This window comes from Ornithodoros turicata, chromosome 3 (genome assembly GCF_037126465.1).
Source record: "Ornithodoros turicata isolate Travis chromosome 3, ASM3712646v1, whole genome shotgun sequence".
Lineage (NCBI taxonomy): Eukaryota > Metazoa > Arthropoda > Arachnida > Ixodida > Argasidae > Ornithodoros > Ornithodoros turicata.
This window is the reverse complement of record NC_088203.1, coordinates 69,258,768-69,402,946: the sequence shown is the minus strand read 5'-3', so window position 1 is coordinate 69,402,946 and position 144,179 is coordinate 69,258,768. Positions and strand designations below refer to the sequence as shown.

The 144,179-nt window shown below is 44.6% G+C and overlaps 3 protein-coding genes and 3 long non-coding RNA genes across 7 annotated transcripts in view; 2 read left to right on the top strand and 4 right to left on the bottom strand.

The window, feature by feature from the left end:
* The window catches only part of LOC135387266 (uncharacterized), a 4,894-nt gene extending 4,646 nt beyond the window's left edge, over window positions 1-248 (bottom strand). For both annotated transcript variants that reach the window (XR_010420993.1, XR_010420994.1), the window contains exon 1: window positions 1-248. This exon is cut by the window's left edge. This is a non-coding gene — a long non-coding RNA (uncharacterized LOC135387266).
* Window positions 249-799: 551 nt separating this feature from the next.
* Window positions 800-1,538, bottom strand: LOC135387265 (uncharacterized). Its single transcript, XR_010420992.1, has 3 exons — window positions 1,305-1,538; window positions 1,048-1,248; window positions 800-975 (listed from the first exon to the last, which is right to left on the bottom strand). It is a non-coding gene; the product is annotated as an uncharacterized LOC135387265 (long non-coding RNA).
* Window positions 1,539-33,532: 31,994 nt separating this feature from the next.
* On the top strand, window positions 33,533-36,263 carry LOC135387264 (uncharacterized). Its single transcript, XM_064616547.1, has 5 exons — window positions 33,533-33,930; window positions 34,017-34,235; window positions 34,355-34,384; window positions 34,459-34,691; window positions 35,597-36,263. Exons 1-5 carry the CDS (start codon window positions 33,563-33,565, stop codon window positions 35,893-35,895), a joined length of 1,149 nt encoding a protein of 382 aa, XP_064472617.1. The 5' UTR covers window positions 33,533-33,562; the 3' UTR covers window positions 35,896-36,263.
* Window positions 36,264-36,360: 97 nt separating this feature from the next.
* LOC135387263 (uncharacterized) lies at window positions 36,361-38,097 on the bottom strand. The gene is made up of 3 exons (XM_064616546.1): window positions 37,758-38,097; window positions 37,407-37,602; window positions 36,361-37,345 (listed from the first exon to the last, which is right to left on the bottom strand). Exons 1-3 carry the CDS (start codon window positions 37,847-37,849, stop codon window positions 36,401-36,403), a joined length of 1,233 nt encoding a protein of 410 aa, XP_064472616.1. The 5' UTR covers window positions 37,850-38,097; the 3' UTR covers window positions 36,361-36,400.
* An 11,846-nt stretch (window positions 38,098-49,943) lies between these two features.
* LOC135388576 (integrator complex subunit 14-like) lies at window positions 49,944-109,678 on the top strand. Its single transcript, XM_064618196.1, has 9 exons — window positions 49,944-50,269; window positions 55,148-55,318; window positions 57,676-57,936; window positions 61,692-61,938; window positions 66,114-66,258; window positions 81,644-81,723; window positions 81,793-81,938; window positions 82,001-82,066; window positions 109,408-109,678. The coding sequence occupies exons 1-9, from the start codon at window positions 50,108-50,110 to the stop codon at window positions 109,630-109,632; spliced, it is 1,503 nt and encodes a 500-aa protein (XP_064474266.1). The 5' UTR covers window positions 49,944-50,107; the 3' UTR covers window positions 109,633-109,678.
* A 4,398-nt stretch (window positions 109,679-114,076) lies between these two features.
* Window positions 114,077-116,091, bottom strand: LOC135387262 (uncharacterized). Its single transcript, XR_010420991.1, has 3 exons — window positions 115,948-116,091; window positions 115,319-115,379; window positions 114,077-114,910 (listed from the first exon to the last, which is right to left on the bottom strand). It is a non-coding gene; the product is annotated as an uncharacterized LOC135387262 (long non-coding RNA).
* Between the last annotated feature and the right edge of the window lie 28,088 nt (window positions 116,092-144,179).

Genomic DNA, 144,179 nt, shown 5'->3' with positions numbered 1-144,179 from the left:
TAGTTCCCATGGTGCAGTCGTCCTCTCTTTACTTTTCCCGAACATGAAGAAGCTGTCGGGAGAGTCATCATTACCAGAAGTCACTTCAGGTCCTGTGTGCCACTGTTGCTGTGCGTTTGCCAGGACTTCGAGAACGTTCTTGAAGGATGCGAGGGCACTTCGTTTTTCGACAGGATCTTCTATCCAATCTGCATTGGACTTGGGATGTGACACTGAACTGAGTTTGTCGCTCATCATGGTGCCAAACCTTCCATCCAGCCCTTCCATCATGCAGAATTTCAGTGGATGCCGTTCCTTTATACGCTGCAGCTTAGCTTTCAGTGTAGACACTGTAGGAAGAAGGTACCCCATGAACATGCTCTGCTCTCGCTGTAGAAGATCAAGTGCCTGTACTATCGGCGCTGTGACAATCATGTACTCTTGCATGAATTCTTTGTCTGCAGCGGCGAACCGTGGTAGTCCAAACCGGTCGCAAATGTCTTTGAACTTCACCTCTTTTTTTGTCATGGTGTCATGCAGAGACCTGATTGCAATGTACGTCGAGTTCCATCTTGTTACACAGGGTACGGGGAGGTACGAACCACAGCCTTCCTTTAGGGCATCTAACAGGGAAGTTGACCTGCTCTGTTTGTTCCATATAGCACAGTATTTAGCTAATGTCTGGCTCCACTGCCTTTTCGATGATGGAAACATGTTTTGTTTCTGCACATCCTATAAAAAATATTTGTGTGAGAGCCTTGAATGGGGTGAACACTATACCTCTTACTCATTACCTTGGTGGCCACAAGACTCAGCAAATGGCAAGCACATCGTTGATGACGTGGCAGTGAGTAGTTCAGGATCCCCTCGTCACGTGAGTTCAACACGTTGTGGATCTCAACCGGGACAACATCGTCATCATCACAGCCGTCTGCGCCATCGGTCTCCCTTACAGGCGTTTCACACTCTTCGAAATCGGAAAACTTCGTGAAATAGCTGAAAGCAGTAGCCAGTGAGCAAGAGTAATTGTAAATCCAACTCATGATAGTCCCAAAAGGAGACACATACGTGAAAGACATTTTGAAGTTGGACGCGTTGTCCGTCGTTGTTGAGTTATCCGACATGTTGTAATCATTGTATACCTCCTCAAGAGCACTGGCAAGGACATCGAAGGTATGGCTCCCCTTAAGTCTCTTGCAGGCTAACACGGCAGACTCTCTTCTAAGGCTTGCACAGTCAACCCAATGCGCTGTAACGCCCAAATAGGCCCTGAAAATGGAAATCCCCACACATTTGGCATTGAAAGGTGATCACAGAGTTATTACCTTTTGTGGACAGTCCAGCAGTCCGCTGTGGATGCGATGTAGCCGATTCTTGAAAATTTCTCGCGGAGGTCTTCCTTCAGCTGCAGAGCCTCTGCCTGAAGCTTTTGTACCAATGTAGTCCGGCATTCGATGTGACGACCGAAGAAACCCGTAGCTATGATCCACTTGAAGTGCTCCTGTCTCATTACAGAAAATGGAAGTCCCCCTTGCACTATCATCCCTCTGATCACTTTGTTCAGGATGTCTGCAACAGGTCGGCAAAGTGTAAGTCGATGGTGATCAGAAACACACAGAATTAAAGGAAATAACTGATAGAAACACTGGGAACATGTTGGTCTCGTGGATGTTGCAAGGGCCATCTGTTTTGCTGGGGGAGAGCCATCATTCCTTGGATTTTTCCTCTTTCTTGTGTCGGAGTCCATCTTCATTTTCTCAGCCCGCAAGGCGCCAGAATGGAGTCACTAGAATGATTATGAACAGTTAACTATCCTGCTGATAAGGATCGCGTAGAATCACGGTGTTCAAAAGCACGTCATATCATGTCAAGAACCTGTCTGTCATTCTTCTTAGTATCAAGGCCGCCAAGACATTGATAAAAATAGCTTAGAATCCGGCGGCAGAAAACGCAACCGCTGAATGCTTGCCATTTCATAGGGGCTGCTTGATACGACACTCAGACAGTGATTTATTTAGTCAGACTTATTCGGACTTTATTTACATTTATTCAGGTGGTCTTGCGGCTGAAGGAGGCCTTAAAGGGACAGTCGCATCGACCACAGGTCGATTCCGAAACCAGAGTGAAATGAGATTCCCCGTCCTTCACTGACTATGACTCCGAAAGTCCCATTCCGATCGACGGAATACTCTTTGCATAATTCGTGTGTAAGCGGCGCTACAGCAGACGACGGATGCGGTCGTCAAGCGGAACTCCCTGCTGAGAATCTTTAGCAACGTCACAAGGAATCTGACCAATAAGAACACGGCGAGCCAGAGGAGTCCCCGCGGCTTGCAGCTTGCATGAGCAAGGTCAGGGAGACGAAGGCGAAGGCACATACGGAGATGGCGGACTCGGAACGCGGAACTGGCGAATCATGCTGTTCAAATCCCTTTAGTAATAGCTCCCGTGACGAATATACATGTTTGATGACGGCCCATATTCGACGGATCCGCTTCTTCTGCAAGTCGCTCGTGATGTACGTGCCGCAGCTGCGTTAGCGCATGATTGTTAGGAAATTACTGTGCTACGTGTTTAGGTAAGTGTCCTTTCTTTTTACAGCTACGTCAGGTTCACTGCTTATTGTGTGTTTACAAGCTGAGTTTGGAGATTCCTTGGACCGAGAAACAGACGACAGATACCTGGGTGTGTCGTCCGCATGATTCGCCAACGTTTTTCCATCCTGGTCCTATCAGGACTATCATCTTTTGTGTGCCTCATTTCCTGCTCACACCTACACCATAATACACTTGCGTAGTTTCCAATTGAGAAGTGTGAAACAGAACCTGTGTTACCACAGTAATCCCGAGAAGTGCAGGGGAATAGGCAGGAACAATAAGTGACAATTATACTTTTAATGGTGTGTTTCATAACTCACTAATGGTACTCTTACACCTCATTATCATAGTAAGTGATACATCTGTCTGGGAATGTCCACAATTTGTCATTTCCACGGAAGATTGTTCTGCCTTGATACAGCAAAACAAATTTTGATACCTGCCATTGATCCAATTTTTTTAGCACCATTGTTTTGAAAACAGCTTTCATTACCTCTTCTCTATGTATTATAATAATTATTATAATGACAGGCAATAAGTTACGCAAATGTGAATAAATCTTTGTGTTGACTGAGTGTTGTCCATTCAAGGGCCATTGCACAAGTCCACATCCAACTCTTCACGCACAGATATTTATTATTTGCTGTGCACAGACAGTTATCAGCGTGCACCACACTGGCAACATCCCTTGGGATCTGAAGCGGGGACTCGCAGAAATAAAAAATAAAATAAACAGTTTCGTAAGTGCTTCAATTGCAATGAAAACGCGACGGTTGGACAGTAAATTGGACGGTTTCATTATAACAGTGGTACACAGGAAAAAAGCTCGGGGTGTTGGGGGGGATCTGGATCGATCTCTAGGCACAACCAAGTGTAAAATTTTGGAAGGGCTAGTACATCCTGAAATAACCCTCATGCCTCAGACCCCACTACTCGAATAATGCACCTCCCTTTTACAGTAAGAGGCCTCTTACTATCTACGGCATATCCTATCAAAGCTCACAGGACAGCAAATTTGGCCAATACTTATGTGGCAGTGCCTCTAGAACATGCAGCTTTTCTGTTGAATGGACACTACATCTCTGGTAGCCCCTTTAATGTCTGGAGGTAGGTGCATCGTTTTACATTTAACCAGTAGTAATGTATAGCATTGCAAAAAAGGAAACAAGGGCTTAATCTCAACGCTGCATTATCGGTGAAATGCGAGGAGCATACACGGACAGCATGAACACTCCTTGCTTCATCTGCATACCTGCTAGTGATGTAGCTGCTTCCAACTTTCGCTTCGTCTGGGGTGTGGCTGTAGCTGTATCCTTGGCGTGCGAAATCAAACATCGAGGTTTTCGAAGGAAGTTTTCCTGGAGTCAGGAACGCTGCGTCGATTTCCAAACGACATCTCACGCGAAGGATACAAGCGTAGAGATATATAGTATCCGCGTCACTAGAAATTGTCACATGTGAACAGGGCGACGTGCCGGAAAGAAACAAAGCAGCCCCAGACTTGGCGGCAGACGACAGCGTCCTTCACAGCGGATTAGCCAGATTCCACCTTGCGTCACGCGATGTTGTTGGCGCTGGCGCTTTCGAGGATCAAAACGAAACCGGATCTTTTAAATTCGATTCCTCATCGCCCGGTCCGTTTTGGAAGGTGAAAATTCGGCAAATAGCTCGTGGTAGTGTACCGAACACGTTGGTATTGGATTCGTAACCACGGTTCCAGATGCGACAGTCCCTTTAAAGGGACAGTCCGGACCCGAGATGTGAAGTAAATAAGCCTCATCAGATGATTCTTTATATCTTTCCGAGCTACCGTGCAAAATATTTCATTTATATTCGGCTCCGAGAATTTGTAAGGCAATTTTCCACTTGCATCTTTTCCCCCGACTAAAAGCCGCACTTGGACAGCCGTGACGCCAGGAGCGTTCTCTTCCGGCCTTTGCGGCGTCTGCTCGGCTCCTCTCGGCGGGCTGTGTGTTCTTTGTGCGTCGCCGTTCTTGGTTTTCGTTCATTCAATACGCATGGCATTCCTGCTTTTTATTAAGGTGACTGGTTACTGTATATGTGAGGTGTTGTTGAGTGGTGAAGCACAGGCGTTTCTTAGTGCATCGTGCGAACAAGAATGAAAACACAACGTGCGTGTCATTTCTCGCGTTTGCGGAGACCGAACCCCTAAAACTGTTGGGGTAGCCAGTATTCACCGTCGGTGAAATCGGTGATCGAAAAGAAAGATCGGTGCAGTACCAATTCCTTTTGAAAAGACAAGGAAGTGTTGTTAAGTTTCAACCTCGTTCTCGCCACAGATTTGGCATACACAGCAGTGCCGGATATACAGTGGTGGGGGCCCCGGGGCACTGTGCTGTGGGGGCTCCCTGGTGCATTCTATGTATTATTCTATGTATTCGTGTATTATATGTCTATAAATGACATCGTTTTGTTTCTAAAGGACAGCGGCCGCGTGGCACACTAGTCCGAGATTTTTCAGCAGTCAGGGTTTGTCATATATTGAACATTTCGTAGACAAGTGAAATAAATATTCTATTCATGTCTATCCAATGCGTTATTCGGGGTCGATATGCGTGGACGGAGGACAGATTTTTACCAAATTTCCGTTTCAGGGATGCGTTTCAGGCATGCAAAACAGATTTCCCTTGGACAAGACCTTTACTGGTGGGGGCCCCTTTGTGGTAGGGGCCCGGGGCAAGTGCCCCGTCTGCCCTCCCCTAAATCCGGCACGGATACACAGCATAAACGTTTGTCAGGCGCGTCTCTCTGAGTTGCAGCACCAACACCAGCATAGAATATGTTACAAGGTACATAGTTAGGACTAACATGTTATTAAACAAATCGCCAATCCCAACTGGGTCAAGTCTCACCTGAAAATCTCACTCTCCACCTCAAACAAGCGCCGAGTGTTGCTGTGTCGTCTTGCACAATTGTAACGTCGGGAACAACAGTGACGTCACGGAGAAACTGAAACCGGATATGGGTTAACCGTGGAATTTAATTCATTTTCTCTTAAACGGGGAAGCTTTCGTCGTTTCTATTTTGCGTGGATGATATACGTGTGGAGCACAATCGAATAGAGTCGTAATCCGAATACCCTCCGGAGGTTCGGACTGCCGCTTTAAATACGTTGTTTCTGCATTACGATCCCTGAGGAATTATGACCCCCTTCCAGTTTTTCGCGACCCTCCCCCCCCCCCCCTAAGCCCCGACTTTCTGTATAAACCGCTGGACTAGATCCTTCTTCCGCCACATTCAAAATAAACTTGGGTACGGAACAACCGTGCAGTACATTGTAATACCACCTTGGGACTTACCATGAGGTGCTTTCGTAAGTTTGACGTATTTTTGCATTTTTTTTCTCAGACGTTTCAGTTTGGGTAAGCACAGCTTGCATTTAACCTCGATGTTCCTTTCGTCAACCTTCGCGTTGATATCGAGGTACCGTGTGTAGAACGGCCACGGCAACCCCGTGCTGGAGTCCGGAGGTTCGGGCGGCGACGACGACGACGGTGAAGTGTCCTCCATACTACCACTGATCTCGATTGTAAAAGGCTGGATCGCGGATAGGGAGCGCGAGCGTGCGGCAACCGGCCGCCATCTTACTGTACCCAAAACAGTCGCCGCAGCGATCATGGCAACTTATTGCAATTACGGTCGTACCAACCGTACCGGCAAGGATACAGGGCCGAAATTTCTACAGGTGAGTCATTCTTTATCAAGGAATAAATAGGCGTCCATTATGTACATTTATTTGACAATTATGAAGTGTTTTTTTGCCCAAAACCAGCACTGGGTGCAAGTTGTTTCATCGCTCTTCCGAGGTTCAATCGAACACGCTTGCATTTTACCCGCCGGCAAATACAGTTTGAGTGCATAATATGCTGGAGAGAACATGTTACACTACACTGATAGTGGTGTCATCAATATGTGCGAGCACTCGAGCGCTTTTCTGCAAGCATTGCTAGCACGGTACCAAGTGTTCTCTACGGAAGCAAGTGCACAGTCATTTCTTTGAACCACCTTCGCGTATAAGTTCAGTATTACGTCATAATAAGACCAAGATAGTCACCCTTTTTCATGTATTGGTATTATTTTGTGCCTTGGTTTGATTTGTGACAAAGAATCCTACGTAACGGTGGTGTGGTGTGACTTGGATACCGCCTTTGTGTCTGAGCTATGTTGTCAGCTTGTTGCGATAATAATAATTTGTATCTTGACGTGTTATTTGCAGCAGTGTGGTCACTCAATACAGGTTTCCTCACGGGGGCTACCCAGAGGATCGTCTGTGTCATCGAGCATCATCTGTGTCATCATCTGATGCGATCGAGCTTACAGATAAGTATCATGTTCCTCATTCACGGGTTCCTACTTTACGAGGAGGAACCACCCCAGTGCACGCACTGTGGTGAGCCTCTCTCAATTTTGCACATTCTCTTTACATGTTCACATCATGGAACACATCACTTCAAAGAGCTTTATATACACTTTAGACCCCTTCACCCAGCATTGTGTCTTAGTGATGAAGCTATAATTTCTTTTACAACAGCGTTTAAACGTTGAAATTTTTAAAAGCTATCAAGATTGTAAACCGTTTTAAACTGATGTTTTAAACATTTATGCGATGCTTTTACTAAACAACATATTTATTTTTAACTAGTTGCAACCTAACCAATGTTCTCTCCTTCACAGCTGCCTCGACATACGCAAGAAATGGGTGCAAAACCTGAGCAGTGCCCACAAACTTCGATCACCGCAGCACCTCCAAAAAGTAAAAGCACATGTGTCACATGAGATTTTTAAAGATATTCATAGTATATGATACCTTGTATTAACTGTTGTAGATCTAACCCACCTCTACAGTGTACACCCTTAGGAATTAAAACTCGTTGTGGAACTGTGGTCATTGTTTCAGTCACTAGGCATGCACATATATGCTATAAGAAGAAAATTATTTCTTGAGAATTCACTACTGTTGATCAAACTCATGCAGCTGTAGGTTTACCTTCGGCCTCTTGGAACTCTCTGTAGTTACCTTAGCTGCAGGAGGAGTGTCCTCCAGCATGTCGACTACTTGCAAAAATATTGACGTATTTAAGGTTATGACACAGTTTGAAGGGTTTCTATTCAGAACATTTGCAGTGGCAGGGCCTGCCAGAGTGAAACCTACTGAATATTTATGGTGTCGAAGGGGCGGTTCCTTCAGGACAGGAATATCTTGGATGGGAGCAAAAAGCTTGAAATTAACAAAGTGTTGTTTGCATTACACAATTTGTAATACACTGAACACATAGGCAGCAAAACAAAAATTTAAAATTCAGCATGTATGAAAATTGGGTGCAACAAATTTACATAGTGTACCTGTACGTTGTCATTTCTGTGATATATATTGTCATTGCAGGGAGGTCACAAAACAATAAATGTATTATTTTGTCACTTCCCTGCGCATTCATTGTATCTTGAAATGCGTATATGCCAGAATAAATGTTGACGTATATTCTCTTTATTCATAGAGCATAACATCACTTATCTTTACAAAAGCATATCGTGTTAATCTTTGTCACTCAGAATGCACAACCAAGAAAGCCATCTTCCACTAAACATCACGTTTGACATGATTCAGTTGGTATCATTTCATACACAGGGAACACCAGGGCTCCAGTTTCAAGCTCCAAATCGTCATGTTGCAGTTTGGAAACCGTACATGTGTAGTGCAAGAGAGCCCTCGCACATGACAATGTAAGATGGGAGTCACTGTTAATGCAAAGTGACTCCTATGAGAGAGACTGACGCTGAAGAAAAGTGTGCAAACTGCGGAAAGTGCCATAGAAGGTCTTCAGAAATCGTGCCTGGATTCACAGCAGTGCTACCACTTTCCCTTTTAGATTGGTGTTTCAGATGTGCAGCTGCATTTTTTGCAACGTGCTCCACATAACAAGCATGACAAAGTCAGCAGTGGATGGCAGGCCCCCATCCTTACGCAGCTTTGTTCACGCTGCAGTTCTATTCAGCAAAAGCATGTGAGTACGCGAGAAGGACATTCATCAATTTCACCTGCAAATAATCAGAGCAAATGAAGGAAGAAAAAGAAAGAAGTGCTGGTACTTCAAAAGGAGATAAATCTTGTGTCTCAAGGAGGTGTTACCACTTACTAAATAACTTGATTAAGTTTACATCAATACCTAGATTAACTGGCCTAAGCGTGATCTAATTGCGTGCAGTAATTGTTTGGGATGCTTCGGTGTGTTCATATTTGCGAGGCATTACGTCGAAGACATCACTGTCGTTCACTAAAAGACCCTTTCTTGCTTGATATCAATCATATTAAACGCATATGCCTGTTTAAAACAACGGCTGTGATTCTACGGGGCGATTTCTTTCTACCATGCGGGTATATCCCTTCTGGGACCGTTCTTTGTGGAACAATTTTTGTCCAGAACGCAGCACGGGATATTATATACATGGTTGTTGTTAACCTCACATCATTTGTTATTGAAATATTGGCTGGGAAACGTGCTGTAGTACAATTCCCAGCGCTGCACTGCAGTGACGGTCTAGTTTCGGAATGCAAAACATAACGTTATTAAGAATCGAAATGCAGGGCACCTGCAAAGCACTGTTAGGATACATCAGTATACTGGCACCTTACAAAATCGCGTGACGACAAACAATGATCAACGCCTGTAGCGCAATAAATACTCACAATCTCTGTTGCCTCCCATTGTTTCCAATGGGCACGCACAGCGTTTTAGGGCACACCAACATGGCGGCCCGAATGCGTGCCTCTCTCTCACGAGCCCCTCTCCCATACGCGATCCAGCCTTTATACATAGAGATCAGTGCATACTACCCACTAAAGGCTGGATCGCGCATGGGAGAGGGGCTCGTGGGGGAGAGGCGTATCTTCGGGCCGCCATGTGGGGGTGCCCTAAAGTGCTGTGTGTGCCCATAGAAAACAATGGGAGGCAACAGAGGTTGTGAGTATTTATTGCGCTGCTAGCATTGATCGTTGTTTGTCATCACACAATTTTGTGAGGTACCAGTATACTGATGTATCCTAACAGTGTTTCACAGGTGTCCTGCCGTTCGATTCCTAATTACGTTATGTTTTCCATTCCGAAACTAGACCGTCACTGCAGTGCAGCGCTGGGGATTGTACTACAGCACGTTTCCCAGCCAATATTTCAATAAGAGACGACTTGAGGTTAACAACAATTTTGTATATAATATCCCGTACTGCGTTCTGGACAAAAATTGTTCCATAAAGAACGGTCCGGGAAACGATATACTCGCATGGCAGAAAGAGATCGTTCTGTAGAATCACAGCCGTTGTTTTAGCCGTGTATGCGTTTAGTATGATTTATATCAAGCATCGCCTTAGAAAGAGTCTTTTAGTAAACGACAGCGGTGCTCTACCTCGCAAATATGGACACACCGAAGCAGCCCAAATAATTACTTCACGCAATTAGATCACACTCGTTAGGACAGTTAATCAGGTAGTGATGTAAGCTTAATCAATTAAGTTACTTAGAAAGTGGTAACACCTCCTTGAGACACAGGACTTATCTCTTTTTGAAGTACAGCCCTTCTATGTGCTTGTTTGCTTCTTCCTTTATTTGTTCTGATTATTTGCAGGCGCGGTTGTGCCAAACTGAATGTCCTTCTCCAGCACTCGCATGCTTTTGTTGAATACAACTGCAGCGTGAGAAAAGCTGCTTGGGGACGGGGTCCTGCTATCCAGTGCTGACTTTGTCATGCTTGTTATGTGGAGCATGTTCCAAACAATGCAGCTCCACGTATGGTCTTCAAATTGCAACAGGACTATTTGGAGGTTGAAACAGTTGTGATTTTGTCATTTTGGCCCTCGTGTACCCAGTCTGTGAAACGCAAACAAAAAAGTCTAACACGATATGCTTTTGTAATGAAGATCACTGATGATGAGTAAAGAGAATATACGAGTTCAAGTTTATTCAATATTTTATATCATTCATTATATTATTCAACATGTTATGTCAAGTTTATACAACATCAAGTTTATTCAAGTTCAAGATTTATTTCTTGCACTTATGCGTTTAAGGATACAATGAACGTGCAGGGAGGTCGCAAAAGGCTACATTTATTGTTTTGTGACCTTGCTACAATGGCAATATATATTTTAGGAATGACAATGGTCAGGTACGCTCTCTAAATTTGTAGCACTCAATTTTAGGTTGGAATGAGCAATGAATAGCAACTTCCCCACTGATATGTTCTCATATATGCTAAATTTTAAATTTAATGTGATCGAATATGTGATAATATAATAATAATATATAAGAATATAATATGTGATAAATGTAAACAACATGAGTAGCCAGAGAAGTGCATTCTCAATAAATAATTGTCTTCTTATAGCGTATATGTGCATGCCTATTAACTGAAACAATTATCACAGTTCCCTGACAAGCTTTAATTTTTGAGAGTGTACTGTAGAAGCTGCTTAGATCTACAACAGTTCATACAAGGTATTATATACTGTGAATGCCTTTAAAAATCCCATGTGACACATATCCCTTTACTTTCTGGAGGCGCTGTGGTAGTCAAAGTTTGCGTGCATTACGCAGGTTCTGCACCCATTTCTTGAGTATGTCGAGGCAGCTGTGAAGTAACCTGCATTGATGATGATTATTCCAACTTTTATGGTGCATCAACAACAAAGGAAATAATACTTCAGAACATTGGTTTGGGTGCAACCAGTTAAAAATGAATATGTTGTTTAATAAATGCATTGGACAAATGTTAAAACATCAGTTTAAAACATGGTTTACGATCCCTGTATCTTCTAATAATTAAAAAGATTAAAAACTATTCTAAAAAGAATACGGGGAACTCTTCTAAAAAGAATTATAATCTCTAATTATTATATTGCTGGGTGAACGAGCCTAAAGTGTAAGGTGTGTTTCTGATGTGAACATGTAAGAAAATATGCAAAACTGAGAGAGGCTAACCACAGTGCGTGCACTGAGGTTGTTCCTTCCTGTAAAGTAGAAACCAGTGGATGAGGAACGTGATACTTACCTGTACACCCAGCCGTATCACACTGCACAGATTATTCACTGGGTAGCCCTCATGACGAAACCTGTATTGAGAGACCACTTTTGCCTTAAAACTGCTACAAATAGCACGACACGCTACAAATTATTACTATCGTAACAAGCTGACGATACAGCTCAGACACAAAGGCGTTATTCAAGTCGCGCCACACCACCGTTACGTAGGATTCTTTGTCACAAATCAAACCAAGGCACAAAACAATACCAATACATGAAAAAATGTGACAGTCGTGGTCTTATTATGACGTAATACCGAACTTGTGCGCGAAGGTAATTCAAAGAAATGAATGTGGCACTTGCTTCCGCAGAGAACACCGTGTACCATGCTAGCAATGCATGCAAAAATGCGCTCGAGTGCTCGCACATATATTGATGACAACACTACCTGTGTAGTGTAACGTGTTCTTTCAAGCATATTATGCACTCAAACTGTATTTGCCGCCGGGTAAAATGCAAGTGTGCTCGATTGAACGTCGGAAGAGCGATCAAGCAACCTGCATCCAGTGCTCGTTTTGAGCAAAAAAACACTTCATAATGGTCAACTATATATATATATAGAATGGACGCCTATTTATTCCTTGATGAAGAGTGACTCACCTGTATAAGTTTAGGCCCTGTAACCTTGTCAGTACGGTTGGTACGACCGTAATTGCAAGAAGTTGCCATGATCGCTGCGGCGGCTGTTGTGGGCACCGTAAGATGGCGGCCGGTTTCTTCACGCTCGTGCTCCCTATCCGCGATCCAGCCTTTTACAATCGAGATCAGTGATACTACCAGAAAAACTACGTTGCCAGCCAGCGTCTCAGCAAGTGCTTAATGGCGCGTTTGTCTGACTCATGACCTACTAGGTTATAACGACCATGTCATAATCAGCAACGCGGCGCATCCGTCTGCACGATACGCTAGGGGCGCTACTCATCGGCACGCGAGATCTGCACCACGATTGGACGATGGAAATTTGAATTCTGAACGCGCAGAAGCGTATGTACAACTACCGTAGTAGACGACAGCAATAGCTCCCATGAAAACGCGTAGAATGATGATGATATTCAACCTCAGAATGAAACATCTGTGGAATATCCACCGCTTGTACAGAAATACTAAGGTAAGCTGAAGTACAAAGTATTGTAGAAGTTGAGGAAGCAATAACTGGGACGATGAGTAGCGCCACCGCTACCTTCCAAAAATGCGGCGCTGGGAAGTGGTGCCTACGACATGGTCGTTATAATCTAGTAGGTCGTGGTCTGACTCTTCCTACCCGCTTCACTTTCGTTTAGACCTGTGCGCCGATGCCACTTTGACTGGCGGCGGCGTAGAGCTGGTTTTGCCACCGGCGGAGGCGGCGTCAGCGGCGCGAAGGCGTAAACGCGTAAGCCGTCCACAAGCGTACGTAAGCGCTGGTGGCCTGCGAGGTGTATACTGTTTAGACTACAATCGAAACCACATCCTAATAAGGTTCCACTTTTTATTTGCCCAGGCAGAAATCTGGAATGGGATCATTTCAAAATGGTTTAACGAACTGGTCCCACTCTGGTGATGGTCCCACTCTGGTCCCACCCTGGTAATAGTCCCACCCTGGTCCCACTTGCCAAGTGGTCCCATTACTGGTCCCACCTGGTAATAGTCCCACCCTGGTAATGGTCCCACTCTGGTCCCGCTTGCCAAGTGGTCCCATGGGGGACCAGTTCGTTAAACCACTTCAGAATGGGACCACTCTGGAGTGGGACCACTTCAAAGTGGTTTTTGGACAGGTCACACTTTGAATGTGTCCCACTTCGTGACTGGGACCAGTTGAAACTGGAACCAGCTTCACGATGGTCCCACTTGAAGTGAAACCAGTGGAATTCATCCAGTGGTCCCCTCTGCTAAGTGGTCCGGGATCCGGCCACTTAGCAGCTGGGACCACTGAATGCATGACCGAAAATAATGCGTAGATATGCACATATTGCTCAAGTATATAAATACCGTTTATTCTGCTAAAAGCATACACTGAGCAGAAAGAAATAATCAATACATCTCTACATGTTCATACTATACGTAGTATAAGCCTGATCACTCACTGTGTCTTGACAAAGCATATGCCTGACTGTGCGATGCACTCACGGACCACAGGGAGCTTTCGTTCGTTGGCCACCTCACATCTTGTATTTTCTTAGAAAAGATGGCACATGACACTCCTGTTTTCCATGCAGGTCGCGACAACCCCTTCCTCTTCACCGTACGTTCGGAATCTTCTTATCCTGTTTCTCTTCAAGTTCCTCCTAAGTTTCCAAAATGAAACATCTATTTAATAGTAATCAAAACATCACGATCATCACTCATGCCTGCAAACATTCGCGACGTGCAGTCCGATTGGCATTTCACATTGCGTTTTGCCCCTACGCCGTTTAGGTCTTGGCGTCAAAACTCTTCCGGGAAATCGACGATGTGTTGCACAGGAACCATTGTCATCGCATTGTCCTACAAAGCCCACTAAAACACACGTAAATACTGCACAGGAGATACACCATCCTTGCGACGGCAACTGAAGACAAAACCAACTTGCTGCGACGCGTCCAAGTTCCAACTGCCATGCCACCTGCCACTCTTGCCTCTCGACCTCTCCTCTCCCTCTCGGCTCTCGCAGTTTGAAGTTTGAATTTGTAGCCGCCGTAGCGTCTTCACATTGCATCAGCCTCTGCAGTTACCTTTTCTTTTCTTTTTTTTTTCGTTGTCTTTCTTCTAGTTATATAGCTTAATTGTTGTTGTTGTTGAGATGTATTTTTTACATTTCTCTGGTACTTATTATGTTATGATATTCACCTTCAGATGAGAATATGTGCTCGAATTGGAGTTACAGGGATACAGCATATATTTGATCGCAGACGCGCGCACCTGGATAAACAGCAATAAAAAGAGATCATGCATGTGTTAAAATAGATCAGAATAATAGATCAAACAAAACCAGAAGGATATATGGCAAGTGTGGACAAGATGAAATCTCAAAGGGGGAAGCTGGGACGCTGCCCAACTTGGAGTCTCAAGTAACCATTCTGGGAACAAAATGGTACCTGTGAGGCTCCAGCTGGAACTTCTGGAACCATCTGAGCCCAAAATGGAACCCGCTTAAAGGCAGAGTGGGAACCACATACCACTTTGGCACCCATCTGGGCCCAGAATGGAACCCACTTAAAGCCAGATAGGGAACCGCACACCACTCTGGCACCCATCTGGGCCCAGAATGGAACCCGCTTAAAGCCAGAGTGGGAACACTGCACCACTTTGGGACCCATCTGGGTCCAGAATGGAACCCGCTTAGAGCCAGAATGGGACCACTGCCGCCACTTGGGGACCCATCTGGGACCAGAATGGAACCCGCTTAAAGCCAGAGTGGGACCATTAATACCACTTGGGGACCCATCTGGGACCATTCAACTGCAAATGGAACCACCTGGGAACCATTCGGGAACCAGTCCTGATTTCTGCCTTGGTGAAGACAAAAAAGTCTAACCGTAACAAATTTATCACAAACAATAGATCTACTTCGATCGCATTTTGACTAGAACAAGCCGTGAAAGCCCGTTATCTGTGCACAGTAACATGGTTGCACACGCGCTGTACCCTCAGAGGGAATTTTTACAGAGGGCATAGTTGTCATGCACAAAAATCAACCCGGCCAGCGGAAGGAGGAGGGGCATTCGTTCAGCAACGATGAGAAGATTTTCATGTACCAACATACTCACTTATCGAAGGGCTTATTTCCATCCTTCTCTTTTGCGTTTGTCAGGCACTTATCGCAGAAGAAATCAGAGCCAATCTTCCGCTTCTTGTCACAGTCTTGCCAAACTAAGGTGCCAAAGTAACGCCACACCGCGCTCGTTTTAAATGCACTTGAGTTCTTATCAACAGAGAACAACGACACGCGCTTCAAAAACGGAGATCCAGTCCCTGACGCCATGACAGTTCAATACTCGTGAGGCCAAGACCGGCAGAGGTGCGCGACACCACTTTGCGCTTCCCGCTCCGCAGCGGAACCGATCGGGACACGAACGCGCGCGGGATATCGGCGCGCGGGGTGGGACGCCAGCGGCGGCGTCAGCGCGCGAAGAAATGGCGGCGGCGGCGGCGCACAGGTCAACTTTCGTTGACATGGCTTTGGCTATAGTTTGGCTACGAACGGCATGGTCTGGCTTGGCCATTAGCTGACGAATGGCATGCTATCTAGACCACTGATCTATACCGGCCAATGTTGCCAACACAGAATGCGAAACCAGCGAATAGCGACCGGATTCCGTGAAAAGTGACTGCAAAAGTAATTACCGTTTGAGTACAAATTACAAGAACAGGTAATTTAGTTACAGGTACAATTACTTGATTCAGGATGTACTGTTACTGTAATTAATACATCAAAGTAATTAATTACAGTAACTTAATTCCTTGTGTGCTCACAGCTCTGGGGCGGGTTACTGCATCCATTGCATCGGTGCGTCGGCCTAACGTGGCAACGCCCACCGTCGGGCAAGCGCGTGCTGCCGACGCACGCCGCTGGGTAGGCAATGACGCTACTCTCGATGGCAGACGCAAGTCTGTCAAGCAAAAAGCCTAAATTTGACGACATTAACTTACTTTGTATTTACTTCTAAGAAATATAAATTTTGTTACCGCGTGGCAAGAAAACTTCTTGCACATACTTCGCTAGATGAGCACGTAAGACACGAGTCAGCCAATGCGAATGCAGTGCAGTGTCGTCTGCTGCCGTCATCGGCTCGAAGAGAATCCTTTGGTGCTCGGAGCTGTTTCTTTTTCTTTTCACGCGAAACATGTGTTGAGGATTAATTGCGTATTGTATTTTAGCATTACATTCGTAGAAGACGAGGACGGTGATCTGTGCACTATACGCCGCGTGGAAGATTGCTATACTGACGAGGATAAAATTATTTGGTGGACTCACGGTGTGCTTGCTGAGCTTTTCGAGTGACATCCTCCTCCTTTTTAGTTGTACAACTAAACTAAGCAGTTATTCGGGTAAGAGCTCAGGGCGACACACAGCCTGCTGAGGCTTCCAGAGAGTTGCCGGCTACAGCAAGCAGCCAAGCTCAAAATGTGCGGAGCGGAGGCAGATGTCGACGGAGGAGGAGGCAGGTGCCACCATCAATATCGCACCAACTCCTTGAAGAACGAACGAGAAATCTTTCTCAAGACTAATTTTCTGCAAAGCGTGTTGCACTTTTCGTCTACAGATTTTGTGGCCGGATTCACAAAGACGAGCGTAAGATGTACGTACGATGTCGCTGTGTACGACGCGCGTAAGAGAAAGTCGCAAAGTTTCCGTTACGGATTCTGGTAATGGAAATCAAAATATTATAGTTTCTCGCGGAATTTGGGTAGTCTGCACTCTGCAGTTCTCGCTTCGATTACCGTTTCTGCTACTGCTATTGAACCCTGTTCCTCGCGCTTAATGCGGCAGCATCGGAAGGGTCGCCTTGCGTTTTTCGGCTGTCCGCGCTGTGAACTTTCCCCTGTTATGTATCTGTGACACATGGCCCTGAGTTGTGGTTTTTGGTATTGTCCGGTCTGCTTCGCTTTTTACTTATTTTACTTTTTGTTTTTTCAACTCCCTCAGATAGATAATAAGTTTCTTCGATTGTGTTTTTACTTTTCTATTTCCCCTTCTCCCTACCAGAAAACGTGCCATTGAATTTGAATAAAAAAAAACTGCGGCACACAGAATCATGCGCGGTCAACGACATTTGTTCTTACTAGATTTTTGCCACCTCCTGATGTGAATGTCATGCAGCCTAAGTTTCATTTTGTAAATTTTTGCGAACTGAACTCAGAAATTTGCCAAAAGGTCACTTTTTTACCCCACCAATGTGAAGAGCGTGCCGAATTTACTCAGATTAATGATTGACAGGAATATTGAGGAGCTATCGCATTGGAGAAAATAGCCGAAAATCGTGCTCTATGGGGCTTGGAGAGGATAGCGCGCAACTGATTTCTCAGCGAGATAATTGTCAGTTCGACGAGAGAATGTTGGAAACCCAGCCCACACCGGCATGGTAGAAAGAGATAACACACACATAGCTTATCGCGTCCTGTTTGGGCTGGGACCATACCTTCCCTCTTCCAATTTTAGGAACTGTCACTTGGCCTTCGAGAGAGGAAAATCAGTTGCGCTGCGCATGCGCTAGAAGTGATGTCACGTGTCTCTCTTTGCCGCCGCCGTGCCGTCTGCTGGCTTCGCGTGCGCATGCGCTAGCAGACAGCGGTTTGTTCGCCTGAGGATGAGATTTGTGGTTTGTGGTAGCGGTGAAGCAACTTTGCCAAGTATTCCGTTCAAGTTCCTCGCTGGATGTCCCGCTCGTCCGTCGATGTTCAACAGGTGAGGGGACGTTTCAGCAACGCCTGCGAGTTTCATGGTCTGTTGAAAAGGTGAGGGCGTCTGTACAAAATTGTTCAATGGGCCGCTCTGTTACTACAGATGCAACAAGTGCCAGTCCACTTTTTCTCAGCTGCACCAGGCGCCCACAGCTCCCCATAGAGCCCATAGTTTGAGATAATTCAGGCAACACTGGACATACGACCAATGAAAATGCGTCGTGATGCCTAGCAGCCAACCAATCAGCAACCAGGCTCCCACAGCTCCCCATAGAGCCCATAGTTTGAGGTAATTCAGGCAACAGTGGACATGCAACCAATGAAAATTAACTATGATGCCTACCATTCGGCCAATCAGGATTCTCTCAGTTTGGCTCGCCTTTCGGCCCGGTACTAGCTACCATCGGCTTTTACTTTTACTGGTTTTCATGCCCGACGCTCGTTTTTCCGTATTCCAGAACAACTAGGCAAATTTTTGACAAAATACACATTTATTTGAAACATCGTACTGATTCAATAGTCTGACACAAATATTCACAGTGCGAAGGTTTCAACGAAGCGGGCAATGCTTGTCGCACGGACACCGAATCCTGTCTCCGTTGTGACTGCATTTGAAAATGTGACGGCGCTCACAAGTGTTCCTCAGGCGTCAGCTCACCACTGAATTCCAGTTCTGAACTCGAGAGACTGTTCCATAGGTGGGGAAGTTACTTTTATTTTGTAGTGCACTACCGTTACTCACTACCTTTTTCAAAAAGTAACGCGTTACGTTATTCGTTACTGTTGCAGTAGTAGGTAACGCGTTACTAACGCCATTACGTCTGATAAGTAATGCCGTTACTTTTGCATTACTTCACCAGTTGTCCTTATAATATGTACCACTTTTGGTTGAGTCACATAAGTGCATTCCGCAAATCAATACAAGCAATGTTGGGCACATACAAGGGTCACGTATGAACACAACTTACATGTACGATTTATTGCAACACACAAGTAGTTGATGTTCAAAATTTTCATCTGTGAGCTTCGCCCGTTTGGCTGAGAGGACGCCCAATGACCAGTGAGTGCTCCTTGTCAAGGTTGATAGAGACGGTGACCTCTTATCTCACACAGTACAAATCCAAACAGCCAATCCCTTGGTACTTTGTTACTTGTTCGGTGGGTAGCGGCTATTTTTCTGTCGCTTTTGCCCCATTCGTCCGAAAAATACCAGAGGGAGTGAAAAACAGTGGTGGTAAACAAAGGTGACATCTCAACCAGGGTAGGTCAATAACCTTTCTTTAGCGTTCTTCGTGGGTGCCGATGTGACCTTCTTGTCATTGTTGAAGATGAATAGAAAAAAATCGGGGATTTTCCCAGATTCTGCAGGCACTGTCCTCGCTCAAGCTTTCAAGTTTAGACGATGAAGCAATGTTCCCGAACACGCAGTAACGCATAACGCCGTTACGCGTTAGCTATTAAAAATGTAATGACGTTACGTTACTCATTACTTTTCTTCCGAATGTAATGCGTTACCATATTTCACTACTGGAATGTAACGCGTTACCGGTAATGCACTACTTTGTAGCGCGTTACTCCCCACCTATGGACTGTTCGTACGTAGGATACTTGTGTCGGGAAACATCACAACACGCGCTGAGTCACTGTGACACACTAACAAATCTGGGACTTCTCTTTGAACAATGCCATCATACGGTGGTGTCAACTGACATCGTCGAGACGCCGCTGCCGGCTGGCACTTCTCTCCCTTCTCTTCTCGTAACTGCCCGCCAGACGGGCAGCCCGCGAAAGAATGCTCTTTTGAAACTTTGCCAACCAATAGCGGAGCGCGCAATGTCCTTCGGCCAATGGGTATCAACTATGATGCCTGACGGAGTAATACCACGTGTTTATGACGTGCAAACATTTTTTTAGAGCCGCGAAGAGGGGGAGCCAGGTCCCCCAAACTCACCTCGGAAAAGCGTGCAACGAAGAAGGCTGCCACTAGATACCCCACTGTTGCCGTTCCGGATCACTTCAGCGCGCTAAGTTTAGCGGCAAAATGTTTTTGTTGTTTCTGCGAATGAATCTAGTCTTTATATGTCCAAATAAAACGCGTATAACAACTTTCTCTGTCGTGTTTCACTTTTTGGTCCCGTTTTTAAAGATGTTGAGCGATCGGAAGGATCTAGTGCACGGCTGCGTGCATCACATAGCGTACCTGTCGTACCAGGCGCCGCAGGCGCTGCAGTCGTCCATTTCTCCTTCGGTGACTTGGCCTGGCTTAGATTGTGCTTCAACTGGATCTTTAGCACGCTACAATCCACGCAAGCCAACGTCTGGTAACAATGGGGTATCTAAGGGAGGCCTCCGGCATTGCACGCATCGGGATAGGAACAAATACATGGGAAAATGGCGACCTTGGGGGACCTGGGGGGAGCTATGGGGGCCTGTCAGCAACCTCTCAGTTTGGCTCGGCTTTCGGCCGGCCCTGGCTGCCATTGACTTCTACTGGTTTTCATACCTGGCGCTCGTTATTCCAAAATAACTAAGACATTTTTGATAGGCGAAATACATATTTATTGATGCAACGTATAAACTCAAATGTTTGACTCATATATTCACCGTGCGTACAGGACGTTTCGTTCCTTGAATAGACAGCAACCAAACCAAGTTCGAACTTGCAAACACACATACAGTCTACTGCTGGAGGCGAGCGAAGTCCACGTGTGCGTGCGTTTCACAGGTGAGCATCTTCTTCTCATTCTGGCGATGCACCGTAGGTCACACAGTCACGGGAAATACTTTTGTCGTTACGAACACTCTCTTCTTAGTCACTGTATTTGAAAATGCGACAGCGCTCGAAAGTGTTCCTCAGGCGTCAGCTCACCAAGCATTCCAGTTCTTACCCTGCAAGAATGTCCGTAGGTTGACACTTTATCGGAGATCAGTACATGGCCAGAGTCACTATAGCTCACGAACAAACCCGCGCGTACACTTCCTCTTTGGTCGTTGTGGTCAACCGACATCGGCGAGCCGCGGAGACGCAGCGACCTTGGTTGGAGCTGCCCGCCTGCAGTGTTGCAAGGTCACTTCAGCGAAAATTCAGAAGCCCTGCGTCAGAAAATTCAGTAGAATTCAGTAGATGTACTAAAAACAAGGGCTAACGCTCCACGGCGACCTAGCTAGTGGGCCATATGATAAATAAATACGAACTTTCACGATATATAGGCGACAGAATAAGTGAAATATACTTGTAATTTGGTGTACACAGTAAAGAAGTGCTTGCACACCGTCATTCAATCACGTACTCTCGCTCATACATATTCACAGTTAAGTTAAATCAGTTCTTGTCTCCTATCAGTCGCTTCGTGTGCAGCGGCCCAGTGATAGTTTCTGTCGAAAGCTGTTCACGAGGTTCACCTAAGAAAATATCCGTTCCACGCACGCGCTCGAATGGGACAAGCAGAGGAGGTTTACAACGAAACATCCTAACGACGGAAACAAACTCGTCGGAACTTGCATGTTTGCTATGTTACCGGGTGTCCTGTGGAATATGCATGGCTCTGCAATGTATTTGCTATAAATTGTTTTGCTTGGGCAGCTGCTGGCTTTTTTAAAGGTGACTGCTTGCAGATGCCACTTGACGCGTAGACCCCTCATTATGTCAAAAGTACATGATTTTCTCGCTCGTACGCGGACTACGATGCAACCAGACAGTGCCAGCAAACCTGAATTGGAGTTCGCTATGCAAAACCACGCTTCCGGCAAAAAATTCAGTAGATTTAAGAGCGTTTTGACCTTTTTTCAGTATTTTAGTAGACAGACTCGGAGTCCAGTAGATCTACTGAAATTTCAGTAGACCTGGCAACACTGCCCGCCTGGCCGACTGCCCGCGAAAAGTGAGCTGTCAGATATTTCGAAGCTTTATCAACCAATCCCGGAGCGCGCATCTTTCCTTTGGCCAATGGGCATCCGTCATGATGCCTGACGATGTAATACCACGTGACTGTGACGTGTTTTATTTTTCTACTGCCGCAAATGCGGGGAGCTGTGGAGGCCTGGCTGCACCCTCTCAGTTCAGGCAGCAGCAGTATACCAGGTGTATGTACATAACTTCCAAGTGAATTAAGACGCACGAGTGCAATTCTGAAGCTGGTAAGTACGTCTCATGCTACACACCATTCGCGTTCGACGCTCTTATTTTGCATGTGTTGTAGCAAATGATTCAGTGGCATAAACCGGCAGACTGGTGCGTAAGTACACCCATAGGGACGTTCGCCTGGAGTTTGGCAGCGCGACACTAGCGCCGCGTTTCTCCCCTGGTGGTACGGGGAGGCAAAGTTTCAAAGTAGACTCGTCGGGCGACGAATGTGATTACACGCGCTGTGCACGACCTTCCACCTCCTTCCGTGCAATATCTGGGAATGTACAGCCCGTGGAACGGGAAAAATAAAAGTCTGGACCACGTTACTGTTATAAAATGTACGAACTGCACAAAGAACACCGGAGCGTACCTGCATCATATCTGTTCTTCCGTTATTTTTTGCATTCAAACTCAAGCTGATAGCTGTGTGATTCTGCAAGCTTATAAACTTGAACTGTTCGGTCCTTTGTATCTGCTTCGTGCTCCACGCTCAGGTTTTTTTTAATAATGAATTTCGTCCATCAGCTCGTCTGCGTCTACGCCATTCTGTCGTAGACGTATACCCATGGGTAGACCTATGTCTGGGGCTGCGTAGTACTATGTGAAAATCATGAGTAATGTGGATTACGCATTCATTTATTTTTTTAAATTATTAATTACATATTCTACAGATATAGGTGGAACAAATTCCTAGGCAGCGAGTGCGTGGCAAGCATAAGACAAGTATGAGATGTCACGAACGCATGTAAATCCCGAAATGATCATACCTGTGCAGGATCCACCGGGAGTCATTGCAATTGGTCATTGGATTATGAAAGTTGTATTGCACTCGAGACATGTCTCTTATTAAGTTAGTGCCTCAAAGTCAATAATCCCAGCCACAAAGACATTTAAATTTTTGTACTGATGACTGTTCTGATCTGACTCCCATATTCTTCCCTTTCGAAACAGTCACAGATATGTGATAAGTGGTAGCATGGTTTCGAGTAAGCAAAGTGGGAATGTAACGCTCATAAAAAGACCCAACTACTGGCTACTGACAAGTATGCATAGTGCTCGATCCGTTCATTTTATAAATCATTACTCCACCGGCGCTCACACCTTCTTCGTAAACCCGAGTAAAACATTTGAAACCAGAGATATCCAACTGTATGCATTCATGCTTTATTCTTCAGTTAGGTTTCGCTCAGAGCTTGTAGATCTACGGCACCTGGGGAGCACCGGCATTTTACTCGTATTTCGAGCCTGTCCGAATAATCTGCAATGCGCCAAAAACGCGCCGCTTTTGATGGTTTCCCTTCTTCCGACTTGATGGGGAAACAATCCCCGGTCTCTTTTACCTTATAAAAATCGCAACACAGCTTGGCCATTTTGACACAGCAGACAGCACATACCATGTGCGTGATCAGAGAACACGCTACTTTGGAAAACTTAGCACTATCGCCACAAGTGGCGCTGAATGCCGTAATCAGGAGCGCCCTCTGACCCAGCCCAACAACCCTATAGTGCCAAGTTCGACTAATTCTCGTGACGTGTTCGTAAAATCTGTGTGATCGGACTATCTAATTGTCACCTGTTCTATCTTAACGCCGAAGTCGGTATATGAGTAAGAAATATCGTGGTTTCGGCAATTATCAGTAACCCTTCGTTGTGCTTAATGATTCCTATTATTTTGTATTTGTGCTTTTACTCAGAATTATCATACTGTATTCTTAACTGGAGCAACAAAATTATGAAACACATGAGGATTGTGTTGAAACTGAGGACATTGCTTATTTTTACTGATTTCAGATTTTCAGGCATGGAGAGAAGAAATGCGCAGGATGCAGCCAAGAGTCATTTTACTAAAGGCGCATGGGTAAAAAGATTGAAAGATGGAAGTTTAAAGTGTTATTATATTTGTAACTGATCAGGTGCTTTTATAGAGAGGACACATCAAAGGAAATAAGGTCCATCAAATCACAAGGTTCCGTCAGGTGTGGAGACACCTGCCTTGCTGATATGTCTGCAATGTTCCAAACTGGCAAGGTCTCATTTGTCTTCCAAGCTTCCTATTATGCACATGATTTTGGGGCTGTCCCACACCCCACTGACAAAAACAGAGGAAGATGCAATAGAGGCGGCCCGTGCAGGCACTTGTAAAACACTATGTTGTACTGGAATGTCCTTTTTTTACCTTCAAGAAACTATTTGTTTATGTTAGGGAAACTACGTGACGGCATTGCACTCAGCGTACTATGCAGCTCAGTATTCGGGGTGTGCTGGATGGCACGTTTCAAAGGATCCAATTCACCTCACTACAAGGCAGTACTTGTACACCACCATGAGGGACTATAATATATGTTACGGTGAGAGGAAACACGACGACAATCAAAACAGTGTTGCCCTGTTCAGTTCTATCAGAGCCCAAACAATCAGTCCAGTGCTTTCCCTCACACACAAAGGCAAGAAGGATGATCCTACTGTCTTTCAACGAGGAAATACTGACTTGTTGCAAGATGAGGATTTCTTGCTAGTTCTCATGACAGGCATGCAAAAACAGCTGTTAAGGCATTTGGACACCAACAAAAGTGTGATGAACATAGGAGGAGCAGGAAAGCTAGCTGGTGTTGACTTGATGTTAATGCTGAAGTGTACACTTTCTTTTTACCCTGTCTCCCTTGCAATTTGTGTATTAAATCTTCATTGCTGGTTCGTGTGTCTGTGTGTTCGTCGCGTCCCGTGTTTTCCCTCAAACTCAAGGCAATGTTAACATTAAAAGAAAAGTGTGCATAGATTCTACACATAACACCACAGATGGGTCATTCAATGTGATAGTTGTGTACTGCCACTTCATACATTTTGGGTAATGGTTCAGGTGAAACACTTTACAGCAATGCATGCTCTCCTGCATTGACTTTTCAACTGAAGACAATATGCCCCATTTTGAGCTTGGTCTGGGGTATATTACAGCAGGTAAATACATTTAAGTGTGGTGACATACATACACATAACACACATAATTGGCAATTTGTATATCCTATAAAGTGCTCTAACCTGAGAAACCTTGTAGAAAAAATTGTGTTAATATTCTGCCAATAAGAAGTGGAATAAACTTTCCACCCACTGCAGTAGGCAGTTTGTTTTATTCTGTGTGTTTATATCTCTCCAGTACTGAGTACTCTCTTGCAAGATAACGAGACAACTACCCCTGACTGATGGTATTGTTTTCTTCAGCTGCAACAGATGCTTTTTACCATGAAAATACTAACATCAGTTGGCATTGCACGCATAAAGCCTTGGTGAGCTCAAAGCCGCTGTGTATTCTTGTGAATGATTTATCTAAGGAAATGTACACCCTTCCAACACCCACGAGCAAACTCTTCATGACTATATAACGCATAATTATTTAATTAGATTAAAGGACAAATATATTGCCATCACACCAGCTCAATTGCAGTCTTTCGTTATCATCAAAAGTATGGTGGCCGGGGTACATGACTCTCATCAACATTCTGATAATGTAATCCACATACAATGCTCAGTCATTTTTAAATTTTTCATGCACATCAGTACGCCTTGTATATTCAAGTTTGCTTCTATCTTGTCTCATGCTAGTGTTTGCTATCCGTGCGGTAGCCAGAAAATATTATGGGAGGTTCTATGGGGACCTCCCAGATGCACTACCAAACGTACGATCTTGGGGGTTTGAACCCGCCTGGCTATGCCCCTGTTGGCTATGCTATGCTAAACCTGCTGTGACACTACTGAACAAAAATTGCCAAACAACTCCGCTTTGTCTCAACAAAGATGCAAGGAGTTAAAACGGGTGCAGCTATGTGAAAGCCAACCACTCCAGAAATGCAAATAAGAACAACAGTTCTGGAACCTGATGTTCGAACAGCTACTGGGAATTCAGAAGATCATACTATATGCGTGAAAATAACTAGCACAATCACATATGTTTGTATGTTCATGCATTTTGCCTCAGCAACTGAGTTCCAATGTATGCTTAATTGCATTTATTTAGCATTTGTTTCAAGAGAGGCAAAAGTCCTCAAGATATTGCAAATCTATATTGTAAATCTACTCAGTATTGGCCAGTTAGATCACACAACTTGGTGGATTCATTTTATCAAGCTTTGTTTCACACCTCAAGGAAACGCTCTTCGGTAACCTCAGTGAGCCAAACACGCAGTCCAGGTCCAGTTTTGGATATTTTTACTGGTCTCGTTAGCAATACATTGTTCCAAAATACCACAAATTCCAGCTCGACACCATATCAATGAGCCTGTTGCCTTGCACTTCATCGGAGCGGCCCCCTGCTGGCTAGCAGGAAGGTATCGAATAAGAAACAGGTGACTGGCTGTTCTGTGCACCTCTCAGTGTGTGTGGCCGCTTCTGTTTGCTGCTAGGGTGTCACTCCCATAAAGAAATGCAACACCCCGGTGCTCCATAAACTTTTGTCCCAATCTGTTCGAATATTGATGCACAGATGGTGTGAAGAAAGCCATAGCAGCAGGGCAGTTTTCAGAAGCAGCTTTTCAACCAGATTCCAAGAGTGTGCCAAGCAGCAGGAAATACACCCAGCCAGAGGATTTCTGTTGAATTCATGCTTAATGACCTTCACATCTACATCATTTACTCATGAATGCAGCACTGTCATGTGACAACACATGACAGTCCATTAATGCTTTGAACATGAATTGAGCTTTACCCTCTGGTTGGGCGTGGAACAATGAATCTTTCAACAGCTCATGACCCATTTGGGGGTCATGACCCACAGTTTGAGAAACACTGCTCTACGCATTCGTTCCAACAATAATCTGACATCCTTCAAAAACACCATCAAACAGGACTTTTCTGCTGATACGTAGGATGACATGCAATTACTTTTTGATTATGTGCATTTCTCTGCTGTGCAATATCTTTGCTATTTGTTTCTTATACTTGTCATGTGTTCTTGGTATTTCTGTTCCCCTCAAAATGTGTAGACATTTGCAGTGACTGTGTCTTGGACTGTTCAACAGGGCTTGCCCAGTATCAGTATCAGGGTATACTGTCATGGAATAACAATAAAAACCTGCAAACTGAAAAAAAAATCATCTGAAACACATCTGTCTGACTGATTCCTCTAACAATCTCCTCACAAATGCTCGATGAATGATAGTTCATGTAACCACTTCTCTGGCTGCATGGCACAGAATATGCACCTTGAAGATGTTGTGGACAGAAACAAGCTGTAACAGGCCGAGGAAGTTTAGATGATGTGGTGAACCTATGAGTTAGTTGTTGCCTTGAATGGGCCATCATCGCTCAGAGGTAAAACTTATTTATGTTGACTACTGCCTTCAAAGTCTAACTATAAATTTTTTGTTCTGCACTTGTCTTGGTACACCGGAGTTCACAAGAGCACCCTTTTGGGAAGAAATAGGCAGCAAAATCTCAAATTGAAACACTGACCTTACCGAGCAGTGTTTGTTAGTTGTCGAGGTTGTACAATGTACAGCTTGGTACAGATCTTTACGGACCACCATGGTGTCACATTTCTCCATTGGAGTAACACCCTAGCATCAAACAAGAGCGGACGCACATACTGAGAGATAGACCCGTTTCTTATTCGATCTTTTGCTGGTAGCTGGCAGGGGACCGCTCCGATGAAGAAAAGCGCAGTGCCGTGAACTTTTGTCTCGGGCTGTACACGCTGTTGTGTTGTACTCATACAAATTCTGAACTGCAATCTTTGGAAATTTGAAACCATTATGCCTTAACTGTCGGCTCTGATCATGAGCGAGATGGTAGGGGGCCCCGGAGCATACGTCCCGTTATGTCCTGGAACTTTGCCAGTCTGGAACGTTGCAGACGAATCATCAATGCGGGTTACCCCACGCCTAACGGAACCTTATGATTTTATGGCCTTTTTCCTTTGATGTTCTCCTCTGTAAAAGCACCCGATCAGTTACAAATATAATAACACTTTAAACTTCCACCTTTCAATCTTTTTACCCCTGTGCCTTTAGTAAAATGACTCTTGGCTGCATCCTGCATTTCTTCTCCCCATGCCTGAAAATCTGAAATCAGTAAAAATAAGCAATGTCCTCAGTTTCAACACAATCCTCATGTGTTTCGTAATTTTGTTGCTCCAGTTAAGAATACAGTATTAGAATTCCGAGTAAAAACACAAGTATAAAATAATAGGAATCATTAAGCACAACGAAAGATTACTGATAATTGTCGAAACCACAATATTTCTTACTCATATACCGACTTCGGTGTTAAGATAGAACAGGTAGTAATTGGACAGTCCGATTGCACAGACTGTACGAACACGCCACCCGAATTAGTCCAACTCGACACTATGGGCGTACATTACGCACCAGTCTACCGGTTTATGCCACTGAACCATTTGCTACAACACATGCAAAATAAGAGCGTTGAACGCGAATGGTGTGTGTGTGTACTAGTGTAACAGAGCATGAGGCGTACTTACCAGAACTGCACTCGTGCGTCTTAATTCACTTGGAAGTTGTGTACCTACATTCACCTGGTGCTGCTGCTGGACTGAGAAGGTGCAGCTGAGAAAAAGTGGACTGGCACTTGTTGCATCTGTAGTAACAGAGCGGCCCATTTTACAATTTTGTACAGACGCCTATGAAACTCGCGAGTTCCTTTGCGGACTAAAGTGAGGCGCTGCGAGCCTTTCGCGTCATCAAACGTCATGAAACGTCAAAATTTTTACGTCGAAGCGCGAGTTCTCTACCGAGAGCATCCCATTGGCTCCTGCGGCCGCTCCTCTGGTATGCGAGCGCTCATTGGTCGGTTTGAAATTATAACCTTTTCGTGGCGCCGGAAAGCCGGCACCGCCGTGTGGCTATGGTGGCTAGATGAATATTGTCTGGTGTGAGGAGCGGCCGCAGCCTCCTACCCGACGGAGCGGGACTCTTGCGGAAGACGGCCACCAGGCGCGCTGCTCCACGGATGTATGCTAGTTTCTGTGCGCTCTGGCTAGTCCCCGGGCGGAGTTCTTTCGTGCGTGACGTATCAGAGGGTGGAATAACGACGCTGTCGCGTCTTTGAGGTGCTTTATTTTACTTTCTCGTCGGCTGTGCACTGTTTTGTGGAATGGTGAACCTTGAGAAGACATCTAAAGCCAGTGTGAAGAAAAGGCAGCGTGCAAAAACGAACAGAGCGCAGGCCATCCGTCAATTCAACAGGGGTGGCTTATGCTACTGTTCAGAAACACCCTTCAAGCTTGTCTCCAAACTTGAAGATACCTTCACAAGGTTCTTTTCATGTCGTAAAGGGCATGCAGACAGCCTATACTAGAAGTCATGGCATGTGCTATGGGCAGTGATGGGCAGTACTTGATGTAGCAAGTACCCAAGTAGTACTCATTTCTGTGTACTTGTACTTTACCTTAAGTACATTTTAAACCGTGTACTTTGTACCGTACTTAAAGTACTCTTCTCCGAGTACTTTCCCATGAAGTACTCAAGTACCCAAACTGGACTCCAGACAAAAAGTCACAAAAGAGTATCAAAAATGCACCCTACTAAAAGCGCTGAAATGACAACAAGAAAACGAAAACACACAGATAGGGCTATCTGTGTCTTTTCGTCTTCTTGACTTCATTTTAGCGCTTTTGGTGGGATGCAGTACCCAGAGTCCTAGTCTGACATTTTACCAAAAAGGATTTTTGTGCTGTTAGGGAGCATAAATATTTGTTGAAGCCAATTTATGGTTGAGAGGCTTGGAACGTTGAAAAGGTATCAACACTTCTATGATTATGTAAAACGAATGAAATGCACAGACATCCACACATTATGATACTGCAAACGGCAGCACAATGACTTGGTCAATTGTCATTTCAGTTCTTCCAATGCAGGGTTCTATGCTTTTTTATATTGCTTCCTTCATTGGCAATTAATAATCATTTTATATCACAATGTGTGATTGCATCACATGATGAACACTCTAAAAGACACACATGCTTTAATTTTTACATTTTACGTTTCTTTAATTGGTCACATGGATTAGATTGCTGCAGATCACAGTCGTATAAAAATCATGCCTTACATTGTGCTTCATCCTTTTTACTTTCTTCATATTTTTTTAAACATGTGGTATTTCAAAAAGCAGCATGGAATGCCCAGAAATATATAATCTCAGTTGGCCTGTACTTCCCCCCTCCCCCCCCCCCCCCCGTGAAATTTCCTAGCCTGTTATAGCAGAAGATTGGTACCGGAACACCACACTAGGCGGGTGATCTTCGATCATTCAGGGTATAATATGCAATCACAGCCTAGTTGACAGATTACCTCTCTACATGTAACTGCAAATTATGTCATCTGATTAAGTTCATATTGACGGGTTAGCACTTAACCTAAGACTTTACGGCTTTAGAGCATTTGTCAAGAATGCTCGCTAAAGTTTTGCCAAAAAAGCAAGACACATATACTAAACAGTGAAATGCAAAGTGATACAAATTAAATTCACAATGTACTTGATGAATACTTGAAGTGCTTTGCCTAGTACTTTGTACTTTACTTGAAGTACTAATGACGCCAGGTACTTTGCCCATCACTGGCTAGGGGATTGTTGGCCGAGGGGAATGTTGGCCGTCAAGCCCATAGTGAATATTTCATGATGAACATTGTAAAATTCTATGCTGTGATGAGAATGCACTTCCTCGTAAAGAGCATTAACCGTTCTCGCGCAGAGCGGAGCAAACGCAGAAGCTTTCAAAGGAGGCGCGTCTCCAGTGAATACACTTATGTGAGCATTCAGACTCATGTACTGATGTTCTTTGTTTTCATTGTGTGCATATGTATGTACATATATATCATGATGAGGGGACGAGACAGGTTATTTCTATTGCTGTGTATAATAAATCTTGTTTTGGTATTGCCAGGTTGAAATTTGCAGATGATCGTGTCTTCACTGACTGATAGGAAACTTTATTCATCGAGAAACAAAAAGAAAGATCAACCGGCCTTGTTGTTATGACATTAAAAAAAGAAAACTAAAAGTAAGAATGGACAAAAAAAACTGATAAAAGGAAGAGAGATAAAAGTTGAAAAGGGAGGTTGCCATCAGGTTTGTCACGTCCGAGCTACGCATGGGACATACCAAGCTGAGTACCTGATCCTGTGCATGCTTGGATAAGCGATCTTCAATGTGTTTTAGGCTATTCGTTTTCCATTGATATTTACCCCTCACTGTTCCATTCCTCCGCAAGACTTCTCGGCCACACGGGCGAAAACGGCCCGTTCAGCAGACACGCTTCGGGAGCGTTCGGGAGAATCTTCGCATACATCCGTGTTGGCGCGCCACCTGACGGGGCCGCCTCGACTGCGGCGCTCCTCACACCAGACAATATTCATCTAGAGATAAACTGATGTTCTGAGGCTGGAACAACATAGAGGGGACAGATACAAACAAAGCCTCAAATTGCCTAAGAAATCAACGACGAAAGATGAAAGTCACTGAAAAGGTTAGCCAGCTGTAGGGATCGAACCCACATCTTCTGGATTGCCGGTCCAGGGCTCTACCAATTGAGCTAAGCTAACACGCCTCTCCAGCGACTTTCGGGGTGCGTCATCTGAAGGGACGACAAACCAGCCATTCACTCTCACTCACCCTCCTTTCACTCTTACATTTTTGCTCACTCATACACACATTCATACGACGGAAATCGACGCAGCGGCACCTGTTGAACATGTTTGATTCATCCTGTTTGATTCACACCTGTTTGATTCATCTAGCCACCATAGTGTGGCCGTGTCTGGGATGCCGGAGCGGCCGGAGCAGCTCGCCGTAAAGTTTCGAAATATATGGTGCAGCAGAGACGCACGCAAAGCATCTTTGCCGGTGCCGCTTTGGATGGTTTTTAGTGCCCGTCGATACCGACTCTGCAAAAGTCGAATCCTCTTGGATACTTCTGCAAGTAAATTCAGTGATAGATAAGTGGAAGGCAGGACTGCTTCGCTTGCTTGGCGCGACAACGATTCAAGAAGCATCAATACTGTGTTTTTCCACTCGATGGCAGGTAAGTCAGTTCCTATTCCATTCTGCCGCTTAGAGTAACATAGCATAGCACCGCACCTGTGGCATATACGCAACATTTCGGCCGGTAGAATTTTTAGTTTTCACGTTTTCTGATCCCTGTTCTGGCCTTTCTTGCTCAGGTATCAACTAGGTACTGCTCAACTCATATCTGCTTCAGAAAAGAATCTGCATGGACGCAATAGAATGGATATGCCACTCTGAGTGGTTGGAACATCATCTTTTGGTTTAGCAGCTGCACAGGTTCCTTTGTGACGGGTCAGCCTTGACATGTGAGACTACACAAGCAGCAAAGGAATATGGACATGTTTTCTGTCATGCTGGATTTGTGAATGTGTGTGCCTGTGCAGTGAATTTACTGATCTACTGTGAAATCTTCCACGTGAAACATATCAGCTAACAGTGAAGGCGAAGTTGCTTCGGCATATATTACTCGAACTTCAGAAACAATGTTCATGTGAAGTTTGTGTTTCGCGCAGATACAGAAGACTGTATATGTATGATTTGGAAATACCAATCCCGAAAAATAAAGCACCTTGTGCAACAGAAAGAGCCAACGCTTCCGCGTTTTATTTATTTCACTGGATGCGAACGAAAATGAAGAACCGCCAAAGCGGGGGAGAGAACAGAGGGGAAAGGGAAAAAGAACGCCTCGGTAGCGTCGCTTTACTATGGTGGCTAGATGAATATTCATCTAGCCACCATAGCTTTACGTCACCCAGGGAGACAAAATAAAAGAAAGAAAAAAACTTCTCTACCGAGGCCCAACGATTGGCCCGACGTCAGAGGTCACGTGAGTTTTTTCCAACAATAGAAATATACTATAAGTTCATTCCCCTGCCTTCAACTTTTAAACCGCGATCACGAAACTCGCAGGCGTTGCTGAAACGTTCCCTCACCTGTTGAACATCGACGGACGAGCCGGACATCCAGCGAGGAACTTGAACGGAATATTTGGCAAAGCTGCTTCATTCACCGGACCACTACCACAAATCTCATCCTCAAGCCATGCTCAAGCAGCTCAAGCAAACAAACCGCTGTCTGCTAGCGCATGCGTACGCGAAGCGAGCAGACGGCAAGGCGGCGGCTGGTGGCGGCAAAGAAAGACACGTGACATATCACTTCTAGCGCATGCGCCGCGCAACTGATTTTCCTCTCCCGAAGGCCAAGTGGAACTGTCACTTTTTCTATCACTCTGTGGGCTGGGTTTCAAACATGGTTTCAAACCTCCTTTCGTCACACTGACAGTGATTGCACTCAAAAACTCCTCGCGCGTTATTCGCCTCTCCAAGTTCCTGTAGGTGGCGCTGTACAATTCCAATATGGCGGGTCTACCGAGTGTTGCGAGTGCTGACGCCTCCGGGATGGATAATATAGCCGAATTCGAGAACGATTTCGGCAATCCTGGCACGAAAACGCTATCGCTTTGCGAAATATTCACGTTTATGGATGTTTCCATAAACTCCAGGACTTTTGTGGAAGGAGAGAGGATACTAAACTCGCAGCATATCGTGGTGTGCGGAAGGAAGGCCAGCACGTCTGGGGCGGCGTCGACAACGATAGTAGGGCTTTGCCTTTCAACAAGTGCACTAAAAGGGAATCCCCACGTTGTGAGTGCAGTACTGGAAAACGCAGATAACGGGTTCAAAATATATCAGGCTTCTTGCACCTGCCGGGCAGGAAATTCCGAGAAATGTAAACACATCATGGGAGTTCTTCTCAGATGCAACAGGTGAGTTCTTTCGTTCGTTAGTCGTCTACTCATTGTTGTTCTATATTGTTTTTTGTACTGATACCAATGGTTTGGGAATTTGGCAGGGATGGTGTGTTGAACCTGCCTGCTCTAAGCGTCACTGATGTGGAGTGCGCCTGGAAGAAAAAACCTGGGAAAGAGCTGTACGGAGAAAGTACGCCGCTTGACACGTACTGCCACATTAGTCAGGCTCCTCCTCCATTTACTGTGTCCTCTTCCGAGTCTGAGGACTTACTTCAGGACATCATAGAATCTTGTCCAGAGTCGGCACTTTCAAGGCACAGGTGAGATGCGTTTTTATGTCTGATACACATTACTTGAATGCCTTTCATCATGACAGTAATGTAGTTCTGAGAATTTTCTTTTCTGTCAGTCACTTAATCTGCTGCGTGTCTCTTTCCAGCAAGAGACGGACGCTCACCTCAGTGACCACGTAAGACAGAACACTTTTGAAAGAATTCTGTCTGCCTGTATTTAAGCATTTACACATGTATTTGTGTTTTACAGTGCTCCGGCATTAAGCCATATCTGCGAGGACAAACATGGAATAGTTGCTCATTCCAGTGAGAGTGAGCTGATGGTGCGGCTGGAGCATATCCTTGTACCGGGCGTAGCAGGCAAGGATGAAACTTTTTATCAGTCCACCACTGTCATCACAAGCAGTGAGGCAGAGGAGCTATTGTGCATCACGCATCACAACAAGCAACGCCTGCTGCAATGCAGGAAGACAAGGATAACAGGTACATATGCTGCTGATCACTTAATATTTCATCTGCACATAAATCTGAAGCAATTCAGATGCAGACAAACAAGACGACAATGATAAAGATCATTAGGGAACCTTTTTGACTCTTCCATACAGGGATGTAAGCTGTCTAACACCAAACCTAAATTATGAAGGAAATATGTTTTAACAGTATGGATGTTTAAAATTTTCTTATTTAAAGAACCATTTTCTCTGCTTTTGTCTCACTTTCCATTTCTGAACTTCACCGTCAAAATGCTATTAAATTAAATGAGTAGTTTGTGGAGCGTCTGTAACTTCAAGTAGCTGTACTCATACACCAACTGGGCCACTGAACAACCTGATCAAAATGTTTTGCCTCTCACTGTTGCAGGGTTTGCAGGGTGAGATGGACAAATAATGTAGAGCCCCTTAATTTTAGTGAAATTTGCATTTCCCAATGACTGGGGGTATGTTTTAGGGCAAGGTGCAAAGGGGCATTGTCTGGTCAACTAGACAGCTAAGATAAACTTGGTTCTTTGTGCCGCAGGATGGCATTTGTACTTCCCGGTGACTAAAGACACTCATGTAGGGCAAGATGCAAACAGTGTTGTCCTTCGTTTCCTGTTTCGGTGTCGTACTCTCCCACGCTTCAACATACTTCCAACAAATGGAGGTCGACAATCCGTGTTTTCAACGGATGGAGCGTAGTCAGCGTTCTGAAGTGTTCACAGTCATTTGTGAATATTATTAGTTGCGAATATATTAACTGTGCTCAATTCGTGAAACTTTGGGGGCATTAAATCAAAATGTTCCACAGTACTACTATTTTGTATATCAGTCCTCACAATGTCAGCTCTTAAAGATGGTGGCATTTCATTTTGGTCATCATAAATTCACTTAATTCTTTATTTTCCCCAGGCACAACATCTTACAGATTGTACACCTACAAAGGTTCAGAGTGGAAAAAGAAAACTGCTGCCACTCTCCTGTCAAGCTTTGCAGGAAATCCTAACACAAGGTATGGCAACCAAATGGAACAAAGGGCAAGAGAGGTATACATGGAACAAACGAACAGTACAGCTGTGGAGTACAGCTGTGGAGTACAGCTTGTGGAGTGCGGCTTGGTGGTGCCTGCAAAGAACCCTTGGATAGGATATACACCGGACGGAATTGTAATGAATTGCGGGAAGCCTGAGAAGCTCCTGGAGATCAAGTAGCCCATCATCGGCAAGAGCAAGACAGCTTTAGAATCAGCCAGGTCCTCTCCATGTATCGTGGAAGTGAATGATAACTTGTCATTGAGGAAACGGCACACGTACTACGGTCAAGTACAGCTTGGTATGGCTGTCCTCAACCTTCCTTCATGTGACTTTGTTATATTCTCTAGTTATGATAACTCTGTGCATATCATCAATGTGCCATTTGAACCAGATTTTATGTGGAAGGTGTTATCCAAGCTGAAAGCAACATACTTCCTTAACATACTTTCTGTGTTGAGGGAGAATGCAGAGCAATGCACTTAGTTTAATGAAGCAGACAGTCTGCTTCGGAACAAAATAAGATAATAAACATCTAGATGAATCTACTTTTTCTATTGTCAAGCAATCTTCAACACATACCACCTTTGAACACATTTATTGGTACACATATCACAGTAACTTGTCATCCGCTAAAATGGGAAATGATGCATTGGTCAACCCAGCAGCGATGGTAACAATGTCATCAACATAGGGAACCATGTGCCATGGCAGTTTGGAGCTTAAAATTTTGAACAACTTGATACGTTGGATGGCACGTTCTTACATGCACACGGGCAGCAGCAATCTTTTTTGTTTGCAGAGCTTCCTCTTTTGAGAACTGCTGCTTTTGCCGCAGAAATGGTGGCCGTACCAGTTTTATAGAATGGTTCGTGCAGATGTCTTCAATCAGGAATCCTTTATCAACCATGATCTGGTCAATACCGGGAGTTAGAGAGTGAACTAAACCACTTTGCTCGAAGATGGCCTTATCTGATGCACGGCCTCCATAACCCTTACTTATATACGTTATCAAGCCAGCAGGGGAAACACCTATCATATACTTCACTGTTTGCGTTGATTTATAAAATGAGTACATGTTCAGTGCACACTTCAGACACTTTGGCAAGGCCACTGCTACCTCAGTACAGTCCAGCACCACTCTCACACTGGGGAATTGCTCGAAACAGATCGGTAGATTGTTTTGTATCTCCTCTTGCGTAGGCCACGGTATCGCACATTTGAGAAGGAGTGCCAAGGCTTGAATTGTTGATTTCACACAAGCTCCACATGTTGTTGGTGAACACCCAAAAATGCGTGACAAGAAACTGAAAGATAAGCTATGTTTCATGACTAGCATAGTTATAACTATTCGATCCCTTGAAGAAAACATAGCCCTTGCTGTGCTCTTTTTTTCTAACGCTGCAGCAAGAGTATCCAGCAGTTTCATGGTTGGCATTCCTAAGAGCGCACGTATGTTGTGTGGCTTCACCAGGTCGGAGAACCGAAAACCAAAGTCTCCTGACGTCACCTGGATACATTTGTTGTGGACAAGTCTGGTCGCAGAATATGAGTTGAGTTCTTCCATGACAGCTGCTGCTTCTTGATCAGAATGTGGCTCCACTTCCTCCTGTCCCACTGCCTCAGTAACCTGTGCATGAAATAGTAAAGTACTGAGAAAACAATAACGTCATCATGAATGATGTCCTTACACATTCTTGTGGTTGGCACATATTCTTTTGTGTGCACTTTTCCTTCGCATTTGTCCTGGCGACGATACGCTCTGCCCTCTGCTTCTTTATCTGTTTTCTTCTCGTGCCACTTTCAAAGTCGTAAGAAGAGGAGACAGGCAGTGCTCTTCGGATGGCACAGCTGTCTTTTTTAGCTTCCGGCGCGTAGCAGGCAGATCTGTAATGAATTACGTTGAGGTGCTACACCCACGGAAGCCCAAAGTGTCCAGCATTTCAAGCAATGCATGAAGTAATCGTGTATATAACACGCTGAAATCGCAGGGCGGGCACAAACCGAAAGCGCGCGAAATTATTTATCAGAAAATCACTTACGAGGAAAAAAGTAGTCTTGCGGCTTGAAATGTGCAGAACACACTGTCATTGAACCAGTCACTGGCTTCCCAATCCGCAGTACCCGAATCCATTCCCGGTGTCTGTCAATTTGAGCACCGTTATGGCAGATGCGTTGTCCTGGCGCGGGGAACTGGTGAAACGACAGTTCTCTGCATTTGTCGGCTGAGTTCGTGCACTGAGGGACACAGCAGTATCGCCTACACACCGATGTTGTCACTTTTGGAAAAAACTTCATGTCACACCCTGAGGCGCACGGCAGCGTTTCATAAGCGGCAGCACCACACGCGAATAGCGGAGCGGAGTGGAGCGCGGAGCACTCGTTAGGCTGCTTCGCACGGCGGCCGCCAGATGGACACGGGACATTTGGAGAGGCGAATACTCAAGTGCCCGGTAGAGCGTGATTTTCGGCTATTTTTGCCAATGCGATAGCTCTTCAATATTCCTGTCAGTTATCATTAATCTGAGTAAATTCGGCACGCTCTTCACATTGGTGGGGTAAAAAAGTGACCTTTATTACTTGGCAAATTTCCGAGTTCAGTTCGGAAACATTTACATAATTAAACTTAGATTACATGACTTGCACATCAGGAGGTGGCATTAATGTAGTAAGAACAAATGCCGTTCACCTCATGATTCTATGTGGCGTAGTTTTTTTTTTTACTAAATTCAATGACACGTTTTCTGGGACACCCTGTGAAGTGCAGGCTCTGCACAAAAGCTTTGTTCATCTTAATTGTAATAAAGTGTTCCTACCCGTTTTACCTTCCCTCAGTGTAATCATAGTTAATAGGACTTTGGCGTTGCTTTTAACTTTGTATTGCATTGTCTGCTACTTTTGGCCGCTTTTCAGCACCAACACGGCCATATTTCGTGTCTGCGAGTAAACAACCCTGCACATGTTTACCTTTTTCTCACAAGACGCTAGATCCTGAGGGGTATCATTGCCGCGTCACTCACTCTTCCAGGTGCTTCCGCGCAAAAATGTAGCTCCTACTTCTCATTGGCTGCTGTGTGGGACGCCTTGCATTCTAGTTGCCTCCGCGGGAAAAATGAAGCCATTATTTCAATTTCAACTATTTTTGTTGTACTGTTTATTAATAGGCCTGTTCTTTCACACGAATGTTGCACGGACGATATTTTTCGCGTTGTTGAAATACTGGGAACTTTTTGCCTGCTTTGTAGTTTGTTGGGTTTGTGTGTTGAAGGTTGAAGGTTGAAGTCAGTGAAACCGGTTGAAGCCCTCATGGCTACAGAAGCCCGCTCATATTCGAAACGTTGAAAGTGTATCTGAAGCATGCGAAGCACTTTGTAATTTGTCAGGGGTACTGTGCATCACCGCTGTGTTTCTCATGGGTCATCATGAGGCGTCTTACGCCAGTGATATGAATTTGATGAAACAAATGGGATTCAAGTCAACTCTTTTTCGAGAAGCAAGTGAAATCATTATGTATCCAGAATTAGTTTGTTCTGTATTTATTTATTTCTGCTATTACGCAACAACGCCTTACGACATTACTGTATACAAATAAATTTAAAGTAAGCAATAAGTCAGCATACAAAAAGAAAGACTGAAAAGCACACATGTATAAAACAATACGTACTGAGGTCCTGAACAAATCAGCTCTATACATCCGTTGGGCTAAATTTTCCTGTGATGATCAATCTCGATGAGATGTACGATGGAGGTTCCAAGTAATTATAGAAGAGGTTCCTTTGTCATATACTAATTTTATCATTAGTAATCTTATCTAAAAATTGCAAACGTAACTGTTGTTTCCTTGTCGACAAACTATCCCAACCTAATCTTGACTTTATCTCGCTTATACTAACATCCATGCAACTCATCTAGCCGCAATATTCTGAACCCTCTCTATAGTTCCTGCATTAAAAAGATTTCGGGCGGATCGCGTACTGTACATGCACAATCCAAAGTAGGGCGAATCTGTATGCACCCCTTTTAACTCGAGTACTATGCCCGTTTAATATTATGGAAAACAAAGTGAAAGCATCTTTCTTGCTTATTTGCCCTTTTTCATGCCAAATCAAATCCCATTTCAAATCCGGGTTTGTCAAATCATCTGCAGAATCCAGAAATTTGGGGAATTCGATAGAAAACATGGCCAGGTGGTCAACTTAAGAGCATCCTGCTGCTATTCACTGAAAGTATATCGTGTCAGGTTAGCTTCAGAGATGAATGACAGTTAGTTAGAGATGAATAATGAAGCACACGAAGTTTCAAATTTACAAATGTAACCAAACTAACGCAGACACTTGGGGTAGATTGTACGGTGTAAAAACAGCACAACGAAAGAGTGAGATACACACCACGACGCCGAACGTCTAACCGATTTAATAAAAGGAAAAATATACATATGCAACAATTATTGTCATTATCTGATTCTTCCCGCAATTACAATTTTCTGACATCTTTCACCAAACTGTACACTTTCCTACGCTTGGGAACCGGTCCTGCAGTAAAAATGTAAAGATATCAAGAAAATATGAGGAATATTTCAGATTTCGAAGAATACAAGTTGACATGCGTGTGGAAACAGTCCGGGTGCAATATGTCACGAGGAGCTTTTAGAATTTCGCTGCAATACCACATTACTATATTGAAAACAATGATCATGTATGAATAAATTAATATGTGCAAGAGAACTGATGTACTCGATAACATGTTTTTTAGTTCGTATTTGAGTCTTGTATCGTCCTCGTCGTCTTCAGTGTTCTTCAAACTCAAGGGGATGGGGGGATAAGTTTATTGAGAGAAAAAAAAAAGAAAAGGCAAGGAAAGGAATGCCGCATGGTAATGTTACATCTTTCAATAGCGTTGTGTCCAGCTAGACAAAAAGTCCAAGTGCAAATTGCCGAAAATCTGCCGGAGATCGGTATTTGGTTGGCACAAGTCGTTGCAACTTGGGCTGACGTCGTCATATCACCTGCGAAGGCAGTTCGTAAACTGCGTTGGGCTCAAAGCAGTGGCCTAGTCCAAAAACATTTCTGGAGGAGTTCTATGTGGACTTAAATGGGTGAGGAGGATTTCATTATCATCCTTCTAAATACACTAACCAAACTTACAATTTGGGGGGGGGGGGATAAACCCTCAAACCCCAAACAGCAGCTGCTGTTCGAAACAACAAAGCAACGATGCTAGTCTATGTAGTTCAATTAGATGTACACAAGTCCATTTCTACATTTTTTCTTCAGCTTGCAAAATTATTTTCAGACAAGGTGAAAACCAGCTTCATACATTGAGCCATAGTGACACGGAGAGCATTACTTAAACGAGTAGGAATTTCCATTTCCTACTCGTTTGTAATGTGTATAACCTTTGACAATAACAGCTATCGAGCAGGTTGGTACGTATACATATCTATTCCAATAGCGGCAAAACGATGTTAAGACAGGCCACACACGACCAGCAGCAGCACTTTCAACCTTTGGATTTGATTTTTGCAATATACACACCTGCCAGATATAGTTGTAAGGCACACTGGTGTTATAGGATAGAACATCGCGTAGAGGGGTGCAGAAGCTGCATGGGATACCTCATAACCATGCTTGGTTGAGAATCTTATTAGATTTGGACCATACTTGGCCCATCATTGCTGGTGCCTCATGGGACGCTATCTAGCCAACTAATGCCCGACTAGAAATCAAGATTGGTTCTACAATGGCCCCAGTGGCAATGCATGCTGGTCCCCGTGTTTGTTAGAACGGTCTGCCACATACTGGCCCAAAGTTGGCGGTATTCAGTTGGCCCGAGTAAGGCCGATGTCAATCAAAGCTTGGCCGAACCCTCGCAAGCTCGGCCCAACTATAGGCCGAACAACGTTTAGGTATAGGAATGTCATGTTTCTCCATGGGAAGCACATTGTTCTGCTAACTGCTAACATATTCTTCATCCTGCTCTGGTTCATAAATTTGGTGCCCCGTGTGTTTCTTTTAAATACAGACAGGCAAGCTTTGTGCTGATGGCATGTATATAGTTTCCCTTCAGTTAACGATTGAACCCCTGTATGCAAGAAGGGGATAAGTCGAAAAATCCCAAACCGAAAAAAGTTCAAGTGAGTATTTGGTAAAGTAATTGCAGCCGGGTTACCTCGACTAATGCAATGGAAAATGTGTACATATATGTTTGTGTTTTTTGGGTCTGTGACTTAGCAGAAATTGTCCGTGAGCATGATATATCATTTTTCAATGTAACACCGCATGCACACAGGGTTATCGCGCAAATACACAGCAGCTTTCACAAGTCGTACTTTGATTGCTGAAGAACCAGGGTGAAGTCACCTGTGCGGTTGCAGAGCAGTCTGGGTCGAGCGTATCGTGCTGCTAAACGAGCACAATCTTGAAAATATCTCGTAGGTGACCAGCATAATATGACTTATTAGCTTAGTGCTCACGTTTTTTTTCTTCTTCTTTCTTTTTCGATTACAACGCTCTGTATCACTGCCGACACAGTCATGTTAGTTAGGAAGAACATTTTCGAGTGGAAGCCGCAGTTCAATTTAAGCTATCATTTGTATGCGTGTGTAGAAAAGGGGCAAGACCTGACTGCCCATCCTATTGATACACATATACATTTCTCGTTTCTTACCCTCCTGTAACAGGTCAATAAATTGCAATACGGTCGTAAATTTTCTATGGCAGGTACATGCTGGTATGTGGACGTCATTGCAGCAAAAATACACGAAAGGGGATTGCATTACATGCATGGATTGCTTATTGCATACAGAGGTTCAATTACTTTATATATGGTTATCTCTAAATTAAAAACCCGAGACTGGGGGACAAAACACGACAAGCTTGTCTGTGTTATGGATCTACGTATACCACCAGCTCGCTTGCTACCTCTCTATCCTCTCGGTACTGTGTATATATTTTTGTCATTTTCTTTGGGGACTGTGTTGCACGATTTACCCTAAACATACCCGATCATCGTGATCATTTTGTGACCTTAGTATCAATAAAGAAGTATCCTTGATCGAAGACAATTTGTCGCCTTCTCTTATGTTTTTGTCATTTTTATCTGCCTCTCTTCCTTTCTACTTAATCTGCATATCAATATACTTTGGTTATGGACACTTCACTTTTTGTAACCAGTTGGAAGGAGAAGTGGTCACGAGATAAGGATATTTCGAGGCTGTCGGGATCCGGGGCCCAAGAGCAGTGGCAATCATATAAGGCCGAAAATCATGAGACCGAACTATCAGAAAGCTGGAAAGTCGGAAGACAGTATCGAAAAACCGAACAAAGAGGAGCCCTAAGATATGAAAAGCATTAAAAATTACAATTACTACATATACTTTCACTAAGTCGATGTTATATGTGAATTACTGTACCAAATGAATCATAAACAAAAGAAAGAAAAAAAAAAGGACAGAAATCACGGGACCTGCGGTGTTGGATATACGTATATAAACTCAATAAACTGCAAACTAAATTTTGAACATCTCTCAAAGAAATTCTAGAAAAATCTTGGAGGCGACACATGATTCACACTTACCACCTGCACTTGTGTCTGTTTTCCCACGGTGGTGGTTCCCCGGAAAAACCCGTTCGTCTTTGGAAGACCTGCTTTGTACATGAGCTATGGTGCTTTTGCGCAGATATAGGACAGCGTTACGTTTCTGAGTCTTGTTGTTTAGTTTCGAAAGCGATTGCCCTATCTACAGGGATCTCAAACACGCGGCCTCTTGGCCACCAAAGAGAACGAAGCTACCCTCTCGAAATTTAAAGACGAATTAGCAGAACAGATTGTCAGGCATTGTTTTCAGCCTGGCCCGCCGTACTGCTGCTGCGCTGTCCATGTTAGGTAGAATACACTGCATGCGAGCAGTTCTTGTGGCTCTCGAACCCAAAAAAACCTCACACAGGACACGGCAACCTGGTATTCGCGTGCGGTATGGTACACTAGCACATCGTAGCTAGTGCGAGGATTGAGTCGATCTTCTGTCCATCCTAATTCTTATACTATATCAAACAGTGACATTAAAACCCGGCTTTTGAAAGAACTCGGCAAAAAAAAAAAAAAACTGTCAGTTCGAAAGAGAGGTAGTCGAAGTGGCTGAAATAAGAAGTGGCTCTTCCAGTTGTACTAATGAAGCTTCTATTTGTCTGATGGATAAGGAACTTGAATTTTTATTCAAATCATAGGACTTTTTTTCACTTGTGTCACCCCTTATCACCATGGTGGTTTTGTTTGCACATGCTTAAAACTGTCATTTTGAGGGTCTTGTCTGACATACTTGTACAGACTTCGACTACGGAGCTATGGCAGACAAGGACAGCAGGAAAAGATCACCACTAGGTGTAAAGTTCCTTTTTAACCAGGTCGTCTCAAAACCCCCCCATCCCAACGTTCAACCTTCCTTTTCTCTTTTTCCAGAAATAAACTAGTTGATTATGGAGTGGTGCATTGTCCTTGTCTGCCGTAGCTCCATAGTCTAAAATGTCATACCAACTAGCCTACTCTACATTGTTAATCAGTTTTATACTTGTAAAGTGCTGGACAAAAGTTTACGGAACATGCTCTGGCACACTCCTCCCTCGGAGTGACAAGCTGGCAGCGAATGGTATCGTACGGACTTGCATACAGGTGACTGGGCTACCTATACGCACATGTCTAAGTCTGTATGGTCCCATTTGCTGTCACTCTGAGGAAGGAATGCACCGGAGCATGTTCTCTAATATTTGTCTAGCGCTGTACTTGTTGTTTTGACATGGTGGGATAGCAATGCACCTGCGCACATGACTGCGTCGGGTTTCCTATCATTATAGTTTAGTTGTAAGCAGCTCTGTCCCTCCATTGTCCCATCTGTATACTCTTATTCCCTTTTGCAGTTATGTACCAACTGGCCCAAATTTCTGCACTTCTCATTAAACACAACATAGCAAACCCGAAGTCATAACCCACTGTGAATATGCCAGCTAGCTCTTTCTCTTTGATTTTCTATACTTATTTTTCCAACTGTGAGCTAAGGCAGCAATACAGTAAGTAAATGGATAATTTGGAGTGCTACTGAACATTCGCCTAAGCCTTTGTGAAGGTAGAATAGTTTTTCATACTTTCAGCACTCTATTTGAAAGGCCGCCCATTTATTGGCGTTAGCCTAGTTAGCCCATTAATTTTTGGTGTTATCCACTATTCGGCTCCACAGTAACAATGTCGGTCCTGCTTTTGTGTACAATGTTATGTATGATATACCAAAGTTTTATGGTAGCTACAATCGTTTCTTTTCCTTGTGGCCCTCCATGATGTGGTCTAAAGTCAATGTGCCCTGTGGCTCCACAGGCGTTCTTCGGACCCAAATATACTGTCTCGGTAAAGTTTTGTCCTCAGTGCCACGGGGGTTCAATGATGTAGACTGGCACACAATTATGTCAAGTACACCCAAAGACCTTTTTTTTCAAATTCTCGTATTATTGTACTATACAAAAAGAACTCCCTTTATAGTACGGAGAGAAAGGGGGAAAATGGAGGCGGCCAGTACATTCTCCACGTCACTTTTGTCGAGAAATGGTGATAGCTTTTGCAAAAGACATAGTACAGGTCTCTCGCAACAACCTCGACATTTTCTGCTTCATATTTTCTGTGCGAATGAATAACAGGAGTTATAGTCGGTTCCACATAATGTTCACCTTAGCAATATGTTCTGTGATGCATACTTTGACCATCCAAAAAGTGGCAGAACATGACTCCTTCAACTCTAAATTACTGTCATCAAAAATATAGTGCTTAACGAAATGTATGGCATTTGCAACTGCAATGATTGCTTTCTATCAGCACTGTTGTAGCCATCGTGCTTGAGTTATGGTTAGGTTCAGTGATCTTCTATCACCATCAGGGTTTGTTCTATCAGCAGAACGCTAGCCATTGTGGCAGACATATGGTGGCCCTGATAAGGGCCGTTTGTTCACTTCGTCCAGGTCTGCTGTTTCTTCTCCCGTGCACCATGAAGCTACTGAAGAATTCCTTAGCATGTCCACAGTCCATAGTTCCCTACGGGAGCATGCTGTTGGCATAAGACAATCCGTGGGGTGGGGCATCATCACGCAGCTGGTGCCTGTGAGATGCCCTGGACAGCCTTCAGGCATGAATGCAAAAGGCCAATGCAATAATCCCGTGGGAGTGGCGCACTTGATCACAGTATGCCACCAGAGGCCTTCTGCTGGGTCAGCTCTGTTTGAAGACCTTGAACTGAAAGTAAAACATAATTGTGAGTAGTGTGAAATTACTGAGAATTATAAGTAAACAGTGTCAGTTACAAATCTGTCAGCTCAGCACGAGAACAATTGTGTGCCTGCTTTAGTTGGCCTAGTGAGGACTAGCATAAGCAGGGGTAGCAGGGGTATGCAAATTCTCCAATAGAATCCCAATACTTCTCTCTCTATCCCATACCCAATTCATGTATGGCATCTGACAGTCCTGGCCTTTCTGGTCAGCTACAGGGGTTCCACCTGGAAACAACAGGGTGAAATGTATTTAGGCAACAAAAAGCTTCAAGTTTGCAGCTTTTAACATGCTGGATAGCATTTTACTCTCCGTAATCATCATTTGCAAGCCTTAAATTTTGGCAGTGTCATTTATAAAATCCTCTACAATTTTTGAAAAGAAAACCATCTGATCACTCACTGTGGCATTTCTATGCTATCAAAGGCCATATGAGGACAGGAATACGTTTGGTTGTTCAAACCAGGTCGGAGCTTAAAACCTGAGCGGTATCACTCGACACCACTGCTTGATTGCGGATTTCTTAGCCTTAAATTCTGACTGTATCACATGTTACATCACTCACTGTGGCTTTTATAAGCTATCGAAGGCTATATGAGGACAGGAAAGCTGTGTTCTGTTGTTGATACTGTATCAGAGCTTAAAACCTCAGGGGCATCATTCGTAACAGCTGCTTGACCGCAGGGTTTCGAGGCCCAAAATTCTAACTGTATCACACGTTAAATCACTAACTGAGGCTTTTATAAGCTATCGAAAGCTGCACGAGAACAGGAAAACGTCGTACGGTTGTTGCAACTTGATCGGAGCTTAAAACCTGAGGGGTATCATTCGTAATTGCTGCTTCACTGCAGGGGTGTCAGCCCTAAATTCTAACTGTATCACACGTTAAATCACTAACTGAGGCTTTTATAAGCTATCGAAAGCTGCACGAGAACAGGAAAACGTCGTACGGTTGTTGCAACTTGATCGGAGCTTAAAACCTGAGGGGTATCATTCGTAATTGCTGCTTCACTGCAGGGGTGTCAGCCCTAAATTCTAACTGTATCACACGTTAAATCACTAACTGAGGCTTTTATAAGCTATCGAAAGCTGCACGAGAACAGGAAAACGTCGTACGGTTGTTGCAACTTGATCGGAGCTTAAAACCTGAGGGGTATCATTCGTAACTGCTGCTTGACTGCAGGGTTTTGAGCGCTAAATTCGAAGTGTATTACACGTTAAATCACTAACTGAGGCTTTTATAAGCTATCGAAAGCTGCACGAGAACAGGAAAACGTCGTTCGGTTGTTGCAACTTGATCGGAGCTTAAAACCTGAGGGGTATCATTCGTAACTGCTGCTTGACTGCAGGGTTTTGAGTGCTAAATTCCAAGTGTATTACACGTTAAATCACTCACTGAGGCTTTTATAAGCTATCGAAAGCTGTACGAGAACAGGAAAACGTCGTACGGTTGTTGCGACTTGATCGGAGCTTAAAACCTGAGGGGTATCATTCGTAACTGCTGCTTGACTGCAGGGTTTTGAGCGCTAAATTCGAAGTGTATTACACGTTAAATCACTCACTGAGGCTTTTATAAGCTATCGAAAGCTGTACGAGAACAGGAAAACGTCGTACGGTTGTTGCAACTTGATCGGAGCTTAAAACCTGAGGGGTATCATTCGTAACTGCTGCTTGACTGCAGGGTTTTGAGCGCTAAATTCGAAGTGTATTACACGTTAAATCACTCACTGAGGCTTTTATAAGCTATCGAAAGCTGTACGAGAACAGGAAAACGTCGTTCGGTTGTTGCAACTTGATCGGAGCTTAAAACCTGAGGGGTATCATTCGTAATTGCTGCTTCACTGCAGGGGTTCGAGCCCTAAATTCTAACTGTATCACACGTTAAATCACTAACTGAGGCTTTTATAAGCTATCGAAAGCTGCACGAGAACAGGAAAACGTCGTACGGGTGTTGCAACTTGATCGGAGCTTAAAACCTGAGGGGTATCATTCGTAACTGCTGCTTGACTGCAGGGTTTTGAGCGCTAAATTCGAAGTGTATTACACGTTAAATCACTCACTGAGGCTTTTATAAGCTATCGAAAGCTGTACGAGAACAGGAAAACGTCGTATGGTTGTTGCAACTTGATCGGAGCTTAAAACCTGAGGGGTATCATTCGTAACTGCTGCTTGACTGCAGGGTTTTGAGCGCTAAATTCGAAGTGTATTACACGTTAAATCACTCACTGAGGCTTTTATAAGCTATCGAAAGCTGTACGAGAACAGGAAAACGTCGTACGGTTGTTGCAACTTGATCGGAGCTTAAAACCTGAGGGGTATCATTCGTAATTGCTGCTTCACTGCAGGGGTTTGAGCCCTAAATTCTAACTGTATCACACGTTAAATCACTAACTGAGGCTTTTATAAGCTATCGAAAGCTGCACGAGAACAGGAAAACGTCGTACGGTTGTTGCAACTTGATCGGAGCTTAAAACCTGAGGGGTATCATTCGTAACTGCTGCTTGACTGCAGGGTTTTGAGCGCTAAATTCGAAGTGTATTACACGTTAAATCACTCACTGAGGCTTTTATAAGCTATCGAAAGCTGTACGAGAACAGGAAAACGTCGTTCGGTTGTTGCAACTTGATCGGAGCTTAAAACCTGAGGGGTATCATTCGTAATTGCTGCTTCACTGCAGGGGTTTGAGCCCTAAATTCTAACTGTATCACACGTTAAATCACTAACTGAGGCTTTTATAAGCTATCGAAAGCTGCACGAGAACAGGAAAACGTCGTACGGTTGTTGCAACTTGATCGGAGCTTAAAACCTGAGGGGTATCATTCGTAACTGCTGCTTGACTGCAGGGTTTTGAGCGCTAAATTCGAAGTGTATTACACGTTAAATCACTCACTGAGGCTTTTATAAGCTATCGAAAGCTGTACGAGAACAGGAAAACGTCGTACGGTTGTTGCAACTTGATCGGAGCTTAAAACCTGAGGGGTATCATTCGTAACTGCTGCTTGACTGCAGGGTTTTGAGCGCTAAATTCGAAGTGTATTACACGTTAAATCACTCACTGAGGCTTTTATAAGCTATCGAAAGCTGTACGAGAACAGGAAAACGTCGTACGGTTGTTGCAACTTGATCGGAGCTTAAAACCTGAGGGGTATCATTCGTAACTGCTGCTTGACTGCAGGGTTTTGAGCGCTAAATTCGAAGTGTATTACACGTTAAATCACTCACTGAGGCTTTTATAAGCTATCGAAAGCTGTACGAGAACAGGAAAACGTCGTACGGTTGTTGCAACTTGATCGGAGCTTAAAACCTGAGGGGTATCATTCGTAATTGCTGCTTCACTGCAGGGGTTTGAGCCCTAAATTCTAACTGTATCACACATTAAATCACTCACTGAGGCTTTTATAAGCTATCGAAAGCTGCACGAGAACAGGAAAACGTCGTTCGGTTGTTGCAACTTGATCGGAGCTTAAAACCTGAGGGGTATCATTCGTAACTGCTGCTTGACTGCAGGGTTTTGAGCGCTAAATTCGAACTGTAACACACGTTAAATCACTCACTGAGGCTATTTATAAGCTATCGAAGACTATATGAGAACAGATATACGTTTTTTGATTGTCCAATTTTGATCGTAGTATCATTCGGCACTGTTGACGGTAAATCTTCTGATATTGAACCTATTTAACTGATTTCACCACAGCTGAAACAGGGCGCGAATGTTTCACTAAAAATTCGGGAGTACAAACATCAAGGAACTAAAATTACTTACCTCCATGTGGTAATAAGCATGAAACAAGAAGCACAACACACACACGTCCACCTTCGACAGCGCGAAACCGACGACGGAGAACAATTGATGTCTTCATGCGCTGACCAGGGCACTACATTCATAGCCACCGCCGCCGAGGCGTACGAACACAACGAATGATACCCCTCAGGATCTAGCGCCTCCCCTTTTTCTCCGGCGTCCCCGGTGAAACCGTGTCTCTACAATGTATTCCGGTGCATTGCATAAGATTGGAATGTAATCTCAACAAACGTTGTCTCAACTTTCAAAACAAAAGCGAGGAACACTGCTCGGAAGTAGCGAACCATAATGCCAACGGTGCTAGTGCTTGATGTTTCTCTTTCAATGTGCCGTCCCGTCAATACGCCGGACAGCACAGAACCGTTTCAAGTTCGCAACTTGGCCATTCATGGCATAAATACGCTCTTGGACCATTTGAATCAACACTGCAAGTTGGAATTCTCTTCTCTGGTGAGCGACAGATCTCTTAAGAGTCGACAATGCTCTGTTACTGAAAGAATGATCAAAAAGCAAGTGAGCTGGTGACAAAGATCTAGAACGAGAAGTCCGAGAATGGAGACGAGAAGAAAAACATCAACAAATCCAACAAATTGAAAAACCATCAGAAGGATTCGTTTTGTTGGCGTCACTTATCCCTGTCAAGAAGTGAGGCTGAAAAAAAAAAAAAAAAAAAAAGAACCGAAAGCAGGGAAGCAATATGCTCACTCAGTACCGCAAAAGTAATTTTGTTTCATTCTCACACCTGCATCGCAGTTTTTCTTGTATGAGCATCATTGTGCAAAGAAAGTGCAAGCTCAGCTTGCATCTTGGGGAAACTACGGCTTTTTGTGATTTAGTCGAAGATCGAGTTCTCAAGCGATCCGGTACATTTGTCAAATTCTTGCATATGTCACCAATTTGCAACAGTGTGGTTGTGACTTAAAAAAGAGGAATATGTTTGTGCATACATGCAACTATATTCCTATTGCAACACACACTCATATAGCCTCATCTTGCTCCATTCACTCTGGAGATGTAACTTCACCCACGAACCTCACCAACTAAAATCCAAATGAATGCGAGTTCATGCAGCTCACTCCCAATCCAGGAGGATAAGTAACCTGAGGAATTCGGCACATCAGGCTGTGCCTGCTGCTGTACATGCATGTTATCATGTGCACCCAGTAGAGATGAGTTTTGACACATCCGATGCCTCACTTTTTCCAGACAGCCACAGACTCAAAGATAACAGGAATAACTCTAGTGGCAAAATCTATGGTGCAAAGCATATCAGCATGCAAAGTGCAAAGTATGTCAGCTTGCAAAGTACAAGGTGCATAGAACCATATAGCAGCACACAAGTGCAGTAAATTATTTTATGTTGTTTTTAAGGGCACAAGTTCATTTCAAATTACGTTACACGCTAGCCCCATGCCCGATAGCCCATGCTGCGTGTGTACGCTCGTGCAATGCCATGGAGCAGTTCCGGCGGAGAACATAGTGCCACTACGACGCGAATATAACACAGTTGTGACTAGAACATTTGTGATTACTGTTGCGGACCACAATTCAATAAACTGGCATTGAAAGATGCAGCAATGTGCATCATGCCGCGCGTGTACACAATACTACAACTGAATTGGTTCCAAATCCACACGCACACGACAGGCATGCGCACACTTCTCCTGCTGTCTGGTTGGATGCCGCCCATCTTTGCTTCCTGAGGATTCTTTTGTTTCTGCCAAAGACGGTTCTGTTTTCATTGAGTTTTTCTTCTAAACAGCAGCGCTGTGTAAACTAATTTTGCTTGCATTATATCATAGATCAAGAAGTTACAGAACTCAAACAAAATAACTCGTTACGAGTTAATTTACAGTGTGCAAAATGTAACTAAGTTAATAAAAAAGTTCTTCAGCATGAAATGTAACTCGCTGTTACGGAGTTACTTAAAAAACAGAATGAGTTACTTCCAAGTTACTTTGGACACCAAATAGCACCACACAGGTGCAGTGCGCGTGAGCAGTTGAGTTAGACCTTGAGTTGCCTGCAGCGGAGTGCAACACGCTTAGATCATTTTCGTTAATGCCCAACAATTCGAACGCTTTGCATCTTACTCCCTGTGGGTGCATAATGGTTCAGCTCCATTTCAATGGCAGCGGTTCTTACTTCCTGAATAGAATACTGTCATTGATTGAATATCATGTTTTATGGTATAAAATGCCATGAAAGAACCAGAGAGAAAGCAAGAAAATATGTGGACATGAGCAAAAAGCGAATTAAAAGTAACTTGGAACTTAGCTTAAGTTACTTTGGCAAAGTTACCTGAGAAAGGAACGAGTTCCTCTGAAAGTTGCCACGGCGCAAAAGTAGCGAGTTAAGTTACAAGTTACCAAAAAAAGTAACTTAGTTATAGTAACGAGTTACTTGTAACGAGTTGCCTCGAACTCTGCATTATACTAATTGAAACACAGACTTTGATTTGGTAATAAATTGTTTTTGCATTTTAGTTCCCCTTTGCATAGTACAGATACTGTGGCTGATCCTGCATTGACTAACACCTTTTTTATTCGAGCGCAACACTTGGTTGAATTTATTCACAGTTTTGTATTTTTGGCTATCAACAGATGGAGCTGTATGGGAAGAACACTGGAATGCTCATTGAAATTTTCCTATAGTGAGGATGCACTTGAGAATGGTGTCAGGTTGTGTCTCTCTTCTCAATGATCATAATTCAAGCAAGTTTTCCACTTCGAGCACCCAAATCTTTGTGATAACATGGACAAAATGATGGATTTTGTCGTCTGCTACGGAGGACTGCACTGTTCTGCCATCGGTCGCACTGTTCGGTCGCACGGTCGCACTGTTCTGCCAATCGGTTTTCGTTTCAGGAGAGGAGCGATTGTAATGGGGAAGAGAACATTTTCTGTTGAAGTTGATACCGAATCCTATACTGCGTGCACAGAATTTGACCCTGCTTGATTTCATCGGGGCTAGCGTAGAGGTGGGCATCCTCTGTGGGTGTTCTATCATAACAGTGTGCGATACAAATCTTGAGCTTCGACAGCTTCCACGAATTATGCATGTGGTACAACATTGACTTCATCATCTTGCTAGTTTTTGACCAAATATTGAGTTAGTTACTAGTTATTTATAAATAATTATAAATTTATAAATAACTAATTATAGTAACTAAAAACCCCACATTTGCACGGCGAGCTTAGTTTATCCTGACCAGAAAATTTCAGTCAGGAAATGCAACTGATGACACAAGGCGGACCAGAGCATAATTTTATTACACTGGTTGCTGCCAGTTGAATGACTCTTTGCAGTGATGATGTAAGCAAAAATTTGAGGGTTGAAAAAAATAAGGAAAATAGAAATACAGTCATGTCTCTCTCATCCGGAGTTCAGGTACCCGGAAAACTCATTTTCGGGACTACATTACCGGGAACGAAACTGCTACCATTGAATTTTGTCTCGCGTTATCCAGAATTCGTTATTTGTATCTGTACAGCAAGTAGGGGCACCAATCTTCCAGGACCTCGGTCATTCTGATTCTCTTATCTGGTAAAGTGTCAACGTCCTATGTCCCTGGCGTGTGCTGTGTTCGTATTGTTCCAAAAACTGGTCACTTCTCACCGGGGCATTCTGTACTGTTTGACTCCCCTTTCTTCAGAGGCACCCCCTTTTGGTGTGTGCGGGCACACGGTAGAGATGGTAGACGATAAGCGGAAGAGGTGCCCTCTATCTTCATACAGGAGCCTTAGTATCCACCGGGTGCAAAAAATCCACATGTGAACGTCAATGTTCAGGCCGCTCGAAAGCATCACCTGTCTTTTGGCCTATGCCAAAGACATTTAAAAAAAGGCAAAAACAAGTGCGTGGCTCCAACATTCTGATACTTTACCCTTGAAAAGCAGGATGACGCAGTGGGTGCCGTGGCTGCGAATGAAATTTTGTCACACGCGAGCCTACTAATTTCAAGCAGCTCACTCCCCATGTAGTAACAATCTTTTTATTGTTTCCTTTTCTGGAACTATAAAGAGGTCTCCCAAATTTTTCGGGTTTTTCCCAAAGCTTGCTTGGTTTGGTTATCCGGAAATTTGTTATCGGGACAAAAAGGAATGACTCCCGAGGTGTCCGGATAATCGAGACATTGCTGTAATAAAATAAAGTTAAAATTCATGCAGGTTGGTGATCCATACTACAAACGATCAAAACCCCCAGTGTGAGGGAACAATGAAAGGGACAAAGGACACAGCACTGTACTGCCAACCGAAGACTTTTATTTGTGAAGCATCCCCCTTATAATACAAAAATATCCTCTCCATTCCTTCTCCTGTCGAACATTCCAGAACTGCCGGGCAGCACCTAGGTTACCAGAAAGTTAATCAGTTGTGTTTCTTTGTCTCTTTCATTGTCCCCTCGCACTGTTTTTTTTTTTTATCACTTTTAGTATGACTGTAATATCTTCTTAAGAGCTGGAGACTACTACGTCAGTTTTCTAACGTCGCAGTACGCAGAGAGCCATTCAATTGCAAAGCAGTACACTTTCAAAGCTTCTTTCAGAGTTTTACCAGCGCAAGGCACGCAAAGACTGCAGAAAGAACGGAGACAGTTGTAAAGATTATTATATGGACACCCTGTACTATATTAGTAAGAACAGACATGACTTTTTAGCCATGACACAATCATGCAATAGGAAGTCCATCTGTAAACAAATATACATTTCCATATAATCTCTGAGCAATGTCGGTATTATGTGTACTTCAATGTATCTAAATCTATCTTCAATAAATATCATTAGATGTGCCAGTCCACCTTCAGTCTATGTACAACGTTGGAATTCTTATACGGCATCATTCACCTCATTGTTTTGGTACAACTTTGAAACTGCTTTTTTTGTCTGCGCTTCTATTACCCTCTTTGCTGTGAAACTTAAAGTGCAGGTTCACATCGGTGCAAAGAACCATCTTTTACATTTATCTGGGTAATGCGGGATGACCAGTAGCAACCCCTTTAAGCACCGGACATTCAGCATAGTTGTTCTACTTATTGTGTTTATCCAAAATGTGAGACTCGCTCTTTCTTTGTTTTAACCTGATATCACCAGATTTTACCCAGTTTTACCAGTTCCTGAAATACAACCCGATTTTTACCCACTGATTTTCAAGAAACATCAAACCCCAAAACACAATGCACTAGGAATGCATAGCCTGCGTGAAATCATTGGTGCAATGGTTCCCACGTACCTTGCTCCTAAATTTACATTCTGCTGCAAGCTATAGCTTCAGACCTGACTCTCTCTCCTGTACACAAAATTTTTGAAACATTTCATTTTCTTTCTAGGTCATTTTTTCGTCCCTTTGGGAACTAGTAGTTCCTTTCACAAGAGACTTCGAGCTCCTCAAAAGCGGCTTGCTAAAGGTGGAATGTCATGATCGTACTAACCTCCAAATTGGACTTGAGGGTGCCAGGCAAGTGGTGCTCGACGAATGGGGTTCAAGCATGCCATGTCAGGTATGATCCCGCAATTGCATTACTGCTCAAGAGAGTCAGCTACACAGTGATTCATCTGAGACATGCACATCCTGCTCACAACAATAAAATCACTTGACAGTGTCCTGACTGACTTTGCACACTGGTAGTGTCTTTCTTTTTAATTTCATTAAATTTTTTCAGGTACTGCAGTAACGTGGTAGTAAAAGGTTATGTGCATAGCATTCCCAGTATTTTGATGATCTATTGATACGAGGCAGTGCTTGTTTTCTCTTCTGATAACATGACTCGTTGGTGACGCAATGTAACAGTGAAACCAGAAGTGATCCACAATGAAGGTTGCTACTTTATGCCATCTAGGTGTCATAGCATGGACACCGAAGTAACAAAACAGATAACAGCATTATGTGGCTGCAATAGATCCATCAAATGAAGAGGGTCCAAGTACTTCTGCCTCACAAGAATGTATGGAAAAGTACTAAACAGAAAGAAATCCACTATCAGTGTGCAAAGTTCTAGGAAGGTAAGCAAATGTCTCTTTTATTGCTGCAGACAAGATGTGTACATATTGTGTGAATGACCGTGTAGGTTAAAGGGACGGTCATATCCGAAAACCCATCTATGAAACTAATCCAACAATCTACCTGACTATTTTTTTTCGTTCCAAAAGTGCTTAGATAATAACTAAATGAATCTTAAACATCAGCGCTGCCTTTGCGGCCGCAGAAGCTCCAGCGGTGTGACGTCACTCCGCAAGCAAAGAAGTGAAGGGTATCTAGGCAATACTATCTAGGTATCCCCCCCCATTCAAATAAGCAAAAACAGGGATTAACTTGATATTTCTCCAGAAACTGCTGGGCCAGGGGGATCTCAAGTCATTACAACTAGCACATACTTTGGTAACTGTGTTCAAAATGCATAAGTATGCTTATACAAACTGTCAAAACAGGGACCCTGCTGCATAGACTAAATCTTGATACTTTGTGTCTACTGGTGTGTCATTTGTATTATGCCGAGTAAACCGGAGATTTACACCTGATTCAATTAGACTCAACCAGATCAGGTTGAATCAGGTTCAGTTCAGCCCGAGTACACCCGAATTATTGAAGCAAAATATAACCCGCTATTTACCCCCCAAAGTTGATACAGACATAACCCGACGAGACGTTTTCATCTCAAAAAGATGCTGAAGCAGCTTTGCTGCACCTGATGTATGTCTAGTATACCCAGTTCTGATATGGCAACATTTGAGTATATATAAATAGTTACTTTTATAGGTATTCTGTCCTTCTTCAGGTAACTTTGTGAAAGTAAGCCACACCAAGTGGGCAGGAGCAGTCTTCATATTCCACACACTGTAATAGTTAGCACATCCTTGTTCTGTTTCTGTCATCGCATCGTCATCATACCAGCACAATTCGGCTTGTTGGAGCAGAAGTTGGGTTCTGAATGGTGCAGTACATATGTATTTGTCTTAGGCACCATTTTTCGCTGACATAAATTGTTTGCAGAGTATGTTATCTACTTGACTGAATGGCATGTCTGTTACTTTAAGCTTTTCATTCCTAAACATACTTTTTTGTATCTTTCAACTAAAAAGTTCACGTGAGGAATTACATTTATATGTTGCAATCCGCCCCTGTCGTGTAACGCTTGTGCCCTACATACGAAAAATTGCTACCTTTACCTTTTATCACAATACCTTTTTCATTACCTTTTATCACTCTATTATATGGTCACGGTCAGTCTAGCAGCTAGTTCTTTCCAACCTTTATCTCGCAAACAGCCAGCACACAGAGGTCTGCCTAATCTTTGAAGAGTAACATGGAAGTAAATTTCCACTACATGTTACTGTTCTTCATTCTGTTATGATAATTTCTTTGTTGAATTACGCTAGCTAGCATATTCCTGCTCTTCCATTCATTGGAAGTATCTCATAACAGTTGCAGCAATAATGCAGTCTTATCAATAACACACACGTCCTGCGTATGTGGATGGTTGCTCACGCCTGTATTCCCCACGTATATTTTTGAAAGGACTGTGGTGCATTATAATTACCAGGAACTCTTGGATTGTGTGCTCCTTTCCAAGGCCCAGTGTCATCGACACCGATTAACGTTTGAACTGACGTCAACGGTCCCATTACGTGAATTTTACGCTGAGTTCTGCTTCACTATAGGGAGTTATTGTCACTCACACATTCATCACGTCACCAGCTAACATTTGTAAAAAGGAATTGAGTGTTAACTTGAAGTTTTAGCAATCCTTGATCTCGGTTCAAAGTTAACCAGCATTGGTGAAACTGGGCCTAAGAGTACTTTACAGTTGTTCTTCGGAGCTGTGAGAATTAGTGTGCATTGAGTGTTTCTGACTTTTAGGTCATTCTCATTACGGATGGGTCACTTGGAGTGGGAAGTGCATCACTACACAAAGCCCATGGCTCGCTTTCAGCTAATGAAGACTCTTTCCCGCTGCCACTGCCATTTCAATCAAAGCTGCACGTTGTGTGCCTTGCAAACCCTGGAAGTCCGACACTCAAAACATCTCTTCCATTTTACCAACGGTTGGTGGACCTCAACGGTGGTGGAGGGCAGGTGTTTTCCCCTGAAGGGCCTCTGACGCTGAAAAACGTGCAGCAGGTATTCTTGTCTCAAACGATGAGATGTTCAACTGAAGGTTGCAAAAATGCATCAAGAAACCCAAGCTGGAACATTGTAGACAGACTCAAAAAGAGAGACTATAGTACAGCAAAATAAGCATTTAAGCAGGCCGGGTTCAGTAAAAGAAAGAAAGACGGTTACACTATGTAGACACTATGAATGCGAGTGATGATGATCATTCAAGCAAGGTACGAACAGTGCCAACACATTTTTGGGCCAGTTTCACAAACGCCGATTAAGAGTTGATCCATGATCAAGTGTCCCTTAACTTGAAATTACGACTCAAACTTCTTTCTCAAACGTTAGCTAGCGTTAATTCACCTTGTATCACTAACTAATGTTATTGAAAAAGAATTGACTGCTAACTCCAAGTTTAAGGGACGCTTGATCTTGGTTTAAAGTTAACAGGTGTTGGTGAAACCGGGCCTGTGTGACCTTGTGTCGTGTTGATCAAGGCATGGACCATTAACCACCTGAACGTTAGTTGACCATTCCAATCGTACTCGAAAAAGAATTTCAGTCCATTAGAACATGCAACACACATAGTGTTCACTTTTTTGTGATATCAATAGATGTTGATATCTCTCTTACAAATCATTGCCCCCTCCCATAAGGATGTCATGCTCTTGGGAGAGGCAAAAAAATATACCAGCTTATGCATCCCAAACTCAGCTTTTTTGCAGTCCCTCCGACAATATGTATCAATACGTACCGTGTCGTGCTGTAGCCCACTTTGCTTTGAAGGGGTTGTGACACTTTTATAGATGTGGTTGATTACATGACGCTGACATTGTACTACTGCATGCCAGAATGTTGAGGAAAAATAATTATTTTTGTACGTGTTGTACTTGACAAGATATAACCCTTCCAACACACATATATGTCAAGCTTTGATGTTAGAGGGTTGAGAGCTGTGATAATTCCCATAGGTAATTGTAAGCATGATCTACTACTATACTATACTCAGAGACAACACAAGAGCTGCAGGCACAGAGATGTATCTGCGCCAGTGGAGATTGTGGTCTGGACAATAAGAATGGGGCTCAGATATGATGGTGGCCGCCCAGCAGATGGGAAAGCTGGTCTACATGTTTTGTTAGCGCGAGTATTTTACGAGTTTGCTTTAAAAGAATGCAAATATGCTGTAGTACATTATCTCTGACGGGTGTTTTCACGACAATGTACAAGCAACAGTTTGAAGCGTGCAGGCGCACTACATTGTAACTCGGAGCCGTCATGAGCCCACGTAAGCCAATTACAGGTCTCTTTAGAGTTGAGCGGTCCCAAAGTATACAGAACTCGACATACAGCAATCGCCTATGGAAGAGACGTATCACCAAATAGTTACGCTAGTGGCCGCTACTTAGCATTATCGGGGAAAGAAATGGCACGTGCAATATTACATTATTACATCACATTACATTACATTATTATTATATGATTATGTCATTGCCACTGTCATTCCCCTGCTACACAGCCTGTTGCTTGCTATTCACGCACTACCCTTTTCGTCGTCAACGTGCTTACGGCCCACCATACACTGCCGCATTTTCTGCAAATCGCGTGTTAGTGAGTGGTGACAGCCAGAACTACAACCCCAGTTCTGGGAGCTTTGCACATGTCCAGGTCTCTAGTACTAGTACAGTCTCCGATCGATAATTCGGACTCCAAAAATTAGGACTTCCCAATTCTTCTGACAAAACTGTTGTACCGTCAATGCCCCATAGAGCCAATTATTTCCACGTCCAATCATTCAGATAGTTCTTCAGAAGACATGCTTCCTTATTCATACTCATCTTTCTTCAAACCTGCATGGTTTTTGGGATTTACTATCTCACAAGCACCAGAAATACGGCTGAAAATGTACTCACATGTCCAATATTTCATAGTGCTTCTACGACATGAGGGCAACGAAGCTTATTCGTCATTCCCAACATGACGCATGTGTAGAAGTGCATGTGCGGGAAGGCAGAGCTTATTTGCGTGTGACCAAAACTGAATGCTCCGCTTCAGACATGTTGCAAGAACTTATCTTTTAATACGCGTGTGTTCGACTACGAGTACAATCTTTGAGTATCCGAAATACTGAAATGCTGACCTCAACTTCAAGTGAGGATACTAATGATGTTACTACGATAAACGTTAGATGCTATACGTTTAGTAGAGGCAAAGAAACAAATTCATCGGTAAAAGCTCGTTAATCCGAGTCCCGCGGGGACGCAAAAAAAGTTCGAATTAAACGAAGTTCGAACTAATGAAAAACAAAGAAACAGACACGTGCAGCCACGAGTGCATGAGGAACAGTCAAAAAATTTATTTGTGAAATAAATCAGTTATTGACTTTTGCCTTTGACTGTTAAACAAAGCACGATCAAGCTTTGTTTGCACGCACATGCCGTAGTGCTTAGTCTTGACCTTCCTCAAAGCTGAAGAAAAGGTGTGCGAAGTTCGGTGCACCTCCATTTTTAATGGCCGCACTGGCAACTTCTCCCCTTCCTCATCTGCGTTGCTGTCCGCAGGTGCATCTTATGGGGGTTTCTCTCCGACGGAGATCTCCACAATTGTAGTCTCGTCTGTTAAAGTACCGCAGACCGCTGTGGAACTGCTTGTGTCAATGAAGTCTGCGAAGCAAGCATCTTGGAGCACGTCACGCACGGGTGCAGGAACTGTCTCTTCTGCCTTGAGGTCGGACTCCTGTAGGCTGTTTTCATCCACACTTGCGCAACTTGGGGCAACAAATCCACAGTGGCGAAAACAGTTTGCAATCATTGCTGGACTGACCTGTTCTCACGCGCACACCAGCATGTGCAACGCAGTGAGCACTACCGCCACACTCAATACTTCCCTCGTGAACTAATAGCCGACATTGTGCGCGTGAAACAATGACAGCAACGCGGGCAAGATTCCGAAAAAAGACAAACGGCCTTCCCGAAAGAAGGGGAGAGGAGGAGAAGATGGAATTTGGTGGCGTCTGCTGATTGGGAGAAAGCATGAGAGGGTCAACTAGACTGGTGCTCAACCAATCGCCAAGCCGCGAAGAGCCGGGGAGAGCCAAAGAAAAAGTCTTTTTCGATTGTGATGCGCAGTTTGAACATTGGAAAGCTGCCAGCAGCAGTGCGCGGTTGAGGGCGCGCAGTTCGAATTATCCGTAGCAAAGCCGATTTGAGTGTGTATTAACGGGCTACCTTATACATTGATGTATATGGGAGCATGGCGGGACCATGATGACTCGTTCAAATTATCCAGAAATTCGAATTAATGAGGTGTGAATTAACGAGCTTTTACTGTATCATCTTAGGCGCTGACAACGTAAAGAAAACAGGTAGAAACAATGGCAGCGACAAGGACGTAGTTAATGCAACCCTGTCTATAGGTGCAATCCTTGCTGCCATGCATTGTCGTGCGTTCACGCTGTGATGTCCAAAAAATTGGTTGGCGACTGTAGTAGGTCGTGAATGTAAGCACATGACCTCTCTTGTGCTGCAACCACTTGTGCGACTTCTTTTGTGCTGACACAGATGCCTGCAGTGATGTCAGAGCTGAATGGGTCACTGCATTCAGTTCTCTTTTGCCTCCTTACCCCATTTGCTGTAACTTCGAATGTGGGTTCACATAGATAGCAAATATAACCGTCTTTTACATTTATTTGCAATAACTTGGGACAAAGTGTCACTCATCAAACTACACCTTGCAAAGTTGGTCAGGTTGGTTATACTAACTTCCCCCTTTTACAGCTTTTCTTAAGTCTGGCAGAAACTTATTACGCATCGTTCCATGGAGTCCTTCGCTGCGGCAACCTATCATCCAACGTGATTCTGTGCCCTCCACCTGAGCCATTTCATAAGGCTGGAGACTTTGAATGGACAACTGCTGCAATGAGTGAGAGCATAGAAATCTGTGGATTCTTGGACATTGCTGATGTTGCTAACCCGCCAACACTTTCACGTCATCTGGTTTTGCCTGTGGCATTGCACAAACCAAGTAAGTAGCACATGATTAGTAACTCATCCATCAGTGAGATAATGGAAATGACAAACAAATGAAGTAATTAAATAAATTATGTTTGAAACACTTCTTACATGTTTTATGGTGCGGTTGGAAAGGCTAAACAAATATTTTCGTGTGACAAGGCTGTTGACAGTTCAATCAAAGTGATATTGGACTGGTGCAGAACTTAGTTCACAGCAAGAGCTATATCGTCATGTCTGATGTCAGTTTCAACCACAGTATAAGAAGATACACACAGGTGATAACAGAGTAGGATGAGGGGCTCGTTGGTAGTATTTTTTAGACGTTGACTTGCAGCAGTGCGTGGAACAAAGAACTATAGGGACCGTGCGACACCTAAAGGGGGCGTGCTGCTCCGTCGTGACAGCGCCGCCTGTGGCGGTCTTGAACGTATCCGACGTGATAGTGATACCACACCGCTCGTTCTATGCATTCTCAAGTGGAACCGTAGCTTGCGTGGCGACCGCCATAATTAGAAGGGCTAATTTTCTAAGTCCAAATAATGTGGAACCTTTCTGGGGCGCGAACGAAGAGAACGGAGACAAACTGCACCGAAGCAACCACCGTATTTATAATGCATCTAACAGTACAGAAGGAGAACAGCCACTCGCATCTGTCCGGTCTGTAAGTGATACGTTGAGAGGATGGTTATATTTGACTCCTCACAAAATCCTGGCTTGCTAGCAAAGGCTATATATGTGTATTCCTCTGACTCCAGCCATTTGTAATATCATGTTTTTGACTGAGCCTTGTATTCCTTTCGTCACCTTTGCACACACATAGCTTCGTAACTGAAATTTACATCATGCGTCCGTTTTATCCATACAAATAAACACGTGGGGTCACAACTTATTGCCTGAACTTGTACTGCAGTTTTTCCAGTATCTTCAGATACAATAACGCTAAAGAGGTCCCCAAAGATGAAAGTATATGAGTTTTTACCTCGGCTACCGCTGTAGGCTTGCGGGTCGAAAGCTGTGAAATAGTCGGTGAGTAAATACCAAACCTTTTGGACAACGTAGAACTTCTGTTCTCACTGTGAGACTCGTCAAACCGGGAGCAATATCGGCTCTGGGCACTGGTGATGAAACACCTCAATCATTATCTCGAAATAGGTTGCCGTTTGGTCGGTGCATTTGGCGGTGATACAGTATCGAGCGGCGTTTCACCGTCACAAAAGTGGCAACTGTAAATCAGTGATCATTTTGCAGGTCCTCATTCAGTTTCATCGAAACTAGAACAAAAGAAATAGAATATATTCGCTCATGTTGTGCACACCTCATGCAATGGCCGAACATGTGTCACAAACGCTATTCGCTGCGAGTCTAGTGACCTCGGTGGTATTGGAAGCGTAGAAATCACGAGAAATGAAGCATCTGGTCCCTAATGAAGAGTTCTTTTAGGTGCTGGCACAGTTAGCGATGCTATGGCAAAAAAAGATGCCCGCACTTCACATGTAAACAAAGCTGGCTACCCGGCGGCTATCACGCAAGGTACTTTCTCCGGAGGATCATCGCGGCGCCACCAGTTTGTCGCACAGTCCCTATAGCTCTTAAGGTGGTAGTACTCAATCTAGGGAAAGCATCCAGGTAACATTCATCGTGCATGACAGTTCTAGTAGCCGAGAGATTGAACTATAGGTGGCGCTGCGGCGGAGCCCTAGTGTGGATTTGGCATGATCCGGTGCAGCATGCGCACGCTTTTGTATGCAGTCAGCTTTGGGTTTCACTGTGTTTCTGGATGCATTGCCGGTATCAATGCTTGAAAAATGATGCGTAAATTGTGTTGCGTATTCAGGTGTGTTACTTAGAACACTGAAAAATGTGTGAAAGTTCACAAGTTCACAAAGAAACGCTGGAATCACAAAATGGTGAACAGAAATCTCCAGTGTACAGTAGACGTCCAGCAAGTGCTTTATGAATGACAAAGTAGGTTTTAAAAAATAACACGAAAGATAAAAAAGAAGGGTGTGTGTTTGAAGGGGTTCTGATCAGAAACACTGCCATATCATTCCTTTTTTTGCAAGCAAGCTTTTTTTTCTTTTTTGCTGTCCTTGCTTGAATATTTTATTCCTAGCCTGCATAATCTTTCCCTCCAGCTTTTTATCTTCGATCGAGCTAATCGGAGTAAAAGAAAAAACTCCCGTATCATCCCAGAAACTCCTGCCTCACAGCACAAGGACAGAACAGTGCAATAAGTATGGAACCACTTTGCTGTAGTTCTTGCATTGTCTAACACTGGTGGTTATACAGCTGTGCAAAAGGGTTCAAGGTTTGACGCACAACAATGTGTATATAAACTAAGTTCTTGTCTAACAAACTAAGTCTATTAAAGATGTCATAGAAATCCTACAAAGAGCGGTCAGAGGGGGATTAAAACCGATAACCCCCAATTTGGGGGAACTAAAAGAAGCCAATGTCATGGCTCCGTGTCAGCCAATAGAAGTTGTGAAGCTTGGGGAGAGTCAGGTACTTAAGCGAGCTGATGTGACCAAAATATATCTTTGGCCTGTCAGTCAGTGCTGTATGTTGTCCACCTCTTTACATTCCCCGCACCAGGATCTTAGCAATTTTAATGTAATGTTAGACCATACAGCACAGCACCTTACCCTCTGTACCTACGATGCATGTGTTCAAATGGTCACATTTGTAAACGCCAAAAGTCAACCCTGTCATACTGTCGGATTAAACTAGGTGAAGAGTTTTGTATTCACACATTTCAAAATGTCCATTTCATCCATATACATCTATTCATGTATTCCATGTGTTTGATATATTGATACGTTCAATACAAGTTGTGTCCAGCATGGAAAATATCGTAGCTGGACATTTGGAAGTGAGATCGGAGTACTTACACAGAGACCATCAATATAAATGACTGTGGCATGGTCCTACTTGTGATTAAACAATTATATTCCAACATTAGCCTTAGGTCTCGGTACATTTTGCTTGAAACACACAACCGCAGTGACAAATATAAAAAAGAGTGGAATCTGTATACCGGAAGAAATGTGCGTTCTGTATTTTTCTTCTCTGCTAAGGAAGCCTGCTTGATCTCCTGTTGTGTTTGCCTGCTCAATGCGCTTTGTTGCATGGGTATGACACTTGTAAGCACAGGCAGTGTAAACACGAAGGGAGTTGCCTCAGGACAGGAGCCGCCGGTATTTCGAACAGTCTCTGTTCGAAATATTGGCGGCTCCTGTCCTGAGGCAACTCCCTTCGTACTTCTCTAGCAGTTCGCTGGATTTCTACCCATATAGGCAGTGTAAACAGTTTTGCAGTGTGTTTGAATAGTATATGTGTGGTAGTGCAGCTAACATATGTCCACAGATTTACCTCTGAGAACCTGCGGCTTCACATTCCATTCATTTGTATTTCATTCGACGACTGGTGAAAGGAATTTAAAGAAAACAGGCTCATGAAAAACGTGTCAGCTGTCTTAACTTGCATACTTGTACTGCCGTTAGAAATTTAGTACAGTGACAAACCTATAAAATGTGTTGCACGTTGTCCTTGATTGGTTGCATTTTTCGGCATGAATCTTGCTGTCCAGAGAAAGAAATGCTAAAAAGCAAGAGAGCCACTGACTAGGACTCATATTACTAAAACTCCTGAAACTAGGGAACTACAAAAACTGTCGAGGATGACAACACAATTACTGTTATGTCGACACATGTTGACCATGACAAGAGGAGTGAAAAGTAGCCTTCCGCATCTTTGGAAAGATATTGGAAAAGATGAATAGGGTTCTTTCCTTTTTCTCTTTCCATACAGAAAGCCCTTGGAAGTTCTCCACAGAGAACATTTCAAAGCATACATCACTGTGTTGGATGTTCAGTGCACAAATACTTTTCCTGAACATTACATGTGTTATGCTGAGGAAGATAGTTTCTCAGTGCTTTTCTGTAGATATGTGTCTACGCTCTGTATAGCGCTGCGCGAGACGATCCCGCTGTGCTACTAATATCAGGGTGTGTTTAATGTGCGGGGAACAAAAAAGTACCAATATTTTGGCACTCAAGTTGGGGTGAGTTCAATACACGAGTGCGTCCAATATGCGAGCAAATACAGTATTCACTTCATTTGCCAATATACACCTCCCCTTTCAACATAAGAACAACAGTGTTCATGCAGTCACGTTGCTTGCAGCTGTTGAAGAGGATTCAACGTCAACAGTCAAGATTGAAGCTGAGGAGGAAGATGGAGCAAATGACGAAGGCAAACAACCTTCCTTCTGCGTGCTTCTTCATGGCAGCCTCAAAGTGGAAGGAATGGTGGCCATCTGCCAGCTAGCGTGAGTTCACCTACATCAAAGCAGCTTCCCTTTGAGGCGGGGCTTACCTCCGAAAAATGTGTTGTCGAGAGAGTACAGTCATTACGGTTCCTGGGTGTAATTATTGAAGAGAAACTCTCATGGACAAACCACGTTTGTTTTCCTAAGGGTGAGGTCGCTAAAGCCGTAGGCATTTTGAACAGAGCACAGTATATTCTAGCAAAAGCCAAGATTATGTTGTATTATTCCTGTCTCTATTCATGTATTTATTACTGTTGGTTGGTATGTGGTTCCACAACATCCACGAACAAAACTGTTATGTAGGGGTGTGTGAATCCGAATATTTTAAGTCGAATCGAATATCGAATCGAATGGGAGAAGAAATTCCGAATACCGAATCGAATATGGAATATTTGTGTAAAATTTAGAATATGTGACTTTTGCACTAAAAGTTTCCATTTTGTAGCCCATGCCTTTAGTGTAATTTTTCTGGCATTAAAGGGACCGAAAAGTGAATATAAACCTATCGAAACTTTATGTTCAGCGAAAAGCTTGAACCTTCAAAAGTTCAAATATCAAAGAACTCCGCTGAAGTCGCTGTAGTTTTTCTGTAATTGAATTTTCCATAATCGCATGTCTACGGACCTAGTAGGAAACCGAGCAGTCTGTCAACAATTGCATTACCCCGCGCCATCTGTCGAGGACGCATGTAATACGCGCACTTCCGGGCGCTAATCTGGCGAAAACGAAAATGGCAGTGGGCATTTGTGACCACTTTCTACGTCGAGAATGTCGAGCCTCTTGAACATGAGTGCGCTGGAATTCCGCATTCGAGAACTGTCGCTCACACAGAACTGTTGTTCGTGCGTTAGCGTGCTGGAAAGTGTGTTCTTCGCAGCAGAAGATTCCTCGTCCAGAGATTGATCGGAGTCACATTCGTCCTCAGCAGTAGCTCACCGTGCCGTGAACATGGACTGCTTTGTGAAATTTCCATGTATCAGGGAGAAGCACTTGTGTAAGCCGAAACAAGCGCTGTTTTTTCGTCGTGCAGATGTTCATGTGTGAAACGCAAACCGACGGATACTACGGATGGATACTACGGTTTTTGCTGCCGAGAGGTAGAGAATGCGTGTGAAAAGCAGACAGACGATTGCATCACTAGAACTAACGAATATTTCGAAATACTGTGCCTTGACACCGAAGTACTGCAAGTGTCTTTTACATACATCCGAGAAACCGAAGAGCATGGCAACGTACACGGCAGCGCTGTGTGGTCTTTACGCGCTACTTGAACGGCAAACTGGACGGAAAACCCTTATTTCTGCAGGAAATTCCGTTATACCACCTGTCGGCCATTCACAAGGATATGGGGTGCTCCGAGAAAATACAATAGAAAATACTCCACTGGATCTCGATCTGCGTCATGCATGCTATTAGGGATGCTTTCCCATCAGTGCGCTGACCTGTAGAAATGTTGTCAGCATATTTTCATTTCTCGTTTGCTGCAAGTTTTCCTCATTGCTTTTTCTTTGCTGTCACAGCATATTATAACGCGGTGGCTAGCGTTACAGGAGCGGTAACGGAAACAGCCAGTTGAAGTTACAGGAGTGACGTCACCGGCGACACCAGCGCCGCAGCGCGACGGCGGCGGGTCGGTTTCCAAGTAGTAGCTCTGTTTCCAAAGTGCGGTAACGCCGGTAACGCTTGCAGCCTGTTAAAGTTACAGCAGCGGTAACATTAACGGCCAGCTACAGTTACATAAGTGATGTGACTGGCGACAAAAGCGCCGCAGCGTTTGTAGTTGACGCCGTGGTTATAGAAAGTAGAAGTTAGAGCCGTGGTTACACCACGGGCCCGCATTTGGGTTGTACTTGTGAATCTAAAAGCAAATTAAGACGTAATCTCCGGTTGCTTGCCATGACGTCAATACTGTCGTGAAGCGTGCTTGTAGCCGTTGATAGCAGTGTGTGTATGCTTTTCTGCAGATTAGTGCCTAACTGTGCGGACCGTGGTTACAGCTGACAGCCAGAGCTATGCCGACGCAATTTGACACACTAGCCACTCTTCACCCCAGCTCTTGGGCAGCACCATAATGTGTGAAGACATTTATTTGACGCCAAACAAATGCGTCGCGAGTGATATGGTTACATTGTCAATGTTAGCAGTAACTATAGCAGCCAGAATAATCCCCCTAATGTTATGACAATTCTGTAACAGTATCCCAAAACACTTGAGAAACGGTCCCCCTTGTGGGAAAGTTGATGACAGGCTTAACGCTATCCAGATTCAGGCACGCCAACCTCCGACATGTGAAGAAAGGCAAGCAAGACACTCTAACATGAACTCTGTCCAAGGACACCCTGCACATAGGACGCTGGATCCATTTATTGTGTACTGTCCAGGGTCTTACAAAATTTCCAATTCCAAGCAAAGGCATCAACTCTCCCCACCCTGATGTTACACTTTGCAAAGAACTGAAGTGACCTCAACTTGTCCCCTGTCTTCAAGTTGCCCCATCTTGCACTAACTTTGTTGCAGTAAACTGTCTATCTGTATAGGGATGGGAGCCAGAATACAATGGGAGCCAGGGATACAAGAACAATCAGGACAATTTATTTTCTGTTGCACTTCTCACAAAACCATGGAGCTGCACTTGTGAGGCTTGTTTTAGATGGACGGGCACAAATAATGTCATACCAGAGCAGGCATGAGTCGCATGAAATAGATTCATCATCCAGAATTTCCCTACACAAATTGCATTTCCAGTTTTCCATGTCATACTGCATCTCTTGGTATGCACAACGTTACAGACAGCAGCCCAAGCATCAGGTGTAAAAAACTTCGAAGTGATATTGAGGTCAACTGCGTCATCAAGGGCCGCTTCGGACACCCGGCTCGGAAAGACTTCTACATCTTCTTCTTCTGTAAATATTAAAGATGAGAAATGTGTTAACGAACGACAACCACGTTAGCTACACAGTAAAAAGCAGAGAAGGCTGAGATATACTTACCTATCAAAGTCTGTTTGGACAACGCGTCCTTTGCTCTTGCTTGTGAAACAAACCACTCCAACATTTTGAGTTGTTGTGTGGTCAGGGGTAAGCTGAAGAACCTCTGTGGGCACGGTTTCCTACTATTTGTGCAACGTGCTTCAGAGGAAGAGTTGCACTGATTAGACATTTGGTGTGCTTTATTGTTCTCTTCTGGCACTCCAGGTGCCTGCGGGCCAGGAGATGCATGTTTGTGAAGGCCTAGTTTTCTCCGTTTTGCCGGGATGCCGATGACAGTTTTTGAAGTACCCTTCATACAACCACGAACTTTTACTCTGGTAGGCATCTTTATGTCTCTGAGCTTTGTGGTCACATCAGTTGTGCCAGACAGCTCATGTGTCCTGAGAAGAGACACATTTACACATTTAAGCAGCTGTTCATATGTGCAAGTACCATACAAAAAGGAAAGGGATATCCATACCTTGCCGGCCCAACAGTAGCCGCCGCCGTTGTTGTTGTTGGTGGGTGAGACACAGCAGTGTCAAGCAGCTCACGTGACCTAAGAAGAGACACATTTACACATTTAAGCAGCTGTTCATATGTGCAAGTACCATACAAAAAGGAAGGGGATATCCATACCTTGCCGGCCCAACAGTAGCCGCCGCCGTTGTTGTTGTTGGTGAGTGAGACACAGCAGTGTCAAGCAGCTCACGTGACCTAAGAAGAGACACATTTACACATTTAAGCAGCTGTTCATATGTGCAAGTACCATACAAAAAGGAAGGGGATATCCATACCTTGCCGGCCCAACAGTAGCCGCCGCCGTTGTTGTTGTTGGTGAGTGAGACACAGCAGTGTCAAGCAGCTCACGTGACCTAAGAAGAGACACATTTACACATTTAAGCAGCTGTTCATATGTGCAAGTACCATACAAAAAGGAAGGGGATATCCATACCTTGCCGGCCCAACAGTAGCCACCGCCGCCGTTGTTGTTGGTGGGTCAGACAGAGCAGTGCCAGGCAGCTCACAGGATCTGCATGAAGATGCACACAAAAAAAAACATGGTTTAGCATGTGGCCTTGTGCCTTTTGATGGGCTACGTACCCTATCAGTAGAAATGAAAGAAGCTGTGTCGCATTCCTCATGGCAGTACAAAGGTACGCATGCTGAAGCTGCTGTTGAATCAGTTTGATGTAAAGCAGACACACCTGTGTGAGGCACTCTCATCCATACCATTTTGTCTCACAGTGAGACAAACATCCTGTCCATTCTCCCATGCATTTGCTATGGAAACTAGGAGAAAGAGACATGCCAGGAAATGATCTCCCGTCCCTTCTGAAGCAAGTTGGCTTAGGCGCTTGCCATACTGGAAGGCCTTCTTGAATTTCTCTTCTTGCGTCATTTGAATCTTGTGGGATCTTGAGCAACGTGTGATACTTGGAAGTTCTGGCTCTGGCTGAGTCGCTGTCTGTCCACACTGCTTGTAGTCGTTGTGGTAGTAGTTGCGTCTCCACCTGTTGTCTACAAGATGTTCAGCAAACGCCTCTTCGCCTTGATCACTGCGTGCAGCAAAAATATGTTTGCAAGGAAGACGCATCGAAATGTAGCCTGTGCGCTGGCACTCCTCCGTGGTGAGCCTGAATATGGTGCCAGTACCACTTTTGTACATGTACGTGCCATCGATGTGGCCCGGGAGCTTGACATTCTCAGAGAGCATGTGCTGCTTCATGATGTGCTCAAATGCATACGGTGTTACAGCATGATAATACTGCTGGAGGGCAGTGCTCCAGTCACACAGGTCTGTTTGGCTCTTAGAAAGGGCATAATAGTAACTGTGTGTGTGCTCAATTTTCAGTGCACCCAGCAGCTTAAACAGCTGCACAAAAAAAGTCCTTGAGTGAGTTTTTCGTACCCATCATCTTCTTCAGCTGTCCATTGAAGTTTTCAAGGCGGTTATTTGTCGTATTATTAAATGATCCTTGCATAAACTGTGGGCCTATGTACCATTCACACTTTATGGGCTTCCAGTTCTTGTTGTAGTAATCAGTGACACTTGGTGGTGCAAGTTTGTAAAATTGATCTTCTAGTTCAGTGAACCTTTCTTCAGACTTCGCCATTACCATGGCCTGCAACACTTCGAGGATTTCCTCTCGTAGCCTAGTGGAAATGCTCATCTTCAGGGTCGTAATCTCCCTGTTAAAAGTGCGCAAAGTATGGTATGCACAGACAAGAACACTGGCATCGGGAAAATGTTCCTTCAGCACATGCCGCTCAAGGAGGTCCTTGTCTGCCATCACACAGCGGGTTTGTGAAGCAGAAGCATTCAGTCGTTTGAATGTTGAGAGAAGCCAGTCCAATGTCTCTGCATCCTCATGCACCACAAGAGCCACACAGACAGTATCGGTGTTCCCATTTCCATCAACATTGTGGATGATGAAAACTGGCGTCCGGATATCTAGAAGCTTGTAGGTGCCGTCAATGCCGATATATTCTGGATAAAAATCCATTGACCGCTTCATGTCCGGTGTGCAAACAATCAGGCCACGAAACTCGTCACCGCTGGTCAAGATGTGGCAGTCTGACTCTAAAAGAAAAGAAATGAAAACTTATAGTGCCAAAGCAACACAGCATATGCCTGAGGGATAGGCAGCTTTGTCAACATGCACACACAAAGACAATGCACATACTGTATATGTCTTGAAGAAACTCCACGGTTGCCTTCAGATCATGCCGGCTTGGGTCCTTTTGTGATGTCATGAGGTTGGAAAGGTCCTTCGAGAGTACGACTTGACCAGTTTGCTCCTGGAGGGCTTGGGCGACACGCTTTTTATTTGAACCTAGGTCAAGTAGCCGTGTGGCATCCCTCTGGACTTCTTCTGTCAGTTTGCGGTTTTGTGGAAGATGTGCAAAGACTTCCTGAGGTATAAAACACGTGTGTGAAAAAAATGCAAGGGTTGCATTCTACAAACTATTCACCTCCGAGGTCTCGTGGCTTGCCTGGGACTCATTCATCGCCACAACTTCGAAGAATTCGCCGTCTGTAGACACTCGGCCCTCGATAAGAAATGGGCAGCCCTTGATGAATGTGCTGTAAAGGAAATCCGTAATATAGTCCCATGGAATGAGTGCTCTCCAAACACCATGTATTCAACCCAACCGCTATCATAAACTATTTGCGTACCTTGTTTTTCGCATCCCTTTTCCTCGCTTCTGGTGCCTTCTTCCACCGTGAATGCAGCAGAACTTCGCTTCGTACATAGATAAATTTTCGTTTATGTATTTTTTCACACCCTTTGAAGAGCGAGCTACCGCGACTGACATCGAACTGCGCGTGTACACCTGCGTAAACGTCTGCTTCGAATACATCTCCAGGCGTTCTTTAAATTCTTTGAAAGTTCTGAACTTGTCGCCTAGCTTCATGGCGCTAGCGGTTTCCGAGCGGCCCGTAGGTCGGGTACACAAACACAGAGCACGTGGCGTTCGTTTACCGCTGTCGTTTGTAAACAGTGGGATAATTCAGCCGCTGACCACGGGGAAGACGTGTGAACTGACACCTGACACCGTGCCACGCCACCCGACCGACCCGACGCCGCGGTCGCGCTGCGGCGCTGGTGTCGCGGTGACGTCACTCCTGTAACTTCAACTGGCTGTTTCCATTACCGCTCCTGTAACGCTAGCCACCGCGATATTATAATTACTAGTTTGTTCCTAGAGGGTTAAGTAACCTGTGGGCATAGATGTAGTTGTAGGTTATACTCATGTCCCACTTGTATATGTGAGGAGTAAGTAAGACAATTGTCATCAGTGTCATTCAGCTGAACTGTGTTCATAACCTTTTAGTATACAGTAGAACCCCTTTGTAGTAAACTCTCTGGGACCATGATGAAATTTTACTAGATCAGGAGTTTTATTATATCAGGTGTGCCACTGAATTTATGGGATTCTATCGGGACCGCAGTTCTCGTTTACTATAAGCAGAGTTTTACTACAAGAGGAGTTACTATAAAGAGGTTCTACTGTACTTCTTAGTGGCCACGTTTCCAAATGTCAACTAATAATTGAACCAAGATTCGGATTTACCACTTAATTAACTCTGTTTTGCTAAACGGAGTACTTGTAACTGATTCATTATCACGTCGCCAACTAACATTTGTAAAGAAGGACTTGAGGGCTGACTTCAATTATTATTAACCCTTGATCTGGGTTCAAAGTTAACCATTGAAGTGCATAGTACTCCAAAATGGCTAAATAATTTATTGCATAAGTTCTCTGTTACTATAACTGAGCTGTACTTTTGTAAAGTACTTTTGGCAGCTCTGCAAATTGAAACTGGCTTCAGTGTACACTACAAATGCATCGTAACATTTAATTGAAATATAATATAAGAGCAGAAGCAACATTTTGTCACAATTCAAACTATATCTTTCTTTTTTATTGTCCAGGGATTTAGGAAATAGAGTAGGACTTCCTGCTCTCTGATGTTTTGACGTACTTGATAGAGTTGTAAAACCTGCAACAAAATAAACAAGAGAAGTATAAACAATTTCGTCTTTCTCTTTTGAATTTAACAAGCTAGTTGTATTTTACCATTTGTTCACTTTTGTATTCTCTGTTGGTGAAAAGATTACAGGAAAAATGATGCTGCAGATCAAACAATGACCTGTCATCTTGATGAAGATCAGGACATTTCTTCAGGCATGCTAAGTGAGACAAAAGAAATGTACAATGAAGGTTGTACAACAACAGCAAATCTCCGTCGACTAAAACTTTATACAGTAAAACCCGCGGATAGCGATATCGCGTATAACGATATCCCTCGTAAAACGATGGTTCATGATTTTACCGTCAAAATATGCATTGGTTCTATGAGGAAACGACCCGCGTATAGCGATGGAGACCGCGGTTCTGAGTACTCGTATAACGATGTTGGACGCTGTCCTGTGCGCGTAACCAAGCGGCGCTTTTCGCCGCGATAACATACAGTAGTGTCTCGATGCTACGAATCTCACGGGGTAGCGGAAAAAATTTGTATCATCCGAAATTCACATCAAAAGAATAAAAACCAAAATAAAAATTGAGGCAAAAAATAGACAGCGACTGTTCTTTTTCCAACAGTGAAAGAGGTAGGTGGCAACGCTTTTATGTCTCCGTATTTAGCCAATGCTGCTCAATTTCGCGAGATGATTCAAAAGGCCTAGCACGTGCTTTCCACCCGCGAGTCGCGCGACAGTGTTCTAAAGCGAGCTTCTCCTTAAGCACGCAGGCGTTAGGTGAAGCCGACTTGCGGAATGGTGACGTGTGGTGTTGCCAGAAGTTGTCCTATGTTGTCTGGTTCCCTCCACGAGTTCTGATCGCTGTTTTCCCAAGCCACTGCGATGTCACACAGCTTCGCGTTTCTTTTTTTAGCATCTGTTTCTTTTTTTTTTTCTTTTGCTACACGCGGAGTGGCGCGCGACTTTTCGGGGACGCGCTATTTAGGTCAGCCCTCGTTTAACGATGTACCCCGTATAACGATGGAATTCGCGATTACCGTCAATATCGTTATACGCGGGTTTCACTGTATATGTGGATGTTACCACATCGTCTAGTTTCCATCCAAAAGTAGGACTAGGCAAGGTTGTTTGGTAGGTCGTTGGGATGTTGATGTGCTATACCGTTAGAGCACATCAATATAAATGAGGGGCAAACACAGTAGACAGCGTACTGGCTGCAAACTCAAGTGAAGATTTATTCAACAGAACAAGAAACCGAAAGCATGAGTAGAGAAAAGCAGTGCCCATGTAGTGTACGGTGAACCATATTAGTCTCTGAGAAGGTAGGATCGGAAGAGCAATAAAGAGAAATGACAGTTGCGTCCGAGATAGGGGAACTCTGCAAATTTAGGACCAATATGATGTGGTAACCTTCCATGCCTCACTGCAGCTCTGACACACATTGAACAATTCCCGTAGTTGTGGCTTCAAAGACAATGAACGTTTGCTGTTGCACTGGGCATTCCAGTGTAGAGGATGCATCTCTAGAAAATTAATTAGCGTTCCTTAGTCATAAAGTCATAACTACATCTCAACAGGAAGTATTCTTATACCCTTCAAACAAGCTAGTAGTTCTGATCGGTTTCTTCTCCCCTTGTTGACGTCATACTAATGTTCTGCACCTGTCCAAAGACTAAAAAAAATGTTGCAAAGTCTGCAACACGTAACAAATCTAGTGCTTCCATCTGTGGATTTTGCATACCTGCTTTCAGCTATTTCTGTCATGTCAACTTGAGTGCCTGGATCACACACACACACGAAGCAGTCTTGCGCCACTTCAACACTGGAAGGCCCCTAAAATTAAATTTGTTGATGTTGACAATGTTGAGTACGGGACAAGTAGGATAACATAAGTGAAATGGAATACGTCGTCACTATATTATAATTTATACATGTGTGACGCCTGTACATACCTAAGACGTTGTGTTGAACTCGTCACCTCGGTGAAGCAAAATCACTGGGTACTGAGCATCAGTGTGCTTCGGGCGTCTCCGCAATTCGCCTTCTACGGCATCTTCGTAGTCATCGGCAGCAAAATGAGAACAGCACACACGACACGACTGCTACATCTAATAACCGAGTGTTTCGAACCACATTCGCTTTCGCGCACTCTCGTGTTGAATCTTGTGGTAGAAAACGCCCGCCGCCGATGGTGAACAAACATGATTTTTGCATCCCCGAACACCAAAACTACACCAGGCATATGTAGGTCTCTCGAATAATTGACACAACAACCACGAACATGTCATTCACTTCTCTTCGCGCGACCAACACGACCGCCCACGACGTAAACAATAAACGCGATAACACAGACGGCCTTGCAGATGGCGCGGCGGATCGTAGCTCGTAGCGGCGAAGTAGCTGAATGCTTTATTAACGTAAATGCTATGGAAGTGAGCGTCATTTTAGAATAGCCGTTTAGCTGTAAGATAATGTGTGTCAGCTTTGTTCTCTACAAAATTAACTCTCACGTGGTAAGGGTTGACCAATCCCTGGGAGCCCTGGACCTGAAACCCAAGTTGCTCTTTTTCGCCGTTCGCTGGCAGCACTGTCCATGTTCCGTCAATCTTCAAAATATTTATACGTAAAAAATATGCCGAATTGAGAAATAATGCTTTCTGTGTCTTATCAAACAACGATGTTGTGCACGACAGTGGGCAAAAATATGGGGGTTATTTTTCACTTTTCGGGCCCTTTAACTGTCACAAGAGAGACATCCAATTATTCTGTTTAAAGCCCCTACTCTTTAATTTTACATGAGAGTGCTTCCTGCTTTTCAGGTGAGCCTACACTTACTGGAGTGGTTACCTTCATTTCAAAATTTTATGTCAGGCAGTGGCCTGTTATACGGATGAGGCTGTAATTGTTTCAGACAACCACAGGCCATTCTGAAACAAATGAATTGGCATCCTGCCTCAGCTTTGCCATGAGCACCTTTTAGTTCCTTTGCTCTCGCCTGAGGAAGTTGCACTGCTGAAATTTTTGACATAAAGGACACCTTTGAGACACCCTTCTGGTTTGCGGGCTGTAGTCATTATACAAGAGCCCTAACTTTTTAAAGGCAACCTCACAGACATCAAATCAAAGTCCCCCATCGCCAACGCTAAACTGCATGTGAGAGGGGCGGCACCCCTTCCACAGACGATGTCTACAAAGCTAAGTTTGGATAATGTTACCTTAAACTAAACACTGTCCCATCTGTGTTGGTCCTGCAGCAAGGGCAATTTCGTAAAGCAGGCTTCACCTCATGCACGGAAGCATCCGGTCAAGCCCACTTTCAGGTTGTATTCTTTTACATTCGTGGAATATCCGAATATTCGAAAAATCGAATATCGGATATTCGATTCGCGGCTCGAATAGTTCGAGCGTTTGATATTCGATTCAAATTCGAGAACTCGAATATTCGCACACCCCTACTGTTATGCAACATGTGCAAATAGAACTTTTTAATTCCAACTTTTTTAACCAGCATCAAAGCCTTATTTACACCAGCAGATAAGTGGGCAAACTAAAGCGACGGCTGCGTGGTAGCCGATTGTAGAGTGTAGAGCTTACACATACCATCTTGTGTTCGCATCCTATCTTGCACAATGTGCTGATTTTTTTGTATTTATATTGTTCCTTTTTTTTTATTGTAACATTTTTGCTGCCCACCCTAGATGGGGGTTCAGTCCCCTTTTGCAAGGGAAATGGGAAGAAAAAAAAAAACTCCATTTGTGTTTCTATTATAGCCTTGCAGACTGATTTCCTCATTGTCAAGTAAACATTCTGTAACAAATCGGTAGGACAAAACATTTGAATGCGATATGTCTAACAGGGGTTGCCAGATGTGATGCAGGTGACAGTTGAAATGTATTCCGGAAATGGGTGGGAATGACATTTCAGGATACCACACCCTACCACAGCAATGACACTCGATGGGATGAGATATCAGACCTATGATATGAGATGTGTGATGAGAACCATGACAGTGCACACGACAGCGTTGAAAATCGTTGAGAATCTCTGACGTGCCAGAAGATAACGTAAGCTTGCTGCAGAATTGAGAAAGATGTTATGCAAGCCACCATTCACTTTTATACACAGTAAAACCTAGTTAATTCGGATCTCACAGGACATATGACCAACGTCCGAATTATCCAAATGTTGAAATAATGAAAGGACAACAACATGCCAGTTATATCTGCCTTTGTGAACACAGGTTTATTTAGAGAAAAACTGTGTAATCGTTGTTTGCTTCTGGGGCAAAATCTGCACGTTCAAAACACCTGTCGCGGATAAGTGCTGATGCACCTGAACGCTCTCGGGCATGGCGTTGCAAAAGTCCTCAAGGACAGCGTGAGCCCCTGCAGCATCTTTGACGGTGCGATAGAGTGGAACGTTCTGTTTGTTCCACTCACGTTCCTCGTCCTATTCACTGTCTGGCGCATTGATGCCCATGCCGTCATCGACGATTTCATCCTTTGGCAACAGTCCGGCTACGGCGACATCCTTGTCAATTGCAAAGTACAGTCGCTGACCGATTTTTCAGGCCCCGATTTTTTGGACATGCTCGATTATTCGGCCGCGTTTGCACAACGGCCATGGGCCTCATAAAGTTAATGTATAACAAAAATTCGGATGCCGTACAGCTCCGTCGCTCGATATTTCGGATATGGTTTGCCCAGCCTGCGAGCGTCCTGAGCGGTCGCCAGCTCACCCTATGCGCATGACGCAATGTGAAGGTAAAGGAAACCAAATATAAAAGTTGAGGCAAGAAAATAGGCAGTGATTGTTCATTTTACAATACTCCAAGTGAAGGAGTCCTGTCGTGGCGCTTCGCGCAGCCGAGCATATACTGTCCACCCGCGAAGTAAAGCGAGCTTCACCTAAAGCACGCTGGCGTTAGGTGAAGCCGACTTGCAGAATGGTGACGCCTAATGTTGTCAGAAGTTGTACTGATATATTCTCTCCATGTGTTCGGGATATCAACAACTTGCCTTCTCCCAATGCATTCGTCAAACTAGGAATTAATAAAGCCGACCATGGCGCTTTTGCCCGTATACAATATCGCTTCCGGAAGTACCGTAGCAGCTGTAGAATGTAGATGTAGATGGAAGTAGAAGCCGATGTTATCAGGCAGACATGGGAGACTGCCCATTAAGAAACCTTCGATAACTTTTTCCGTCCTATTAGTACTTAATAAAGTTTACTTTTGAAGTGAAATTCGGTTTTTCGTACTGCTAAATTATTCAGACTTTTGCGCGATCCCCGCCGAGTCCGAAAAATCGGACAGTGACTGCAATCTGAAAGCTGCACTGCAGTGGGCAGGACGTTATCAAAATGGTTACCGTTGTCACCGTTGTCGGTACACAAAACCACAGTGCCGAAAGCAGTTTCATGAGACCACAGAGGCCAAACACACAAAGACGTGCAAACATGTGTTGTTGGTTTTTATGCTGAAGGACAGACAGTATGTGATGCCCGTTATCATAGTGATGGCGATGGGTGCTTCGTCAGTTCACTTTGCTGCTGCTTACTGGCCCCCAACTCGAATGTTCTTGTCAGGTTTGCGCATCTTCGCTCTGTGCCCCTGTAAGGATCGCCGAATTATCCGTAATCGCTCCAAATACTTCTGAGCTAGCGACCGTCCATTCCTATACCATATTTACTCGCATAATTTGTCAATTTTTTCTCCCAAAAAAGGTCGGAAAGGTTGGGGGTACATAAATTGCGCAGGAACGTTTGTTACTATATTCAGACAACACAAAATTTCAAAATTTTAGTACGCCGTCCATATCGGCTCTCCGTAGAGCCAATATTGACGCTATCACTGCATTGTGCAAGTGTGAAATAAGTACCCAAATACCGCGCAACCACCGATGGTAGGTATGCAAAATGCCAGCTCACTACCGCTCGTATACCAATGAAATACGTCAAGACACTGCTGGAAGACGCCGCTAGTTGCACTTGACAACCGAAAGCACGCTATGTTGGCCAATTTTGTCATATTGTGCTGTAAGGTTTGTCATAGCATGTTTTTCCAGCATCTCTTTCCGCATCTTGAAGTTAGAGTGACAGTGTTGTCCATCACGCCAGTGGACCATCACAAGAAAGTTTGCGGAAATCATAAAAAAGCACCGCAATAACTTCAGTAGCACTGACTGCGTTACGAAAAGCAATCGCCATGGTCGCTGAGACGTGCGTGACGGACATCTGCGCGCAAAAACACTGGTACACAAATTATGCAATTTTTGTTTTCTTGTCATTTTTAGTGCTAAACTATGAGTGCGCAAATTATGCGATGGCGCAAAATGTTCGAGTAAATACGGTACTTTTGCATGCATGATTTTCGGGACCACGTGGGCCAGTCCGAATGATCAGTTTCTGAATTATCAGGGGTCGAGTGAACAAGGTTTTACTGTACTTATCTTTTCTCATCTATGTTGATGCTCACAGTACAGCTCAATCCCGGTAATTCGAAATCTTTTAATTCAAACTTCTTGATAATTTGAACTGGTGCTGTGGTCCTGTTAAAGACGTGTATTTCAATGGGGGAGAGCGCCTGGTAATTCGAACACACGAACCGCACAACAGCTTATTTGAACGAGATTGCCTGACCACTCCAGACTATGTATTGGCCCGGCCAGGCACCGGCCGGGATGCTGGTGACGCGATACTTGTGCCAGAAGGAAATGAAAGAAGGAATAAATCACCATAATAGTGTGCACAAACAGTGTGCATGTTCGGAGCCATGCCACTTACTTGTGACAGACAAAGCAAGAAGTCTCACTGTTTTAAGGGGAGTAGCCCAGAAGTCATTTTTAACACACCGTTTTGTTCGTAAAAAACTGCTAAGCAGGCCAGCAAGGTGCACCATAAGAATTAATTCACCCCCATAGAGTCATAATTATTGCAGCAATTGAATTTAAAGTATGCCGCAAAAAGCAACTGTGCGCAATGGCGGGGTAATAGCAATACCAGCCTGTGATTTGCCTGGGACATCGCATTGACGCTACAGGGGCCACGCTCGCTGGTTGGTCCTGAGAAATGTTGTCTGCTACTCGGCTGTGCGAGGTTCTGAAAAAGCATTGCTCCTGGCTCAGTCATGATTTGGCCGCTCCTTCTATCCTCAATTCTCCGAGGGAACTGGCAAAACGGTTACGGCGGCACAGGGACAAGGGGCCCCTGTAACGTCATCGGTGACGTGGCATCATACTTCTTCTCCGTCGTTATACCCGGAGTGGCGAGTTAAGGGTGAAAGCACGGAGCTGCGTTTATGTGTCTTTTTTTTTTTTCTGGGAAAGAAATTGCACACATCAAAACTTTTCGCGCTATTCGGTGAAATGACCCATACACTTTCATCAGACATCTCAATCTGAATATTGTTTGGATGGCCTTCTGTACTCCCTTAAGGGGATCAAGACTCTTCCTGTTGAGAATGCAGCCAACAAAAAGGAGGTGGATAACAGCCAATATTTTCTTGAATTCTGATGGGAACACTCGCGTTCGGGATTGTGTGGGGTTGAACATTGCAAACGATGTTGATTGAGTCATGGCTGAAGAAACAAATGCAAGTGCATAACAGATTATTTTCTACCCTGAGCTGTTTTGATGCTTGCCCATAAATAAACATTTTGGAATATGAATGGGCCTCTTTTCTTACTGGATCGCGTCACTGCGCACGTGCGGCAAGGCATAGCGAGCCATGATGTCTCTCCCACGCAGCTTGTATGCAGTGCCACGCATCAAACCCTCATTCAAAGCAGCTCTCTTCAGTCCGAAGTCTGCTTTATTTGAACAAATCTTTGGTTCCCTTTGAGTTCAAATTAATGGTATTCCACCGTACATTTCATTTCAGTTTATGAAATGAAATTTTTATGAAATGAAATAACTATTCTGCAGGTCAAACTGGTATGGGATGCTGTACTCATGGGCTGATTCAAAGAAAAAATCCAATCTTATGCTGTCAACATTTGAACCCGGTAAGTATGAATGATACTCCCAGTCTTATCTGCTCATTTCTACTTTGTTTTGTACGAGTGCGGTGTTAGGCATGCAGACAGTGCCATGGCTTGGAAAGTTTTCTCAGCTGGGATCTTGTAGTGGCACAGAGGCTGCTTCATTGCCAGTGAAGCCCGTTTACAAGCACAGTTACTCTCAGAACTCTGTTGTTTGGATAAGGCAGTCAGACCTACAGGTTTGTTATATCTTGTTGTGCACAACTTCAGGTTGTTGCAATCAAAGTGGGTATTGTTTCAGGCTGACATACAGAAGATCCTGAGGCATGCGAGGAAGCTTCCTGAAAAAACTGCAAACTTTTACAAGGTACAAATTTCACTCTTTTAGTCAACTTTAGGCAGTGTCAGCTATTTTTTACATGTGCTCACAAAGATAAGTACATAGCTCAAATAAAACAGAATTCAGAACAATACTAATCTTTTAAAAAATTTCTAAAGAAGAAATATGCACACAATTTGTGAGGAATGTAATGTAATGTACATAATCGTATATAATCTGTAACACATACAGTCGCCGACTGATTTTTCGGACTCCAAACATTCGGACTTTCCAATATTTAACTCTGACCGTTTTTCGCAGGTACGGTTCGGTTTTTCGTACACATTCGCCTCGGTTTGTTTTGTTTGTTTTGTTTTCGCCTTTCCTGACGTCGCCACAGTGTGCGCAGAAGGCGCGCGCGGAGGCGGAGTTTACGCGAACGCGCCACAAGCACCCATAAACAAGCTATTGTTAGAGACAAGAAGTGGAACCACGAAATGATGTCCGCACCTTCAAGTGATTCTGAGGGTGTCTCGATCGACTTCGTGGATACTGACGAATGAGATGAAGACGTGAGCATGTCGGCGGCACACACCCGCTAAGACCGCGACTGATTCTTCAACGATGACGGCACTACCGTCAACATCGTGTTCGGTGTCGATGATGTCAGCAGGATCCACAGGAAAGCGTTCGAGTGGCAAGTACTCGACTACTTTGCAGAAAAAAGTGGAAGCCGTACGGATTGTTCCCGCGCCCGCTCTCGTGTGTTGTGCTGTGCTACGAAAATGAAACTAACTATAACGTTGCGCTTGTCGCCGCGCTTCATATTCTTGCCCACTCGTGGGAAGCAGTGAAAGGGAGTACTATAGCAAACAATTTTCATCACGCCAAATTTTGCAAGGACAGTACGAAAGTACGGAGTACGAGTACCGTTGGTATCGCCGTCGGCGGCGCGGCGGCGACAACGGATTGGCGGACGGCCAGGCATTGGTAGAGGTACAGTGCCCTAGAAGAGTATAGTGGAAAGAGCGGAACCGGTTTCAGCCCGATAGTTGAGGAAGGACGAGCGGACGGCCGCTGCTGGATCTCCTGGCGCTGCTGTCGAATTCCCGAGGAGAAACTGTGAAGCGCCTATGTCCGCTGCAGCGTTTTTGCTGTTTTTGCGTGATGCTTTGGTGACTCCGAAAGAAGGCGATATGTGACGCATCAAAATAGTGAAGCTTCCTGTAAATTTTGCCGGTATTTGAGTGTGCTAGTCCTCGATGGAGAAGAAGAAAAAGAAGTTAGAGACACATTGCTTCGCGCCCCGTTGCAAGACTGGCTACCCGGGCAGCTTTCTGTCTAGCTTAAAACAGCTGTGGGCTTAAGGGTCACCATTGCCAGCACGCTATCCTTGATGGACTACTTAACAAGGCACGTCGGGTATAAGTTCATCGTGACATCACGAAGTCAAGATCCGCTTGACAACGTTTTTGGCATCGTGAGGCAATCTTCAGGCTGTCACATCCAACTCCACAACAGTTTTTGATAACTGTTTCTTGCCTTAGCTTTTATAGTATGGCAAAATCTGTTGCAAATGGAAATGCGGAGCCTGGTGTGTTAGATGCTCTGCTCAGTACAAACGGCATAGAGGAATACAAATGCGTAAAGCAGACTCTGATAGACAAGTTCATTGGAGATGGTGACCTCAGCAGCGCCGAACTTGTAATTGAAAAGTCAACAGACCATGTCGCATATCCTCAAGAAGCGACCAGAGACTAATTTTTTATATAGCTGGCTATGTTGCCACAAAATTCCTGTCTAAATCAAGGTGTGACATGTGTAGAAAGTTGTTGCTTATCGACAAGAATGATGTACAGAACCTGCAGGCAGCTCAGCTGACTCAGCTGAAAGATAAGGGGGCCCTGTTGTATCCATCAGGCTTTATGCTTAGGTTCGTGGAAAATTTGGAAAACGATGAAACTCCCCACTCTCCAAGGTCGAAAATAAAGTTGTTGTTGTTGTTTTGGAAAACGTGTTTACCAGCTGCTTCAGTACGCAGGAACTTCACCATGAACGCATTATGGACGTCATTGCACTTCTTCATAGAACTCGACAGGATGCCATTGGTTGCACTGAACATAGCAAGCAACTGAGTGCTGAAGTTATGGCATTTTATGTCACCACTAGGCTTCATTTTTTTGTTAAGTCGCTGAATCGAGCCAAAGCACAGAAACGCGACTGTGCAAAATATCTGAAGCTCAGTCGCTGCACATAACTTGTCATTTTTACCTGCCAGTAATTAATTTTGTACTTCACATTATGTGCATCCAATGTTGCATTTAATTGCAGTTTCATTGTTTTTTTATATATTCATACTCTATGGTCGTTATAATCTTGTGTCTTGTACTTATCAGCCAACTTTACATCGTCATAGCCTGCGATCGTTCCATACCTGAAAGCATAAACCTGTCTCCCTCATTGCGTGTGCTTCCTGTTTTATGTGGCATATGCCGGTAGACTGTGTCGTTTAGTAAGAGTTTTTGAAAGAAGTAACAAGGAATAATTCACAGAGAGACACGCACACACAAATAACAATCCTAGGAAGTGCGATAACCCAATACGCCGGCGCCAGTTTCTGCTCGGGGTAACTACGCCAGCGCCCCACAGCGGCATCCGCCTCAAGAGCCTCACAGAGGGAGCGTCGCATTTTCCACTACAGTCTTCTAGGGCACTCTAGTAGAGGACATCCGAAGCTCAGGTATGACAATACCTGCAAGTGTAACGTTTGAAACGTACGCTGAACTGGATGAATGTGCAAATCATTTCACAAGTCCGTAAGGCTCCGACCGCTTCAACGATGATGCAAGTGCTATTGCTACCCCTTCAACAGCGGCAATACTTGCGGCCGCCGATACGCTCAGAAATGTCTACCGTGACAACATGATGGGTGAGTGCAGATAAAGTAGCCCCACATTTTGGTACGTATGGCGTTCGCAGCTTACCGCATGAACTTCCGATGGCGCAGGATGACGCATTTCTGGGATGAAAACGAACAATAAAATCGTAGTAACCAAACTCTATGTAATAAAAAAGTTATCCATGCAAACGTTGCTCTCCGTTCATCCCGATTTTCCTATGCAGAAGTCAATATGGCGGTCACAGCACAGTTGCGTCTAGCTACCGCTAGGCGTACCAGGCCTCGTTTTGTTTCTGCGTGAGTGGCACCCCCAGCGGTAGGGCGATGCAACTGTGCACCACTGCCATGTCCCATTGGAAATACACGGAGCACAGTTCCAAGTTGTTAATGATTTTATTGCGCAAAATTTGGTTACCACGATTTTTTTCTCGATTTGTACCGCATAAGTGCACCATCGTGCGCCGCTGTAAGTTCGTACGGTATGCAAGGAACGCGCTATGTGCAAAAATGTGCGGCTACTTTATCTGCACCCACCCTGACCGTCGCGACGTCATTTCTCGCATGCGCGCAGCAAAGCAGACGCGCATTGATAGTTTTCTTGTGCCTCTTTGAGTTTTCTTTAATAAAAATCATTTTGGGAGAGGTTTGTGACATTGACTGAAAATTCGGACTGCTTGATAATTCAGACCAATTTTGTGGCATTTAGAAGTCCGAAAAATCGGTCGGCAACTGTATACATCTTTCATGTTGCTGGATAGCCTGAGTTCTAATAACTGATTTCACTTGTCACACACATACACAATTTTTACACAATTCAAAGACTCCACCCACCTAAGCCATGTCAGACAAGAAATGTTCTAAATAGGTGGCATGTGTTCCCAGGGCCCATTTGCATGAAACTGTTTGAGGGAAATACTCAACACATTTTTCACTTAAGCATTTGTGCACCCAGTGTGCATTGAGTGAAAGACTCATTGAGTATTTCGCTCAAACAGTTTTGTGCAAGCGGGCACTGATGCCATTGACCATATCACTTCTCTGTCCACTCAAAGCATTGTGCAATGACGCCATGCTACCTAAATGTATGGTACCATACTTTTATAGTCCGTTACAATGCCATCACGTAGAATCTCGATGATGAGCACACCAAAGTGCACAACATGCATACTTGCTATGTATTTTCTCTCTGCTTGCAATCAGAGAATTAGCTCGAAGTTTTTTTGTGGCAACATGTTGGCCCATTTCCTCCAAGACAACTGACTTGAGCCACTCCTCTCGAGCAGAGTCCTCATGGAACACCACCAGTTTATATCTTGGGTCGCAAAACATAGCCGCACACGAATCCTTGTCCATGTCGTAGTCTGGAAAGCGAGTTCTTAGGCTCTTCTCAACATTGGCAGCAAAAGCGCAGCCGTCGGCAGTCATTTTAGTTCTGCAGGTTGTTCTCAGCGATTGTATGATGCAGTATAGGGTATGGACCTGACAAGACAGTGTTGGGTACTTCTCACCTTCTGCCTCAGTTGTGGCCTGAGCAAGAGGTTTTAGAACCTCGGCGTAGTCCGCAGCTAGTCGCCACTCAGCTCCAGTAAAGCAGTCCACTATGCACTCACTGTTAGCCATACCCACTGTCACAGGCTCCCTGAGTTCCAAAAGCCTACTCAGCATGTTGTATTCACTGTTCCATCTGGTTTCAACGTCTTGGATTAGATGCAGTGGCGTGTTCCCAGTTTTCTTCTGGTAGTTATCCAGGCGCTCTTGACCCTGCGGGCTATGTTTATAATGGCCCACGATGGCTCGCGCTTTGCGGAGGAGGGTTCCAAGCACCGGAGTTTGCTCTTTCGCTGTCTGAATAGCCAGTTGAAGCGAGTGAGCGAAGCATGGTCTCTCGATCCACGGTAGCTCCCGTGCGGCTGCCCTGAAGTTTCAAGCGTTATCTGTCACGATGTACACGGGGAATTCATCGACTGGTATGTTCCAGCTCTGCACCAAGTTGTCGAGGACTTCTGCTATTTGCGCAGCGGTATGGCGTCCCGAGAACAGCGATGTGTCGAGGCTGTACCTCTTGACAGTGAAGTTCGCGTCGGTGAAATGACATGTGAGGCTTATATAACTATCGTTGGCCTGCGACGTCCACATGTCGGACGTAAACGACATCGACTCAACTCCATCTCCAAGAGCTGCATCCAGTTCTGCTTGAACCTTACTCCTTGTCTCATGGTACAGTCTTGGAATCAGTGTCCGCGAAAGCGTTGTTCGCGAAGGAGGCTCATAATGAGGCACTGCCTCAGCTAACAACTCTTGGAACCAGCGATCTTGGACGATGCTGTATGGCTGGAAATCCAAGGTGATCATGCGTGCGATTTTCACGTCCAGTGCGTCTTTCCTATACCGTGGTACCTGTTTCTTTCTCAGAAAAGAGTCAACTCTTCGCTGTTCAGTTTTCTTGGCTTCAGTCCGCTTCTGGAACTCTTTGTATAGCAACACGTGCCGCTTGCGATGATTAACAAGACTGCTCGTAGTCCCCGTGGGTGTTTGGATGGGTGCAGAACATTTTTTACATGTAGCGGAAACGGCCGAACTTCGTTGAAAGTATTCCCACACAGCGCTTCGGTTTGCTCTCTTGCGAACTCCTTCGTCTCCATCTGCGTCCTCACTAGGGTTCTGCATGCTTGCGTCCATTGTCTTGCTACGATCGAATCGCCAAGCGCACTTTCGATCTTGTCACCGTATTGCATAACATGTGTCACATGCTTTCAACTTCTCTTGAAGAGAAGGAAAGTTGCAGGGAAAGGGGCGTGCGCACGTAGAGCACGTGGTTGCGGGTTGCGTTCCTTGCTTGTGTCTCCCGAAACAAGCAAAGCCAGGCCAAACGCAAGTGTGCTGCGCACAAAGTAGACTCTTTCAAATCGTTGTGCGTTTGTCAGGGGTCAGCGTTTTTATGCGTCTGTGTTGCGCGTGTGCTGTGCTCTGTTGTGTTTTGTTTCTGGCTATGGCACACGTGTAGTGCCCGCCTCGATAGTGAAGGGTATTAGCGTCCCTAAAAGTAAGCCTTCACTGCGTTCACTCTGTACTCCACGCCATGAAATACTCGATAATTATTCGAAAACTATTCGCAAATTATTCGAAAGTTTCGAGTAGTAAATTTCGGATGCGAATAGCAACCGAATAGCGCGAGCTATTTGATTCGTATTCGAAAATCCGAGTATTCGCACAGCCCTATCAATGAGTAATTGCCTTGGAATTGGGCGGTGCACGTGTGTGTCCATGAAGAAGACCAAGAGACACAAGAAGACGATACACACAAGTTCTCAGACACAGCAATGATTTATTTGGTTCATCTCAACTTATATTGCTAAAAAGTAAAAACCTGTGAAGAGGGGCAAAAAGGAGAAATAGCACATTGCTTATGATATTTCCCCTGCTTGCGATTTCCATTGATTCCAGTGAAATCGCCAGCAGAGGCAACGTGACATTTGACTAAATATGTCATTTTCGGGGTTGCCTTCGTTTTTATCGACTGTATTAAATTGTAGCCTTTTTTAACATTTCTAGACGCCATAAGAGCATTTTTTTAGAGGTGTAGGTTCGAGTGTGGCTTTCAGGCTCGTGCTGAGTGCTGCGCTTTGCTTTTCGTTACTGCGTGTATGCGCCTTTTGTTCCTGTTTTGCGTACATTTGGTCCAAAGATTTGGTTTCTCTGGGCCTTTCGAGATCTTAGAGGGTGGAAAATTAAAAGTATTATTCAATATAGCGTGTTTCCTGGCTGCCTCAGCACTCATGTACCAGACATCAAGGCTTGTATGGTACTGTACACTTTAAACGAGCAAGTTTTCCTTGATGGAGCATTCTGAAACATCAAGAAAGCCGCAGGTGCATGCATGATGCAGAGGATGCAGTTATGTTCAGTTCGCAAGAGGTAATGTTTAGGTAGCATCCTAGGTTATCATTTTTTTAAGGGAGAGGGATGTCATTATAGGAGTAGCAGAACTCCTTGTGTGGTGGCTTTGGTCTTTACCTTTTCTCACACTCAAATCAAATCAAATCAAATCAAGTCACATGCTACTACCTGAACATCCTTTAGAATAGTGTAGTTTCAGTAGTTGATAGAGAAATCAATTATCTATTGATTGAGCATAATATCGTGATCGCAATCCTGGTGACGCTAAACGTTCTGTTGCTATTACATCGAGTGATATCGCAGATAGTAAGCAAATATTATAATTGGCAGTCAAATATGGAAGTGCATACATAGCCTACATAGTTTTGTGGAGCTACATGAAGCAGGAAGCCATAAGGCAGTTTATCGCTCTGTCGCTTTTGTGGGACACTTCCACGTTACACTTTTCACCGGATCATACTCCTTGAGAACGTTTCCCACATTTTAAAGGAACGTGAAGAGCATTCAGTAAGGGGAAGATGCACAATACCAACTCGCACAGCAAAATTTTACCCATGTGTACTAGGAGATCTCGTTTTTGGGAAAATAATTCAAAAGTTCTGTACTGTCAACCGTCAATTTATGAATTCCCTTGCCTTATGAACAGTACTTTCTGGGACAGCACAATTCTCCTTCCTCATTCTAAACTTCCATTTATGAATCCCTAGATTTATGAACTAAATGTCTTTTTGGGGTGTGTTATCCATTCATATATCAAGGGTTGACTGACTTTTATCAACATGTATTTACCATTTTCATGTTTTTAGAAATCGTGGGAACTGGGAACACACATTACAAAGCTGTACTTAATTGTTTGCATTTTCAAGTATAGTCAGTGATTGAATGCTTGCTGCCACACGCGACCACTTGCAGCCAAAGAGTTGTTCGGTTCGGGTTCGACCATAAGTGTTCAGTTGCAGTTCAGCTACTGAAGGCAACTATGGTGCTTCAAACCGGTTAATTGTAAACGGTTCGTTTCACAAACTGAACCAAATAATATGAACCTGCATCCATCGGAATGTCACTGAAGGTGAAATTAGCCGCATTACTTTATTGCACTGCAACGTTTTTCTTGTTACAGTATACTTAACGTGTATACTTACTTTGTGTACTAACATGTATACTTATTTTGTTGTTACTGTATATTTAATTTTTGATGGCGTGCTGGGACATGATATCTCAATACTCATGGCGAATTTTTCGGATGGTTTAAAGGAAGTAAGAACTCCTGTCTGTAGGTACAGTCAAACTCCTTTATAGCGAACACCTTTTTAACGAAAATACCACTACAGCAAATTTTTTTGCGGTCCCGCTGGAGCCCTATAGGTCCAATAATGGACATCCTTTTTAACGAAAATACATTTACTGCAAATTTTTTTGCTGTCCCCCGAGTTTCATTGTAAAGGAGTTTGACTGTATTTAGTTACGGGTGTAATAGGTGTAATATTGTTCTTCTACGCTGCTTAATTCTATTTACAAGTTCTTGTTCAATACTTCTGCTTCATAATGTGTGCAGCCTTAATACACAAACACACTTTTTTACGGATACGGGTGAGTAGACGTACCGCCATCCAGATACCTCTATCCATTGTTACATGATTCGAAGAATTGTAGCACCCAATCAGACGGCAACGTGGAGGTACACATAACATTCTGCTCTACACTCTTAAAACTGAACTTCACCACGTAGGACACTCCTAGCCAACCATCATCCCGAATGACAACGTTCTTGTCCCTGATTTGTTGAAAATGGGAGGCAGGGCCTATTTTATACCCATAATGCCGTACATAATGGTTACATAATAGACTCCGCCTCCCGTTATCAGCAAATCAGGAGCGTGAATGTAGTCACTGGGGATAATGGTTGGCTAGCAGCATCCTATATGTGGTGAAGATAATGACCTATCAGATTCATCTATACAAAAAGTGTTACAGCCAACAAGTTAAAATCGCCGTTTGGAGCCGACACAGTCGGTGAGCTAGCTTGGTGGAGTTCATAGCCCCTTTAACATAGAGCATGAGGAACGTACACTATTAAATCAGATGTTCATATCTGACCACAATCAGAGTTAACTGCCATTAGAATTTCATCTGAACAGTTGAGGACAGGGGTCGTACCATTATTTGACACTTCACATACAAGGTGTCTTTTTTTTTTCTTTTTCGATACAGATTTTTCATAAAAAAAACTATAAGGGCTATAGACATCCTGTTTGCACTTCTATCATCTCTGGACCAGCGGACGTTCTTGCGTTCGGTTGCTCAACTTTGTGACTAATTACCTAAAAATCGTTAATTAACTTTTCAATTATAAAAGCTGCGAAGTTGTCCCAATGAGAACATCTGTTCCTTTCGGGCACCTGATATCGTAGCCGTTTTCAGAACAAAAATCCCTTCCGTAGATCGTCCGAAAAAAATTCGTGAAGGAACACAATTTTTTTCTTTATATTGTTCATTGCGCATCTTCGGAGTCCCGTCTTTCCTTCACCCCAATGTGAGAGGGTGAAAGAGTACACTGTCGCCCCTTGCTCCCTGGAAAAAGACTAAAAGAAAACAGAAAATGCAACCGAAGATAAGGACACTTCCGATATCGTCACCTGATACATGTGTTTTTGTTTTGTTTCTGCAAGCTAAGGCTCATCTTCGACACATGAGGCAGCACTGTGCTCCTTCATCCTCTCACATTGGGAGTGAAGGAAAGACGCGTCTCCAAAGATGCACAATGAACAAAGTAAAGAAAAAATGGTGTTCCTTCACAAATTTTTTGCGGGTGATCTACCGAACAGTTCTTTGTTCTGAAAACGGCAACGATATCAGTTGACCGAAAGGAACACATGTTCTCATTGGGACAACTTTGTAGCTTTTATAATTAAAAAAGATAACTAAAGATATTTAGGTAATTAGACATTCAACGGTTGAGCAACAGATGGCCAAGAATGTCCGTTGGCCCAGAGATGATAGAAGTGAAAACGGGATGTCTATAGCCCTTATAGTTTTTTATGAAAAATCTGTATAGAAAAAAAAAAAAGACACCCTGTATATTTTAACTCTAACTGAAAAGCGTACACCCGCCCTCTCACTCCTCCGCGTACGGAGTGACGTCACGGCGTCGGAGCTTCTGCAGCCGCGGAAGCAGTGCTGATCTTTAAAAGTGTGCAGTAAATATCTACGCACCTTTCGGACGAAAAAGTAGCCAAATAGACTGTTGGCCGTTCTGAACACAGTGGAATCGATTTTATAGATGGGTTTCCGGATGAGACCGTCCCTTTAAAGTTGAATAAAGCCTAACATTAGAGTTCTTAAATTTTTAATAGCGTAACAGACAGGAACATTCAGCTGAACTTCACACCTTTTCTCACTCTTTTTGTTTATTTATTTTCTGTCGATATCACTTACTTGTTCGTGGCCTAGTATGCCAGACAATATAAAAATTTGATTTGGGTGTACAAGAATAGCAGTTACCGTAATTTCACGCGTATTAGCCGCGGCTTATGCGTGATTTTTTTTTTCTCACACGCGCTCTGCGGCTTATCCGCAGGTGTGGCTTATCTGATGCCTTTTTTCTCCTGGTATTTTCCCCATACGCTGGTTTTAATGAAAGGGCCGACAGTGTCTCTGGAACAGCACCGTGCTGCCAATGCACAAACATATGTAACAGGGGTGCATCTAGGCGCGTCCACATTCGAGTAGACTGATATTCCTGGTGCCTGCCCCTAAGCAACTTTAAAGAAAAGTGGTGACAGTGATTCATGTCTTCTGGAAGGCCACTGACCCTTGATCCATGAAAAACATACAACAAGGGCACAATCCGATCTTCGTAGAATGCTAGAACTGGCCTCCTTTGTCATACACCTTGCCGACCTCGGAGAATGAACGACAGGGTTTATGGCCTTCTCTATGGTCTCCTCTATGGTCTCCTTTGTCCCACAAATAAGTCGCGTCGTATTGCCCGTAACTTATCTGTGAGTGCGGCTTATCTGCCCGAAAATTTTCAAAGCTCTCCTAAAAACGGGTCCTGCGGCTTATCTGCGGTGTGGCTTATATGCGTGAAATTACAGTAGCTTGTTACCAGAGCACTTCTTTATTCTGTAGCAATCTGTTCATAACATTTCACAAGCTTAAAATGGCAGTGTGTCTGTCCTCTAATCTGTGCCTTTGCTGCCTGTGGTCATATCACAGCATAGTGGCAATGCAGTTGTCCGCATCATATAAGCATGGTCTCTGTGATACCTTAGAAAGTAACAACCACGGAAAGGTAACAGAATCATTTTCGTTTCCATTATCGCCTCCATTACTCTCTTACTGGGCCATGTTTGTTTCTGTTTGTTACTGTTACCACCATTGTTGTTTTCGTTTCTGTTACATTACTGTTTCGGTCTTTGGTACTGCCCCCCACAACCGTTTGTTGTCTCCTTTCCTTTTTTGGTAAGCCTTGAAACTGTCACAAATCTAAATACCTCTATGTATATATTCTTAAATCCATTTTGAGGACTTCAGAGGTACGTGCATACAACAGACAACATTTATTCAAAAATATCATATGTGGCTTCTTTGACAAGCTAACATATCAACATGGTTTCCATCGATGTTATGCACGCTTGCAACGTACAGGTCACCATAAACATATAAGAACTATGCTGCTTCTGTTTACTGTAGAGGGTGTCCCAGAAAACATGTCATTGAATTATAATAAAATAACTATACCAACTAGAATCATGAGGTCCATGGGGGATGACGCCGAAATAAATCATGTAAAAATAAAACGTTCAAAAATAAATCTCTTAAATATCCAATTTGCAAAATAAACTCTTCAATATAAATCATGAGAAAATCCACGCTGTCGAAATAAACTCCGAAAAATAAACTTTGAAGAATAAACGCTTCGAAATAAATCTTTTAATATCCATGGTCCCTGATTGGTGGACAGCCGACGTCTCTACGTCCGCCGCGGAAAATAGTACCCTCCTCGCGCTTGGGGCTAGCCAGAGCTATAACTGTGAACAAGGATTTTGGTACACCGGAAGTAGGTTGTCTGTCTGTATGTGATCCGTTGACAAGTTTTGCCAACTTAGTAGGGGGGCGGGGGGCTGATATCATTCAGACTGACGGATGCCCGGGAGCGTATTATTCGGTGATGTTCTGTTTTAGCAGTGCAAGTAACGCGCGACATCGGTGTAATATAGTCTAATATAGAGCCGACTATCAGGAGAGTTTGGCCATTCTTTGGTATGTTTTCTGATTTTGCGTTTCTCTTTTCCGTGTGTGTGCGCGCTTTCTTGGCCATTCTTTTACCAGTGCGAATGCAATTGAAACGTAATAAAATTACATTACAGTTACTACGAAAAAGTAATGACATTACAAAGTCATTACTTTACCATTATTGACATACATGTTCCCGAGTTTGTGGAAGGCACAAGGGACACACAAGTTGACGAAACTTGCCTTCCCCGAAATTCGAGGAAAAAAATGTATGCTTACAATGTATCAACAGTTAGCTTGTACTCTTCTATTTGTCTCTTCTACATGTCATGCTAGTGTGCCGCGTATGACGTATCGTTCCACAATGTAGAGACGAAGGAGACACAATGTATCACGACAACAGGAAGATTGTCAGGAGGATGGGGCCTGCAAACAATGATTCTCCAGGGCTACAAACCGTTGACCTAACAACGTTTGTTTGTGGGTGCCCTGTCTAAGGCAACTGGCTCGTAGAAGGGAATTGACGTTCCACGTGCCGATTGAGTGCGTCACCGTTCATAGTGCCGTTGGAATTCTTTTCACTTGCCAGTCCCCCAACTCTCTCTCTGCCAAGTGCCAACACAGAACACACACTCGATTCTTTTGTAAAAAGTAATGAGTAATGTCATTAAAATTACAGCCCAAATGTAATTAAATTACATTACGAATTACCAGAAAAAGTAATTCATTACTGTAATTTTATTACAGTAATGCTATTACTACCCAGGTATGATCAAGTGTGCGTGTCCTGTATTCATACGCGCATCGTCGTCATCACTGCTGGATATTTCAAAATCCTAAGTTGTTATGTAATTGATAGCAATACAAACATGAGTAAGAAACATCATAATAGCATGTTTCGCCGAAAAGAACATCGTGTCGCCCATACGGCTATCACTACTATGATACGGAGCATTACCTTCTTAAGCCTAACCATGATTTATTTTCACAGCGTTTATTTTGAGGACGTGTATTTTTAAACGGTTTATTTCAGAAAATGGATTTCGAAGGGTGGAATTTTAGGCGTGGATTTTTTAATGTTTTATTTTAAAAGATTTATTTCGGCGTACAGCCGTCCATGGCATTTGTTCGTATTAGGTTTTTGCCACTGTCTGTTGTGAATACCATGTAACTTCGTTTAATTATGTCAATTGTTGCGAACTGAACTCAAAAATTTGCCAAGTAAATGTCACTTTTTGCCCCGCCAATGTGAAGAGCGTGCCGAATATGCTCAAATTCAATGTAATTGACAGGAATATTGAGTAGCTACCCCATCGGAAAAAATAGCCGAACATCATTGCTTACTGAACACCGGGAGCCTAGTACATGACGAATTTTTGAGCACAATCGTTGTCAGTCCTGATTAAAGGAGGTTGGAAACCCGGCCCACACCGGAATAGTACAAAGGGATAACACAGGCATGGCTTATCGCATCAAGCTTCTGCTTGGATCATGCCTTCCCTTTCCCAATTTCAGGAACTGTCACTTTTTGTACTATCACTCTGTGTTTCCAGCCTCCTTTCGTTGAAGATACGAAGGCAAAAAATAGGCGATGCCAAGTTGCTGGTGGTGAGTAAATCAAAGAGTGACATTAAACGGTAGAGTGAAAGATGTGGATCGGTGGTGGTGATCCGATGATGATTCGGTGGTGAACGCGGTCAACGAAGAGTCAGCCGATGATCGATGAAGACAGCACTTTATTTACAGTATCTACATAGTGTCTCGTAGAAACCAGATCGCAGGTTGAAATCCAGAATAATTTACAAAGAAAACTCCACCTTTTATGGGTTCACGCCGCACTGGGATCACGTGCCGCCCACGATGTGACATCATACTTCCCAATCAATCAATACATAATTAATCAGGACAAACTCCCCTTCTCAAGTTTTCGCCAAATTATAGTGTCAGAAACTGACGTGTAACGAGTCATCGCATCAGGGGATCCGGAAAAAACGGTCCCGGAAAAAATGTTCCCGGAAAAAAGGGTCCCGCTGGCACAAGGCGGAAAAAATGGTCCCGCAGGCAGGCGATATAGCTTTGCCATCGCTTAAACACACATCTTTGGTGTGACAGTGATATATGTATTATATGGGATACGGACCTTTCGGTACAGGACATTTCGGTACGGGACCTTTCGGTACGGACATTTCGGTACACGGACCTCTCAGTACACGGACCTTTCGGTACACGGACGTTTCGGTACACGGACCTTTCGGTACAAGGACATTTCGGTACACGGCCATACCGCTGGAATATCGTCTTCGGCTTATTGGTTATGACAACGTGTTTTGTTCTCAATACAGATTTTTTATTTCAAATGTGTGAGCTACAGACGTCCTGTTTTCACTTCTAACATCTCTGGGACGGCAGATATTCTTTGCCAGCTACTGTCACCCAAACGGCATATCTGGGACTCTTATAGATTTTTAATAAAAAATCTGTATAAAAAAAGACACCCTGTGTAAGGAAAGGCATTACAAGGTTTTGCACGTACGAAAACATCAGTTCGTTGTCCGTTGCGTTGTTCACTGTAAATTAAAATTACCATGACCTTTATTTCTTTCTTTTTTTTCTTTTTTTAACGGCTTTCAACGAAAATACGTTTGCTGAAAAGTCCGGCAGCCTCTTCATTTCTTTTTTTACGAACATAACATTTTTGACGACCTACATTAACAACGGGCATCTGGGATGTCTTCTGTGAAAGAGAGTAGGACAAAATAAGCCAGATAAAAATCCCCGCCTGCTATACCGGGGGCACTTTTTTCCGGGAACGTTTTCTCCGGGGTCATTCTTTCCTACGCCCTTCTGGTTGCCACCCGTAAGGCACTGCAGAAAGGGTACTTTGCGATCATTGCAGCATGCAGATACAGGCAATTTTAGGGGAACATCTACACTCCCGTCACCACATTTACTACCATTCTTGAGCCCTTATGTGTCCTGCAGAGGGAAACCCATCAAAAGGTCAAAACATGAAAGGCCAAAACATTAAAACGGCCAACAGACGAAGGGCCGAAAAATCAAAACACCGACCTATCTGAAGGCCTAAGGACATTGTTCAATTTTTTCGCACAAGATTTCAACATAATGTCCGTCCAAGCGCGTGTAAACGGTAAACACTCTTTTTGAACTAACCATATAAAGAAAATTTAACCTAACCTTAGCCTTGAATTTTGACTTTCGGTTTGTTCGGGGATTCGATTTTTCGGCCTTATGGCTGCCACTCCCTGCAGAGGCAATGCCTGGAAATTATACTTTTCGCGGCGACCATCTAAAGACATGTATCGTGCATGGGATGCTTCGAGTATTTCCCTTGGATGACATACTGAAACAACGCATTGCATGATTAATGCATAGTCTAGGTACTCGCAATTTTAGGTACTCGAAAAAAAAAAAGAAACAGTCACCGTTTTATGACTAAGAAGCCGAAGACCACCTTCCAGCGGTGTGGCCGTGTACCGAAAGGTCCGCGTACCGAAAGGTCCGTGTACCGAAAGGTCCTGTACCGAAATGTCCTGTACCGAAAAGTCCTAGACCCGTATTATATTTTGTGAACACGGTGTTTTATTTTACTCTTTCTTTTTTTGCTTTGAATTTTTAGATAGATAAGTGTTTTATTTAGACATTCAATACATTACAAATTATAAATTGCGTAGTAGTAGCACATGACTACCCCGCTTGATTAAAATTGCTACTCCAAAGTTGGCAGTAACTCGATCGGTGCGGGACAGATGACATTAGTGCACAAATACGCTTGGATATATTCAAGAACAAAAACAGCGGGCAATTATATGTCACACTGCTATAGTAAGACAGGAAAAAATGGTACCGGACCCAGCTGTTATTTTCGTTCTCCCGCACATTCTTCTTATTACTCTTAGTACATTCGTGCATACCGTGGATGAACAGTCTATGAACTAGTGCTGAAACAAGTTATTTATTGTCACTCCCGTGTTCTTTTCTGTGTTTAAGGAGTAGCAAACCGGCTTCGCACCTGGCTGACCTTTCCTTGTAGTTATCATTATTAGTATTTTTTTTTTTCAGTAAACATATGCCCCTCACCCCACTGGTATAACCAGCATACTTTTATTCGAGGCCTCCTCCTGACCACGCCTAGGATAGAGTAGATTACACAGACAAAAAGAACTCCGACCAAAGCCGGAAAAGAGAATAACGTCAAGTGTAAGCGCTAACCGAAGGACAGAAAGCTTTTCACCAGTACCATGCTTAGGCTAGAGTAGGTTACACAGACAAAAAGTTCACTGACCTAGGTCTAAGAACTCCGGCCAAAGCCGGAAAAGAGAATGACGTCAAGTGTAAGCGCCAACCGAAGCTACTACCCGAAGCCAGCTACCGATCGAGTTATTGCCGACTTTGGGGTAGGAATTTTAGTCAAGCGGGGTAGTCAGGTCCTACAACTAGGCAATTCAAAGCAAGAAAAAAAAATAAAGAGCAAATAAAACACCGTATTCACAAAACATAATAACTATCTCTGCCTGAGGAGCATCATCTGTCACACCAAAGATGTGCTCTTGTGCACAAGCGAGCAAAACCATTCCATGCCTGCGAGACCTTTTTTTCCGCCTTTTGCCAGTGGGACCCTTCTTTCCGGGACTCTTTCTTCCGGGACCGTTTTTTCCTGCACCCTCGCATCAGGGGTTACAGAGTTTCCGCAAATCAAATGCAAACACAAAATTCCAAGGACTAGAAAGCGAAAGTTTACAGTTCCTAGGAAAAGCGAGCAGGATTAACAAATACAAAGGTGGCCGTGCTGCAGCTGTGCCTTCTTTTGTTGGGAAGTGGGTCGCTCGTTTCCTGTTTTGGGAGACCAGTCCCTAATGTGCCTCCTCCGTAGGCATTCAGTAAAAGTGACCTGCCCTATTGAAGCTCATATATCAATGGTCTTGCAGTTGTTCTCATTGTCACAGCTCTTCGGGGATTCCGGTCTCCCCTTGTGTCGAGTGGCTTATTACTGTAACAGGTGCTGGTCATTTCGTGGGAACGGCAATTACGCAACACGTTCAATATGCCTTATGAAAATAACGTAATTAAATGCATATCGAGACGTATGGATGTTTCGAATATCACGTAAAATATAATAAAATACATCACAACATGACAGGTAGGAGTAACTTATTTATTTACACATGATAAGCAAGACCTTCGTGCACGAGACTGCACTTCTTCAGGTTACAAAAATATGAACATGGTACAGGCACATATATACACAGGGGTGTGATTGCTGTGCCGATTGCGCATTTTTGCGCCGCACACGAGGTCCTGCTACACTGTGCTACAACAAGCCGATTGTTGAACTTTTTGCGCCATTGTGCGCCCACTTCGATTTTTTCCTCACTTTGAACAACAAAATTGCGAAAACAAAGCAGTATTCGCTTGTACTGGCCTATTTACGACAGACAGCCAACACAACTGCCATGGTACCAGCCAGTTCAAGCCATGCTGAGCCATCTAACTCATCCAATCAGAGTCGAGCGCTCTGCCGTGAGTTGTGGTCACATGGCTGCGGTTGTTCTTGTGGCATGTGGTAATGTATTGGCTTACCCAAACTCAACGACGAAACTCAAAGGTAATCAGCTCGTCAATTTCTTCATTGTGACGTTACTTTCCTAACTGATATCACGGCCGAACACGGCTGGCGGGAGTACGCGTCGAACGTCTCTGTCAGGCTTTCTGTTGACACTAGCCTGAATGGCATGCCGGACTTGTTTTCGAGCTTTTCGATGGCTTGAACCTTGTTGCACAAAAAACATTTCGTGCGGAATGGTCTTTTGTTTGGGCTGCTTAAGTGTAAAAGCCCATGTTCTTGTGTAGAAACATAGGTCGTGTTCATACTCATATTATTTCAGACTTCTATTTGTAAATTAATACCTATTCAATTCACGACATTCTGCAAACGTTGACTCGCTAGCTCGTTTTTCGGCGATATCTCAAAAGAAATTTAGGGTTGAGGTTCTCCTCCTTCAACTAGATGACATGAACTTCATTTGAAAGTCGTGATCGTATTGATGATTGTTGATCACGGTTTTGAGATTGATCAACTTGTGACAAAGCTATATAGTCGAAGCAGCGCAGCACTCTGTATGCCTCACGGAAACGCAAATCTGGAGAGAAGATTTAGCGGAAACAAGCGTTTCCTGAAAGAAAGGACCTCTCTTGCGCCTGAAGCACTAAGCAGTGTACGGCATTGTCCAAGCTATTGGAAGCGTTCTGGTAGTAACCCTACAAGCTTTAAAGTCACTCAACCTGTTGTGAAAGTGGTGAAAACTCTTTAAATAAAAAGATATTGTGAACAACTTGCTACCGAAGGCTCTTGCCGAAAAGCGTCGCGGGGGTACAGAAGAAGTGGAGTAGCAAGCTGCCAAGAAAAATGCGGAGCGAAAAAAGGATGACGTTGAAAACGCAAGGAGAGTGCTGTGTCATGCCGAGGATCTCACTGCAAACGATATGAAAGCAAAAAGACTTTGGAGACATACCGGGCAGTCAGGCCCTCATACCACAAGGGAGAACCAAGCTTGCAGCGGTCCTCGCAAGTCTAGGAAAGAACACAAAGGCATAGTGCAATAGAAATCGTCACCGAGTAGGTTCCTAGTTACTTCATTACCACAACTCTATTTTGTTGTTATTTCAGACTTTTTGTGTTGTTTGCCACTTTATAGACGTTTCGTTAATACGTACATTTATCTGACTGCCCTAATGTCGGTTTATCGAGCTGCTCCAAAAATGCTTTTTGATGCTCCAAACAGGCATTTTCTCTGCTCCAGTTTCTGCTCCAGTTTCTGCTCCAAAGCGGCGAAGTCCAATCACACCCCTGATACAGTTGACGGGGGAGTTTTGGCATGAGAGGGCAACAGGGTGATGGAGAGGATGCAAACACGGGTAAAAATCAAAAGAACATAAACACAAAAGCAGGGGTATCAGAAACGCAACATAACGCGAGCCCAAGGGATTACACAGGAAGCGAGATCGCATGTGGATGACGTTCGAGGAATTAAGGATAAAAGGGGGTTATGCCGACGGAATGAGGACACAGGTGTGGAGTACAAAGGTGTCCAGTGGACCGTGAAAACGTGAAGACAGAGGTGGTCTCAGGAAAGACACAAACGGAGAAAATATGGAAAGAAATATGGAGAATTGTTTTACAGTTTCTGTATGTGTGTTCATCATGATTTAGTTTTATTCTATGCAAAAAATGATATTTGTGAGAGTATTTACGTGTTATAATTGTAGTGGGCCTGCGTGGGTGTTCAAACCGTGAGGGTTCAGAGACAGGAATTTTGCGATTAAAAAGAATTCACGATTTTTACTCTTCATGTCACTGTTATAACCCGATTCAAGGATAACTATTTTAAGGTCAGTACCTAAAGTGTGTCCAGGAAGGTTAAAATGTGTAGAAACGGGTGTAGGATGGGTATTAACAATATTGGATTTATGGCCGTAAAACCATACCTTCATGGTGTTCGAGGTTTCTCCAATATACTGAATACAGCATTTAGTGCACATAATAAGGTGGCATATGCTAAAAGAATTGCAGTGCAGCCCCTGTCTAATTTCAAAAGTAAAAGAATTTGAAGTGCTAGAGATAAATGTACATGAACTGATGAAGCGACATGTTTAGCAGCGTTTGTTACCACAAGGGGAACACCCAGGGTTTGATCGGGATAGACGGGATGAATATAGTAAGGTACGGATGTTACGTGATCGACGGAATGTGATATTGGGGGCAGCAGGAAAAATTATGTTAAGTCTTTCGTCGCTGTGAAGTATGTTGAGATGGCGGGTGAAGATGGATTATGCGCTACTCAGTGCTTTGTTATAGGCGGTAATGAAGGTTAAAGCATTTTGTTGCTGCCGCGGTTCATGTGAAAGTAATTTATCCCGATCTAGAGATTTGCACGTGAAGAGAGCATAAGGTTGTGAGGGTAATTTCATTTTCTAAAATCGTTCTACATTTCTTCAGCACATGCCTCAAAATCTTCTGGGTAAGAGCATATGCGTTTTAGACGTGTGAATTGACCAACGAGGATGCTCCTTTTCTGAGTATTAGGATGGTAGCTGTTAAAATGAAGGTACTGGCGTTTGTCAGTGGGTTTGTTGTATGGATTTGTGACCAGCTTACCAGACTGTATAGAAACAGTCACGTCTAGAAAATTCACTGATGCGCGACAAAGGTTACACGTGAACTTGATGGCCTGATTTACAGAGTTAAAATGCTTGAAAAACGCAATTAAGGATGGTTCATCACCCAAGCATACAATGTAAATGTCATTGATGTACCTTAAGAAGGCTAAAGGTTTGATCAGGAAGGATGCTAATGTTTCTTCTTTGAATTGCCCCATGATGGTACATGGTGCCCCAATTGCCGCATGCCTCCTAACTATGTGAATCCTTGCATTGGGCATTTCGAAGGAAAAAACATTAGCATCCTTCCCGATCAAACCTTTAGCCTCCTTAAGGTACATCGACGACATTTTCATTGTATGGCCGAGTGATGAATCATCCTTAATTGCGTTTTTCGAGCAATTTAACTCCGCACATCAGGCCATCAAGTTCACGTGTAACCTTTCTCGCACATCACTGAATTTTCTAGACGTGACTGTCTCTATACAGTCTGGTAAGCCTGTCACGAATCTATACAACAAACCGACTGACAAACGTCAGCGCCTTCATTTTAACAGCTACCACCCTAATACTTAGAAAACGAGCACCCTCTTTGGTCAATTCACACGTCTAAAACGCATATGCTCTAACCCAGAAGATTTTGAGGCATGCGCTAAAGAAATGACGAACGATTTCAGAAAATGAAATTACCCTCATAGCCTCTCCACAATGCTCTCTCCACGTGCAAATCTAGATTGGGATAAATTACTTTCACATGAACCCCGGCAGCAACAAAATGCTTTATCCTTCTTTACCGCCTATAACAAAGCACTGAGTAGTGCATAATCCATCTTCACCCGCCATCTCAACATACTTCACAGCGACGAATTACTTAAAACAATTTTTCCTGCTGCCTGCTAGCCTGCCAGCCCAACAACAGGTTATGCTCCACCGTTTCCACCGAGATGGTTCTCTCTTCGTCTCCGTACGGTCCGAAGCAGCTGCCTGAAACCTTTTGTCAGCTAAGTGCTTAGCTGGGATTCCGGTGATACCATCAATACCCCAATCGTATGCCAGAAATATGGGCAAGATATATGATGTGCCCAGAGAGTATTCGAACGACGACCTCGTGCTCTACCTCAAAGATGCAGGGGTTTTATCTGCACGGCGACAGGTTCGGCATTCCATGGCAGAAGACGGCAGTGATGTGTTTACCCCGTTACGGAGTGTTATCCTGATTTTTGAACCTACAATCCATCTTCCCCACCAAATCGCCCTCGGATTTCAGACCTTCACAGTCCAAGAGTACATAGAAGGCCCCATGCAGTGTTATAACTGCTAACGATTTGGCCATATTGCACGAAATTGCGGAGGTTCTGCACGGTGTGGCATATGCGCCGGGCCTCACCAGAGATCAGACTGCAACAATAAAAGAGAGCCAAATTGTGCTAACTGCAAATCCAGCCATCCCGCATCATTTTCTTTGTGTCCTGTGAAGACCGCCGCCACCAAAAGGCACCAAGACCGCATAGTACGACTTCCGTCTGACGCTTCTAGGGGTGGTAGTGCCACACTCCCGCCTGGTACAAATGCACAAGAATTTCCTGCTCTACCACCTCGATCTCAACGAGGCGAACGGGGATCGCTGAACACAATCGCGGCTAAGCCCATCACAAGCAGCCACCCACCGCCTCCTCGTCCATCAAGGCAGATTACACGATGTGTGTGATTACACGATAGATGTGACGGAACCAGCAGGCACGAGGAGACAGTTACTCATCAGCCCCTGAAGATGTACCTTCTCTGGGACTCTTTTCAGCGGTACTCGCTGCCCTTAAGGCAATTGTCTCTGCTTTTCCTGGTGCGTCGCAACTGCCCGAGGTCCAAGCGCTTCTGGCACTGGAGGCATTATCTTTGCATCAGCATGACAGCATTGTATAGAAAGGCCATGGCGATGCAATGGAATCCTCGAAGCCTGCTAACAAGCTCCCTGATTTTAAATTACATCTACAACAGTACAAGTTCCCTTTCATTGCTGTATGCGAACACGGCATGGATTCTACACATCGCGTTAATGGATACACAATCTATCGATCTCATCAATCCTGTGAGACCAGAACAGCGCTATACGTTCGTAATGACCTCGTTGCTCTGCCCATCGGGTCAGTTTGTCATCGCTCTTATGACTATGTCACCTGCAAAATCCGCCTTGGCCCCATGCTGTTAACGGTCCTCAGTATCTATATACGTCCCGCAGTACAGGTCCTGTTGAGTGACCTCGAACGCCTACTTCATTCTCTGGAAGCCCCGGCGCTCGTGCTGGGTGATTTCAATGCCCATCACTCGACCTGGGGAAGCCGAAGGACGGACGGTAGAGGAAGGAGGTTGTTGGAGGCAATGGAGAATAATAACATGTGCCTGCTGAACAATCGAGAGCCAACTTACATGCGATCCCCAACGTTACTCGATGTGTTGGACCTCTCGTGGTGCTCAACCGACATAATTCGCCACTCGTCGTGCGCTACGGACATCGATACTAGAGGTAGCGACCATTTTCCTGTATATATTTCACACGACAGACTCCCCCTCTCGGCAACTACTGGACTGGTTTCTTTCACAAACTGGAGACTTCTTCGTGAAGGCCTCAGAACATCTGCGCACTCCGGCATGTCCCCAGAGGGCCTCTCACACGCAATTACACGTGGTATTCAGGACGCGGTGGTCATGTCTAAAACGGTAACAGGACATGTCGGTCATTCTCCAGCAATTAACCACCTTAGGGCATTACGTCGCCGGGCAGAAAGAACGGCTCGTCGGACAGGGCAGCTTACAGATATTGTGGAATACCGCCGGATGAAAGCTATAAAATAACACGAGAACCTAAGAAAGAGGACAGGAAGCGTTGGCGTAAGTTTTGTCACAATCTTTCACCGTTTCAGCCGGCCTCGAAGATCTGGCGGACAATCCGATCTCTCAAGGAGGCGCCCCCTCAAAAGAATCCTCTCGCGGCCTTGGCTATCGTTAAGGGTGTAGACGAAAACACGCTAGCGACAGACTTTTGTGTGGTACTAACGACACCGGCGGCTGCCTCGACGACACCGTTATACCGCAGGTTTGTCCACAGTTTGATGGCTGAACTCCACCAAGACTGGCCTCGTCCACCGGAAGTTATGGACCGCGACTTCACATTAATCGAGCTCAAGGCAGCGTTGAAGCTTGTGAACGCCGGCTCGTCCCCGGGACCCGATAAGATCACCTATGCCGCACTACGAAACCTTGACGGGCGGTCACTCCAAGCTCTCCTTCATGTGTATAATACGTCGTGGCAACAAGGATCTTTACCACCTACCTGGAAGGAGGCATTGGTTGTTCCCATCTTGAAACCAGGCAAGCCCCCAAATGCCCTGTCCTCCTTTCGCCCTATGAGCCTGACAAGCTTTATGGGAAAACTGATGGAGAGAATGGTTTTGCATCGCCTCGACTGGTGGCTCGAAAAACAAGGTGCGTTCCCTCAAGAAATGGCAGGATTTTGTCACCACCGAAGCTTCATGGATCCAGTTCTCGACCTAGTCTCTACAGTCCAACATGCTTGTGCCCATCGGCGGATCGTTCGATCGGTTTTCCTCGACATCAAGCCCGCATATGATACCGTCTCGCACATTTGCGTGCTGCACGCCTTGCGCTCGTTTGGGGTATCTGGTCGCCTCTTCATCTGGCTTCAAGACTTCCTTACGGACCGAACTGTCGCTGTCTGTACGTCCCAAGGCAAAAGCCCTCTGCATCCTGTTCCTCAAAGAGTCCCCCAAGGAAGTATCCTGAGTCCGACACTCTTTAGCGTGGTGATGGCCGGCCTACAATCAGTAATTCCTCGCAAAGTGTCATTTTCCGTGTATGCCGATGACGTCGCCCTTTCGACAGTAGGAAAATCACGCCCAGCCATACAGCGCCGCCTGCAGCTCGCTTTAAATAATGTACACACGTTCCTCACGCACCTTGGGATGGACCTTTCCCCCGAAAAGTGCATCGAGCTCCCGTTCACGCGCAAAGCTATGACCAGTTTCCCTCTTTGGGTTGGTGCCAAGAAGCTTGAGCCGGTCCGCTTCCACCGCTTCCTTGGCGTGGTCATCGACCCGGACTTGCGCTGGGCTCGCCACATTAAACACCTTGAAACTAAAGTGCAGCAATGGCGCCTCGCAATTCAACATCTTTCTGGCTCGGGATGGGGCTGTGATCAGCGTTCCCTGCGCGCAGTTCACGCGGCGATGGTGAGGGCGACTGTGCTTTACAGCCTTCCTATCCTGCACAGGATATCAACAACATGATTAAATACCCTTCGGTCCCTGTTTGCTCGAAGCCTTCGTCGCTGTCTCGGAGTTCCAAGAATGGCTGAAACACGGCAAGTCCTGGCTGAAGCTGGTGAACTACCAGTTGAGGTTCTACGTGAACGTGAAACGGCTCGGCACTTCCTACGTTTGCGGGCTCACATGCCCCGTCACCCGCTCCTCAGGAAAATTCGATACCGCCCTGAAAGCGACTTCTATCAAGCAGCGCAGAGAACACGCCAGACTCTCACTGGCTTCATAGCTAAGGACATTATACTGCCGCAAGCCCCCTGGTCTCTGCCGGTTCCGCCGACCTTCGTAAGCCTTCCGAGCCTTTTGGAAAGAAAAGATTAGGTTCCCCCTCAAGTCCTTCGAGCCCATTTTCATGCTCTGGTAGACGAGAAGTTTTCTATGTTCATGGCAGCATATACAGATGGCGCATCCCGAAACAACAAGTCCGCCTCAGCATTCGTCATACCATCCGAAGGCGTACTGCAAGGACGACGCCTTTCACATCCAACCTCCTCAACAGCTGCAGAACTCTATGCTATCCGTTTCTTTCTACAATACATCGCTGACTTTACCCCGCGGGCATGGGCCGTTTTCACGGACTCCAAATCTGCACTTCACGCTATTGAAAATTCCGGCATACGAGGCTCATCCGCACCCCTCGTCACAGATGTGTTAATGGCTTACCAAACTGTCTACGCAGCAGGCCACAGGCTAGTTCTCCAGTGGGTTCCAGCCCATTGTGGTGTCGTGGGAAATGAGCAGGCCGACAGCGCCGCAGAAGCAGCACTCTCGTATCGGAAACGAACCAGTATTGTTCTGCTGAGAGGAGACCGTTGTTCCATTCTTCGACGCCTCGTGACACCCCTGGCTTCCCGTCAATGGACAACCGACATTCTCCCCCCATCTATGTTGAGCAGAGTTGATCCAACGCTCGCTTTCCGCATTCCACGAAACACCTCATGCTGCATTAATCCAGCTGCATTAATCCAGCACAAGATGCTGCATTAATCCAGCGAATGCGACTCGATGTGGCCTTTACAGCTCAGTGGCGTTACCGCTTGAGACAAGTTGACTCTCCCACCTGCTGCCACTGTGGGGCTCTAGAGGATCTGGAGCACATTCTTCTTCATTGCCCTCACTACCAACCTTCTCGGACCTCACTGTCCGAGTCTCTTCGTCAGCTGGACTCTCGCCCCTTCTCCCTCTCGAAATTGCTTGGTCCCTGGCCCAATCCAGCCCAGCAACGATCGGCGCTCAAAGCCCTTTTGACATTTCTGGACACCATCGGACTCTGATCGTTATTGTGAAAAGGCTCTGTATTTTATACCCCACATCCCCACTAGCAATGGGGTAGAGTATCGCCTCTGGCGATCAACCTCCCCACTCTCCTTCTGAAATTAAAGTTGTTGTTGTTGTCCGACAACTTGGCTGCCCTAATGTCACTTTAGCCACCCTGCTAGGCCTAGTCCTGCACACCCAGGGGACGGTTACGACTACCCTCTTGAGCGTTCTTCGTGCCACCGGCCTCTCGACCAGCCTCTAAGGCCCTTTTGTGTGTGTGTGTGTCTCTTTTCTTTCTTTTTTCCTTTTTTTTGTAGGAATAGCAAGTTGGCCTACGCCTGACTAACCTTTCCTCCTTTTCTTTTTTTTTCAATAAACATATCCGCCCACCCCTTTCCTCTCATGTCTGTGAGGAGAAGAAAGCGATTGACCTAGAACACCGCCATCCCTGTGAACAACGGATGTCTTAGTACGTGCCGAAATGTACCGAAGTAGTGACAGCGGCACGATAGGCAAGAGCAAAGCACTCCCTGAAACCTGTGTCGTGAATTTAAGTTCTCGCGAATCACTCTTCAAACCAACTTTGTTCGAAAACGCGAAAATATTTTCCACACGAAAAAAAAACACTTCTACAGTATATGTGCCTGTATCATGTCCATATTTTTGTAACCTGAAGGAGTGCAGTCTCGTGCACGAAAGTCTTGTTTATTATGTGTAAATAAATGAGTTGCTCCTACCATTTAATATCACTCCTTTCGTTGGACTGACAGCGATTGCATTGAAAAAGTCATCGCATGTTATGCTCGAGAAACCCCGAAGAGCACGATGTTCTGCTATTTTTTGCGATGCGATAGCTCCTGAATGTCACTTTAAATTCTCATGAATTTGAGTAAATTCGGCATGTTCTTCACAGGGGTGGAGTAAGCAAGTGACATTTACTTGGAAATTTTCCGAGTTCAGTTCTATGAGAAAAGGAGGTGGAAGAAACCTAGTAAGAACAAATGCTGTTGACTGCATTATTCTAGGTGAAGAAGTTCTTTTTATTATGATTCAGTGACACATTTTCTGGCGCACCCTGTACACTATTGACTTATATGCCCCAGTTTTATAGTCTATTTTAGTTTTACTTTCTCAGTTAATTTTAGTTTGCTTCGTTCACCTTTATTGTAATTATTTTAATAATAATATTATTATTGTCCAGATTGCAATAATACGGGTCCTGCGGTACCCGAATTATTACCATAAATTATTTTCGTTTCTGTTTCTGTTTCAGGTATTCTGAGTGTGCAATATCCGTTTCTGTTATCCTTACCTGCTATACTTCCTGTATAATACTGTTTCCGTTGCCCTTCCCTGGTAACAACTTTGCAACTTGGGATGGAACAATGCAGCTTGATGTTGATGTGGATGATGCTTGTTGAAGTATCGTGTCAAATGTGTGCCTTCATTCTCAAAAACTTGTGCTTGTTCCCTCATCATGATAGATAATTCTCAAACAGGGCAACTAAATAAGTCCTTTTACGCTTCTCCTTTTGCTTTTGTTACTGTTGTTAACTCTTCCAACACTATCCAACCTTTGCACGCAGGAGCTGAACCGACTTCGCCGAGCTGCCCTCTCCTTGGGATTTCATGAACTCCTAGAAGGCATGGCCACTATTCTGGAACGTGAGTGCACCTTGCTGCCAGGTTCAGCACATCCTGACGCAGCTCTGCAGCTCACACATGCATCATCTTTCCTACGGGGACCAGCCTGCAGTGACTACTCTGTGCCACTTGTACCACTGCGCACAAAGTTTACAACGAACGAATGACCTCCTTTGTACATAATGTTTTTTAATGAAAGAGAAGAAGAAAGGATCTAGTGTGTCATGTAATCCCCTATGCAGTATACATAGACACTTGTATTTTCGGATTTCCTGCTCTTTCCAAATCCTGGGGTTAAAAAGTCAAGTTTTGTGTTAAACTGTGAGACATGGCAAAATTTTGGGGATATCATGTGACAAAGAAGATTTTGGAGTGGGAAAGAAAAAAAAGCACACAAGATCCAGCACCCAAGTGTGATATATTTAGGGTTTGAGGTTTTCGGATTTTAGCCGATTTGTCCTCGAATTGTCCCCCCTGAACGCATATCAGACAATTCGGGTTAAACCCGATTTCCCCCCGAATCGATCTCCGAACCCGCGAAACGCTCCTCACGCGCAGAGGCGCAGATGCGAAAATACAGCCATACAGCTGCTTTGCGGCGGCCGAGTTGGTTGAACAAGAGCAGTAATCCAGAAGATGTGGGATCGAGTCCTACAGATGGCTAACGTTTTCAGTGACTTCCATCTTTCAGAGTTCGTTGAAATCGTTGAAATGAAAACTAGGAGAGAGAACACACACGCGGGAGAGAGAGAGAACGGCACGCGCGCCGCGCATGGCGCATGCGTCTCTTCGTTCGCGGGCTCCCAGCTGTTTCTCCACGTTCGTCGCAGGTCCAGTAGTTCCACTTTCTTACGCTTCAGTAAAACCGCCAAAGACTGGATTCACGATTTCCCCGACATGGAGATCAGCAAGAGGACGCGGGACTGCGCAGGACCCAGCTCTGAGTTCCTTTTATGTCGCTACTGCTCGCTAGAATTGTCCATCGACCCTGCCAAAAAGCCGTACGACAGCGTGGGAGAACATGTGGCATCCCAGAGGCACTTGAAGATGAAGCAACAAGCTATGTCACAAGAAGCCGAGCTGAAGCAGGCGACCATAGATGACATTCTTGTGCGCCGCCGTGAACAAGAGAAAAAATCCTCTGGAGCAATTCACGACTTCGTGCGTGCTTTGTGTTTCGCAGGGCTCAGTTTGCAGTACGCGGACGGAGCACTTGAGGACTTCGTGAAACGCTACTACCCGGCTGCAAGAACAATGCCTGGTGCCAAACAACTTCGCGACAGGCATTTGAAAGACGTATTTGAAACGCAAGTCGCGGTCATAAAAAGAAAAGTCGCCAGTGCGAAAGTCAGCATAATTGTTGACGAGTCACCGGATGTTGTAGGAACGCCAACGGTGAACACTCTTTTCTCCAAATTCGACAGTGAAACAAATGAAAAGGCGGTTCACCTTGTTGACGTCTCACATGTAAACGCCTGTAGCAGTGTCACTCTAAGCAGGGTGCTTTCTTCAGCGTTAGAAAGGTATGGAAAATCGTGGAAAGATGTCCCGGCAATAGCTAGTGACCCTGCTGAATACATGAAGAAAGCCGTGCACGACATCTGTGACAGCGAAAACTTAACCATCCTACCTGTCAAGGACTTGCCCCATCTCATTCATGTGGCTGTCAACACCGCTCTCTCCCATCAGTGTGTGGCCGATGTAAGGTCTGCTGTGATTAAATTTGGAGCTCTGTTTAAACACGCCAATCAGCTGTATCAGGCTTACGTTAGTGTGTGCCTGTCAAACGGCGTTGAACTGAGCAACATCAAGAAGCCCCCGAGTGTTGTTCCTGTGCATTGGTACAGCTTCTACAAAACACTCTGTGTTGTGACAGAAATGTGGGACTACCTAACAGAACTGCTAGAAAAGCAGTCCTCAAATGCTAAAGTGTCAGACTTGAGTGCTTTGATCAACAACAAGAAAGCAGTTGTGTTTGCCAAAGCTATGTGTGTCCAAGAAGTTCTAAAGGGACTCTGTAGGAAGGGAGTTGCATCAGGACAGAAGCCGCCGATATTTCGAACAGAGACTGTTCTTCTTCTGGGCACCGTCCTCATAATTGGCATGGTATTTAAAGGGTTAGGTCTGACGTGTTTAAAGGTTCATGCGAATTGTGGGTCAACAGCCCGGAGGGAAGAAAGGTTCCGTACGGGCTTTTACGGCCGGAGTGAATGGCTGCTTTGTTAGAGTGTGGAGGGGATTATGTGTCTACGTTCACATAATCCCCTCCACACTCTAACAAAGCAGCCATTCACTCCGGCCGTAAAAGCCCGTACGGAACCTTTCTTCCCTCCGGGCTGTTGACCCACGATTCGCACGAACCTTTAAACACGTCACACCTAACCCTTTAAATACCATGTCAATGATGAGGATGGTGCCCAGAAGAAGAACAGTCTCTGTTCGAAATATCGGCGGCTTCTGTCCTGAGGCAACTCCCTTCCTACATTCTACCGGTTCGCTGGATTTCTACCCATCTGTGATATTCAGGAAAGACTTGAAAGTGGGAAGTTACTTCTGCACGAGTATTACGACCTCATCGAGCTCAACCTAGATGTCTACATGGCAAAGATCAGTTCAGCACAAGTGCCTTCAGCATGTGGCTCTCAAAAGTCTGTCTTGTCCATGCTCCCAAGACAAGATGCTGCTCAGGTCAAGCACTGTGTAACACAGTTTTGCTCTTCATTGTTTCAAAAATGGCAAGCAACTTGCAGAAGGAACTTGGAGGGCAAAGATGGACATCATGTCAGCCAAGTGGACATCTGGAAGCTGGCTAGAGTCCTTAAAGGTACTGTAAAGCAGCACCGATCAAATGTCATTTAGTGTGGCTATTCGATAGTCCTAGCCACCAGGACAAAAACTGTGCAAGTTTCATTCCCATCGACGGTGCAGTTAATTAGAAAATTACAATTAAAGGTTACGGGCAACACTGTATTAGGTATTCGGAATGAATCCGTACTTCTGACACATATGGCTGCAACCACACTGCATGCGTATAACACTGGGCCCGACATAACAATCCACCATAAAATCCGCCCCTGCAATCCACACAACGATCCACATCTGATGATAAACGGATAAGCGATCTGAAATGAAATGCTGAGCCGTTGAAAAAAATGTGTCAGCCGTTCAAGAAGCCAGACAGCGTCGGGACTTGTTTGTTCACAGAGGTTCACAGAGAGAGTTTGTTCGTTCGAAAGAGGCCGCGAACAAAAGGAGCGCGCAGGCGCAGCAGAGCAGTAGGGAGAGCCCCCATCGAACAGCGGCCAGCACTGGGTTACTTCGCAAAAACAGGGGTTAACAGGTTAAACTGTTAACAGGGATTTCAGAATGCATAGGTAAACAGGAAAACTAATAATATGGCTACTAAAATAACGAAGTTCCGATGTCATAGTGTGTAATACCCACTGATCTCTATGTATAAACGCTGGATCGCGCATGGGAGAGGGGCTCGTGGGGGAGAGGCGTGCCTTCGGGCCGCCATGTTGGTGGGCCCTAAAGTGCTGTGTGTGCCCATAGAAAACAATGGGAGGCAACAGAGATTGTGAGTATTTATTGCGCTGCAAGCATTGGTCGTTGTTTGTCATCACACAATTTTGTAAGGTGCCAGTATACTGATGTATCCTAACAGTGTTTCACAGGTGTCCTGCCGTTCGATTCTTAATTACGTTATGTTTTTCATTCCGAAACTAGACCGTCACTGCAGTGCAGCGCTGGGGATTGTACTACAGCACGTTTCCCAGCCAATATTTCAATAAGAAACGACTTGAGGTTAACAACAACCATGTATATAATATCCCGTACTGCGTTCTGGACAAAAATTGTTCCATAAAGAATGGTCCGGGAAAAGATATACTCGCATGGCAGAATCGTTCTGTAGAATCACAGCCGCAATGGTTTAGCCGTGTATGCGTTTAGTATGATTTATATCAAGCATCGCCTTAGAAAGAGTCTTTTAGTAAACGACAGCGGTGCTTTGCCTCGCAAATATGGACACACCGAAGCAGCCCATATAATTACTTCACGCAACTAGATCACACTCGTTAGGACAGTTAATCAGGTAGTGATGTAAGCTTAATCAATTAAGTTACTTAGAAAGTGGTAACACCTCCTTGAGACACAGGACTCACCTCTTTTTGAAGTACAGCCCTTTATGTTTGTTTGCTTCTTCCTTTATTTGTTCTGATTATTTGCAGGCGCGATTGTGCCAAACTGAATGTCCTTCTCCAGCACTCACGTGCTTTTGTTGAATACAACTGCAGCGTGAGAAAAGCTGCTTGGGGACGGGGTCCTGCTATCCAGTGCCGACTTTGTCATGCTTGTTATGTGGAGCATGTTCCAAAAAATGCAGCTCCACGTATGGTCTTCAAATTGCAACAGGACTATTTGGAGCTTGAAACAGTTGTGATTTTGTCATTTTGGCCCTCGTGTACTCAGTCTGTGAAACGCAAACAAAAAAGTCTAACACGATATGCTTTTGTAATGAAGATCACTGATGATGAGTAAAGAGAATATACGAGTTCAAGTTTATTCAATATTTTATATCATTCATTATATTATTCAACATTTTATGTTAAGTTTATACAACATCACGTTTATTCAAGTTGAAGATTTATTTCTTGCACTTATGCGTTTCAGGATACAATGAACGTGCAGGGAGGTCGCAAAAGGCTACATTTATTGTTTTGTGACCTTGCTACAATGGCAATATATATCTCAGGAATGACAATGTACACGTACATTATGCAAATTTGTTGCACCCAATTTTCATACATGCTGAATTTTAAATTTTTGTTTTGCTGCCTATGTGTTCAGTGTATTACAAATTGCTTAATGCAAACAACACTTTGTTAATTTCAAGCTTTTTGCTCCCATCTAAGATATTCCTATCCTGGAGGAACTGCAACTTCGACACCATAAAATATTCAGTAGGTTTCACTCTGGCAGGCCCTGCCACTGCAAATTTCCTGAATTGAAACCCTTCAAACTGTGTCATAATCTTAAATACGTCAATATTTCTGCAAGTAGTTGACATGCTGGATGACACTCCCCCTGCAGCTAAGGCAACTACAAAGAGTTCCAAGAGGCCGAAGGTAAACCTACAGCTGCATGAGTGTGATCAACAGTAGGGCATTCTCAATAAAAAATTTTCTTCTTATAGTGTACATGTGCATGCCTATTAACTGGAATAATTATCACTGTTCCCTGACAAGTTTTAATTTCTGAGAGTGTACTGTAGAGGCTGCTTAGATCTACAACAGTTCATACAAGGTATTATATACTGTGAATGCCTTTAAAAATCCCATGTGACACATATGCCTTTACTTTCTGGAGGTGCTGTGGAGTTTGTGGGCATTACGCAGGTTCTGCACCCATTTCTTGAGTATGTCGAGGCAGCTGTGAAGTAACCTGCATTGATGATGATTATTCCAATTTTTATGGTGCATCGACAACAAAGGAAATAATACATCAGAACATTGGTTTGGGTGCAACCAGTTAAAAATGAATATGTTGTTTAATAAATGCATTGGACAAATGTTAAAACATCAGTTTAAAACATGGTTTACAATCCCAGTATCTTCTCAAAATTAAAAGGATTAAAAACTATTCTACAAAGAACATGGGGAACTCTTCTAAAAAGAATTATAATCTTTAATTATTATATTCCTGGGTGAAGGAGCCTAAAGTGTAAGGTGTGTTTCTGATGTGAACATGTAAGAAAATATGCAAAACTCAGAGAGGCTAACCACAGTGCGTGCACTGAGGTTGTTCCTTCCTGTAAAGTAGAAACCAGTGGATGAGGAACGTGATACTTACCTGTACACCCAGCCGTATCACACTGCACAGATTATTCACTAGGTAGCCCCCATGACGAAACCTGTATTGAGAGACCACTTTTGCCTTAAAAACTGCTACAAATAGCACGACACGCTACAAATTATTACTATCGTAACAAGCTGACGGTACAGCTCAGACACAAAGGCGTTACTCAAGTCGCGCCACACCACCGTTACGTAGGATTCTTTGTCACAAATCAAACCAAGGCACAAAACAATACCAATAGATGAAAAATTGTGACAATCGTGGTCTCATTATGACGTAATACCGAACTTGTGCGCGAAGGTAATTCAAAGAAATGAATGTGGCACTTGCCTCCGCGAAGAACACCGTGTACCATGCTAGCAATGCATGCAAAAAAGTGCTCGAGTGCTCGCACATATATTGATGACAACACTACCTGTGTAGTGTAACATGTTCTTTCTAGCATATTATGCACTCAAACTGTATTTGCCGCCGGGTAAAATGCAAGTGTGCTCGATTGAACGTCGGAAGAGCGATCAAGCAACCTGCATCCAGTGTTCGTTTTGGGCAAAAAAACACTTCATAATGGTCAAGTAAATATACAGAATGGACGCCTATTTATTCCTTGATGAAGAGTGACTCACCTGTATAAATTTAGGCCCTGTAACCCTGCCAGTACGGTTGGTACGACCGTAATTGCAAGAAGTTGCCATGATCGCTGCGGCGACTGTTGTGGGTACAGTAAGATGGCGGCCGGTTTCTTCACGCTCGCGCTCCCTATCCGCCATCCAGCCTTTTACAATCGAGATCAGTGGGTAATACCAATTTTCAGTGTTGCCCGCTGTACAGGGGGTTGTTTGACACCAGGCGTCGCACCGCTCCACTACGCCGCATCTTTCATGGCAAATTAAAAATATTTATAGCGCGTTGTCGGTCGTATGGTTCCGCACATGGTATTTAGAAGCAACAAAGTCTCTAGTCACATCGCCGGCATATCATGCTTGTCTACTGCTTTACAGTACCTTTAACCCACACATGAAGCACACAATGAGCCAAGACATAAACACATATGCTGGTATGTTTTCTCTTGTAACCGAGCTCAACAGCATAGTAGATGAGGTCCAGATGTATGTGAAGGAAGAAGTGCCAGGAAATGCTTCCCTCGACTCATTGACACACTGGACAAAAAACTCCAGCTACCCAAACTTAAGCCTCGCAGCTACAACTTTACTTTGTTTGCCAAATGGCAGCTGTAAGGTCGAGAGGTCATTCACCAAGCTCCGGTACGTGCAAAGGTCTGAAAGATCACGTATCAGCAGTGAAACCCTCAAAATGAGTGCAATGATGTTTGTCAAGAACTGCCTGTATTGAGCATAGGAACAGTGGATCACCTGCAGACTTTCATGTCGACCGTATTAGTGGGTTCACTCATGCTACTGCCTATTTAGTTCCCAGCCTATGTACCACTGCTCAATAAACCCGATTTTTACCCGAATTACGTCCTCCTCAAGATTTTTGCACCTGATTCTGCCCTATTCTGGGCTCAACTTTTTTCACCCGATTTTTAACCCCCCGAATTCTGTCAAAATATTTCCCGAAAACCTCTAACCGTAGATATATTTAGTGTTCCCCCTTCCCTCTTGCCTGTATAAGTGGCTGAGTTAGCAGGTTGGCAAGTACAGTCCTATGGTTTTAACAAGAATGACCGTGTTACGGGGACCAGCCTGCAGGTGACGGTGATGCTAATCGGAGATGTAATGTCGAGTTTTGCCAGCTTTAACCCTAAAACACTGTAAGCATATATAGCACAACGCAGAGTGGTTCCCAAGGGTTAATATATTTAGGGTTGCCATGCTTTTCAACGTCTGTAACTGCTGATGGATGCGTAGGTGTGTGTGTGCTACAGACACACAAGCAGATGCAATGAGGTGTCTCTTCCTTTATGCTGTACACTTCCCACAGTTGTTTTATTTGAAACTCATCAGTAATAAGAGGTTTAAACGGCAAATTATGAACTGTAATTTAAAGAAGTATCGGGTACACAAGAAAACTTCTTGCTGCAGCCTTCAAGGAATACCATGAGCCCTTGTTAGTAAGTCCACCTCGTTAGTATGACAATTCACTTACCGACAATGACAGAGATTTGTGTCAGAAGTAGTGTCAAATATATGTATTATCCTTACCAGTGACATAGCCAGAAAAATATTTTGAGAGGGGTTCTATGGGAACTTTACATGGGAGAGGAGGATTTCCCCTCATTTCATTCTCCCAGAACACCCCCTCTGGCTACGACAGTGATCCTCATACGACCACGGCACTTGATCCTCAGAGAGACCACCAGCCCTAACCCCAAGGAGAGGCTACCACAGGCAGAGGGTGACACGTCTTAAAGCAGGTCGACAAGGTTTAGGTGACTCCTGATGTTGTTGACCCCAGGATTACGTATACTGCCAAACTGCCAAAGCACTGAAGCGCTTAAAAAGGCAATGGCCACAAGCCCAGGTCACACAGTGCTGCTGACGCTTGCTGTATTTTCTGAGAGTGACACTGGGTCTGTTTAGAGGTCGCCTGATAACGCTGCGGGCGAGGTGCCTGATAGTGAGCTGAGTGGGTCCCCACACGTCACTGCGAAGGGGGCAAGCGAAGCTCTAGAGGTTGCACTGTTATAGATATAGGATGCACTGCTTTGATCAATAGATGGTCATTTATCACGAAGTAACAAAATGGTTTCGGCGCATTGGTAAGAATCAATCATAGTTACAAGTGCAACATGACAGGAACAGAAAGAACTAGACACGGACAGGCACTAACTTTCAACTGATTTTTATTAAGTGAAAAACCTTGCTTATACATGTCTTCAACCACCAGAACCACCACCCAAGCAGCACAATGTACTGAAAGTCGAGTGCAATAGGGGTGGACTGTATGTGTCTTATCAGTGTTCTTTAGCTTCATGAGTCTGTTCAAGGCCTTCCACGTACCCGTCCACCCCTAATGCACTCGACTTTTAGTACATTGTGCTGCTTGGGCAACCACCAACCAACCAGAATCTGTGTGTATCACAGATTGAGAACTAGAAAAGATTCGAGATGCTTTAAGGGCGTATCACAGACAGAGAACTAGATAAGATTCTATGTGCTTTAGGGGGCGTGGTTCAAGACATGTATAAGCAAGGTTTTTCACTTAATAAAAATGTAGGTTTACCTAATGATGTAGGTTTTAGTATTCTGCTGTATAATTGATGGCAGGGAGGTGTGGCTTCCTCATTAGTCTACTCGTGAAGAGATGGAGAAGTCCAGTGCAGGTTTCAACATCTGCTATATCATTGATGGCAGGGAGGTGTGGCTTCTTCATTAATCTACTCGTGAAGAGATAAAGGAGTCCAACGTAGGTTTTAGCATCTGCTGTATAGTTGATGGCAGGGAGGTGTGGCTTCCTCATTAATCTACTCGTGAAGAGATGGAGAAGTCCAATGCAGGTTTCAGCATCTACTGTATCATTCACGGCAGGGCGTTCTGGCCACCTCATTAATCTGCTCGTGAAGAGATGCAGGAGCCCAATGAAGGTTTCAGCATCTGCTATATCGTTTATGGCAGGGCGGTGTGGCTTCCTCATTAATCTACTCGTGAAGACATGGATGAGTCCAATGCAGGTTTCAGCATCTACTGTATCATTCACGGCAGGGCGTTCTGACCTCCTCATTAATTGCTCGTGAAGAGATGCAGGAGTCCAGTGAAGGTTTCAGCATCTGCTGTATCGTTGATGGCAGGGCGGTGTGGCTTCCTTATTAATCTACTCGTGAAGAGATGCAGGAGTCTAATGCAGGTTTCAGAATCTGCTGTATCATTGACGGTAGGGCGGTGTGGCTTCCTCATTAATCTGCTCGTGAAGAGATGGAGGAGTCCAATGTAGGCTTTAGCATCTTCTGTATAATTGACGGTAGGCGGTTGTGGCTTTCTCATTAATCTATTCTTGACGAGATGGAGAGGTCCAATGCAGATTTCAGCATCTGCTGTATCGTGATAGCAGGGTGGTGTGGCTTCCTGAATAATCTACTCGTGAAGAGATAGAGGAGTCCAACGTAGGTTTCAACATCTGCTGTGTCATTGATGGCATTGCTGTGTGGCTTCCTCGTTAATCTGCTCATGAAGAGATGGAGGAGTCCAATGTAAGATTTAGCATCTGCTATATCATTCACGGCAGGCCGTTGTGGGTTCCTCATTAATCTGCTCGTGAAGAGATGCAGGAGTTCAATGCACGTTTCAGCATCTGCTGTATCATTCACGGCAGGGCGTTCTGGCCTCCTCATTAATCTACTCCTGAAGAGATGTAGAAGTTCAATGAAGGTTTCAGCATCTGCTGTATCGTTGATGTCAGGGAGGTCTGGCCTCCTCATTAATCTACTCGTGAAGAGATGGAGGAGTCCAACGTAGGTTCTAGCATTAGCTGTATAATTGATGGCAGGGAGGTGTGGCTTTCGCATTAATCCATGGCATTCATGGGCGTTCCATAATCATGGGCATTCCCAAGATTTTTTCCAAAGGGGGGAAGCGTGCAACGCCTCCCCACCCCACACACACATCTGGAGGCGGACGTTGCAGACTGTGCCGGTGTTCAGAGGTTCCTATTATGACATCTGAGGCTGATCATTACAACCTGACTAAACTCACTATGCATTATTTCCACAAGCGACTTTGGAGTAGGGTTCGGTGCCCGGGATCCCGGGAACCCGAAATCCCGGGATTTCAGCATAGTTTCATGTCCCGAAATCCCGGGATCTCGCAAGGCCAAATCCCGGGACTTCGGGATTCTAAATTTCGGCTTTTCTGACAACAACTATTCGGTGGTACGAGTGAAAGGGAAAGAACTGTGTCCAACCGACTTTTTGTTTCAAGCGTTCCTTCCCCGAAAAATATGATTTGCAATACGAAACCGAACCAACCTTATCATCCGCGACACATTACAACGGACGTTAGCTGCTGACTCGTGAACTACGCAATCGATAGCGGAGAACAGCCCACAAATAGCATAAAACCCCCATGAAATCAGAAGGATCGCGTCTTCCAATCCTACAACAAGAAATATTGCAGAATCTCTCTCTCTCTCTCTCTCTGGAGAAACTCTCTTTTCGTTTTTTTGATCCGCACGAATATGTATATATATATATATATATATATATATTTGAAAGTGAAAAAAAGAAAATGGAGGCAGCCTTTTCAGAAAACTATAGACTCGGCTAGCAGAATAGAACACAACAGTCACTGCGGATGAATAAAAGGCAAGAAGAGCAAAACGCACCGTTCCATGTATTCACACAAGCGACATTCTCCAGAGTACCCCAGTGGATGATGCGAAATACGTCATTGATGTTAGCGGCTGCCTAAGTAGAATTGCTGTACGTCATAAGTATGTATCATCTCGTGCACTACTAACTGCGGGAAATATACTGGGGCGTAGCCAGAAGATATTCCATAGCAGGCGACAAGAAGAGACGCATTTCATTGCAAAGAAGAAGAATTTGGGGTCTGCTGCTCCATTTCTTTTAGTTGAGGAGCAGGTTCCCCTTCTTAGCTTGAATGTCGGCTGTGGGGAGGGGGTAGCTTTCTTAGTTCCTTCTCTAACTGTTCACGTTCTTTGCAGAACTTCTTGCGCTGCTGGTGACATGGTAGGTGGCATCCGGGAGCATACACGTTGAGCAGTGAGGGGAGTCTGCTTTGCCCTGCTTGAAGAGTACTGAGTTGGTTGGCAGGGCTCCGAGACGTATGCGGTGAATCAATGTGGTGTATTACCGTTTCATATTCATTCACTGCATATACTTTAGTTTTGGTGTTGAGCAGGTTTACTGCATCTCCTTTAGTGAAGGGGATAGGTGATCGTTTCTGATGAGACAGGGCCTCTTTTGCCAACTTGTCAGCCAGTTCATTTCCCTCGATACCACAGTGAGCTGATTGTAGTTCGACGTGGTGTCTTCTATCGATTACATCTGAGTGACCAGTGTGAATCTTGTAGAGGAGCAAATTTGTCATGTCCGGTAGACATAGCCCCTATGTGGGCAGCTTTGGAGAGTACAAATAATCCAGGAGCCGGACTTCGCATGTCTTGATATAGGACAGAGCTTTCAATATCCCATGATGCAGTTCTGCTGCTGTGGATGATGTCGTATGTCACAGCTTGTAGCTTCTTGAAATGTCTTCTCCATCAACTGCGCCGGTTGAGCCGAGTGCTGTAGTAGAACCATCTGTAAAAATCTTATTTGCTGACGGGTGGGCTTCTTCCAGATAGCTCAGTGCAAGTTGCTTTAGCGCCACGGGTGGGAGGTCAGCTTGAGGTCCTGAAATCCAACGATTCGGATGATATAAAAGTGGGCAAAATACTGGAAGCCCTCTATTACTTGCTCAAGCGCACTCACTATCATCCTCCTCCTCTGGAACCCGTCCAATCGGAACCCAATTTGAAACCGAAACCGGAACCCAACCAATTCGAGTTTAATATTCTACCCTCCGGCGTTCATAAAGCACGCGCGAAATCTGTGCTAAAAGAATTGAAGAAAGTTTTCACCTGGCAAGCGGATAATGTGCTAGTATATAGAGGGAAGCGAATCGACCGCTCAAACATTGTGGGTCTCATGAGCTACGTAGCACGTCGTAGCGCGCTCATCAAGAACGTATCGAAAATTATAAGCGCTCTGAAAATACACCGAATTGCTCGCTAGAGCAAATATGGGGCCCTATAGAAAGATCAAGGAGAAAGGGTTAGGTGGAGTGGATCGGTACTGAGGTTATCACAAGCAGTGCAGAGAAGCCATCGAAAAGCTGAAAAAAGAAGATGCTTACACCCTTCACAAGCCAGTGAACAAAAATGTAAGCGGCGCTCTATCATCGCAACTCACGTGAGGGATTTATATCAGGCGGACCTCCTGGATATGCGTAAATATCGGGTGATTTCATCTCAATGCAGGCAAGTCCGTCCGTCGAGTTCCTTTGATTTTGTTACATTTTTTTTTTGTGTGAAAGCCACATCTTTGTGATGAACAATTTCGGACTTCAAATCGGAGCGGATGCCGGGAGAAAAATTGAAGCGCGCACGACGGTGCCTCATCAGCGAGCACTCGGGCCGAAGTTTGAGACAACCCTATGCGCCTTACGTTCAAGTGACGGGGACGACATTTTCTCTACTCGTTCTCTACATACCGGACTGTAACTCTGTGGCATAGCCCGATACCTACTGCCGCCCGTTCGCTTGAGAAAAAATCGCAAAAACGCCGTAAAGCGCGTTTTTGCGTAAATTTTGTAGACTTCCTGTCGGGGAAGTGGGCATTAGACCGAAGTGATTTTTACGCTGAAAGATAGCCCATTAAGTGCTCTTTCTAACGGTATGCTCTTAAAGATTGTGAATGATAAAGCTAAGGCGGTATGAGGGAGCAAACCGGGAGCGTCCGGGAATACGCCGACTTCACGGATCGATTTCTCGAAAACCCCACGCTTTATTTTCTCGAAAAAAATATCATTTGTTCATCATTCTATTGCCTTTCAAGCGGTATAAATTTTGTAGGGACTAAAAACATTTGGGAACCATAGCGGAGCGAAAAGGCGGCACATGGTACGCAGTGACATCTCACAGGCGTACGGCTGGATTAATACACCACAGGCGTGCGCTAACGTCTGTATATCCACGTTACCGTTTATTTCCTGCGTTCCCACATGCAGGAGAATAATCCTTAGCAGTTTCTTGCACCGTCACCGTGTAGGCGTGTTTATATTTTTTAACTGAGATCTCACGCCAAAACGCCAAGAAGATGCTGCCAGCCTTCCAGCTCTTTGCTTGCATTTCGCTTCGCTTTGCATTCATCCACCTATCACGCGTCAACACATCTTTGAGGAACACACGTCCGGCTTCCAAAGCCACGTCTTTGGAGGTCGTTTTCATTAGGTCTGTCGCCGGATTGTTGTACTTTACAACCAAACACTTCCTTTCCTGTGTGCTTCGTAGACGTGCTAACGAATATGACCTTGCCAGCTTACCTTGTCGCTACTAATCACCAGGGGAGCGGGTCCAGCTGAAACAAATGCGTGTTCTTGGTTGTGTCCAACGTGAAGGCTCCAAACCATTCCTTGTCCCTGTTGGATATGGTACCATGTCTCGACTCGTCCACAGTACGGAACGTGTCTACTGTGCGGATTACACACGACGACATCGTAGGAGGATATACAATAAGCAGCGCGGCTTCGTGTCTGTTTCATGCCTCGACATCGATGCACTGAAGCAAGCCCTCGGCTCGGATGGCAGTGATGCAGTCAATGATGAAGACCAGTTGTGCAAGAACTGCGCAAGGTATTTCCGTTCAGCTATAGATGAACTTTCTCAGTGGTCTCCTCCTACATCTCCACCAGACGCAGAGTACGTTCAGAGCGCAGATTTTGTTGCTGAAATTAACGAGAGTATTTCCACTGCGAATATTGATGTCACTACACTGCCGAAGCCAACGGCAGTAAAACGGGAACGAGTAGCGTCGTACGTTTCGTGTAAGCAGCTGCAAAATCAGTGAGGCATTTAATGTGGATGAGCCTGCGACGTCCGATGCAAGTTGTTCGAGCTGCTCTACCTACGTACAAAATATCAGGAGCGCGTACCAGAAGTGCACCTCGCATTAACAGCGGTGTCAACTCCTAATACTTCTTGACGAAAGCATGACAAAGAAAGAAGCGTTGAGGCTAATCCCAGAAGCCACAAAATACGTCATAGAGAAATCAAGAGCTCTAAGGGCGAAGCACAGTGTGTGGGCAATGCGTGCGTCTATGCGTCGAGCACGAGCCTCGCAACGCACGAGTGTCGTCTTATCTTTTAGCTGGCTTGTCATGCAAATGGAGGATAGTTGCAAGATACTTATGAATCGTGCAGAATAAAGGCCAGCGACTAAAGCGAGGTATGTTGCGTGATTGTTGCAGGAAAACATTTACCATTTTATGCGTGGTATTACGTATACTTTTGCAACATTTTTTTTACAGGTTTTCTCAATGAAACAGCTTCCCAGTTCATTCACAGTGAAGTAGGGAGCAGCACTGTTTACTGGCTATCAGGGTGATATAATGTTGCGAAGTGTACCTTTTGCACAAAACAGGATTGTAGATACTATAAAGTAGCAATGGTGGGGTAATTTGCGTTGTCTATTCATCCCCAAGGTACAACATAGGACAAGGTCAACAAGTGAACCGGCAACTGTCCTATTCACTCGACGTTTGTGTTCTGTGTTGCAACTTTGAGATGGACAGGATGAACAGATATTTTTCTGAGATGCCAAAAAAGTATTTTCAGTGCAATGTGTCGATAATAGCCATTCCCAGTAATCCAGTTCTTGAACTATGAGTTACTTCTAAAATGTTCTCAGAGTGAGAAGACACCATCAACAGACCACCACCACCCACTGGACTGCATCGTCCTGTAGCAATGTGTACTGTGTTTGGAATATGCTCGAATATATGTACCCGTTTTTCTGGTTTCTAGTAAAGTGAGATATTCATATTTTCTACATTTTGTTCTTTCACTGAGATTGTAGTGGTGTTAGTAGTCAAAGCTGCAGCTTCTGCTCCAGGGTGGCTCCGGAGATGGAATGACATCAAACATGTTCCTGTTCCTGCGAGTCAGCTGGAAGCTCATTTTAGCTCTACAATCCACTTGCGAGTGGCCCTAGACTGGTGCCACTGAAATCCCATCCGTCAAGTGGTCCCACTTCCTGACTGGTTCCAGATCCCAAGCAGTCCCCATTCCAGAGTGGTTTCCTACGGGACCACTTGGGAATGGGGACCAGCATGAGACCTGTCTCAAAAACCACTTTGAACTGGTCCCACTCTAGATTTTTGCCTGGGTAGCATGGAGCTGCATCCGTCCAACACGCTGAACGACTTCACGATCGCGTTAGGTAAGCCGCTACACCTGGATGATTCGTACGTTGCCAGTCTGGAGGGATTTTCCATTCCCAACAGCTTCCTGAACGTGAACGAAGCGCCAGATATCCTGACAACGCTATCAACGGAGAACAGGCAAACAAAACAGCGCACGTTCGAAGACACGGACACACTCTTGAATAAAATATTCCCCGAATATGGGATAGAGTGGACTTACGATGAAGATCACTACGTGTTTAATGTTGAATTCCAATGGCAGAGTCGGAGCAAATGGCACACTCCGCAGTAGAGCGGCTTGATCTGGCCTAGAGCAAGTGATCCGAATCTGCGACTGGAACACTTGCGCCCAACTTGGAGTTTAGGTCTGGCCAATCTTCCTTGGTGGATGGCGGCCAGAGACGGAGGAAGAAGAAGAAGAAGCTTGTACTCATTGTTCCGATACAACGCCATGTTTTGCAACATCAAGGTCCTCCTAATCTCCTAACGTTGGCCTGGTGATGTCTGGCTTATTGCTTGCTTCGAGAAACAAAATTGCTAACGTACGACGCGAAATACTAGTCACGGCGAAGACGCGTCGGGAAGCGGCCATGTTGCCGAAGCAGAGACAGGAAATAGGAAGCACGAGCGACAAGTGACACGTCACGTGGAGTGCCGGTTGAATCTGCCTATTTTGGCGGAGCAGTCTGGGTTGCTCCCTGGAGCGACCTTGGCTCGAATGCCGCTCCGAAGCTCCCATTGGAAGACTCCAGAACTGTTCCCTATCTGGCAATCGAACAGGCTTGCTCTCGGCGGAGCAACAAAACTTGCTCTGGAAGCACTCCGAATCTGCCATTGGAATTCAACATAAGCTACGATCGCGCGTGCGCTCGGTGAAATTAATCGATAGACCGCTGCATCTCGCTTTTGGAATCGCCGACATTGATGGAGAAAATCTGGAGGGTGGCAGAGTACGCACGGGCCCAAACGTGTTACCACTTGCGGAGGAAAGAGCCTTTATTATGCGAGTTCGCCGAGTGATACTGATCAATAACGATCTAATTTTGGAACCCCCGATCGCTAATTACTGACACATTCAACAGATTCTTCAGAGCAACAAACGATACAGAATCAAGGGTGTAATACAAAGACAACAGTTACTTCCTCTCTCTCCCGGCAAATTTCAACTTGTCAACCGAGTTCCTGGACCTCATTCAGGTGAAGAACATCCACGCTGAAGGATCCCGAAAGCGCATCACATGCAATTCCATAGTGAAGACGTACCGCATTCGCATAAACACTTGAGAGACAGAAACTCAGCGCACTTCACTTCCACGAAATTACTACGAAACACCCGAAGCTTCCCTCGCATACGATGCGTGGGCGAGGAGCTGTTCGCTGAGCTTGTGAGAAAACGTGTCGCTTTCATTATCCGATTTCTTTGCGTACCTACTGGGTTTCAGTGCAAAAACCGTATTTACCGAAAATCATACGGGCGTCGACGAAGTGACCATAGATCTTCTCATTAACTGTGTTATGATATACACGGATCTCGTCATGACCTCCGTAGTGGGAACTGGGCGTGATCCGATACTGAAATTAATTCCACTCGTTTACAATAGAACGAAAGAGCAATTGAGTTTCAGCTTTCTTCATGTTCAGTACTTTAAGTTAGTGCAGCGCAAAATTTCCAAAATCACCATCTCTATAGCTGACGACATGGGTCGCAAGCTACCGCTACAAAATCGCAGTAGATCGACGCTGACGCTGCACTTTAAGCATGTACACTAAAGCGGTACCAATCTACGGATTTGGTGGACGGTATACAGGTCGCACCTATACCAGAGGGGAGGAAATTTCTTTTCTCAGCTCGGGCGTTTCGCTATATTCCACTCTTTAAACGCGTATCACCGTACATAAAAAAGACGGCTGTCGCCGCAGCTAAACGCATGGCCGAAAATCTGTCTGAGGGAGATTCCTTCCGAAGGGCGCTTAAAAGATCCGCGAAAGATACGGGCCAAGAAATTCTTCCAGATCTCGGAGAGGCAGGAGGAAGAAAGAGGAGAAAACCGGACGTCTTCGACAGCATAAATCACGCCAGTTGCGCGGCAACAATTTAGTTGCGAGATGGACACGATTAACGTAATACATCCCGACACTCCTCTGTTGGATAAGTCGGAAACGCAATTATTTGCTGGGAACGCAATGGCATAATACGAGGTATTCTACCCGGTCGCTGACGTATCCTCCGTCATAGAGTTCCAACTCTCGAATTTGGGGCATTACTATCTCGATTTGAACTCCACGTACATAGTGACGAAAGTGCGCATCGTACGTGACGATGGTTCCCTGCCCAAAACAAAGGCGGGCGATAGGAGGACGTACGACGAGCTCTACCCCGTCAACGCCTTCGCCAGCTCGCTTTTCAAGAGGAGTGAAGCGTGAAGCTATACTGGCTATACGCACGAGATCGTGCACGGAGAACCGGAAGGGGCTATACGCACGACGCGCTCGGGGCGCCATCCCTCGGCCTCCTCTCTAAACTTTTCTCTCTTTCGCCCTTCCCGGCTCGTCGCCCTCTCCGTCCGCGCGCGCGGAACATTCCTAAGTCCGCAAAGTCGTGTATGCGCAGGCCACGTGCGAGCGTAGCGAACGTTTGAAACGCAGTCGGTTTCTTGTTCCATGAGGCCTTGTCATGGCCTTAAGCGTGGGTGACACGTTCACTAGTTTCGCCGAGTTCGAACAATACTTTAAAGATTTTCAAAAGCGAAACCATGTGGTTTTTGTCACCAAGTCGACGAGAAGCGTGGAGGCCGCTGATGCGAAGCTGAGCGACGGACTAGAAAGACTGGATGCAAAGCTAAAGCACGCCAACGCAACCTACATATGCAAGCATGGTGGTGTTACAAGAACCACAGGCACGGGAATCCGCCCGCAACAAAGGTAGGATACAGTCATACAGTGAGACATGCTTTTCGTGTGCAGAAACGCTTTGCATAGTCGCTTTCTTTGTACACTTGTTCACTGCTGTCTTGTTTTCTTTATTCCTCTTTAATTCATCTGCTTTCTTTTTCTTTTACTAGGACTATGAAGAAGCAGTGCCCGGCGACTGTAGTCATAGCAGCCCGACGAGCTACACAACAACTATGTGTAACAAAAGTCGACCTGAACCATTGTAATCACGACATCAGCGAAGAGTTGTACTGCTCATACCCGGAGAACCGGCGTCTCACAAGCCCAGAAAGGGATTTCGTCAGGCCACTTCTGGAGCTAAAGGTTCAGCCAAGCATGATAGCAAGAAAGATGTATGAGAACACAGGTAAGCGATAGTTTGCCTCTAGCCCTTTCTCTCGTATGCCCTAGGATCTTCTTTGAATCTGCAATTTTCGTCTCCAGGAAAGCGAGTGATATCTAAGGACATCCAGAACCTTGGACAGCATATCAATGGAGGGGATGAAGCAGAACTGCTGCTCAAAGAAATTGAACGCTGCACGGAGAGGTTCAGTGCAACCATCACCCCAGTGACAGATGAGAATCGAATGCTCCAGATACTGCTCGTCCAGACTCCGCACATGAAGAAAGCCCTAGCATCATTTCCTGAAGTGATACTACTGGACGCAACGTACGCACAAACAAGCTCAAGATGCCTCTGTTTGTATTTATGGTACAGGACGGCTCAGGTGGAAGTCAAGTTGTAGGTTATGCTTTCGTGTCATCCGAGCAGCAAAATGTTGTGAGTCGTCTCCTTGAGCTCTTTGTCACAAACAGTCCTGACACGTGTAACACACAGGTGGTGATAGTGGACAAAGATTTCACAGAGATTAGTGCTATCCGCCGTACATTCTCAAGTTCACTGGCAATACAACTATGTCAGTTTCATGTTGTGAAAGCATTCAGAACAGCGGCTGGTCAGCTGACAAGGTCAAAAGGTGAATGTGACCGCACAATGCAAAGCTTCAATGAAATGCTTCATGCTCCAACAGCACAGAAGTTCGAGGAAGCCAAGACGGAGTTTCAGCGATTTGCAAGCGAAGAAGTCACCACCTACTTCAACAGAAACTGGGCCACAATAACCGAAATGTGGGCACGCCATCTTTGTGACCAGCATTTCACAGGGGGCAACACTACCACAAATCGTGTGGAGTCCCATAATGCCAAAATCAAGAATGTGCTGTCATCTACAGCTAAGCTGCACGAAGCACTTGCCAGACTCCTGAACATGGTGGAATCCATGCAACTCGAGGCACGTCACAAATTGACACTGCTTAGGACCTGCGACTTCTACAGCCACAAGTCCAGTGATCTGGAGACTTTATGCAGGAACCATCACACACCATATGCCTGCGAGCTAGTGCACAAGGAACTGGTAAAAATGACTGACAATAACCCACAAGTGAAGGCGCTGTCCGCAGAGGACTATGAAGTCGAGTCATCAGTGACTGGGTACTTCAACAAAGTTTCCCTACGCAATCAAACGTGCACGTGTACGACTTTCCTGAGAACAGGACTCCTGTGCCGGCATTTCCTTGCCGTATGTGCAAAAAACAAACTAGTGCCTGACATTGGAAAGGTTGTACATAAGCGATGGTTCAAGTCATATATGACAGACTTCATGAGATCAGTTAGTGAAACAGGAAGTGGTGAAGTTGTGAGTAATTCTGAAGCTCACCAACTTGAGGTTGCACAGATGCCTGGGCCCTCCTTTGAAAAAATGAACAGAAACCAACGTTTCAGTTTTGCAATGAACACTCTGAAAATGCTTGCTGACAATCTAGCGGATTGTCAGCCCAAAGTGTTCAAAAGGAGACTGGCATTCCTTCACCGTGTTAACGAAACTTGGATGCGAGGAAGTGAGATGGAGGAAGATTACAGCTCTGGCTCTGTGCAAAGTGATCTCTCAGCGAGTGCTCAGCTGACAAATGATGCTGAAGGCAGCCAGGACCTCCCAGTCACAGTGCATGTACGTAACAATGACCTGTGCAGTAGTGTTCCGAAAGCACTTCTGGAAGCAGTGCCACTTCACAATCAAGAGGAGGAGGAGACACAACAGGAGAACAATATTCCTACCACCTGCATCAAGCTTCCTTTGGTAAAGTGTAGAGGACGCCCACCAAAAAGGATCCTTCAGCGCAGGAAACAAGCGGCACTATGCGGTGGTGACAGGCCTGTGCCATTTAAACAGTTGCCCCAAAAGTCGCAGCAGAAACGTAATATCTTAATTTAGTGCATATTATCATGTTAAGTGTTCCCCTTTCTTCATTCCAGTGCTCCTGACTGCTATAGCCGGGGAGGAGCTTTGCAAGTCTGTTTTGGAGTGTGGATACGTGCTCCAAGAAAGCGATGTTGAAGTTCGGCCAGAGGCTTTGCCTAGTGCTTTGTTAGACTACAGGGTATCACTGCAGCAGATTGCGAAGTTTTTCACAGCTGATGCATGGCACGTTATTACATCATCAGGTGTGCATTCTACTTTGTGGCTCTCCTTACTTACATAGCGCTTGTGACTGATGAATGAACTCCTCTCTCCAACATTTCTCTCATTATAGTTTCTGTGAAGAAGCAAGAGAACCTGTGGCTTTGTGCAGCATGCAAAGAAAAAGATGATGGCCAAATAAAGATGATTGCCTGTGACCAGTGCCTTGAATGGTTTCATTGGTAAGCATCGTTCTTGTAATACTTTTGTGTTTGGTGGCATGTGTTTAGTTTTTTTCTTTGGCTTACAGGACATGTGGTGATGTCACGAAGAAAGACCTGAGGAAACATTGGTTCTGTCTGCAGTGCAGTGAGACTGTGAAATAAAATGCTTGCAGAAATATTTCATAGATAACAAAAGGTTGTAGCCCTGTTGTTTGCTTAGTCTGAGCGTTTTAATTGGACCCAGTACTTCAACAAGGGAATGGGTACGTAAAACTGGAGCAGAAAAAAAAGGTATAATAAATAATGAAAGGGGGACAAGATCATCCCAAGGGAGTTGATGGAGCCCGCGTCACGTGACTGGCATGAAGCTGTAAGCATTGTATGTGGTGCCGGTGCCGACCATACAAATGCCATCGGATACGTAGCGTTTCAGCTTCAACGCATTTGCAACTACTCTTGCACATCAATGGATAGAAATTACGTTTGTTCGTGATACCTTTGCACCTGGATCACAAGGGCTTTTCAAAGAATAAGGGCCTTGGCGACCTAGGGAGCTTCTATGGTTGCTGTGGCTATCTCAGCAATGCGATCTTGATCACCGCGTAGCCGGTGCCAAAACAAGTATTGCGCGTCTTCCCCGCCCCATTTTTCATGCGCGGGCGCGGACGGAGAGGGCGACGAGTCGGGAAGGGCGAAAGAGAGAAAAGTTTAGAGAGGAGGCCGAGGGATGGCGCCCCGAGCGCGTCGTGCGTATAGCCCCTTCCGGTTCTCCGTGCACGATCTCGTGCGTATAGCTTCACTCTTTCAAGAACGTAGCCGTTTTCTTGAATCAGAACATGATTACGAATAATAATTTGCATAGCTAGAGAAGCTATCTGGATATTTTGCTGCACGCCAGTACCACGGAGCAAAATACTGTGCATAAACCAGGCCTCTATACGCAAGATGAAGCACGTCAGTCGGAAAACAACTTTCACGCTCGTGAACCGGCCGAACGATACAACCTCACACAGGGCGGCAAGTCTATCAACCTGGTTTCCAAGATCAACTCGGACATTTTCTTGCTACTCATATCGGGAGCGGGAATTAGGCTTGTTTTTTATCAAGGCTCCGATGAATTCCGAGTTATGAAGACCGATCAAGAGCAGCACATGCATAAAGTGGAAATCATGAGTGCCGCCTTGTACATAAAGAAAATCACTGTGTCTCCCAGACTAGTCCTCGGGCACGAAACCGAATTGCAGCAGTGCAAGGCTCTCTACACACTGGCTGGAAGTGAATTACGTATTCGTTCAGTACCAGTTGGCAACCTGGATGCATGCCTGGAAGATTTATTTCCAGAGGTGGTGGTTGCATTTGTGCCCACCCTAGCCTACCAGGGAGCATTCGATCGCGACCCGTATCGATTTGTGAACTGCGACATTGAATCGGCGACGCTCACTGTGATGCCATGCCACTGTGAACGGGACGCAAGTAGTATACGACTTGTCAGAAACAAGCCGGGGTCCAAACTACGGCACCCCCTGCCCTGAGCCCTGCGCGTTTTTTTCCCTGCGCGGCGCGTGTGCGGAGGGTTGTCCACGTGATTATCGGTGGGGGAGGGCTGCGCGTGCGCTCATCGTAGCATATTTTTCAGCCTGGGCAGACTTCTTTGGCCGACTTCACATATTTTTCCGATACAACAGGTGAGCGGTTTACATGCAGAGACATGCAAAGAAGGGTCATACACAAAAAGTACAAGTCAAAATATATTTATTAATGCCAATCAAGTTGAGATATATTTATTAAAGTCAATTGTGCTGATAATTAATTGTGATGCCAATCAGGTGAAGGAGAAAAACCCAACCGAAAAACCTTCACCAACTGTAACAGGGCGGTGCTCGGGTGGAGGGATGATGTGGTGGGCGGAGCGTGACCGGAGGGCTGCGTGTGCTCTTACCATTTACCCTGGGCTGACTTCTTTCACCATTTACTACTTGGGCCGACTTCCTTCCCATGACAGGTAGGCGGAGCGTGACCGGAGGGCTGCGTGCGTGCTTACCATTCACCCTGGGCTGACTTCTTTCACAATTTTCCTACTTGGGCGTCGCGTGGCCGGAGGGCTGCGTGTGTGTTTACCATTCAGCCTGGGCCGCCGACTTTCGTCATTTTTCAGTCTGGGCCGCCGACCTTCATCATTTTTCAGCCTGGGCCGCCGACTTTCGTCATTTTTCAGCCTGAGTCGACTTGAATCGTAATTTTTCCAGCTACAACAGGTGTGCAGTTTACATGCAAAGGATAGCCATACACAAAAGTACAAGAGAAAATATATTTATTAAAGTCATTAGGAATTATGTGATGACTCGGCGTGAATGGGAAAAACTTTGCCAAAAATCTGAAATAGAAGGAACACAATACACGTAACAAAGAATATTACAGGTATGATACATTAGCATTGAGTAGGTATCACAAATCAAACATAATATTTTTATTAGTGGAAGTTTTCAATGAATCAGAATTGATAGCGCATTTAATCAAAGAAAATATTCTTAATCAATACGATTACAATCAAAATTATAAATTGTATTATAAAACGTCTAATATTCCTATACATGAGAACCATCAGTGCAATAGCGGGAAGTTCTGATAGTTGTATGCAGTTAAATGTGAACAGCAGAGACTCTGGAGGACTATGGGGCACGAACACAAGAGGAAATAAAATCTATACCACTACATTGGTTAATCAAAACAACATAGTAATCTATCATTCAGAAAATGAAAAAATCAATCTCATCAGGAAATAGACACGTTAAAAATGAACTTCACCACATAGCCAACAATCCTAGCCAACAATCTGAACAAAGAACGACACGAACACAAGAGGAAATAAAATCTATACCAATACAAAGAAGATATTCCACTTCACCACATAGCACGCTCCAAGCCAACAAACAGAACAAAGAACAACACGAACACAAGAGGAAATAAAATCTATACAAATACAAAGAAGATATTCCACTTCACCACATATTACACTCCAAGCCAACAAACAGAACAAAGAACGACACGAACACAAGAGGAAATAAAATCTATACCAATACAAAGAAGATATTCCACTTCACCACATAGCACACTCCTAGCCAACAAACAGAACAAAGAACGACACGAACACAAGAGGAAATAAAATCTATACCAATACATTTGTCAAACTCATCAGAAAATAGACATGTTAAAAATGAACTTCACCACATAGCACACTCCCAGCCAACAAGCAGAACATGAACGACAAGAACACAAGAGGAAATAAAATCTATACCAATACATTTGTCAAACTCATCAGAAAATAGACATGTTAAAAATGAACTTCACCACATAGCACGCTTCTAGCCAACAACCAGATCTAATGATATCTACCCTGATTTGTAGAAGACGGGTGCCGATAGATGTATGGAAGACCATGGAATACGAAGGACTAGAACACAAGAGGAAATAAAATCTACACCACTTCAAAGAAGATATTCCTAATCAAAACAACATAGTAATCTATCATTCAGAAAATCAAACACATCAGAAAATTAATATTCCTATACGTGAGAACCATCAATGCAATAGCGTGAATATCTGTCATAACATTTCGAGCGCAATAGGGAATCTCAGTTTCATATTCCAACATTACTCAACTTTTAATTTCTTATTAAGTGAACAGCATAGACGTAAGGAAATAACGAGAAACAACACAATCAACAGCTACAATTAATAGAGAGCCAAAACCTGCGCACCATCCAACACATAGAGAAATAATAGCTAATCAATCTATCAAAGCCGAAATAGCACAGGCTTAACAATATAGCACAGACTTAACGCTGAAGAACAGAGGAACACGCGGCGACACGCAAACATCAACAGAGGAACATAATCTATCATTGAACCATCATAAAATCGATCGATATACAATTTTCATTCTAACAAACACTACGAACCTTGATGGAGGTATCCAAGACATAGGAAATATGCACGGTTTTCACTCTTTTCCTCAAAGCCGCTCACACATACTATACAAGATATTCGATTGCGGATTAAATGCTAAAATTTATCGATTCACATTCAGGAGAAGTGGTGACTACCACACATCAGTAAGAGTTTAATTAAAATTTGAACAAGTGTTGCAATTTATGATCAGTGTTGTAGAATGTGTAATTTCACAATACGCAACCTTTAGCTCGATCACTTTGATGAGCACTCTTTCACAATGTCAGAGAAGTTAATCGAATGGATTGATATTTTCTGTATACACTATAACATAATGCGAATTCTTTATGTCGTGGATACTAAAAGTTACGAATATTTTCTGAACGAAAATTTACTTCGTGTCATTCTTTGTTCTGATTGTTGGCTAGGAGCGTGCTATGTGGTGAAGTTCATTTTTAACGTGTCTATTTCCTGATGAGATTGATTTTTTCATGTTCTGAATGATAGATTACTATGTTGTTTTGATTAACCAATGTAGTGGTATAGATTTTATTTCCTCTTGTGTTCGTGTCCCATAGTCCTCCAGAGTCTCTGCTGTTCACATTTAACTGCATACAACTATCAGAACTTCCCGTTATTGCACTGATGGTTCTCACGATAGGAATATTAGACGTTTTATAATACAATTTATAATTTTGATTGTAATCGTATTGATTAAGAATATTTTCTTTGATTAAATGTGCTATCAATTCTGATTCATTGAAAACTTCCACTAATAAAAATATTGTGTTTGATTTGTGATACCTATTCAATGCTAATGTATCATACCTGTAATAAGTATTGTTACGTGTATTGTGTTCCTTCTATTTCAGATTTTTGGCAAAGTTTTTCCCATTCACGCCGAGTCATCACATAATTCCTAATGACTTTAATAAATATATTTTCACTTGTACTTTTGTGTATGGCATCCTTTGCATGTAAACTGCACACCTGTTGGAGCTGTAAAAATTACGATTCAAGTCGACTCAGGCTGAAAAATGACGAAAGTCGGCGGCCCAGGCTGAATGGTAAACGCACACGCAGCCCTCCGGCCACGCGACGAACAAGTAGGAAAATTGTGAAAGAAGTCAGCCCAGGGTGAATGGTAAGCACGCACGCAGCCCTCCGGTCACGCTCCGCCAACCACAGCAGCCCTCCGGTCACGCTCCTCCCACCTGTCATGGGAAGGAAGTCGGCCCAAGTAGGAAAATGGTGAAAGAAGTCAGCCCAGGGTGAATGGTAAGAGCACACGCAGCCCTCCGGTCACGCTCCGCCCACCACATCGTCCCTCCACCCGAGCACCGCCCTGTTACAGTTGGTGAAGGTTTTTCGGTTGGGTTTTTCTCCTTCACCTGATTGGCATCACAATTCCCAGCACTATTGACTTTAATAAATATATCTCAACTTGATTGGCATTAATAAATATATTTTGACTTGTACTTTTTGTGTATGACCCTTCTTTGCATGTCTCTGCATGTAAACCGCTCACCTGTTGTATCAGAAAAATATGTGAAGTCGGCCAAAGAAGTCTGCCCAGGCTGAAAAATATGCTACGATGAGCGCACGCGCAGCCCTCCCCCACCGATAATCACGTGGACAACCCTCCGCACACGCGCCGCGCAGGGAAAAATACGCGCAGGGCTCAGGGCAGGGGGTGCCGTAGTTTGGACCCCGGCTTGTTTCTGACAAGTCGTATACTACTGACGCAGCAAATAGACACGTTCGACTTCGACAGTAACCTGAACCACCGAAGCTATTTCAACCTCTTGGAGCAACTGTGCGAGAAGCACGTCTCCTACGAATACGACCACTACGTTGGTTGGAAACAAGTTCCTACTGTACTATGACCTGGATCCCGATCAATCCTCCGTCCACCTCTCACCAATCAGGCGTGGAAACGTTCGTCTGCAACTCAAGTTCTGACGCACCTTGGCTGAACCCACGACCGTATTGATACTGTCCGAGAGTGTGAGAATCATGTCCGTGGATAAGAACAGGAGCGTGACACTGGATTAGCGCGCACGGTGTTCGAGCAAGACATGAAGAGACTTTTAAGATACAACAAGTGGACTTCAGCACTCTACCGAGGTGTATACGCTCGAGACGACCGTCTGCCCGCGCTGGATAGACCGGGAATAATCGTTGTCAACACCGATCGACGACAGCAGGCCGGGGAGCATTTGATTCACTACACGAAAATGAAGGATAAACTGATCTACTTTGATTCCTTCGGATTGCCGCCCATCGAACCCGAGCTGAAACGTCTCGCCATTCACGAATATAATGATGTCTGTATTCAAAGCCTGTATTCTTCAATGTGTTGTGTGTATTGTTAAATCGTGGCGACATTGTTGGCGAAAGGGAAACCACTGAAGAGCATTGTATCCCTGTTTTCCAATAATCTCGTCGCTAATTACCTAAAATCAATAAATATGCTAGAAAAGTTGTTTGTTGCTTAAAAAAGCGTGGCGTCCTTTATTCGCTATAGCTCCCCACAAACTATAGTCGCTTAGTCGATGAATACGCGTTATAATCCTTCTATATAGCTCCCTATCATATCATTCTATCAACATAGCTTCCTAATCCATCACACAACCCAACATTTTTTCTCTTAAAATCACAAATACATGCATTTTTATTTCACTGATGATTACATATGGGACGCGGACTTTGGCTGGTCTCGGTGGGCGCGTCACTTTTTCTTCGCGTGAGTAAAGATGATGTCGGGCGATGCGACTCTTTTACCATCCCTGAATCTGGCTATTTTTAGGCGCAAGGGTGGTGCACCGCAGCTGGGTCACATTTTGTTTGTACAATAACATAGGAACAGCTCGTGATCAATGGCGCGTGCATGTTAGCTGCGAAGGACTTGGATAACCCCATTTGGAACTTCTTGGAAACCAAACTGCATAAGCGAACCCTTTGTTTTTGGTTACAGAAAGATTGTTCCGGCATGTGGAAATGAGAGGGCTATGATGTAATACAGGCGGTCTGCTTTGATGTGGGCTCATAGAGATTTTTTTCTTCACATAGACTTGTCTCATCAAGCAGAACAGTTTCCTTTTGGTATACGTTTTAATACGCGTGGCGGAAAGTTCGATGACTCAGAAAACATGATTTACAACCCCAAACTGCAGAAGCAAGCGAGCGAGCTCTGATATAAAACAGATGGCGCCAACGTGTTGGGACATGCAGCGCGGCTGCTGAAGCTCCATGACCTCATTTCTTGACAAACATGATTTACGACCTCCAAACCATGGGAGTACGCGGAAGCAAATAAGCTCTGATATAAAACAGATCGCCCCAACGTGTTGGGACATGCAGCCTGGCTGCTGAAGCTCCATGACCTGATTTCTTGACAAACATGATTTACGACCTCCAAACCATAGAAGTACGCAGAAGCAAGCGAGCTCTGATATAAAACAGATGGCCCCAACGTGTTGGGACATGCAGCCTGGTGCTCGTAGCACACGCTCTTTTCACGAGGAAAAGAGCAAGGCGAAGCATCTCCGTCTGTGCGCGGACGTGAACGAAATCCTATTGGAATTTTGCGAACCGGGCAAAACCTTTGTAGAATTTAGTAAAATACAGTACATGCAGCAGTACAATTACACCGTCACATTGGACGCGGAGAGCGTACTCGCGCCCAGTGGTGTTGGCATGCAGCGTCACGTCACCTCTAGCTTCTGTGCCGTGCTCGTGCGCACCCACAACTCGAAGGTGATGCGCATCAGGACGCACCATGGTGAAGATTCCGCGAGGCAATGCGTGAAAGCTTTGATGGAAATGCGTGACGAGATGCCGCCCTGAACGCCTGCCTCGCCGCAATGGTGCTTAATGATGAGCAACGGGCCGAGCACAGAGCTGCCACCCACTGCGCATACTGTAAACGGGAGTACGTGCAAGATCTGCCCCGTGTCCGGCATCACGACCATTCCAAGCGTTGTACTGCCGGCCAGACAAATTACATCGCGATGCTGTGCAACCCCTGTAACGTGGCGGGCACGACGAGAGAAAAAATACCGATTATGGTGCACAACCTGGCCTTAGATTAGGCCGGACTGCTGCGGGTATTTCACCTTCTCGGGTGGAAGCGAGCTCCCTTCATCGTGGCCAGTTCCATGGAAAAAATTCTATGGTTCGAAATTGACACCTTCCTATTCAGAGATGCCATGCAGTACACAGGGGTGGAAGTGGGTCCTGAGCCTGCGGAGCTACAATTGGATCAGGAAAAAACTGTTTTGGGAGCAGGCTTGTATCACCCAAAATGGTGTTCCGTAGCACTGTTGTAGCAGTGCGCAACGCCCCAAGATAATTACTGAATCAGTTTAGTGTATTACCAACACAAAGGTCATGCCCTATACACATATTGAATGAGAACTTTATTCAATACATATTTATCTGGAAAAATACTAAAAATATCACAGTAAAACTCAAAAAGATGAACACGTGCTGCATGAAGACTGGGTTCACTAGAGTTGACCTGGTACGGTAAATACAAGAACTTTGCTTCTCAGCCATTGTGCAGTACTATTGACATGAATGGTACTCCAATGACGTACAGTTCGAAGGAAGAAAAATTGGCGAACCTTTAGGTATGGTATTTTTGATGCACATATCCCCAACAAACAAAGAATATGGGGTAACACACTACGAAGACAAGCCATTGTCCCTTGTTTGGCAAAAAGAATATGACTATGAATATGTAAAATATTACACTCTCTAGCACACACAGAATGGTTCCTCTAGCAAACACATCACCTCTTTTTCTGCAAGACATTGTTGACCTTCTCTATACGGGAAAGGAGACTGGGCGGTTTAGAATTTGCATCCAGCAGAAGAACATTGCCACTGTGCACTTTTCCCATGTCTTTTTTTTTAATTCCCCAGTTGATGAGGCCCTGGCCATTGGCCAGTAGTGCTTCAAGCGATCGTACCTGCGCCTGCAATCTCATTTTTTCTTCTTCAAGTCTTTTCTTCTCTGTAACCTCTGTGTCCGGAGCAACATCAGCATCTAGCTCTCTCTTTTTTGCACTTTCTTTGTCGGCCTCTTCCCTTTCTAGTCGTTCCTTGTATGTTCTGCAGGAGTTTTTTACGCATTTCAGGAGCTCTCTGGTCAACGGCACCTTCGTAGCATCATTGTCATACCTCTTCAGAAACATCTTTGTCTGGCGAAGGGCACTTATGCTTTTAATGCTGATTGAGCTTCGATGCTGGAGGGCGTGCTTGCTTTCACTGAACCCCCTTTCACAGTCTGAGTTCCCGTGGGGAATGCAAAGGGCTGCTTTCACCAATTTCCCAAGCAGTGGGAACTTTGGCGCTGTAGAAGCATGTCGCTTCAGTACGAATACATGGTTCCAGTAGCTAGTTATATCTGGGAAAGATTCTAAGTCCAAGTTTTCTGATGCAAGCAGGTGCCATTCATCTATGAGGGATGAGACTTCATTACCAGCCACAACTTGAGGCAAAGAGCTCGCCACATATCGAAGTGATCGCAGAGGACATTGGCCTTGCGCACCAGGCTTCAAACAGTTCAGATGGTGGAGCAGTTTGTTGGTTAGTGGGAGCCTTGTCAGCAAGCACTTAGCACATGAAATGTAGAAGGACCGTGCTTTCAGGATAAATGCCTTTTTCTCATCAGCAGTCCAAGAGATCATCTCTCTTTCTGTGTCGAGACCAAGTTCTGGCTTTGATCTCCAGCTGCGTTCAATCCATCAACGTTCAATTCCACAAGCTCAAAGCCTGACAGGTGTAAAAAAGCACTCTGCAGCGTGAACCGTCCAAGTACTTGCCTTATCATGATCACCGTCTCTTCATAGAGGACATGGATAAGAAGCTCACGACTTTGAATGAGCGTCTCAAACCTCTGCAATAGCTGTGCAGCATTCTTCACAAACATCAGCTTTGCCTTGAGTGCCTTGTTAGAGAAGGCGCCTGCTAACTGTGTCCTCCTTGCTGCACTAGAAATCCTTGTAGAAGATGGCTTTGTGAAAAATACTTTCAGGGCTTTAAATGTGTCCAAAACTGCAGGCAGTAGTGTGAGCCACCCGCTGCTCACGTGCCTAACAAGGCTGTGCTCAGGCAATCCAACTTCCTGTTGCAACTGCTTCAAGTCTGCGTTCCTAGTTGCGTACTTGAAGAAATGGTAAATATCTGTCACAAAAAGCTCTACGTCATCAAATGAAGACTCAAGTCCAGCTGCAAATGCATTGTGCACTTTCTGTAAAGCACAATCAGAAATATCGATGGCATTGGGGCACAGTTTTTCCTTGAGCTTACACTTCAAGCTTTTCATTACATTTGGGCCATCGCTGTATACACACAACAGACGTCCCTTGGGGAGCTCAGAGAGCGCATCTTCAATGCATGACAACAGCACATCAGCAGTTGCATGGCCAAGGCTGTAGGACTCAAGATGTTCAACTACGACGCGTTTTGCGTTGCTGGAGTAGTAGCGAGCAAGGACATCAAGTTGCTGCACTTTAGCTTCTGGCCTTGGAGTGTCGTCAATCACAATTGAGAAGAACACATTCGGCCGGGTCAGTTCGTTCACAAACTCAGTCTTAAAATATGGCCCAATTCCATCGGAAATAATGTAGGAAAGCTTTTTCCTTCCGCACTGGAACTTCGACGCAACTGTTGAATCAGGAAACATGGATGGGTAGAGCATTGTTGCCACGTCTCCCCATGTGTATGGAATGGAGTTTCCGACAACCGCAAGCGCGAATATTGTTTCCGCCTTCGACGTGCTTTCTTGCACATTAGTCCTGGCCTCTAGAGCCTTCAAAACAAGAAGTCCTTGCCTTGAGGTTTGTATAACACTGTCACTCCTTCTGTGCTTCTTCGCATTTTCTACGTGCTTTTTAGACGAAGCGTGACGCATCACAGCCGAAGCACCATGCTGTGCGCAGGATGTCACCACACTGCACAGCCGTGCAGTACCCATCAGTTTCTCTCACACTTGGCTGACACCACGAGGCAATAACGTCACCGTTTGAATCAGTCTGTCTTAGAATGTCGCCGTTGAACTTTGTGTTTCGCCCTGAAAAGTACAAAACTCACACCATGTACCTCTCTGCTAGCCGAAAAAGACGTTGTCACAATCTGTACTATTGAGTTTTACTTACGACCGTGTATTCACACGAGCGCCTTTTCTGACTGCGCAGCGACTGAAGGAGGAGAAGGAGGTATCAGCGTAATCACCCAATTATCCAACCATTCGGTCGCGGGCGGGGCTTATCGTACAGCGGAATCTAGGAAGCGCGCACGTTCTTATCTTATTTTTGGCGAGATATGAAAGAGCCTTGTGCAACATCACTGCGCTCGGCAGCTCCGTCCATCAGAAAGAACCACGCGGATAGTTTGTCCGCGGTGCACAGAATCTGACGACTGACGCGCAGAGCCTTCCGGGAGGACGATAAAAAAAGAAGAAAAGCCACCCTCTGTTGCCAATGTGACAAGCTCTTTTGTTTTTATCTAATACACCCGGTAGAGCAACACTCGATTTTGTGGAAACTTGCCGGTGAGCAATACCGAAATGTACCATGGAAACATGTCATGTGAGAACAAATCGTTTTTGAAATGAAAAAGAGACACCTGGATGCCGAAGCAACGGTATATATGCACACCAAAGCACGTTCTGAGTCCCCATATTCACGGCGTAGTCGTTGTATCAGTTAAGAACGCGTTAATTATTAATAACGAGTTGTCTGCATGCTCGCATTCCAAACCAAAATGTATCAGCTCAGGATGATGGTAGTTTCGTTCAAAAACGAGAAAATGTGTGAGCAGTATGTCGCACGCCAGGTAAGCTAAAGGGGCTCAAAATTTAATCCACGAGCCGGCCACTGCGGAGGTCGCGCATATTCATAGTTGTCTTGCATCATAAATTAGTAAATCTATACTATTTTAGGGCTGTAGTTACACAAGCTTACAGGAAGCATGGGTTCGCCATCACGTCTTGCAGTGCGCTCGCGGGAGGCCACTGTGTGCATACATTGTGTCCTTACAACCATCAATGAGGACGAACACTTGTAATAAACGGAGCCAGTTTTCCTCGGCCATCCATCGCGGCCACAAAGTTTGGGAACTGCCACAGCGCTTCAAAGTAACATGTTTTAAATCTGGATAAAGCTAATGCTAAAAATGCAACATATTGACGAACTTACGTTATAGCGTCTCGCTTTGCCATAGCATTATTTCGTAATTATTCACTGGGGGAGCTTCTTATACAACGCGATATGCAAAAAGTGCGAATTCGTAAATTTCGTTTTGTCCCATGATTGTATATGTATGAATGGGACAGTAACGTACCCCCCCCCCCCCACCACCACCACCACCCCACCCCAAAAGCAAAAGAAAGGAAAAGATCAGAAAAGATAATAAAGGTTGTTTGAGTGGGAGAGGATCATTTCCAAGAGAGGTTCTTCTCCCGTTCTAATTGCACTACCAACTGTGCGAGTTCGTGGTGGTGAACTCTACCTCGCTATGCAACCGGTATATGCGATGAACGTTTTACTGCAATGAGTAGTGTACGAAGGTAGTAGACACAAAAACATGGCCTGTCCAACGCCTAAAGCAATGGGGCCAATGAAACACAGGAATTGGAAGCTCCCAGAGGAGGGGATCATACCTGAACCATCCCATTTCTGCACTCTAAAAACTGAACTTCAGGGCATAGCAAGCTATGCTCCAACCATGGCCACGAGCGATAGGGTCATTGCTTCTGATTCGAAGAGAGAGGAGGGCGAACGGTTGTTTCTGTCACTTATCATATATCCGAATTGACACAAGGGAGGGGGGCAGGATCGGCTCGCCGTTGTTTTCCACACAAAAGTGGGCGTCGTCACGACTTTAGCAAAAAAAAAAAAAAAAAAGAAGCAAGCCGGATGGAGGATAGAGTTGCGTAGAGGGTGCATGAGTTCGTTGGTGGGAGCAAACAGTTAGATGGGTCTTGGAGCAAGACCTGCCTTCTGCAGAAAGAGGACAAGGTTTCTTGCTTTAGCAGAACGTGCAGCATAGCTACCACACACACACACACACACACACAGACACCATTGAGACAAAAAGGTGTACGCTCCACTCTGTCTTCCAATCAGAAGTGAGCCAGGGCTATTATTCGCGGCAATGGTTGGCGCAGAGTGTGCTATGCGATGAAGCTGTTTTTACTGTGCTCTAAAGGTGCGACCTTTACGCCACAGCGTCTCTGCTTTACATCACACTCATCACCGTCACACTGCTGCGGCGTCACGGTAGAAAACGAAGACACACAGCCTTCATAGCACTCTCTCCTACACTCTTTCCCGCTCAGACTTATTTACGAACGCTTTATGCATTTAGAGGCACGTTTAAGCGCGCAGAATTCGAAGGAGCCTGTT

Coding starts and splice junctions, on each gene's coding strand:
- LOC135387264 (XM_064616547.1), top strand. CDS start 33,563: ATGGATAATATAGCCGAATTCGAGAACGATTTCGGCAATCCTGGCACG. Junction 34,385..34,458: donor ACGCTCACCTCAGTGACCAC/GTAAGACAGAAC, acceptor TGTGTTTTACAG/TGCTCCGGCATTAAGCCATA. Junction 34,692..35,596: donor CAGGAAGACAAGGATAACAG/GTACATATGCTG, acceptor TATTTTCCCCAG/GCACAACATCTTACAGATTG.
- LOC135387263 (XM_064616546.1), bottom strand. CDS start 37,849: ATGGATTCGGGTACTGCGGATTGGGAAGCCAGTGACTGGTTCAATGAC. Junction 37,603..37,757: donor GCAAGACTACTTTTTTCCTC/GTAAGTGATTTT, acceptor AATTCATTACAG/ATCTGCCTGCTACGCGCCGG. Junction 37,346..37,406: donor TGTGCCAACCACAAGAATGT/GTAAGGACATCA, acceptor TTTCATGCACAG/GTTACTGAGGCAGTGGGACA.
- LOC135388576 (XM_064618196.1), top strand. CDS start 50,108: ATGCCAACGGTGCTAGTGCTTGATGTTTCTCTTTCAATGTGCCGTCCC. Junction 57,937..61,691: donor CGCTGAAAAACGTGCAGCAG/GTATTCTTGTCT, acceptor CCCCTTTTACAG/CTTTTCTTAAGTCTGGCAGA. Junction 66,259..81,643: donor GTGGCCATCTGCCAGCTAGC/GTGAGTTCACCT, acceptor ACTATTCTGCAG/GTCAAACTGGTATGGGATGC.